This window comes from Mauremys reevesii, linkage group 5 (genome assembly GCF_016161935.1).
Source record: "Mauremys reevesii isolate NIE-2019 linkage group 5, ASM1616193v1, whole genome shotgun sequence".
In the NCBI taxonomy this organism is placed as follows: domain Eukaryota; kingdom Metazoa; phylum Chordata; order Testudines; family Geoemydidae; genus Mauremys; species Mauremys reevesii.
Genome location: NC_052627.1, coordinates 125284416 through 125396423, shown reverse-complemented (window position 1 = coordinate 125396423; position 112008 = coordinate 125284416). Strand labels below are relative to the sequence as shown.

The 112008-nt window shown below is 43.2% G+C and overlaps 2 protein-coding genes across 5 annotated transcripts; both read left to right on the top strand.

Moving 5' to 3' along the window:
• Nucleotides 1-17351: 17351 nt before the first annotated feature.
• Nucleotides 17352-63687, top strand: KRCC1 (lysine rich coiled-coil 1). Of its 3 annotated transcripts, XR_005599734.1 has the most exons (10): nt 17545-17721; nt 44925-45031; nt 50363-50470; nt 50561-50735; nt 51489-51767; nt 52924-53023; nt 54153-55098; nt 59847-60050; nt 61000-61104; nt 63426-63687. XR_005599734.1 is itself a non-coding variant. In XM_039542300.1 (7 exons), the coding sequence occupies exons 2-7, from the start codon at nt 44945-44947 to the stop codon at nt 54955-54957; spliced, it is 1554 nt and encodes a 517-aa protein (XP_039398234.1). In that variant the 5' UTR covers nt 17352-17478; nt 44925-44944; the 3' UTR covers nt 54958-58127. The 3 variants fall into 3 exon arrangements, 2 of the variants coding, with proteins under 2 accessions (XP_039398234.1, XP_039398233.1); XM_039542300.1 differs by lacking the exons at nt 17545-17721; nt 59847-60050; nt 61000-61104; nt 63426-63687 and adding an exon at nt 17352-17478 and having other exon boundaries at nt 54153-58127; XM_039542299.1 differs by lacking the exons at nt 59847-60050; nt 61000-61104; nt 63426-63687 and having other exon boundaries at nt 54153-58127.
• A 4608-nt stretch (nt 63688-68295) lies between these two features.
• Nucleotides 68296-101058, top strand: CD8B (CD8b molecule). Of its 2 annotated transcripts, none has more exons than XM_039541502.1 (6): nt 68296-68374; nt 92837-93196; nt 96779-96868; nt 97600-97692; nt 98383-98419; nt 100629-101058. In XM_039541502.1, exons 2-6 carry the CDS (start codon nt 92902-92904, stop codon nt 100639-100641), a joined length of 528 nt encoding a protein of 175 aa, XP_039397436.1. In that variant the 5' UTR covers nt 68296-68374; nt 92837-92901; the 3' UTR covers nt 100642-101058. The 2 variants fall into 2 exon arrangements, with proteins under 2 accessions (XP_039397436.1, XP_039397435.1); XM_039541501.1 differs by lacking the exon at nt 68296-68374 and adding an exon at nt 87628-87705.
• Nucleotides 101059-112008: the final 10950 nt, after the last annotated feature.

The window sequence follows — 112008 nt, the reverse complement described above, 5'->3', positions numbered from 1 at the left end:
CAGGCCTGGAAAAGTCGCTTTTCAAATGCCAGCCAAGCAGCTCGTAGAAGCATGGGGAATATGCTGGAAGGACTGCAGAAACTTGGCGTCTCTTTCAGTGCAGGCTTGCCATGTAAGCTATTCCCTCCAGTGTTTAATAGGCTCAATGAAATAACAAGCTGGAGGACTAAATTCACCCAAGTTCCTCTCCACTGAATTGAATGGATGAATTGGGCCCACAGAGCACGAGAGGAAGAGAATTATTACCAGGGAGTTCAATTAAATTACAAAAATGGGGACCAGTTTCTGCTCTCCCTTTACAGCAACTGCAATAAAGTGGTCATCAAGGGGTTAATTGGATTACTCAGCGTTTTAGGGGTTGGTGCCATGTTCCACCCCTACCCCTCACTGGTTAGTTAGTGGGAGTTTCCCCCAGCTGCATCAGGGGGCATGCAGTTAATAAAGCAGCAAGTTCCTAGCCTGCAGTCCTGAGAGTAGGCTTGTTTTTGCTGCATTGAGCAGTCCCTTTACAAATCCAGTCAGTGTAAATCCAGAACAACTTCACTGAGGCCTGGTCTACACTAGGACTTTAATTCGAATTTATCAGCGTTAATTCGAACTAACCACCTCAACAACCCACCACACCAGGCCATTTTTTAACGAGAGAGGCTCTTTTTTTTGGTTTGGTTTCACCCGGCAGGTGGGCAGGTGGAGTGCACTTAAGTCGCGCTGCTAGCTCGAATTGGTGTGTGGCTAATATATAATCAACTTAGCAGCTCCGGGAGCATCACACCACACACTTCTGGGACGACTCTGGACAGCAGTCCTTGCTGGCTCTGGCCAACCACACACAAAAACAAAATTAAATTTTTTTTCATTCATTTTCCTGTTTCTGACTTGAAATCTGATTTTCTGTCGCACGAGCACCTGCGCAGCACACAGCACTCACATGCAGAGAGCTCTCCAGCAGGAGTCCGAAGACCAGAAGAGAGAGGAGAGAGGTCCCAGGTCCCACCGGGAAGTGAGTCCAGTGATCCAGGTGGTGAGTCTGTGCTGGGCTCTGCGCTGCGCGCTCAGCGCCAAAGCAGAAGAAGAAAGAGAAGGCCAGGAAAGACAAAGGAAGCAGCCGAGCCGGGCGAAACAAGGGCGTGAGCGAAGGTGGCGCGGAAAAGGGTATCAAAAGTAGACAAAGGCGCCAGAAAAAACAGGCCCAGCCCCCCCCCCTCCCCGAGCCCAGGCCCAGCATTGCAGGAGGCACTAGGCACTGCATGCCACTGTGGGGTGGCCTGCTGGTGGTGCCCAGACGGTGGACAGGACAGTTCCCCCCAGTTCCCCAGTTCCTTCTGAGGGGGGGGAAGGGTCTGAGGAGGGCGCAGGCGACCCACTCCCCGCTTTCTCCCCCACACCAGCCTCCCCTGACAGCCAGGATCACTCCCTCCCCAGCAATCCCCCGCCCGACCCCGGACCCCGGAATCGATCAAAGAAATCGAGGAAACAACAAACAGGGAAACATTTATTTTTAAACAAAAATATTAATAATTTTTAAAAAACAAATATAAAATAAAAAATAGAAATAATATATAAAATTTAGGTCTACACAGATAGGATAGGAAAAATAGCATAGTCCTCTGAGGAAAAAAAAAAAAGCTCTGGGAAAGCTCAAAGAAGCAGCAAGAGAGCCAGTTTGGAAGGTCCTTTATTGGGGGTGCTCCCAGGCACAAGCACATCTTCCGCGCCAGCCCACACAGCGTTCAGCCAGGCCATCCTCAGGTACAGGGCGTATGGTCCTGGGTCTGTGCAGCATTCTGTGTGCATCCCGCTCTCTCTCTGTGTGTCGCACCCGCTCTGTGGTGATGTCGAGTGGAAGTGCTGCATCTGTGCTGCTGGAGTGCTGCAGTGTACTAGTACTGTTGTGTTACTTACTACTTTGCTTTTTAGTGATAACACTTTTTACTTTGTTTTTTTTTTAGAGTTTTACCAGAGTTTTACTTTTAACAAGAATTTTGTTTCGCTTAACAGCCACGTTAACAGCCACGTGTTGCAGGCCACAGAGGAAGGGGTCAGAGGGAACATCGGGGGGTCTTTCGCTGCATGCTGGCTCATTTTTGCATGCATCTCATCTTTTTCACTGCACTGCACCAGCTAAGCACTAGCTGAAGCACTCTCTGTACTGTAAGGCTTACAGTGAGACTTGTGCACAGATGCAGCTGTCTCCAGCGCGCTCGCTCTCCTCAGTGCTGTCGCGCCGCCAATGATCGCGTATTCCTCCTCTCTAGAGACTAGTTCTCAGACTAGACTTGACTTTCCTGTTGTTTTTCTTCTTGTTTTGGTGTTCTTAACTGAAACTGACTACTGTGTGCTTTTTTATTCAAACATTGTTCAGTACTTTCAACAACACATCGCACTCATGCTCAGGCTCCCATGCCCCGCCCCTCCCACCCTGCAGAGGCGGCTCAGACAGGACTCCACCAAAAAGAAAAGGGAGGCGGCATTCCAGAGGAAAGGGGCCAGAGCAGAGCAGAGCGGAGGCAGAGAGAGAGAACAGGAGCAGGAGTGAGGAGCAGTCAGCACCAGCAGCAGGCAAGAAGGAACGGGAGGATAGGCGGCAGGCGCAGGACCAGGCGGCGCGCTGAACAGAGCTTGGTGGACTGCCGCAAGAGGCGCAGAGCCTTGTCCCGCTTCTGCAGATGAGCCTGCAGAGGAGGAGACCCCAGAGCCAAGTCCCCCTTCACCCAAAGTGCAAAAGTCCCTGTCCCCCTTCCCCCTCCTACTGTCCCTGCACCAAGCGTGGGAAGAGAAGTCCTGTCCCCCTGTACCCCAGTACACTGTAAACCGAGCCACTGTCGCGTAGTCAAAGCGCAAACCTGTCCTTAAAGCAACAACCAGTCCTAACTCAAACAGTCAAAAAGCTGTTTTCTGTTAACACTGTTACGTCACTACGCTGTTGTTGTGTGACTGTCTGTCTTCTGTGTGTCTTCTGTTGTGTGTTGTGTGGTGTTGTCTGCAGTGCCATCACTCAGACACCTGGCAGGGCACAGGTGCCACAGAGCCTACTGACTGCAGGTACAGGCACACAGGTGCAGTCTGTGTGGTCACTCTGTGAGGACCAGTGTGTGTGTGTGTATGCTGCCTGTATGCTTTCCTTGGATGTATGGCTTGTCCAGGGTCCTGGCCCTGAACATAAGGCTCAGTCTTCCTGAGCTCCCTTGCCTTCCCCCACCCCTCACCGTCCCGGTCCCCCCCCCCCCCCCCTCCCCCCCAACCCCCCCCCCCCACAGCCTCCCACCCCCACCCCCTCCCCCCCACCACCCCTTCCCACCCCCCCACCAAAACCCCATCCCCCACCCCCATCGATCCACACTTCCCTGCAACCCACCTGCCCACCCATCAGTTAACTAGCACAATGCAAAGGCAAACAAACCATTTAAATGCAGAAAAAAGAAAAAGAAAGTATTAAAATTTTTAACGAAGAGTAATAAAAACAAATATAGTTTTAAAATAGTAAAAGTGGAAAGGAAACTGTTTTTCTTTAAGGCTCTTCCTCTCTGCTTTTGGACAAACTCTGCGGCTCTGCTACTCTTTTCGGACCTCCTCTCAGCAGCACGGGGCTGATCGCTGCTGGGATATTCTCAGCACGCGGATTCTGGCTCCAGCCAAGCGGCCAAAGGCTCTTCAGCAGCGCTGACAGGCGTGGAGAACACAGCGCCTCACAGCATACAGCAATTCACAGGCAGCAAGCAACACATACAGCTTCAGTCTTTCACTGGTCCCCGCGTCCGATCAATGACCCTCCACCACCATTCTGTCCCTGGCCACACACTCAGGTCCATTCCTGCACTTGCCAGCCCAGGCCACCACCCTCATCACTGACTGTCCGAGGCGCCTGTATAGGGCTTGCATGCAGGCCATCACGCCTGCAGCATGGGGAGGCGCCTGTATAGGGCTTCCCGGCCCAAGCAACCACTGTAGGCATCTGCACAAGTGAAACGCCTGCGCCAACGGACCACCCGGCCTTGGCGTCCGCGTCTAAACCAGCCACCTGAGCTGACCCACCGTCGGCCATGAACCTGGCCACCCACCTCTTGCTGCCACATTGGCTGGGCCTGGTCACTGAGTCCCATCGCTTGCAGCACCCCCTTGTGGGCCTGGTATGCGGCCCAAGCCCAGGGTGGATGTGGGGGGCTGCCATGAGTCCCAGGGGAGGAGAACCATACCTTTCCGACCCCATCAGTACTATGGCATAGTTGCTCCGTGATTGGATGCCATCTTGCTTTGAGGAACTTTCGCTGGGTGATACCAGTTCCTCCTGCAGCACTGACGGCCAATGCAAGCTTCCAGCTGGTAGCTACAAGGCTCCACTGCTGTCCACGGCTGCTGCTTCTGAGGGCCACTCGGGGCCTTTCTCTGCAGGGCAGGGCTGAGCCACTCAGATGTCCTGAGCAGGGCTCCTGGGGGTGCAGAGTTCAGCAGTGTTTCCTGAAGTCCTGTCTCACAGTTGCCTGGCACAGCCTGCAGCTGTGCCATCCCATCCCAGTGCCATGTTCAGACCAGCCATTGCACAGCCTCCACTGCTCATCAGAGCCCACACACCACTGCACCCCGCCATTCCACACCTTGAGCCACCTCCTTGACTCTTCTGCTCCAGCTCCTGCGCCGCACTGCCCTGACCTCTGACGGTGGCTGCTGCCTCCTCGCCCTTTGGCGGAGCCGCGACCCGAGCCCTCCGTGCTCGAGATAGCGGATAAGAAGAGGCGAGGGAACCTGCGGCGAGCGGCGTACGCACATAAGTGCAGCGATGATCGCATTGGCGCAGCATGCTCGCGCGCATGGGCGGCGATGTGCGCGAACTTGACCAAAGATTGGTGGCGATTTCCCACGCGGATGGGGGCGGCGGACGGGAGGCGGGGGACACGGGGGATTGATGGGACATTTTCCCCAGCATGCAGTGGGGGAAATGTGAAATTCTGGTGGGATGAATGTTGGTGAGGAAGTTAGGAAGCTTCGAATCACAGCATGAAGTCCAAATTCGCAATTGGCCCCGTGAATGTGGACTTGACTTCATAGTAGTAAATAGACATATTTAGGTTCTTCGCACAACTTGTCCTGAGTTGGTGGGCTTGCTCCACGTTCACACTGCTGTCGCTGAGGCAAAGAATGTGGTCCTGGACTCTCAATCAGCTAAATATTGCTATTTAGCATCTTACAGTTCTTCGATGAGACTTTGCACTTGTAAAGTTCATGGTAACCTCACATGCCCGTCACATTGGTATCTGAGCCCATTTCATCCCAGGGTCTCAAAGTGCTTTATAAACACTCATGTCCCCGTTTCCCAGAGAGGCAGGTAGGAATTATTCATTTAACTGATGGGGAAACAAAGGCACAGAGAGATGACGTCCGTGGTTAATTCTTCTGAGTGACCCACAGCCCCTTGAGGATGAACTCTGTCTAACTACGGTTATATGTAATGAGCCAGGGAGAGAGAGTGTGTGTACACGCCCCTGCCATCTACTGGACAATCTCAGAACTGCTCAGTTGTGCATCGCAGTCTCGGGCCCAAGTCTAGAGACCTGCACGTTCCTATTGTGCACTGACATGGATAAAGTGTATCCATCTCCAAGTAGTTCTTGGGGAGGTTCCTGTGGTGATCTGGATTTGTGCGAGGGACCTGCCAAAACCACTCAACTCCCCACTACACTCCTAACCTCTGCTTACTGTAGGAATCCTGCCCTTGGGAAGCAATGAATGGAAACAACTATTTAATAGACAAAAATCACTTTATTTCTCATATTTTAAAATATGTTAACAACACAACGGTATAACTTGGAGTTTTATCAGTAACTTTCTACCTGAGGCAGCAGGGCACACAAGAGCTTGGCTGGACTGAAAAATAAACAACTTCCCTTTGGAAGGCAGACAGGAGCTGCTACGTGAAGGGCCTACTTACTAGCTAGGGAGTTATGAAGATCTCTGCTGGACAGTGCAGGGCACTTCTTGTGCCATCCCACCATCTTGTGCTCCTATGCAAGGACTGGGCACAATCTGATCTTTTCTGTTTTGCAATTGCAATGTGGAATTTGGGGGCCTTTGTCTGCTAGTTTCCCTTTGCAGCAGGATGGAGACCTACTGTAACACTCTATACCTTGGGGGGGTGCTCTGTAACCCCCATATTCCTCATTTATATATAATTGGGATCTTGCATATAAAGCATGCCATGTAAGGTATCAGGGGAAAGGATATGATCTGCTGAAAGTCACTGTTCTATCTAAATATGTATATCATTAGTGCATATGAAGTTATGAAATTGTGTTGTATGGTTGGGTGACTGGGCAACAAAATGGCAGATGAAATTCAGTGTTGATAAATGCAAAGTAATGCACATTGGAAAACGTAATCTCAACTATACATATAAAATGATGGGGTCTAAATTAGCTATTACCACTCAAGAAATAGATCCTGGAGTCATTGTGGGTAGTTCTCTGAAAACATCCATTCAATGTGCAGTGACAGTAAAAAAAAGTTAACAGAATGTTGGGAATCATTAAAAAAGGGATAGACAATAACAAAGAAAATATATTGACTCTATATAAATCCACCCACATCTTGAATACTGTGTGTAGTTCTGGTCACCCATCTCAAAAACGATATATTGGAATTGGAAAAAGTTTAGAAAAGAGCAACAGAAATGATTAGGGGTATGGATGAAGAGAGATTAATAAGACTGGGACTTTTCAGCTTGGAAAAGAGACGACTAAGGGGGGATATGATCGAAGTCTATAAAATCATGACTGGAGAAAGTGGATAAAGTAAATAAGGAAGTGTTATTTACTCCTTCTCATAACACAAGTCACTAAATGAAATTAATAGGCAGCAGGTTTAAAACAAACAAAAGGAAGTATTTTTTCACACAGCGCACAGTCAACCTGTGGAACTCCTTGCCAGAGGATGTTGTGAAAGCTGTGTTGCGGAGTGGGGGGAGGGATTTGGGGTTTAAAAGCAAGCTCGATCTAGAGCTGGCAAGCCAGTGAGCAGGACATACCCTGGGAGCTCCCAGGGAGGACCGGAGTAGAGCCAGTATCGAGACAGTAAGCAAAGGGAGCCACAGCACCCATTGGAGGGGACAAGGACCAAAAGCCCGAAGGCGATGTCCCCCAGAGTTGGGCAGCAGCCAGATGGTAGGTGGACTGGAGCACAAAGTGACCCAGGGAAGCTGACGGGAAGCTGCACACCACACAAACACAGGTGAGCAGCTGAGTCAGCCTCACAGGGCCATGAGTCGGAACCCAGTGAGAAAGGCAGGCCTGGACTCCCCTGCTCCCACCCAGACGGCAGCCACTAGGCGGGACTGCCACCACCTTGAACTATTGCCACTAGGCAGGACTGACGCCTCCGTGGACTATCACTACTAGGCATAACAGCCACTGTAGTGAACTATGACCACTAGGCAGAAGCACCCTGCAACACCCCCAGTCAGACTTATGTAACCCTTCTGCCAGGCTGAATTGATACCAGCAAGGGCCGGGTTCAATACATAAGGGTCCTTTACCTACAACGTAATGCAAACCAGCTCGAGCCCCCACCCAGTGATCTTACACACCCCTGGGCGCCTCAAAGAGGCAATATTTCCCCTCTCGCAAGCACAGAGTCTTGGTGTAGCAGAAAATGTTTAATAACATGAGATAAACAGCATAGCATTAAATTGGGAAAACACCTCAGCTAGGCTGTGTCCTTTTCCCTGGGCTCTTGAGTCCAGCAACCCCAAAATCACCCCAAGACTCCAAAGTCCAATACCTCAAATGTCCCAAGAGTCCAGCAACCCAAAAATTACCCACAGTCCCAAAAGTCCCGCAACCCAAAAGTCTCTGTCCTGGGTCAGTGCAGCCCCAGAGTTCAAGAGTCTATCTGCAGGGGTTTTCCCTCTGCCAGCCTGGGTAGAAAGGGGCACCTTACGTGGTCCGGGGCCGACTGCCCTGCCTGTCCGTGGGATTCTGCTTCTGCCTTCCCCACGAACTGCTCCGCTCTGCTCTGCCAGCTGCTCTGCTCCACCAGCCGTCCCGTGATCCGCTCCATCCATCCCCGCAAACTGCTTGGCTCCGCTCGCTCCGTGGGCACTCCAACTGTCCCACAAACTGCTCCGCTCCGCCAGCTGCTCTGCTCTGCAATATAGCTTCAGGCTCCCCCACTAGTTAACACAGCTCTTTAGTGATTTCAGCTTTTAGTGAGTTCAGCTCAGTAACCTGTAACTTAGATTCTTAAGGGAATCGAAAATCAGCTCTGATATTCAACAGTGGAGAGAGGAGGAGGTGCAATTGGTGCTTCTGGCTCACACAAGGAGCCCACTCCCTTGTCTAGCGAGTGTCACTCAATTGATGGTGAGACTCCCTGTCACAAAGCGGTTTCACAGTTCCTCATACACACAATCAGGGTGACAACACTCCACTCCTCCCGCCCCAACAACAAAGAAACTGGGGATCCCACAGCTGCCAAAGCAACCATCCCAGGCTGCCGTGGGCTATGCCAGGCGGGGTGAGTGTGCCTATGCAAACACGATCAGCCCCTGAAATTCTTTTCCACACTCACCATAATTCACCACCAGATGTCAGGGTAGAACTTATCCTGACTCTGCTTACACTTCTATTCAGGTTCTTACACCATACCCGTCACCGTGGTTTCAGAGGGCCTGGGAGAAGTGCTAGTTTGTAGTAACTGAGCCACATTTTGCTTTCAGTTAGACACATGCAACCCCTCTGACTCCATTTAAAACACATACTCTGCTTGGTCACTGTATGATTTATTATATCAATCAATAATAAGCTACAATATTCATTAACACATGAAAAAGAGTGAGTCAGGGGAACCAAGCAAGGACTTACCAGCATTTACAGAAAGCATAACACTTGATCCTCTGTGGAGGTGAACATCCTCCATTCCCATTGCAGTTAATGGAGATAAAGACAGAAGAGCCCCCCACTTTAGGATTCCTTGAAAGTTTTTCTCTCTCTCTAGAAGTGCAGTAAAAGTTCTTTAGAAATTGTACTGGGTCATCTACTTCAGACCTATTGATAAAAGCCCGAATGAGGTAGGAAGCCTACTGTGATTATTCAGGTCCACTAATAGTATGTGTAACAGCTACTGCCAAGTTACTATTATAACATACAAAAAGATACTGGAGATTTTTTAAGTAACAGTAAACAATTTACTTACCAAGTCAAACCATACAGCTACCTGCCTGGCTCCAAGTGCCTTAGCAACGTGCTTCTGCTAATAATGCTCACTACATAATTCCCACACCCCAACACTGTGGGTAACTTTGGTTCCTTCTCCAAAGTTCCTAATATCATTACATCTTCCTTTATTTTTTAAATAAAGACATACAATTTAACTGAACTTCAACTTTTTTACTTAAATATATCAATTTAATTTAGCATCCATAACTCCACTCTGAATCCTTAAAGAGTCTAGAACAATTAGTCTCTTTATCTAGCAGGTTTTCTTATCATTCTGCATTTAGAGAGAATAGTGGGAGTATCAGTGTGTTTCCTCCCCCCTTTTTTTTTCTTCCTGAATTTGATCTGACCACTTGAGCCTCAGTAGATTCTGTAAACTGGTCTGGCATCGCTTGCATTTCTGAGTTGGATGTTGACACAATTTCTATTTGTTCCATTTTCTATTCTGTACATTTCTTTTATTTCTTTTAGTGCTCATCAAATCCTGTCTGTTTTTCTTACAGAGATCTCCTTCCTTTGTCTCAACGAGATAAAATCTTGGACCAGTTGGTCTGTCACCTTTGCTGGTTTCCATGCTCCTTTATGCCAAATACAAACAGTCTTTCGATTTTTCCAGTGGTGATAAAGGCTTTGCACCTTTGTCAAAGAAATAGCTTTGCTTGTCTCAATTTTAGGCTAGTTTGTGTGTCTCGTTGAATCCGCTTAGGTTGCAACAACTATGATGAAGTCTGCAATCTGGCTCTTAGACGTTTTCTCATGAGGAATTGGGCAGATGATCCGATATCTCCCATCAATGTATTCAGATAGTCCAACAGGCTAAAATAGGCATCTGTTATCCAAACTAGATTTTTTAAGACTCCTTTTAAAGAGAGCCCAGTGTAGCTGTTATTGGGTTAAACCTTTCACAGAGCACAGGTACTCTAGAGTTTTGTGATCAGTGAACACCTGAACTGGATGTCTGGCTCCTTCAAGATAATGCCTCCAGGTCTCAAAAGCCACTTTGATGGCAAGTAGCTCCTTGTCTGAAATTTCATAATTGTATTTGGCAGGAGTGAGCTTGCGGGAATAATACGCACAGGGATGAACTTCTTTGCTGAGGCCCTGTTTTTGGGACCGCACTCCCCAGTGGCGATGGTGGAAGTATCGGTTTCCAGGATAAACAGCTGACTTGGGTCAGGATGTGCGAGGATGGGCGTGAAGGTGAACCCTCCCTTCAGATGAGTGAAGGCTTCTTGGGCTTCTGGTGTCCAAGAGACCTGGGCAGGTTTTCCCACAGAGAAGTTATAGGGGCCAGGATTTGGGCGTAGTTTCACATGCAGCATTTATAGAAATGAAGCACTGAATTTCTCAATTGCTTCATGGTGTTGCCCACTTGCAAACCACTTCCACCTTCTGCAGATTCATAAAGACTCCCTTGGCATAGAGAATGTAACCTAAGAATTTCCACAGTGGGCTGAATGAAGATACATTTCTCCAGCTTAGCACAGAGTCAATGTTGGCAGAGCCTTTTTGGACCTTGTGCGCATGCTGGTTGTGCATAGGCTGGTCTTCAGAGTGAATTAGGATGTCATCTAAGCAGGCAACCAGATAGTGGTGCATCCAGGGCCGTCCCTACCCAGACACAAAGTACGCAGCTGCGTGCTGTTCCAGCCCCTGCCCCACCTCTTCCCTAAGGCCTCCGGCCCCTGCTCTGCCCCAGCCCTGCCTCTTTCCGCCCCTGCTCCACCCCAGCCCCGCCCCCACTCCACTCCTTCCCCAAAGCCCCCACCCCTGCTCTGCCCCAGCCCCGCCTCTTCCCACCCCTGAGGACTATAGCAGGACCAGGCCTACACTCACCGGCAGTGAGAAGTACAGCGACCTGGCCCCAGTCGCGCCCCCAGTGAGTGCAGGGGGCGGTTCCCCCCTGCCTCCCAAGCCAGCCCCAGCCCACCGCGGAGGCCGGGGTCCTCACACACATACCTTGCGGGCTGCGTAGGGCCCCCGAATAGCTAGGGATGGCCCTAGGTCCATCATATCTCATAAGACATCTTTAATTACATGCTGAAAGGTCATGGGTGCATTAGTAAGTTCAAAGGCATCATAAGATATATGAAGTGTTCCTACTGAGTGCAAAAAGCGGTTTTCTATTCATCCCCTGACCAGTTTCTGAATAGGTTGAATGCCGCTCTGAGGTCTAACTTGGTAAATACCCAGGCTGCTCTTGCCTCATCCAGGAACTCTGGGGTCGGGGGTAGAGAGTAGAGTTCCACACAGTGATCTTGTTTAGAACACAATAGTCCACACAGAGTCTTAGGGAGCCATCTTTCTTTTTACAGGGGATGAGGTCTCATGGATGTAGTCCTTAAGGGTCTGATATGGAATATATTCGGCCAAATGGAATTGTGGCCCAGGCTGTAAGTTGATCAGGCAGTCATATTCCCAGTGAAGGGATAGTGTGTCTGTGTTTCACTTTCTGAATACATCTGAAAACTCTTGGTATTTTGTTGGGAGTGTGGTAGTTGACCCTAGCAGCAAAGGGGCCTGCTCTGTTGCACAGGCATCTCTCCCTGTTTCCAAAGCCCAGGCAAGGCATCAAACCTGAGGTTCTGGAGGCTCAAGCTTGGAAGTCTGGAGGTAGTTCTCCTGCAAAAACTTAGAATTAAATGTCATGGTGTGCTCACTCCATGAGATATCCGGGTCATGTTTTGCCAACCAGGGAATTCCAAGTACCAGAGAGAAGTGTGATGACCGGATCAGGCTAAACTGGAGGAGCTCCTAGTGCTCCTCAACCATCACTTCCAAAACTCTTGACTGACGGAGCCGGAGGCTAGCAGCAATCCATCCACTGTCTCGACTAAATCAGGGGTGGCCTTAGGCTGTATGGGTAGGCTGAGTACTTGAGCCACAGTACTATCCATGAAGTTATTGTTGACCCCAGAGTCAATAAGGCTTCTTGAGGGGAAGGGGAGTGGGAGAGGATCTATCTAGAATCCTGGAGCTAGAGTTGTAATTGAAGTTGTAGGTGTGGGGATATTTCCTGTATTGGCCCAGAATGGTGGAGGGGGTTTGGTGGAGTTTTCTCGATGTTGCCTAGGCTTGATCCCCTTACTGAGGCTGAGCATGTTCATTTACCTGGAACCACAGGGACAGATGGACACCATGTGGTCAGTGCCACTACAGTAGAATCACAAGTTGTCATGCTGCTGTTCAGGGCCGCCCAGAGGATTCCGGGGGCCCGGGGTCTTCGGCGGCGGGGGGCCCTTCCGTTCCGGGACCCGCTGCCGAAGTGCCCGAAGACCCGCGGCGGGAGCCCCCCGCCGCCGAATTACCGCCGAAGCGGGACCCCTGCTGAAGTGCAGCCCGGTCTTCGGCAGTAATTCGGCGGGGGGGGGGGTCCCCGCCGCGGGTCTTCGGGGCACTTCGGCGGCGGGTCCCGGAACGGAAGGGCCCCCCCGCCGCCGAAGACCGGGCTGCGCTTCGGCGCGGGTCCCGCTTCCCCCGGCCCCGGCCCCAGCCCCAGACCCAGCCTCTTACCCCCGGCTCCCTCCTCACGCGCAGCCTCAGCGCCTCGCCGGAACAGCCGCAGCGTGCGGCCGGCGGGGCCTGAACTCCGTCCCGCTCAGAGCCGTGCGGTGAGGGGGCGGGGCTGGGAGCTCCACGCTGAGCGGAGGGACCTCAGCTCAGCCCGGAGCTCCCAGCCCCGCCCCCTCACCACGCGGTTCGGAGCCGGGAGGGGCTCAGGGGCCCCGCCGGAGACTCGGCGCTTGATGTGCTGAGGCTCCAGGAGAGGGGCGGAGGCGGGAGCCTCCGCTGTTCTCTTGGGGGCCCCTGCGGAGCCGGGGCCCGGGGCAAATTGCCCCCTTTCCCCCCCCCTCTGGGCGGCCCTGCTGCTGTTGGTCCTATTTGGAAAGGTCCAGTTGGTTTCATGCACGTTCACCTGCATGAGCTTGGGTAAGGAAGCCTTTTCAGGGGTTGTGTGTAGTGCCTGGATGCAGGGTGGAATCCCTTTCCTTTCAAGTTGCCACTCACTAAGTCTGGTGTCTATTTGGAAGCAGAGCTCAATAAGTGCATCTAGATGCACATGAGGCACCATGGGGCAAGCTCATCTTTTATTTCCTTGCTGAGATCAAGATAGAATTAGCATAGCTGGGCCAGTTCATTCCAGGCCGTTGAAAGCAGGCTGCATACTTTGCAGCCCACCCTGAGGCTGGAGGAGTCTCTGAATGACCACCTCCGCAATGCAAGCTCGGTGTGGGTTGTCTAAGATTGCCAGAGGAAGGTGTCCCCACTGGCCAGTATGGGGTGATCACGCTGTAGCAAAGGGGACACCCAGTCTAGGGCCTGACCTGTTAGAAGGCTGATGACCAGTCCTACCCTTCCCTGGTTCATCTGGTAGGCATTGGGCCATAGCAGGAAATGGAAGCCTTTCCTGGTTAACCCATCATAGCAATCTGATAATGGTACTGTGGGTTCAGATCTTGAAGGCGGCATGTGCCGTGGGGCTATGGGAGACATTCCCACTTGCAGTCCTGTGATCTGTTCTCATACGTGCAATTTTCCACATGGAAATGATCCATTGTGGATGTAAGGTTTGTTTTTCTGCCTGTAGGTGAGCAGTGTCCCCTGAGGCATCAAACCTGTAGGTTCCATACCTTTTACAGAAGAAGTCAGAGGAGCTCTGTGTAAGCTCAAAAGCTTCTCTCTCACACCAACAGAAGTTCAGCCAATAGAAAATATTAGCTCACCTGCCCTGTCTCTCTAATCATATAGTTAATCAGGCTTTATGGTCATTTAGTCCTTATAACATTTTGGATGATTCATCTTAAAGACTGGCACTTCACATTGGCTTTTCAACATACTGTACCATTTGAACGTATCAGCTTCTTTAATACAAAACAAATCCCTTGGATATAGACCTTTGTTAAAGATTGATTGTATATATCATATCGATCACATTTCTATTTTAAAAAGATGGCATGGTCTGAACTATTTGCAATATTTTGTAGTCAGGGTACCAAGCCAACATAACTTTCCCACACTGAAGGAGGGTGATACAAAATGCCTTAAACTATATCAGAAAATTAAAGCTACTTAAACACCTTTAAGATTTATTTTATCTAGTGATAAAATTATACCATATGATACTGTATCAAATAATATAGCTTGATCTACTGTATCTGTATTACCAAATTATAAGCTTAAAGCATATAAAATAGAAGAAAAGGGTAAAAGAGGAAGTGACTTATAGAGCCGGAATTCCAGTTCTGCGGGAAATTCTAACATTTTGAAAATGATTTTGTTCCAATTCAAACTGATCTCTTCGAAACTGCTGTCTTCTTCCACTCCTGCCTCCATTGCTTGGGACCTTTGACCCTCAACACAGTTTGTACTAGTGTTTGTGTAACCATCTGTGGCACCATCTCCTTGGCCACTGAAAGTAAACAGCAGTCTGTCAGCCTTTTGGGGTCTTCAGATAGCAAGCATGAATTCTGAATAGCTCTAGAAAGATTTGCTTTTGAGTTTGTGTGAGTAGCGAGATTTCTCTGCTGCTGATCAGAGGTAGCACAAGTTTGCCACTCAGTGAACTTGTAGGTCATAATACTGTAGTGTCACAATATATAATTAAAATTCCAGTATTAATAAGAAGATATCCATAGAAGATTCAGCTTTTCTGAAACTTCAGATAGCTCTGACTGGGAATTTTTTTCCCATTCCAAAATGAAATGAAAGCAAAAATTTCAAATTTCTAACGGAAAAAAATTTCAAACAAAAAAAATCATTTCAGGTTGCTTGAAATACCTTGCTTTGATAAAATCAAAATGTTTCATTCCAATTTCAATTTTTAATTTTATATTACATACCATAATATTTTTATAAATTGACACAAAAAGTCATTTTGAAATGGAAAATCAAAACATTCCATTACTAAAAGGTTGAAATGGAAGATTTGAAATGCTTTATTTTCTTTCTAAATGAACTTTTGGCAAAATCAACGTGTTTCCACTGAAACATTTTGCTTTCAACTAATTGGCATTTTCTGACGGAAAATTTCCTCTATCTCTTGCCTTTATATCAATAAAACAAATAGCACCATCTGCTGTCCATAATTTCATCAATTACATGCTAGTATCAGAGGGGTAGCCGTGTTAGTCTGGATCTGTAAAAGCAGCAAAGAGTCCTGTAGCACCTTATAGACTAACAGACATTTTGGAGCATGAGCTTTCGTGGGTGAATACCCACTTCGTCGGATGCATGTAGTGAAAATTTCCAGGGGCAGGTGTATATATATGCAAGCACGAAGCAGGGTAGAGATAACGAGGATGAGGGAGGATGAGGCCCTCTTCTAGCAGTTGAGGTGTGAAAACCAAGGGAGGAGAAACTGGTTTTGTAGTTGGCAAGCCATTCATAGTCTTTGTTTAATCCTGAGCTGATGGTGTCAAATTTGCAGATGAACTGAAGCTCAGCAGTTTCTCTCTGAAGTCTGGTCCTGAAGTTTTTTTGCTGCAGGATGGCTACCTTAAGATCTGCTATTGTGTGGCCAGGGAGGTTGAAGTGTTCTCCTACAGGTTTTTGTATATTGCCATTCCTAATATCTGATTTGTGTCCATTTATCCTTTTCCGTAGAGACTGTCCAGTTTGGCCGATGTACATAACAGAGGGGCATTGCTGGCATATGATGGTGTATATTACATTGGTGGATGTGCAGGTGAATGAACCAGTGATGGTGTGGCTGATCTGGTTAGGTCCTGTGATGGTATCACTGGTGTAGATATGCTAGTAGCTCACCAACACAGCAGCTGAATCCTCAGTGTTTAAGTGGCTCATACAATTTATAATTAACTTATCATTAATTATGGAATTTGATTCTCTAATTATGAGCGAGCAAATGGCAAAGAAAAACCTCAGGGGCCTCATTACAACAGCCCTGAAACTCTGTGAATCTCATGTAGGCAACGTGCTAGACTGGGGTTCTCAAACTGATGATCGTGACCCCTCAGGGGGTCACAAGGTTATTCCGTGAGGGGTCAAAAGCCATCAGCTTCCACGCTAGTAGCTCACCAACACAGCAGCTGAATCCTCAGTGTTTAAGTGGCTCATACAATTTATAATTAACTTATCATTAATTATGGAATTTGATTCTCTAATTATGAGCGAGCAAATGGCAAAGAAAAACCTCAGGGGCCTCATTACAACAGCCCTGAAACTCTGTGAATCTCATGTAGGCAACGTGCTAGACTGGGGTTCTCAAACTGATGATCGTGACCCCTCAGGGGGGCACAAGGTTATTCCGTGAGGGGTCAAAAGCCATCAGCTTCCACCCCCAAACCACACTGCCTCCAGCATTTATAATAGTGCTAAAAAATAAAAAATGTGATTTTAATTTATAAAGACGGGTTGCACTTAGAGGTTTGCTGTGCAAAAGGGGTCACCAATGCAAAAGTTTGAGAACCACTGTGACCTAGAGGAAAGTTGACAGGCTGGCAGTGAGGAATCCAAAGCTGTATCCAGATCCACATTTGAGGTTGATCGCCCACCTCTCGGGAACCCAGCCAAAACCCTTGACCTTTGTAGTGTTCAAAATCCAGACCCAAGCATAGGTCTCCATTTTGTAGGTCAGGCCCATCTCTAGTACAGAGCTCACCTTAAACATAATTTAATCTGAAGCAATTTTTAATTTCCTTCATCTTCCAGAGCACTGACTGCCGGATGAGCCTGTTTCAGTCAGTGGCCGTGCAGCCTGGCATGCCGGTGGAGCTCATGATATGTGAACACTTGGGGGTTGCAATACTGCAGCTCTGTTAGGCACCTCTCAAGAGTCAAGCTGGATGGCGAGTCTTGGTGGCCACCCAGAGACAACCAAAGCCCTGGCAGAGCAGACACAGGCAACGTGGGAGCCCCTGAGACAGGCCACGGGGCTCCACAGCACAGCCTGCAACAACCCCTCTCGGGGGTTAACACAGCCCCGTGCCCGAGGTGCAGGGGCTGGTACCCAGAGCCTGACCGTCCTCCCAGGCGCCTGCTCACAGGGCCTGCAGGCTGGAGCAGCCGCATGGCATGCTGGGACCGGCCATCCCCGGGGCCAAAGGGCAGCCGGAGACGGGCTCTTACGGGATGGCCCTGTAAGGTTCATGCGCTCCAGTATTTAAGGAGGACTAGCCCTTTGAAGGGGACAGGGCGCTGGCTAAGGTGGCCTGGTCCCCCTTAAGGGGGAGCTGAGCGCCGGTTAAGGTGGCCCAGGCTCTGTTGCGGGGGGAGCCGGACCCGGCTCTCGTTAAGGGGCCTGGCGCCGGCGGAGGTTTGTTTTTTAAGGTGGCCCGGCGGGGAAGCCGCATGAGCTCGAGGCCCCGCCCGCCGGCTGGTCTTGAGGCTGGGCGCAGGCGCGCTCGCTGTAAGATGGCCGGGCGGGGCGCCGCCGTCCCTGCGCAGCTAGCGGGGAGCGCCCGCCCCACGGGCTCCCCCATGGCGGCGGCCCCCGTGGGGGGGGAGGCGGGGGGTAGGGATAGGGCCCCGCGCCCCGTGCCCACTGTCCAGAGAGAAGGTGAGTGAGTGAGTGAGGGGCCGGCCGGCCGGGCGCCCCTCCCCCGCTCCCCACAGGGCGGGGCCGGAGCCGGAGCCGGAGCCGGAGCCTGGCGGGGAGCAGCCGGACTAGGCAGAGCGAGGACGGGGAGCCGGGGCGGGCCTGGGCCTGGGGCGTGATAGGGCCCGTACGTGTGAAAGGGAGAGGCGAGGGGGGCTGCACTGGGGGGTACGACACAGGGGCAATGGGGGCTGCACTGGGGAGTCTGGGGAGATGGGGGCTACACTGGGGGGAGCCACAGGGGCGATGGGGGCTACACTGGGGAGCCACAGGGGCGATGGGGCTGTACTGGGGAGCCACAGGGGAGATGGGGGCTGTACTGGGGAGCCACAGGGGTGATGGGGGCTGTACTGGGGAGCCACAGGGGCGATGCGGGGGCTGTACTGGGGGGAGTCTCTCTGGGGAGATGGGGGGGCTGCACTGGGGGGAGCCACAGGGGCAATGGGGCTGCACGTGGGGAGTCTGGGGAGATGGGGGGCTACACTGGGGAACCACAGGGGGTTGCGGGGCTGCACTGGGGGAGTCTGGGGAGATGGGGGGCTGTGATGGGGGGGGCTGCACTGGGGGGACTCTCTATGGGGAGATGGGTGGCTGCACTGGGGGGGAGTCTCTGTGGGGCTGAGCCTCCTGGATACTGCAGTAATACAAAACAGACTAGTGATAATAAAAGGGTGGGGGTGTTGGGCTGGGGAAGGGGCTGACAGAGGGAAGGGATAAGGAGGAGGTGTTCAAGGGGAGGCTGGAGGAGGGGCTGTTGGACATAAGAACAGCCATACAGGGTCACACCAATGGTCTGTCTGGCCATATCATGTCTTCTGACAGCGGCTGGTTCCATATGCTTCAGAAGGAGTGAACAGAACAGGGCAATTTACAGTGATCCAGCCCCAGCTTCTGGCAGTCAGAGGCTAGGGACACCCAGAGTATGGGGTTGTGTCCCTCTGACCATCTTAGCTAAAACCCATTCATGGACCTATCTTTCATCAATTTATCTAAATCTTTTTTTAATCCAATTATAGTTCTGTCTTTCACAATATGCTGTGGTGATGAGTTCCACAAGTTAGCTGTGTGTTTTATGAAGAAGTACTGCCTTATATTTGTTTTAAACGGGCTGCCTGTTAACTTCACTGGATGACCCATGGTTCTTGTGTTATGCGAAGGGTTAAATAACACTTCCGTATTCACTTTCTGCACACCAGTCATGATTTTATAGACCACTGTCATGTCCTCCCTTTAGTAGTCTCTTTTCTAAGCTTGAACAGTCCCAGTCTTTTTAACCTTTAATATGGAAGCTGTTCCATACCTGTCATCATTTTTGTTGCCCTCCTCTGTACTGCTTCCAATTCTAATACACCTCTACCCTGATATAACGCTGTCCTCAGGAGCCAAAAAATCTTACTGCATTATAGGTGAAACCGCGTTATATCGAACTTGCTTTGATCCACCGGAATGCACAGCCCCACCCCACCCCCGGAGCGCTGCTTTACCGTGTTATATCTGAATTCGTGTTATATCGGGTCGTGTTATATTGGGGTAGAGGTGTATATCTTTTTTGAGATGGGATGAGCAGAACTGCATGCAGTATTCAAGGTGTGGGCATAGCATGCATTTACGTACTGGCATTATGATATTTTCTGTGATATTATTTATCTCTTTCCTAATGGTTCCTAACATTCTGTTCATATGTGCCGACTTCCCCTCTACCCAGGGGGTGCTCGACCTCCCTGTCCCCTCTGCTCCAGGCCCTGCCCCCACTCCACCCCTGTCCCCAAACCCCTGCGACACCTCTATCCCTCTCTGGTCTGCCCCCGCCCTGCCTCTTTCCACCCCCTCCCTCAAGAGCGCCCCATCCCCACTCCTCCCCTGCCCTCCCAGAGCCGACCTGCACACCGTAAAACAGCTGTTTGCGGCAGGTGGGAGGCACTGGGAAGGTGGGGAAGGAGTGATCAGTAGGGCCGGCGAGGGAGAGGCACTGGGGAGAGAGTGAAGAGCTTGGCTGTTGGTGGGTGCCGAGCACCTGCTAATTTTTCTCCGTCGATGCTCCAGCCCTGAAGCACCCACAGAGTTGGCATCTTTTATTCTGTTAGCTCTTTTGACTGCTGTTGCACATTGAACAGATGTTTTCAGAGAACTATCTACAGTGACTCCAAGATCTCTTTCGTGAGTGGTAACAGCTAATTTAGACCTCATCATTTTGTAAGGATAGTTGGGATTATGTTTTCCAATTGCATTACTTTGCATTCATCAACATTAATTTTCATCTGCCATTTTGTTGTCCAGTCACCCAGTTTAGTGAGATCTTTTTGTAACTCTTCAGTCCGTTTTGGACTCACTATTGTGAATAATTTTGTATCATGTACAGAGTTTGCCATATCACTGTTTACCTCTTTTCCCAAATAATTTAGGTATACGTTTAACAGCACCGGTCCCAATACAGATCCTTGGGGGGGCCCCGCTATTTACTCTCTCCACTGTGAAAACTGACTGTTTATTCCTATCTTTTGTTTCCTATCTTTTAACCAGTTACTGATCTGTGAGAGGACCGTCCCTCTGATCTCATGACTAATTATTTTGCTTAAGAATCTTGTGAGCAACCTTGTCAAGTTTTCTGAATGTCCAAGTACACTATATTCGCTAGCTAACCCTTGTCCACTTGTTTGTTGACACCCTCAGAGAATTCTAGTAGATTAGAGAGGCATAATTTCCCTTTATAAAATCTGTATTGACTCTTTCCCAACATACTTTGTTCATTGGTGTGTTTGATAATTCTGTTCTTTATTGTAGTTTCAGCCAATTTGCCTGGTATTGAAGTTAGGCTTATTGGCCTGTAATTGCCAGGATCACCTCTGGAGTCTTTTTTTTTTTTTTTTTCATATCAACGTCACATTAGCTATCCACCAGTCATCTGATACAGAGGCTGATTTAAGCAATGTTATATGCTGCAGTTAATGGTTCTGCAATTTCATATTTAAGTTCCTTCAGAACTCTTGAGTGAATCCCATCTGATGCTGGTGATTTATTACTGTTTAATTTACCAGTTTGTTCCAAAACCTACCTATTGACCTCTCAATCTGAGACAGTTAATCAGATTTGTCACCTAAAAGGAATGGCTCAGGTGTGGGAATCTCCCTCACATCCTCTGCAGTGAAGACCGATGCAAAAAGTCATTTGGCTTCTCCACAAAGCCTTATCTTCCTAGAGTGCTTCTTCAGCACTTGGATCTTCCAGTGGCCCCACTGGTTGATTGGCAGGCTTTCTGCTTCTGTTGTACTTTAAAAAAAAAAAAAAGTTGCTGTTAGTTTTTGGGGGGGTGGAAAGGGGGAGGGGAGGTATGGAGTGTTGTGGGGAGCTGGCTGTGGGTGGGAGGTGTTGGGAGAGGGAATGGTGGTAGTAGTAGAGGGGAGAGGCTGGTGGGGAGTGTTAAAGGGAAGGTGTGGGGGTTGGCGAGAAGAAGAGGCTAGTTGGGGATAGGTGTTAGAGGGGACATTGGGGATAGCCTTGGAAGTAGTAGCTGGAGCTATGGTGTAGTTGCAAAGCAGAGGCTGAAGGACTGGGGGCTCTCAGACCCTCCTGTGAGGAGACAGTAACTTCACCTAAGCATGGTTTACCAGGCCTCTTGGGCTGCGAGAATTTAAATGAGGGAGATTTCAGAAAATAATGCGTGAGATTTTAAATCTCAGTGAAACACACACAGCAAAACCATGTGTCACAGGAGAGAGAAATTTCAAACACCACTTTGAAATCTATTCCTTTTAACCTGGGAGTCTCCCTCCCTTCCATGTGAGCACGTCTTGGCAACAGGTGTGCTTTTTGGCTCTGGAGCATAGCAAACCTGTAGTGCAGCTAGTGTGTATGTAAATATATTCCCTGTCGGGCCTGCCTAGAGTGTGTAAATATATACCCTGTCAGGCCTGCCAAGTCTCATTCATTGGGGTAAGGGTCACTCTCTCTTCTCTGTGATGCATTTTAAGCCAGAGTTTGAAGGCTCTCCTTTGTGAGGTTGGATTTTGCTGTATGTTTCAGTGAGACATTTAAAATCTCACTCATTCAAATTCTCACAGTTCGAGACTCATGTCTATATTTTATATACTTTTTGGTGATGCCTAATCTCTCTTGCAGTGAGATCTACATACTGATCCTGATGCACCTGGTGCATTTGCCTCCGTGTAGACAATTTTCTCATACATGCTATGATGTCCATTACGGCACATGGGGGAGAAAAAAAATCTTATTAAGATTAAGAAAATGGCAGGAATGTGGCAGTGCAGTTCCCTCTGTGAAATAAAATATTTCCCACCATGACAGTGTCTAAAAGCAAGTAGCATTTAAGATGTGAATGGGAGGCTGACTTGCATATATTTTGCTGTAAGTGGAAAGATGCTGTCCTTGCGTGAAGCAGCACCGAAGAACAGGTATGATATGTAAATAGAGCCAAAGTACTTGACCCTGAGTTCTTAAAAATTATGGAAGGGAGACTACCTGCCAGGTCTAGAGAGTTCGTCAAGCAGAGCATGTCACTGTCCTAAATCTTCTGGAATTTTCTTTAACAACAAATATGAACCAAATTTTATACATCAGACCTGCAAAATAGAGTCCTGAAGCTTAATCTTGAGGTTGTGGCTTAGGGTGAGAGAACGGTAAAAAAAAAAATCTTCACCACCTCTTACCATTTGATTGTAGAGAGATTCTCCTGTAGAAAGCATCATGTGTGGTAACATGTAGCTAATCACACATACTAACATAGCTAAACACAACATTACTACCTCATCTTGCCAGAGGTCCAATAGCAGAGATAGTAAATAAGGCTGCCATGTTAGGCTTCATTTATGTATTTATCTACAAAATACTTGCTAGGACACGGAGTACTACAAATGAAAGTGGAACTAAAGTCTAAATTAAACAAGTACAGTTAGTGGTGTATAATTGTTTTATTGTTAAATTTCTGAAACTTGCATTAGTGATTAAATTAACAATAGATCACCCCATCGCTAGTGCAAATTAGTACAGGTCTGCTGCAATGATTAACAGAAATAATAGTGACAAAATGATTCCTTATGAGTAATAAAACTGCTTAAGTATGGGTGGTAAACTGACACTAACAATCAAATTCTTGAAGATGAGCATTTACTTTCTTCAGATGAGTAAGTTTGGGGGAAATGGTACAACGTTCTGTTTTCTCATGTTTGTGGGGTTTTTTTGTTTTTTGGGTAACTACACATGCCTTCAGTTGAGTTATAAACTCATTAGCACCAAAGCTCTCAGGGTGAAACTATGTATTGAAGGTATTCCTCATTTCCAATAGCCTTCTGCACCAGCTACTATAAGAAGTATTTTAAAAATGCTAGAGGTTACTCCTCTAGCGAAAGAGGATTCATTCATCTGAACTAGGAAGTAGAGTGTTTAAGGGCCCTCCATTCACTAATGTCCCTTTTAAAATGTTAATTTTGCAAACAATACATTCTCACACCATTAAAATATCTCTGTTAGCTGGTATGGGTAACAGTGAAAACTAGATTCATGATAACTATCTGTTCTTGTCAGCATATATAGTAGGGGCTGCTAGCCATGTGTTTGGACATGAACTAGCCTAAAGGGAGAATGTTAATAGTAGGGTTGTCAAGCAATTAAAAAAATTAATTGTACTGTTAATAGAATACCATTTAAATATTTTTGGGCATTTTCTACATGTTCAAATATATTGATTTTAATGATAACAGAATACAAAGTACAGTGCTCACTTCATATTTTTATTACAAATATTTGCACTGAAAGAAAACAAAAGAAATAGTATATTTCAGTTCACCTAATACAAGTACTGTAGTGCAATCTCTTTGTCATGAAAGTTGAACTTACAAATATAGAATCATGTACTAAAAAACTGCATTCAAAATAAAACAGTGTTAAATTTTAGACCCTGCAAGTCTACTCAGTCCTATTTCTTGTTCAGCCAATCACTCAAACAAACAAGTTTGTTTACTTTTGTAGGAGATAATGCTGCTTGCTTCTTGTTTACAATGTCACCTGAAAGTGAGAACAGGTGTTCACATGGCACTATTGTAGCCAGCGTCGCAAGAGATTTACGTGACAGATGCACTAAAGATTCATATGTCCCTTCATGCTTCAAACACCATTCCAGGGGACATGCGTCCATGCTGCTGATGAGTTCTCTCGATAATAATTCAAAGCACAGCAGATTGACTCATTTTCATTTTCATTACCTGAGTCAGATGCCACCAGCAGAAGGTTGATTTTCTTTTTTGGTGATTCGGGCTCTGTAGTTTCTGCATCAGAGTGTTGCTCTTATAAGACTTCTGAAAGCATGCTCCACACCTTGTCCCTCTCAGATTTTAGAAGGCACTTTGGATTCTAAACCTTGGGTCCACTGCTGTAGCTATCTTTAGAAATCTCAGATTAGTACCTTCTTTGTGTTTTTGTCAGATCTTCAGTGAAAGTGTTCTTAAAATGAACAACGTGCTGGGTCCTCAGCTGAGACTGCTATAACATGAAATATATGGCAGAATGCAGGTAAAACAGAGCAGGAGACATACAGTTCTCCCCCAAGGCGTTCAATCACAAATTTAATTAACGCATTATTTTTTTAACCAGCATCATCAGCGTGGAAGCATGTCCTCTGGAATGGTGGCCGAAGCATGAAGGGGCATATGACTGTTTAGCATATCTGGCATGTAAATACCTTGCAATGCCAGCTACAAAAATGCCATGCAAATACCTGTTCTCACTTTCTGGTGACGTAAATAAGAAGAGGGAAGCATTATCGCCTGTAAATGTAAACAAACTTGTTTGTTTTAGCAATTGGCTGAACAAGACATAGGACTGGACTTGTAGGCTCTGAAGTTTTACGTTGTTTTGTTTTTATGGGGAGTTACGTAACAAAATTACACGACAAAGAGATTGCACTACAGAACTTGTATGAGGTATATTGAAAAATACTGTTTCTTTTGTTTATCATTTTTACAGTGCAAATATTTAGAATAAAAAATAATGTACACTTTGATTTCAGTTACAATACAATATATATAAAAATGTCAAACATCCAAAATATTTAATATATTTCAGTTGGTATTCTATTGCTTAACAGTGCAATTAAAACTGATTGTGATTAATTTTTTTAATTGCAATTAATTTTTTTGTGACAATCGCATGAGTTAACTGTGATTAATCAACAGCCCTAATTAATAGCCGTGTCAAAGTAAACTTGTACAACTGTAGGTATGAATGTCACTTATGATGACACAATTTATTTGTATAGGAAAAGGGTTCTTCATATATATATATATATATATATATATAATATATATATATATAAATTTTTTTTTTAAATTAACAGCAGTTTTTAGCTTTGGGGACCTATTCTGGCATCTCTACTTCCACAGCCTAAGCCTGGCACTTTAAGGGTTCGCGCTCATACTCTTGTTGCTTCTTAAACAAAACATTATGAGCTCTAAACAACTTACCTTTTCTGGGATCACAACCATGACCCCTCTACAGAGAGACAATGTGTGACTTAAATCAGTATATTAATGTCTTTGCTCTGAACATTTTATCTTCCCTCCTCCCACCAAAACATGTAATGGACATAAAATGAGAACTGTTAAGTCCTTTAGAAATATTATTTCAAATGCTAGTGAATACAATATCAACCATCTTATCAGAATTCTTACATGCCAGAAAAGCACAAAACTATAACAACGTGCACATCAACTTTCATCTTTGTTGAATGTTTGATAGCAACAGACGATACTCCATGTTTCTTTTTTAGTATTCTCATACCTTCTTAGGATATGAGAACCACAAAACAAAATGGTTCTGCCATCCAAAGAAAATAGTGACACTTTCAGCAAGAGAAGTAACATGGTCTATTATCCTGCAGTTTTTTAAAAACTTTTTTTGTGCTGTTGATTCTTTAAACCTGCTTTGGGCAGCCTCATGTACGATGCTGGGATATAACATTTAGAGTTCATTGTTCCTTTAAGAAGTTGTTAATTCTTGCTGGGGTCAAACCATGCTGTATGTCCCATTTATCAGAAACAATGCATAACTCCTTGCTAGGCAGATATCCAAGAGACAATGTGTGATTCCTGCAATCCTGAGCAGTGTGTTACAGTGAAAGTGACTTGACGCTGACAAGACCTAGACATTTCATTGCTGTGCCAACTTTTAAAAAAAAAATCTTGTTAGTTTCAATTTGCTTCAGCTGTAATGCGCTGATCAGGATGTCATTGGTTTGATAGAATGTAATAAGCAGAGCTCACTGTGACTTGGAACAGTGTGAACCTGAGCCAGAGAAATGGAAACAAAAGAATATGGATTGAAATGATGAGACTAAGGAAAATAGAGGAAGAGAAATGGAAACGGCAGAGTCAATCAGAATAACTTCATGGGTAAGAGAAGACTCCTTCATTTTGGGGGATGACAACGGCTGATATATTGGGCTTTCATCTTAATTTTCTTTAAAATCCAATATTGAACTTTTTGTGTCTAAGTTGTGCATCACTTAGAAACATTTTAGAGGTGGGTATGGGGGAGAAGAGGCTTACTGATGCACACCCTGTCTAAGACAAGTCTTGCCAAAAGCTTGTCCTTTATATGTTTAGTCAAGTATAATACTTTTCATTGCTCTGTATATTAAGGTGGGCCTAAGACCTGTTCGCTTCAGCCACAACGAGCTATAACAGGGTTTGTGCAGTCAAGACCAAACCATGTTATGATCTGGCTTGGCCAGCCCCAGTTCTAACAATCCCCACTGAACTCTTGTTTTATCAGTGTATATAGCAGTTTTTTTACCCTTAACCTGCAAATGCTTGTACTTAACTTGCACATGTAGTCCCACTGAAGTCAATGAGACTATGCCTGGGAATCAAGCATATGCAAAAGTGTTTGTGTAATTTTGTGCACCATCCTATCTAGGCAACTACCACAAAAGATTTCTCTGTGGTTCACTTTGAAAATATAGAATGGGATTTTTTCAGAAGCACTCTGCATTGGCCTAATTCTGCTTCTGTTGAAGTCAAGGAGCTAGCTATTATCTTTGGAAAATCATGGGAGACAGAAGAGATTCCAGAAGACTGGAAATGGGCAAATATGTTGCCCATCTATAAAAAGGGAAATAAAAACAACCCAGGAAACTACAGACCAGTTAGTTTAACTTCTGTGCCAGGGAAGATAATGGAGCAAGTAATTAAGGAAATCATCTGCAAACACTTGGAAGGTGGTAAGGTGACAGGGAATAGCCAGCATGGATTTGTAAAGAACAAATCATGTCAAACCAATCTGATAGCTTTCTTTGATAGGATAACGAGTCTTGTGGATAAGGGAGAATGGTGGATGTGGTATACCTAGACATTAGTAAGGCATTTGATATGGTCTCTCATGATATTCTTATCAATAAACTAGACAAATACATCTTAGATGGGGCTACTATAAGGTGGGGGCATAACTGGCTGGACAACTGTACTCGGAGAGTAGTTATTAATGGTTCCCAATCCTGCTGGAAAGGTATAACAAGTTGGGTTCCCAGGGCTCTGTTTTGGGACCGGCTCTGTTCAATAACTTCATCACTTAGATATTGGCATAGAAAGTACGTTTATTAAGTTTGCAGATGATACCAAACTGGGAGGGATTGCAACTGCTTTGGAGGATAGGGCCATAATTCAAAATGATCTGGACAAATTGGAGAAATGCTCTGAGGTAAACAGGATGAAGTTTAATAAAGACACATGCCAAGTGCTCCACTTAGGAAGGAACAATCAGTTTCACACACACAGAATGGGAAGAGACTGTCTAGGAAGGAGTACGGCAGAAAGGGATCCAGGGGTTATAGTGGACCACAAGCTAAATATGAGACAACAGTGTGATGCTGTTGCAAAAAAAGCAAGCATGATTCTGGGATGCATTAACAGACATGTTGTGAGCAAGACATGAGAAGTCATTCTTCCGCTCTACTCTGCCCGGGTTAGGCCTCAACTGGAGTATTGTGTCCCGTTCTGGGCACCACATTTCAAGAAAGATGTGGAGAAATTAGGGAGGGTCCAGAGAAGAGCAACAAAGTACAGTTGTAACATTCCACTTTTTTTAATAATCTCTTGGGTTTTGAAAAACTGTCATTGACTACATTATTTAAGAAAATTGAAATATGTTAACAGTTTCAGATTTTTCCTCAAGGGAGCACATCCTTTCATCAGCCAGCTGCTGAAGCCCATGTCTATCTAGTTCTGCTTTGTCTTGTCTCTGAGGTACACAGTTTTCTCTTTGACTCCACACTTGAGCTTGCAGCCATCTTTCAAATTGGTCACCAGGATGAGACCTTAAAAATTGAGGTCCTCTCTGCTCTCCATTGTTTAAAAATAAATAAAATAAACCTTTGGCACTTTTCACAGGAATAGAGCATTTGTCCGGATGTGCCTTTAAGAGTTCCCTTTTAACCAGCTGTGCAGTGGCTTGTGTGCATGTTTGGCTGCTCCACTGCATCCCAGTGGTGGCTGTATTTCTGTAGTGTTGTATGCCTGTAGTTTGGGATGAAAGGTGTTGAGAAAACATAATTTGATTTTTCTAGCATTTCTAGTGAACAAGTTTTTATGTATGGTTGAGACTACTTTCCCTTCTGCCTCCCAAAAACAATTACCAAGAAAGAGACTGCTTACAACAGAGTTTATTTTCCAGTATTTCCTACAATAGAACCTCTGCCTTTCCTTCTTGCAGTTACTATGAGGCAGCAAATAGAAAATCATGTAAAAATGCTTGTGAAATAAGAAAATCACTTTTGGGGTCAACATGTTCTCTACATATTTGTTGAAGTCAATGCGTATATATGTTAAAGTTGTAGTCCTGACTTTTAATACTATACATGTCTCTGTGGTATTTGAGAGCAGAAATTCATTTTACCATGTTTTATTGGTGCCATCAAACTGAAACCACATTGCCCCCTCTTGCCTAAGGGCTGTATTTGGTACAAGGTTTTTCTTTGCACTCTTCTAGATTTCTGTACTCTTGCAAGTTGTCCTTGAGAATCAGGGAAGAAGAGCTGTTGGAAATAGTGAGGTTGAGCACACTTCCTTTTCCTTCTCACACTGATCAAAAAGCTTCTGCACAAAACTATAGCATGTTTACAGTATAACTTTTCTAATGTTTTAACAACATACTCTCCTACTACCTTTAATCTTATGCTTCTTAGAGGTTGAAGACTGAGGACAGGTCTATTCTACTGTGGGGATCGATGCTCTGAGATCGATTCCCCGGCGGTCGATTTAGCGGGTCTAGTAAAGACCCACCAAATCAACTGCACATTGCTCTCCAGTCGACCCCTGTACTCTACCCCCAACGAGAAGAGTAAGGTAAGTCGATGGAAGATTTTCTCCTGTCAACCCCCTTCAGTGTAGACCCCGCGGTAACTCGACCTTAAGGTATGTCAACTCCAGCTATGTGAATAATGTAGCTGGAGTTGCATAGCGTAGGACGACTTACCCGCGTAGTGTAGACATAGCCTGAAGGGAAGTGGAAATAAACTGCGTGCAAAGAGAAATTTTAAAAACATCTTATTGATGTTTATTAAGATGCTTATTAAATGACATAATCAGAATTTTCATGGGGATCTCCAAAAGTTTTCTCTAAATCTTAACTTCCAGTATCTGTCCCTACACTTTTGTTAGGACAAAGTTAAGAGAAATGTCTGAGAACTTTTAGCATGTAGCAAAAATAAATTAGTACAGTAATATTTCATAAAGTGCTTTTTTGAATACCTGCATATGTCACTGCTTTAATTGCTGTATCAAAGCACTGTGCCAAAGGAGGAACAGACAAATAGTTACAGGGCTAAAAACAAATGCAGCAAAGCATACACCTACAATGGGGTAGCTGAGAACAGTGTGTCAGGAATTGAATCCTTGTCTCTTAACTCTGTTGCTGGACAGTGAGTCTGCAGCAGGCTATTCAGCTGGGCCCAAACTTTCAAAACTGTCCATTTGGGTTTTCAAAACTGTCCATTTGGGGAAGTGGTGGAGATGCCCAATTTAAGCACCTCTTACGCTCCCCGTATGATAGGGGTGATGATAATGCTAAATCAAAAAGCATTGGGAGTTCTGTAGATGAAAAGCAATATGTAAATGCTGAGTCTGAGTACATTAGTGTGAATTCCTCTTCTTTTGGATTTTGCATTCCCACCCTCATCGAGTGTCTCCATTTTGATACACCTTTACCCCGATATAACATGACCCAATATAACAAGAATTCGGATATAACGTGGTAAGCAGCGCTCCGGGGGGGCGAGGCTGTACATTCCAGCAGATCAAAGCAAGTTCGATATAACGCGGTTTCACTTATAACACGGTAAGATTTTTTGGCTCCTGAGGACAGCATTATATTGGGGTAGAGATGTAGCAATTGATGTTCTCCATTATGATCCCACGACTTCTCATCACTAGTAGTTGTCAGATTAAAGATTAATATAAAGTGGATCAAAAAGTAGAGTCTTCTGCATTCTTTCTAAATGCTCTCAAAGGGCTACAGTCAAGTGGCTTAAGCTGCCTTTAAATTGTTATAATCCACTAGGATCTACACCAAAGCTGCTTTGTATTGCCAGTTTTGGCTTTCAAGCAGTTACGGACTCCTGCACTGCTCATGTTGAATCTACGGGGTGCAGTTTAAGGACATGAATAAAAATAGAACAAGGAAGTAAATTGTTGTTTATTTCAAGCAGTCATAACAAGATATTTGCTTACTAAGTAGAAAAGAACAAAGATGTTTATTTTACAACTTAAGAATGATATTTTCAGACAGCAGAAAAGTAAAAGCAAATTTAAATGATAAAAATGTGTTGATGTTGGCCTTATAAATAGGTGCCAGTGATATTTGGGCCCAATACTGTACTTGGTATTACACAGGTAGAAAATGTCTTTTTTATTATTATTATTAACTGATCATTTTGAAAAATTAAGACCCTTCTTATGCAGGCTCCCCCAAAAGTGTTATTTGGTCTGCTGGCTGACCACCTGCCATTAACTAGTGTACCTCATTGATAGCTTTGGGCACAGTGCTACTGGTATATGTACAAGAGCTACTGCTGCCAAGAATGATTAGTTTATTTGAGTATGTATCTGTTCAAGTACAATTGGGTCTCTCCTCTTCATCTGAATTAGTTTCTCGCATGATAATTTGTTTGTGATACCACATTTAGCTGTGGTTAAAAATTATACTACCCGAAACTAAGGATAATGGGTTCAAGTAGGAAATAATGGATCGTAGCTTGCTGTGGAAATGGGCTTTCTATAAAAATAAAATAAACATTAGGAGATGAATTGTTATTTAAAGACTTTCATAGTGAATGTCTTTTAATAAAGAACAATGCTTAGAATTTTGGCATACAAATGAATTACATTTATTTTGTAATAAAAATAACTTTAACTTCTGTGCCAGGGAAGATAATGGAGCAAGTAATTAAGGAAATCATCTGCAAACACTTGGAAGGTGGTAAGGTGACAGGGAATAGCCAGCATGGATTTGTAAAGAACAAATCATGTCAAACCAATCTGATAGCTTTCTTTGATAGGATAACGAGTCTTGTGGATAAGGGAGAAGTGGTGGATGTGGATAAGGATAAGCATTAGGATAACATAGCAATAAATATAGTAGATCTTTCATATAGTCATATTTTTTTAAATCCAAGCTCATCTGGGACATGAATGTGCAGTTACCTTTATAAGGATCAGAGAACAATCACTGATGTGAGCATAGCTAAAGTGTTTGGGAAGTCTGTTTTTGCTGTAAAAGGAATCTTTCAAAAAGCTTCCAAAATGCTATAGTGATAAATTAAGAATTTTTCAGCATCTCTGTAATGATTATCAAAGCATAAGATTTGGCTCAGAGTAAGTTTAGAATGTGAATATTTTGTGTCCCACTCCTGGGTTCAGATTATTAGACTTCTCTCTCTGAGCTGGGCTCAGAAGGTAAGATCCTAAAGGGAAACAGTAGAATCCAAGGTAATATAGACAAGTTCTGCATCAGAGAGCAGATGAGCACTGAATTAGGGGGTGGAGTTTTGTTCAATAGATACAACGAGAATTACTTTCTTTCAAGATTACAGTCCTTGGGAAGCGGTATTAAGAAGAGTGTGTATGGTTCCCCCCCCCCTCCATTGCTCACTTATTTTCTTGGCAAACTCTACCCTTGTAAATTTGCTCAATGGCCCCTCAGCTGCCATTTATTATCAATTATCCCTAACTCTGCATCAAGTAAAAACTCTATTGACTTTGTACCTTCTGTCCTGGGAATATCCCTTTGCTAGCAAAAATTCAAGACTATTTTAATTGATTAAGAGATGTCTCATGTACAAATGGTGACCACACTGGCAGATTTATTGGCATGAAATACAGCAGAGTGTAGCCATCCTCATCGTTAATGTGGGCTGTGGCCTGTGGGACTAAAAGTCCCATCATGCAATGCTCCAGTTTGATACAAGCAGAGGCTACTTGGATCAACAAGGAGTATCCTATGCTGGAACTTTAAAACTCAGTGGGCCACATATCTAAAACAGGGAAATATGTCCAGTACTGTTCATATGCTTAGCACCTAAATATAGTATGAATTTAGATTAAAAAAATTAGTTGCTGTTCAAAAAGCTTTGCCCAAAATAAAGGTGACTTACCCAAGGTAACAAACGTGTCGTGGAGCTGAGACTAGAACCAAGTTGTCCTGATGAAAGTCTTGTGCTTTAACCACAAGACAATAGTTTCTCCTTTTTTAAATACAACTGAGTTCTGGTTTAATTTACCCTATTGTGCCCTCTTTTGCATATGTATTGCATATTGTATAGTACATCACACTCTGGTGTGAAATGTCTTGCTTTTATCCTGTTGTCACTAATGCACAGAACAGCATTAACACACCAAAATGTATATTTAAACACTATCCACTAACATATACTGATGTTTATTTAAACATTTAGTAATCCATTATTAATACAGTTAGTAGTCATGGTAGTAATTTGGATGGTGTGATTGGTAATAGGATCTGGAGCATTTCACCTCCAGATCATAGTTCAAAACATGGTCAGAATGGACAAAAATCTCTTCTGTTGAGGATTGTTCAGAGAGGTCTGTGTGAAATGAGTTGTTTATGGTCCACATTTGTTCTGGTCTCAGTACCAGGAGTTTACACTGTAACTGGCACTGTTTTTAGCATTCTCAACAAGTGCTTACAAGTTTTCAAAGTATCAACTGCCCATAGAATATATGCTTCAAAGCAACACACTTTACAGCTGGCCCCAATAAGGTCCAGTTAAACTCGCTTCACTGCAAACTTTGCCGTTGGACCAAACCCTGTTGTGCTTCCTATGGGTTCTCCTTACTAATGTAGTGATGCGTTTTTCAGAGTAATAAATAACTGACTTGCATGCCAACATTCTGAGCCTGGGAATATATGTTAATTGAGCCATGGCAGCACTGTGTTTCTCTGGAGTCATCACAGCACGATTGATGTATGTCAGCCTTTAAGAGCCTTTCCTTGTGATTAGCATTAACATGTCCATATCTGCCATGATTACACTATTGGTGCAAGTCTTTTCCCATAACTGGGCATCAGAGGGAAAGGTGTTGTCATTGTCTGTGGGTGTTTTGGCCAAATACAATAACCTGAACCCTGGGTGAAAAGGAATCATTTTGAGACCTGATTCACACGGATGCCTGGTAAACGTCAATAATCAGGATGTAAAAGGGCAGTAAACATTTCTGGTGACTAGGCAATGTCTATAGTTATATCTACATTAGAAGCACAGCAATGTGTGTATTCAGGAACATTGTTGTACATAAATGGCATGCAGGGCATGATGCCGAAGGCAGTGATCAGTCAAGTAGTGCTGAGGTTCAGGATAGTATGTATTATGGGGTGTGACAGTGTGATTAAATTGTCCTCATTGAGGAGTTCTCATACTTTTCCATAGTGTGGAGCACAGTCACATCTTAATATGCTTTAGGAACATGAACTCTCCCGCTCCCTGTCACCTAAACCACATCCTCTCCCATTTGCAATTGCACATCGTCACTGTGGCAAGTACAGCAACTAATTATATGCATAAGTAATATTACAGAAATATTAAGTGTAATAAGTGTAACTTAGTTGCCTTTAATATGATGTAGCACCTGGAAACTATGGAGGAAGGTTAGCAATGTGCAGTTAGCCAGTTCTCTGGGGCCCATTACCAAGTGGTCACTGTTGGAGGACAGGTGTTCTGTTCCTTCCATTCTCCTATGGTTCTGTTTCTCTGCTGGGCCCATTTGCAGAGGGCTTTATTAATGTATCTGGTCTGTGAATTCTTCCAGAATAACGGAAATACAGAGCAGACTTTCAGTAATAGTGAATTGTAACAAGCTGGCTTGATCCTGTGGTCCTGGATTGCTTGACTTCACTGCCCTACTCTTTGGTTTTTTGGGGGGGTACTTTTCCCCTGCTGTTTCCACTCTGGAACAGTTTTCTTACCTTTCTGCCTCTTCTGAATCCATCTCTAGATTCATCTCTTCTTTGCTTTAGGACCCCAACCCTCTGTAATAACTTATTTGGGCAACTTGGGGTTTGAATTTATAACATTTGATTAGTTTCAGCTGTTCTTCTGAAATATCCCAGGATTAGTCTTTACATAATTGAACTAACACTTGGATTTTTTTTTTCTTCCTGCGTGTGAATTTCAGGTCTTTTTGACACAGCTATATTCATTTTGATATATAAAATAATACCAGTAAGCACCCATCTAGTGCTTTAGATCTCCTTATGATTAATGCAAAAGCAGTCACTAGGTAGGTTTGGGCAATCTATCTAAATCTGTTTGAATATAGCGAGAGAATCAAAACTCTCAGTTATTCCCTCATTTCTCCCACCAGCCGCCGCCACCAGCAAAACAGGTGGATTCTGTAATTACTGCCCAATTGAAGTCATCTATATCAACAGAACGGGTATGGCATGGATAAGAGCAGGGAAAGCTTCCTTCCCGCTGCTGTTCTGGGCTCTGAAACACAGCAAGGTGGGTGGGTCTCAGAGCCTAGGCTCCAATGCAAGCCCAAATGTCTACAATGCTATTTTTACCCCTGTAACACAAGCCCAAGTCAGTTGACCCAGACTCTGAATATCACTGCCAGTGGGAATGTAGACCCACAGTTACCTTATGCAATCCTGTGTTCTGTAACTGTCACCTTTGTCTTCATGCCCCTTCCATTGTGTTGTACACCCATGCATTGTGTTTTAAACAGGAGAAAGGACTGTTTCTTATGTTTGTACAGCACCCTGCACAAAGAGGCTGTAATCCTGATTGATGTCACTAGGACTGCCGTAATACAAATCATACACTGGATTGTTAACTCTGCCTTCATGTGGGCACATACATTGATGCAGTCAAAACTTTTTCTCAGGCATTAGCCAAAGAGGCTCATCTAAACATCTTTTTTTAAAGTCCCTAAATACGGTCATTCTAACCTGGCACTCCAGATCCTGTGACTTCTAGTGGCAATGGTAACTGATCTTACCAGCTGTAACTGCAGTGTCAGAAGATGATTGTTCAGCTACCTGTTCAGGAGTTACAGTGAAGTTATGCAGATATACTTCTGATTCATTTGTGAAGGGGCGTTATTGGAGATTAAATATAGTAAGCCCTAAAATCACAGGCAAGAATTATTGCTTTGTCTCCTTGGAATATCACTAAGATCAGAACAAAATCAATGCTCTGTATTTCCCAAGGATATTGAGGATACATTGGGTAATGACCATGACGATCTCCAAATCTCCTCATTAAATATCATATATAAACATATGGAGTGAAATTCCAGCCCCATTGAAATCAATGGCAAAACTCCCATTGATTTCAACAGGGTCAGGATATCACCCTGGGATAGGAAGATGATGATTGGAACAAACTTACCCTTCTTTACTTTGTTCCCCACTCCCTTACTCCCAATATTGCTGATCATTAATATTTTCCACTTCTATAGCACTTCTTTTGTGAGCATCTCAGTAGACTTTACAAAACGCTGAGTCTCACGGACCCTGTTTGAGGGATAGGGGAGTAAACATTACAATCTCCATTTTACAGATGGTGAAACAGAGACAGAAACTTAAATGACCTATCCAAGGTCACATAACAAGTCAGTAACAGAGCAGATAGGAAGTGCCATGCCAGATCAGGCCAACTGTCTGGCTAGCCCAGTGTTCTGCTTCTAACCGTGGCGAGTGCTTCAGAGGAATGTGTAAGAAACTTTATAGTGGACCATTATGGAATTACCTATCCAGAGGGGAAGTTTCTTTGTAACCCCAGGCAGCTACTGATTGACTTGTGCCCGAAAGCAGGAGGGTTTATATCCCTCCTACACGTTGTTTTCATCCTATCTAATGTAAGTCTGGATGTTCTCATCAGTATAAACGTCCAATAAATGAGGACCAATCGCTTTGTGGGGAACAATCATTTGTCTGTTTTGTGAGGGAGAATTGTCTTTAAATGACAATGTTAGTTCAGAGAGATCTGAGCCCATGCCCTGGAATGCTTCACAAAGTTTTTGTGGTCATGGACAAAATATTGAGTTTAAAATGGCAATCATGCAGGGCTGCCACTTTGAATTCAGTATCTCTGTAATGTTTCTCCTTAATGGTGCTGTCTGATGCAAAGTGTTTTTTAAAGTGTATTTAGTTGTCATAAAAGGTGCCGTCTTGGAGACAGAAGCCCTCTGTGTACTCTCCGCAGAAGAGGTTCAGTATAGGCAGTGGCAAGGCATGGTTCTCCACTCTGCCGCCACTGTGCGTCAGGAGCATTCTTGAGGGTTGCTGTAAGGAGATGAGGGTAAATTCATTCTCCAGGCCATTCAGTTCTGGCCATTTCTGCTGGGAATGCCAAAAGGAATGACGATGCACTGGTTTTGTGATGTGCACACTTGCCCAATAAGAACTGAACTAAGATTGCATAGGCCACCCTGAAGAGCCTTAATGATGTACTGGCTGGATTAGATTTCAGTGGAGCTGCGTCCACTCCTGAATTTTGATCTGCATGTTTTTATTGCGTGATCATGTTACACACTGGATAGTGGGAGCATACTACTGGGCAAATATTTTGCTTAAAAATCTGCGTTGACACAAAGGTAAAATATATTTCATATGCTTAAAGCCAAAACTTTCAGATTTAGGTTCCTAAAGTTCAGCACCAGGAAATGGCTCAATTTTTTTTCAGACGTGCTGAGTATCTACAGCTCTGACTTCAGTAGGAACTGCAGGTGCTCAGTACCTTTTGAAAATCAGGCTGCTTAAGGCCTTGTCTGGTTTAGGAAAAGTGGGTACAGTTATGTTGGGCTTAGCTAACCCATTTCCTAATATAGATGCATGTTAATACCTTTGGCTCAATTTCAGCAGGTCAGGTTACTAAGCTAAAAGTGTTACTGTGCATCTACAGTGTGTATAGGGGGAGGGGAGTGGCAGCTGAGTTTGTCAGGCTTAGCAAGCTCATAGCCGCTAAGTCAGACCTAGACTTAACCTTTTCTCTCTAGACAAAGCTTATTTAGGGGCCAGTCTTTAGCCAACTAGGTTAAAAAAAATCATTGGCCTCATTCTACAAAACAATCAGACTGTTCAGCTATCTAGCAAAATGAGCATGACAGTTTGCCAGCCTAGTTTGAAAACCTACTCACCCAGATTTACCATATAGATAATATTTTTAAAAATCCCATTATAAATATTACTTGCAACTTTGCATGCTATATATCCCCCTTTCCTCTTGTTTTGTTTTTAAATTCCTGACTTTTTGCCATGCGTCACATATCAGAAGTTTGCAGGGGGATGATGACTAATGCTACTCAGTTTCTTGTAACAGAATGCAAAATGCTGATCATGGGAATTTGACAAATAGAAGGTCATGTGCATGGGAAAGAATCATTTGAACTACCTATGTATATTGCTGGGTTCTAAATTAGCTATGACTAGTCAAAAACGACCTATTTGTCATTGTGGGCAACTTAATATAAATCTCTGCTCACTGTGCAGCAGCCGTCAAAAAAGTAAAGAGTAAACGGATGTTGCCAGTTCTTATGATTGTATCAGAAGACTCATGATATTAAGTGTCTCTCCAAAAGTCTTGCCTCCTTGTCATTTTATTAGTTGAAAATCTCAACTTCCATTTGAAAAAAAAAAGTTTCTACCCCTCATGGTATGACGAATATGAACCCTAAAGGCTCAAAAACCCAAAAGTCCTGAATTTATTATTTGTTTTAAAATCTCATGATACTTACATCAGTCTCATATTTTTATTTTATTTTATTTTTTAAGCTCAACTCTTTTTTTTTTTTGGACAGTTGGGGTTGGCAATACTACAAATGTTAAGCTGTGCAAATAACAGAATAGAAAATAATACAGAGAACATTATGCCACTATATCAATGTATTCTCACCTGGATTCTGATTACCCTATCAGAGAAAAGATAGAGCTAAAATAGGAGAGGGAGGAGATGTCTGGAGAGCAAAGACAAAATTGATCAAAAGTATGGAAACTTTTAAGGAGAGATTGGAAAGATAGGAACTACTAAAAAAGGAGGGATCTAAGATGTAACATGATAGAGGTATAGAAAATAAAAAATGGTATCATCTGGGTGTATCACGTCCTACTATTTATTCTTTTGCATAATACAAGAACAGGGGGACGCTCACTGAAAATGAAAGGCAACATTTAAAATGGGTAAGATTTTTTTTCTTTTTTTAATGCAAGCCACAGTTAACCCGAAGAAGTCATTACCACAAGATATCATTGAGGACAAGAGCATAGCAGGATTCAGAAAAGGATTAGAAATGTTCTAAGAGAAAACATAGGAATTACAATGCCAGATTAAACCAGTGGTTTCTCTAATCCAATATTTATTTCTGACAATGGCCTGTACTAGCTGCGTTAGAGGAAGATGCAAGAAACTCTGCAATGAGCAGTTGTGGTATAACCTACCCATATAGAAAGCTTCTTAATCTTCATTGTTTTATGGGGTTTTTTTGTCCAGAAACACACAAACCTTCGGGCTTCAGGGATAAACAAGTGACTGACAGCTAGAACAAAATCTTGTATTGCAGGTTATTTCACAATTGGCCATTACAATGTTTCTTGCACCTTCCTGTGAAGTATCTGGTTTTGGCCACTGTGAGAGACAGGACACCAGAATAGATGGACCACTCATCTGATCTTCAAAAAGAACAAGGAGTCCTTGTGGCACCTTAGAGACTAACAAATTTATTTGGGCATAAGCTTTCGTGGGCTAGAACCCACTTCATCGGATGCATGGAGTGGAAAATACAGGAGCAGATATAAATACATGAAAAAATTGGAGTTGTCCTACCAAGTGTGAGGTCAGTCTAATGAGACAATTTAATTAACAGTAGGCTACCAAGAGAGGAAAAATAATATTTGTAGTGGTAATGAGTGGCCCATTTCAAACAGTTGACAAGAAGGTGTGAGTAACAGTAGTGGAAAATTAGTATGGAGGAAATTAGGTTTAGGTTTTGTAATGATCCAACCACTCCCAGTCTTTATTCAGGCCTAATTTGATGGTGTCTAGTTTGCAAATTAATTCAAGTTTTACTGTTAATTGAATTGTCTCGTTAGACTGACCTCCCTCTTGATAAGGCAACTCCCATCTTTTCATGTATTTATACCTGCTCTTGTATTTTCCACTCCATGCATCCGATGAAGTGGGTTCTAGCCCACGAAAGCTTATGCCCAAATACATTTGTTAGTCTCTAAGGTGCCACAAGGACTCCTCGTTTTTGCTGATACAAACTAACACGGCTTACCCCTCTGTAGTCTGATCTGGTGTGGCAATTCCTGTGTCCTAGTAATTTTTAACTTGAAACAATATCTGAGTTTAATGAAGAGGGGAAGCTGACTAGGCCTAGTCTGTGTCCTTTTGGAAGTTTGACTCAGTTTGACACTGCAACAAAATAAAACTGAGTAGGATTAGTCAGTTTCCCTTTGCAACATTTTAATAGCAACGTGAAATTAACACCACGTAATAGCACGTCATTGCCTGTGTGCATACAGCTGAGTGGTAGGGTGACTAGCAAGAAGCATCAGTAAATTGTATTGACCCCCAACCTGCTCTGAAAGGGGAATGAACTAGATCAATTTATAGCCCTCTTCCACCTTTAATTTTTGTTGTTCTTATCTGTGAGATAAGGACTGCAAATGGACCTGTCTCAGTGCTGACATTGATTTGCAGCACTCCATTCATTCTCTGATTTTTTTTAGAAAAGTACACGTGTTTTAAGAATGCCATTTATAGTGTAACACTCCTTGGCAATCACCAGAGGGAAATGTTCCTCTGCTGTTCCCCAGAGTGCTTATAATGTAAAGTTAAAGTTGGTTGACACAGAGAGTAGCCAGCCAGCAGGTGTTAGCTGTTTGCCAGCACCAGAAAGGGAAAGAACACAGTGTACCTGATACGCAGTTACTTTTCTCAGGTGACCCTTAGGTTATGGCTACGCTACAGCAGCACAGCTATAGTCTTTCCATCGCTATAGATAATCCACCCTTGTGAGAGAAGGTAGCTAAATTGATGGAAGAAATTTTTCTGTCAACCTAGCTGTGTCTATACCATGGCTTAGGCCGACTTAACTACATTGCACAGAGGTATGAATTTTTCACACCCTTGAACGGCGTAGCTAGATCAGCCTAAATTTTAGGTGTAAACCAGGCTTCCGTGTGATTATTTTTAGGACTGAGAAGCTTAAAAATCATACACTTCTGTGTTTAGCTGAAAAGGGCAATCTAGGAATAAGCAGAGCCATAGAAATTATAAATGGAAAAATACCAATAGTTCAAACTCCAATTTCTTGAAACATGACTATGATACAGTCTTTTGCACATTAAAAAAATCAAACCTTACTGATCCCCAGTCTTTGACAAGGGTGGATGTCATCTTATGCTCCCAGAAAGATGGAGAGAGAAAAGCCATTTGAGTGTCATGTAATAATGTCCATTAATTTTGTGCAGCACTTAAATACCATGACCATAGGCACTACCATAAAAATCTAACAGATATATTGAGTTTGATGTAGTCATTCAGACTTTTACAAGATAGCTGAATTGCTTATAAACTCTGGATTGAAGTTCAGAGCTCAAGCAGAAGTCCTACGTTTATATTTTGACTTTTTTATCCCACTGAAATCAATTGGAGCTGCTGGGCACCCAGCGCTCTTGGAAAAACAGGCCATTTATTCTCAGATGTGGGAACTTCAGAATTCATTTTTGAAAATTTTGACTACAGAATTTTTAGGTGCTCTTACTATACTAATGACAGCACATAGAGTCAGACCTTTTTATGTAGTCAGTATGCTTTGAAATGATAGAAGAAAGAAGAATCTGGAATAAGAAAACCTATGGTAACAAAATTTATACTTTTACACAGACCCCACCTCAAATTGCATTGACAAGAAGTAAAAAATACCCACTGTAAACCAGCATCTATGCGGTTCAGGCAACACACAGTTCAAGTACTATGGTTAAGATTTTCAAAGCAGCCCGGGGGATTTAAATTTTCCATTAAAACTTGTAGAAGATTTGTGTCCCAATCCCCTGCACACTCTTGAGAATCTAAACACATATCTTTAAGAAGTGACTGCCTATTAATAGTACTTCTTGTTGGACTGGAAGCACAGGAGACCTGCTATTCCTTATAAAACCAAATATCAAATCAGGTTTGCTTTTTGTAGGCATACAATAGTAAAACATAACTTTATGGCATCCAGTTAATTGTTTCAGCTCTGTTCCCTAAAACCACCAGATCCATATTCCCTGCTGCTAACACTAAATTTCTTTTGCTTTCGCACTCCATGGCAGGATTCATAGGTGTGCTATAGAAATATTTGACAGCACATTTTTGCATGCCTTTTTTCTCTGCTAAGAAGTCCGTGCAATGTGAATCTACAGTCATGAGACCAATATTTACAATTAATGTTCTTGAGTGGGTCAGGAAAGATTGTCCGAGTTTCCCTGTTCAAAACAAGAAATATTGCAAACATTTTCCAATGGCAAATAAGGCAGCCATTGCCCATAGCAATATTATCACGTGTATTCCCTTACATTTCAATTCAGTTTTTTAAAAAAGAGTTCTCCATATATATTTCCCCAGTGTAGATGTCCCTTTACTGTTCAGTGCTCTTGCTAATTATGCAGGATAAGGGGCCTTCCTTTACGCAAACTGATCCAGTTTTGTTGCAAGTTCATAACTTTCGGAGACGTAGGTAGGCTTGTACTAAAGCACAGAGCTGAGAATCATGAAATTTTGGCTCTCTTCCCAGCTCTGAGTTGGACTTCTTGTGTGGCTCGGAGCAAGTCATTTTACTCTCTCCATTTGACAGGGATGAGACTAAATACATCATGAATCTCCGAGTGTTTTACAGCCACTGGATGGATAGTGCTAGAGAAATGAAAAACATGATTAGAATTAAGCATCTGGCCAATGTAACCCATGAAAAGTGTTTGAAAATAAAGTTTGTATTTGGAAATAATATTTTTGAGCCAATGCCTGGTGGTGGACAGCTTGCTGAAAAGCAACATTTATCACATAGTCATTCTGGGAACCCAACCCAAGAGACTGTAAGGGCCACATTTTTCAAGGTCCCTGTGCATGAATTGCAGTTATAGATCAACCAGTAGTTGTGTGCAAGTCAGGGCTGTACATGTGCGTAGCTACAATAATAAAGATTTGTGCGTCTGCAAATCCCCACGTTGTACGAGTGCGTCAACACTTTGTGGTAGGAGCTTTTCTTTGGATTGTTAAACTGATATAAAAGCAACATGCAAAGTGGTTTTATTGTCCCATGTTTCAGGCTTCCATTCTGTAGGAGCCACAAATGGTGTCCCTTTTCAGGGAGATGACTGCAGAAGTGTCAGTTCATTCCTACGTTGTACTGCTTGTACTTAAATGCATGCTTGATTAAGAGAAGTGTTTGAATATGTCTAAAACCACTCTTTTATAACAGGGGTATTTTGTATGCACAGATAAGCTGATGACTGTTCTCCCTAGCGTTAGCAGAGGGAATATAATTCAGAGCAATAAAACGTTCATAGCCAGGGGGTCTCAAACTTTCATAGTGTGGACCACCACCTAACAGAGAGCATCTCGTAGACCTGACACCTCCCCTAGCATTTGTGGTCATACAGACCATCTGGCTACCCACATGGTCCTTTTCATCCCCTGTGCTCCTGGACATATTACCTGGCACATTCTTTTCTCATGCTCCCCCGGATGTTCCTTTCCTGTTGCTGAATGGCAGCTTCAGTTCCACTGGTGACTCCAATCCCCAAGGGCCGTTTCCACCTACTACCTTTATGAGAGCACCCCTTAATGGAGACATTAAAACTTGCTCTTGTTCTTTGCTTCAGTCTCCTCACTGGGATCTTCAAGGCCCTGCCAATTCAGTGCCTGGTTGTGTTTCCTCCTCCTCTTCTTCCCAAACACCCCTCCTAACTGCACTTGTTATATCCACTTCCATGCTCCCCATTAAGGGCTTGTTGACACAAGAAGGGTTTAAACAGAGGTGTGAATTTGAGCCCATGTATTTAAACCAATGTACACCCCCCTGTGGACACTCTCACTTCATTTTAAGAGTGGCTTTTTTTGGTTTAGTCTAAGAATTTATCTACGCTTGAAAATTAATTTGGATTAAGTGTGAATTTCAAGCACAGTCTACTTTGGATTAAGCTAAATGAGAATAAGATTCTCTGGGACAAGAGTGTCCACACATGGAACAGCTACTGTGCTTTAAATTCACGCCATACCTTGATCCAAATTTACTTTCAAGTGTAGGCCACCTCAAGTCAACGAGGGTTAAACTAAACCAGAACAAACCACTTGTAAACTGGAAAAAAAGCATTCACAGAGGGGTTTGCCCCAGTTTAACTAAATCAGTTTAAAAACCAATTTAAGGTAAACTAGTGCAACTTTTCTTGACAAGGCCTCACTGCCTTCCTCTTTTCATGTGTCTAGCCACGTCCTCATCGTCCTTCAAATCTCCTTCAAAATGCACTTCTTTTGCCAAGCCTTCCCACACTGACAGTGAAATTCATCCCTGTGCAGAGGGCTAGCATAGGACCTGTGTACTACTTCAGTCCTATTTAAGGGCCTGTTCCCATCCCTTTCCTTTCAGACTGTTTCCAGTCCATCTGAACTGGACTCTAAGCCCTCAGGGCAGAATCTTTGCTGTCTCTCTATTTTTATAAGGTCCAGGCACACTTCTGGTTTTCTATAATTAATACCTTGAAAGTCCACTAGAGCCGCAGTTTTGGGGGTGAGATGGTTTATGTAGCTTTGCAATAGTCCTTTGAAAACATAACCAGGCTCTATGTGATTTCTTGCTTTAATATATCACAGTTCAGTGAATGGACCTTTGTTTCATCATCTTGCATTGGATGTAAATATGTGAACATCAACAGCCCCTGATATGTCTTATCTTATTGCCCTTATATAAATCCATGGTACGCCCACATCTTGAATACTGCAGACAGGTGTGGTCCTCTCATCTCAAACAAGATATACTGGCATTAGAAAACATTCAGAGAAGGGAAACTAAAATGATTAGGGGTTTGGAATGGGTCCCATATGAGGAGAGATTAAAGAGGCTAGGATTTCCTCTAGGAAAAGAGGAGACTAAGGAGAGATATGATAGAGGTATATAAAATCATGAGTGGTGTGGAGAAAGTGTTGTTCCTGTAATATAAGAACTAGGGGCCACCAAATGAAATCAATGGGCAGCAGGTTTAAAACAAATAAACGGAAGTTCTTCTTCACGCACCGCACAGTCAATCTGTGGAACTCCTTGCCTGAGGAGGTTGTGAAGGCTAGGACTATAACAGAGTTTAAAAGAGAACTAGATAAGTCCATTAATGGCTATTAGCCAGGATGGGTAAGGAATGGTGTCCCTAGCCTCTGTTTGTCAGAGGATGGAGTTGAATGGCAGGAGAGACATTACTTGATCATTACCTGTTAGGTTCACTCCCTCTGGGACACCTGGCATTGGCCACTGTTGGTAGACAGGATACTGGGCTGGATGGACCTTTGGTCTGACCCAGTATGGCTTTTCTTATGTCTCTTAAGTAAAGAAATGAAAATCTTTTCCTTCTAGTTACTGACTGCTCCTCTCTTTAACCTTTGATTTTAGGTGGTACATTGGATGAGGCGATGAGAAAAGATCTTTTCACAGACACCTTCTGTAAAGTGTGTGGGGCTGTGCTGCAGTTTGAGTCACAAAGAATTTCACATTATGAGGTAAGCCATAAGCATATGTCAGTATCCTCCTACATAATCACAGAATTAAAAGGGACCTCAGAGGTCATCTAGTCCAACCCCTTGCTCAAAGCAGGGCCAATTCCCCAGACAGATTTTTGCCCCAGATCCCTAAATGGCCCCCTCAAGGATTGAACTCTCAACTCTGGGTTTAGCAGGCCAATGCCCAAATCACTGAGCTATTCCCCCCTGCCCCATGCTACCTATATTTTTTCAATAACAATTGCATTGCATATGGGTCACTTATGGCTTTTTGTGGTGAGTTATCCAAGACTCATCATCATGGTTGGATGGTGACCAGAGTTGCATACTGTGACTATCAGGCTCAGTTACAGTTAATGCAGCCGAAGAGTTGTACACATGCTCTAAGTAGATCACATAGGACACAGTGAACTATAAATCATGCGGAAGGCTTTTAGTCTTGGAACTAATAAATATCTTGGGTGAATACTTTATATGTCATAAAGTGTACTTTGCCTTTACATGGGATCCTGTGTCTGTACAGAGGTTCCCAGGCACTAGCATTTCTTCTAGTTTCAGCCAAAGCAATATGATCTCCTCACTCTCAATCTTCACAACTTAAAGTTCAGAATGTCTACTGCCTTGGTAGTTCATTATTGTTATCTACAGTAGAAACTGAAGACTTGCTCCAGCAAGGTGCCGAGTGCCCTTAACTTTTGTTCACTTCAGTTGGAGTCAAAGACACTCAGCACCTCATAGGGATCAGGCTTCAGCATGAGTTTCTCTCTTTTGGGATATGTCTTCACTGAAAAAAAAAAAAGTGTGTTAACTCAGGTTAGCTAACTTGGGTTAAAATAGCAATGAAGACATGGCAAGTCAGCTTTTCACTTGGGTTAGCAACTCAACTTAAAGCCTTTAGGGGAGCTTGAGGTTGAACCTGAGCTGCTAACCTGAGTTAAAAACGGAGTTGCTGTGTCTTCACTGCTATTTTAACCCAGATAGTTAACCTGAGCTAAGAACACACCATTGTTTTGGGTTTTTTGCAGTGCAGACATACTCTTTGTTGAATCTGACCTCAGCTGAGGATGCAGATAATATCCTAATGACTTCACCATTACAGGGGGAAAGGCTGTTTTCCATACTGATAGTGTTTTCTGAGTCAGTGTTTTAGCCAGCCTTGAACTTGTGGGTAGCAACATCTCGTTCTCTTTGGTGGCATTGTATGGGCAGCCTGGGATTGCCCCTCTGAAGCCATGGCATCCGTTTGGATAGTATCAGCTCAGAGCAGGCAAATGACGTGTTGGCCAGCAGGTGACTACCATATCCTGGAACCTATGTGAATCTGTGATTTACCAGCATAGGGTGTGGTGTGAGATGGCACCTCAGAATTAGCAGTAAATATGTCCAATGGCCTGTGATGGGATGTTACATGGGGTGGGATCTGAGTTACTACAGAGAATTCTTTCCTGGGTGTCTGGCTGGTGAGTCTTGCCCACATGCTCAGAGTTTAGCTGATCGCCATATTTGGGGTCGGGAAGGAATTTTCCTCCAGGGCAGATTGGCAGAGGCCCTGGGGGGTTTTCGCCTTCCTCTGCAGCCTGGGGCATGGGTCACTTGCTGAAAGATTCTCTGCACCTTGAAGTCTTTAAACCATAATTTGAGGACTTCAATGGCTCAGACATAGGTTTGATACAGGACTGGGTGGGTGAGATTCTGTGGCCTGCGTTGTCCAGGAGGTCAGACTAGATGATCTGACCTTAAAGTCTGATTCTATGAATTAAAAAGGAACTGAAAAACGTAGGATCCTTCCTATTGTGAGGCAGAATGGCCTTGTGGTTAAGGCACAAGAGTGGGAAGCAGTGAGAGCCTTGTTCTCGTCTTCATTGTACAATAGACTTTCTCTGAGATCTTGTGTATGTTTCTTAGCCTGTCCAGCCTGTCCTGTCCCCATCTGCTATAGAGAGATGGAAGGGATGCTTGTTTCACTAAGGTGAGAATTAACTCATGACTGTAAAGATTGCTTTTAGATCCTTGAACAGAAACCCCTATAAAAGTACTACATATTAGCATTATTGATTAACTTAACTTCTGTACCTGGAAAGATAATGGAGCAAATCATTAAGCAATCAATTTGCAAGCATCTAGAAGAAAATAAGGTGATAAGTAACAGTCAGCATGGATTTGTCAAGACTAAATCATGTCAAACCAACCTGATAGCTTTCTTTGACAGGGTAACAAGCCTTGTGGATGGGGGGAAGCAGTAGATGTGGTATATCTTGACTTTAGTAAAGCTTTGGATACTGTCTCACATGACCTTCTCATAAACAAACTAGGGAAATGCAATCTAGATGGAGCTACTATAAGGTGGGTGCAAAACTGGTTGGAAAACCGCTCCCAGAGAGTAGTTATCAGTGGTTCACAGTCATGCTGGAAGGGCATAACGAGTGGGGTTCCGCAGGGATCAGTTCTGTTCAATATCTTCATCAATGATTTAGATAATGGCATGGAGAGTACACTTATAAAGTTTGCGGACAATACCAAGCTGGGAGGGGTTGCAAGTGATTTGGAGGATAGAATTACAATTCAAAATGTTTTGGACAAACTGGAGAAATGGTCTGAAGTAAATAGGATGAAATTCAATAAGGACAAATGCAAAGTACTCGACTTAGGAAGGAACAATCAGTTGCACACATACAAAACAGGAAATGACTGCCTAGGAAGGAGTACTGCAGAAAGGGATCTGGGGGTCATAGTGGACTGTAAACTAAATATGAGTTAACAGTGTAACACTGTTGCAAAAAAAGCAAACATAATTCCGGGATGTATTAGAAGGAGCGTTGTAAGCAAGACACAAGAAGTAATTCTTCCACTCTACTCTGCGCTGATTAGGCCTCAGCTGGAGTATTGTGAACATTTCTGGGCACCACATTTCAGGAGAGATGTGGACAAATTGGAGACAGTCCAGAGAAGAGCAACAAAAATGATTAAAGGTCTAGAAAACATGACCTGTGAGGGAAGATTGAAAAAATTGTGTCTGTTTAGTCTGGAGAAGAGAAGACTGAGAGGGGACATAAGTTTTCAAGTACATAAAAGGTTATTACAAGGAGGAGGGAGAAAAATTGTTCTTCTTAACCTCTGAGGATAGGACCAGAAGCAATGGGCTTAAATTGCAGCAAGAGCAATTTAGGTTGGACATTAGGAAAAACTTCTTGTCAGAGTGGTTAAGCACTGGAATAAATTGCCTAGGGAGGTTGTGGAATCTCCATCATTGGAGATTTTTAAGAGCAGGTTGGACAAACACCTGTCAGGGATGGTCTAGATAATACTTAGTCCTGCCATGAGTGCAGGGGACTGGACTAGGTGACCTCTCGAGGTCCCTTCCAGTGCTATGATTCTATGATTAATAAATATTATTACACAGTCTTTGTCCAGTTGTGATTCTCTTGCTATATCAATACAATCTGTAAGTGTGAAAGCAGCTTTTCATAGAGTTTAAGGCCAGAAAGGACCATTAGATCATCTAGTCTGACCTCCTGTATAACACCGCCCATAAACCTTCCTTAAAATAATTCCTAGAGCAGATCTTTTAGGAAAACATCCGATCTTGATTTTAAAATTGCCAGTGGTGGATAATCCACCACAACTCTTGATAAATTGTTCCAATGGTTAATTACCCTCACTGTTAAAAATGTACGCCTTATTTCCAGTCTTAATTTGTCTAGCTTCAACTTCCAGCCAATGGATCATATTATACTTTTCTCTGCTGGATTGAAGAGCAAATTGTCAAATATTTGTTCCCCATGTAGATGCTTCTAGACAGTGATCAAGTCACCCCTTAAACTTCTCTCTGTTAAGCTAAATATCATGAGCTCCTTGAGTCTATCACTGTAAGGCATGTTCTCTAATCCTTTAATCATTCTAATGGCTCTTCTCTGAACCCTCTACAATTTATTAATATCCTTCTTGAATTGTGAACGCCAGCAGCAGACACAGTATTGCAGCTGTGATTGCACCAGTGTCAAATACAGAAGTAAAACAATGTCTCTGCTCCGACTTTAGGGTCCACTGTTTATGCATCCAAGGATCATGTCAGCCTTTTTGGCCACAGCATCACACTGGGAGCTCACATTCATCTGATTATCCACCATGATCCCCAAGTCTTTTTCAGAGTCACTGCTTCCCAGGATAGTCCCCCGTCCTATAAATATGGCCTACATTCTTTGTTCCTAGATGTAGACATTTACATTTGTCAGATTAAAATGCATATTGTTTTCTTGCATCCAGTTTACCAAGCAATCTAGATTGTTCTGTCAGTGACCTGTCCTCCTCTTTATTCACCACTCCCCTAATCTTTGTAATCTCATCTAAAAAAGTTATCAAGTTAGTTTGGCAGTATATACTTTCCATAACACTATGTTGGTTGGCATTAATTAACCCTCTGGTAATTCTTTATTAATCAAGTCCCATATGAGCAGCTCCATTATCTTGCCAGGTATCAGTGTCAGACTGACCAGCCTGTAATTACCCAGGTTATCCGATTTTCCCTTTATAAACATTGTCACAATATTTGCTTTCTTCTGGAACTTCTTCCTCAGTGTTCCAAGAATTATAGAAAATCAACACTAACAGTTCAGTGAGCTCCTCCTTTTAAAACTTTTAGATGCAAGGTATCTGAGCCTTCTGATTTTAAAATGTCTGACTTTAGAAGTTGCGTTTAACATCCTCCTGAGGTACTAGTGGAATGGAACAAGCGTTATCGTATGATATGACTATATGATCTGCTTTTTCCCAAATATGGAAACGAGATTTATTGGACATTTCAGCCTTTTCTGCATCATTATTGATAATTCTACAATTTCCATCTAGTAATGGACCAGTACATTTTTTAGGATTATCTGACTCTGAGCATGTGAACAAGACGTACCCTCCAAACATCTGAGAGGATTATCTGAACCACTTCAGAGCATCGGTGTCTTGTCTCAGCTGTGGCCCATCCTTCATGCTTCAGAGGAAGGCAAAACAAAAAACAAACAAACAAGCCCCCAACCCAGAATCCATCTGGCCAATTGTGATACAGGGATGAGGGGGAGGAGGATTCCTTCCTGACCCCTTCAGGTAACCAGCTGAAGCCTTGAAACATGAGATTTAGATTATAGTCATTGTCTTAATGCAGAGCTGCAAGTATTATGAGCATGCTGAGGGCAGTGCAGAGCTTCCTGTTCTCTCCGTGGACCATGAAGGAAGGGAATGAATAGGGGGATTCTCAGATTTTGACAAAGCAAATCTTAATTTCTGGGTAAATCAGCACATGGGTTCTTGTTAATGGAGTAGGATTATTTTTTCTCTTTCCAGGGCAAAAAGCATGCTCAGAAAGTTCGCCTTTATTTTCAAATGCACAGTGAACAAGAGGATGGACAAGAACCTGGCAAACAGAAGAGACAAGATTATGTGAACTTTCAGGTAACGTTTCCTCTTCAGATCTCTGGCTAAGATGTTAAATGAGCTCTTCTCAGTTTACAAGGGTTCAACAATGCTTGTCTTTGGTTTCAGGTGGATGGGAGTGGAGTAGTGGACAAAAACAAATATTGCAATCTTTGCAACATGATTTTTACTTCTCCAGTTGTTGCTCAGTCTCATTACCTGGGAAAAATACATGCTAAAAAGCTGAAGCAATTATCAGGAGACCAACCTCAAGTGCCTGCACAGAGCACTCAACCACAAACAGGTGAGAACTAAATGGGCTCCGTGTTCTACATGGTGCATGTATTTTATTGTCATGTCTCTGAAACAGATCAAATGAGGCATTGATCATCTTCCCAGCACTACTACTTATCTGTGCTTATAGAGTGTATTGAAGTGTGGCAGAAGGTATGACAACTCAAGATGCAGCCATCAAGTGAAAGAATGAAGACATTGTTGCTTAATCAGAGTCAGCAAATCCATAGCAAAGGACTGGGAGTCAGGGACCCTGGAGTTATAATCCCTGCTCTTCTACTGACTGTGGCTGGAGGCAAATGTCTCCATTTCTCCATCTGTGAAATGCAAATAACAACACTTCTACTCTTGGGGTATTGTGAAGGTTGATTGCAGCCCTTAGCAGGCATTATACTAATTGCTAAATTAGTATTACTAATTATTAAGAAAATCAATCCAAGAACACACAGCTGTGACTGGCACCTTGTGCAAGTCCTAGGGCTGAAACCTAAAGTATCTTTTGTGTTCTCATGCCACCCACTCAGTATACCTGCAGGAACTAGAAGAAGGTGACCTGGTGGTGAGAGAAGCTCACGTGCCTGGTGAGCCCATTCTCCTTTGTGAGATGAGAGAGCTTGAGGATTATGTTCTCTCTTGAATACTGTAGTCTGTAGGCCACAGGGCTGCTATTCTGCTCTCCCTTTTCGACGCCAGTAGTTCAGTATTTATATTTACATGGTTCCAAAGAACTGTTCCACACTTTTGTTTGTTGTACTATTAACAGGTTCCACTGCTGGTCCTTCTACATCTCTCGCACTACAGCAGCCCTCAGCTGAGAAGCTCTCCCAGGATTCTAATGTTGAAGAGTCCACGTCATCCTCTAGCAATGCTTTGGATTTAAATGATCCAGACAAGTATTGCAAGCTCTGCTCAGCTCCCTTCAATAATCCATTGATGGCCCATCAACATTATGTTGGCAAGAAGCACAAAAGGAACGAAGCACGGAAGAAGATGATGGCGGAGATGGGAGAGGAAGCTGTTCCTGCGGAATCCAGTGCAAATGGTAAGTAAGTTATGGGGAATTATTCCAGGGTCTTCATTGATTGTAGCTGGATGTTTGATGGTGTCTGATTTGTGCAAGGAAATGAAGGCTCATTCCTCTGCTTTAGACTTAATTTGTTTTCTCCTTTCCCTTTGCGCTGTCTACTGCTAGATTTTATGGTCTCTGAACATCTTTGCTTTGAAAAATATTTCCTCATGGCACGGAGGTCCAGATCCAGTTCTCATTGAACTTGGCAGCAAAACTCTCATTAACTTTAATGTGAGCCGGATCTGGCCCTATGTGAGTGAACTTCCAGCCCTTCCTATACTAGAACGCAAGAACTGGTTCTGACTCCTTATTCAAATGTTGCCATTTATATATTTCAGATCTCATTAGATGTATCAGGCTGTTGATCATAAATAAACTTGAGGAATACCCTTTGATGCCAAACAATAGCCTGTTGGGGTTGGGTGTGTTTGCTGAATTTGCCTGATAGATAAGGTTGTTAGCTTTCGAGGTGGGGCATTTATTTACTGATTTTGCTGTGTTTGGAAATATTGATGCTTCAGCTTCTAGTGAGGGGGGGAAATTACGTGACTTAGTAAAACACAAGGCTTTCCTCCTCAGACCTTACCATGTATTCACTTGAGGCTACATGTGTTACATCCATTATGTACCACGTTGACATTTCTCTAGGCATCATCCAGTATTCTCTACTCAGGAGATGCCCTTGTCTAAGCTAATACTACTGTATTTAGACTGGATGGTCCAGTTTATATTGTGAATGCTTATACTTTATACACACCATGTATTTACAATAATACTTCAATTTCCAGCACAGCCATCCTTCTTGTCAGCACTTAGGTACCAAGGTAATAGACACCCTAGAAATATCATAGAGATATAATCATCAATGTCTATAAATAATAATCTCATCATTTAGATCATGCCCATGATATACTGTATGCTTTAAGGTTTACTATCACAGACTCAAGTTCTCACGTAAGTATAAGAAAACAAAATCTGTTCATTGCAGAAACTTTGCATCTGTCTGTAGAAGATTTTAGGAGGATGCCGTCTCTATAAAATGGAATTGCATAAGGGAATAGATCAAATGTGCTTTGCGTTTTGCTGTTTCTTTGCAATCTCTTTAACCTGCAGCTCTCTGTTCTTTCAGCAGTTGGAGTTGGTAACTACATATGTCCTATATGTAACATCACTCTTACGTCTATAGAAATGTACCAGTCCCACATGCAAGGAAATAAACATCAGATTAAGTAAGTCTTTTGTCACTGGGGCACCTTGCATTGGCCACTGTTGGAAGACAGGATACTGGGCTAGATGGACCTTTAGTCTGACCCAGTATAGCTGTTTTTATGTTCCTACTGTACATCTCTGGCTGCACCACTGCACTGCTGATTCAAGTTTCTGTTAAAGAGTAGAAGGGGTGGAGGGGGTGCACATCTTGTGCAGCATCCTCTGGTGGCTGCTCTGTTAATTGGCTTTAACGTTGCACATTTATTCTTCTTACTTAAATAGACGCCAACAATTTAAAAATCACACTCAGATCAAAAATGTATCTACCATTGGGTGATAATATCGTCTCCTTCCCTTTCCCACTCCCCAGATCAGCTTATGGAGGGGAAAAAATCTCTCTCTCTCTCTCACACTCTCTCTCACACACACACATGTTCCTTGCCTAGCAGAAAAGGCCTGCACAGTTTTGCCTTACTCAGTTTGCCACATGGAGGCAGTACCACATACTTCAGTATGGAGCCTTCTGTGCTCAATCACCCTTGTTTACCATTGCCAGGGCAATTTAGGACCTGATCCCCCAAAATGTTGAGAGCCCACAACTCCCATTGACCTTCATGAAAGTTGCTGCACACCCAACACCTGAACAACCTCTATAAATAATATAGTAAAACTAGTTATTTACAATCTAGATAGAGAGAGTCTTTAAATCTCTGTGTCCCACTAGTTTAACCATTTGTGGCTTTAATCTCTCTCTACATTCACGTATGGTATAATCCTTTACTATCTGGATTCTGTACCTCAGAAAGCCGGGAAGACAGAGGATCTTTTTTTTTTCTTCCTTCCCCTCCCCCGCACCTTTTTTTCCCTCTCCTTTCCTTTCCCATCTAGTCATTCCCCCAGTTACATCTTTTAAAAAAACAAGACAAAACTGCTGGTCTTAATAATAATACTTAGCACTTATGTAGTGCTTTTCAAGGCATCTTCTCCTCTTAGTTAATTACTTAGGTATACATGTACTATGTAACATTCCACATCTGAACCAGGAAGACATAAGAGTCTTTACCTGACATTCTACCATAGTTCAAAAAGGAAACAGGCCAAAAAGTAGATTAGTTTTAGTAACTAAGATTTTATATCTGTTTCTTGCAGAGAAACCATGGTTGTCAACCTCATAAAGAATTCAAAGAAAACATATGACTCCTTTCAAGATGAATTAGAAGATTACATTAAAGTGCAAAAAGCTAGAGGACTGGAACCAAAAACATATTTCAGAAAAGCAGAGGAGGAAGAGTTTGAAAACTACGAGTCAGAAGCAGTAAATGATTGTGATGATATTGTATCTTCCAATGTTACATTTGAACCAGGACAGCATTCCATCCTCTTCTCAGAAACATATATGTCATCACATGCTGTTGAAAACAGATCGCTGTGCTGGTCACCAGCTCATGAGAATAGGCTAAGACTAGAAAACATGGCAAAATGCCATGACAGTAAGGAATATTATTCAGAAATGCAAACATCTCAGGTGATCCCTTTCAAAGATGACAGCTATGGCCTATCATCTGCAGAATCCAGTGACTGCTACAAACGCATTTCTTCTGATAATAGCACCCGCTCCTATAGGAAAGGCCGAAAGCTTCGAAGGAAACATGAAGAAGGGGAAAGGCACACTGGGGAAGGAGAAGAGAAACACAACAAAGAAGCCACAAAGCAGAAGAAAAAGGAAAACAGTGAAGACACAGATTCTGGAAAGGACAGTGAAATGCAAAAGCGAAGAAAGATTGATATAGATTCAACTCACGAGAAAAAATCAAAGCACAGTAAAGACAAAAGAATTAAAGAAATACCCACTGAGAAGGAGAGTAGAAAGCACAAAAAGGATAAAAGGAAACCACAGCCTGATGGAAAAACAGAAGAAGAGATACTTTGGGATGAATCTATCCTGGGATTCTAATAGAGGTTTTGATTAACTTTATGAAGTTGGTATTTTTTGTAGTCTCTCTTAACCATGGTGTACTATGTTATGACTCAATAATTTTTGTCCCACTCTGTGGAACCGAGAAAAAGCCTGACTTCTGAAACTATTGGGTAGTAGGTATGAATCAGCTTTTAATAATCTCATACACACAACAGTCATACAACAACATGAATTGAAAGCCTATAATCTGTCCTGGAATGTGCTTCAAATATGGGTCAGTAGCTATAGCCTTCCTTTTGGAGTTTTATTACAATGAATTGTCTCTTCCAAATCATATTACTGGCATTAATATGGAGAATTTGATTATTCTGCCATTAGTATGCAGAATCTTGTAAAATAAATGACAAGTACACAGTGTTCCCAACCCTCCCTGTTCCAGTTTCACTAAAGGCTTTTAAAGGGGAATGTGAAAAATATTTAGGTTTTTTGGGTTCCAGTTATTTACAACTGTTATTTTTTTTCACCCAGTTCTGAGTGAAAAGAGAGAGAGTCTATTAAACATGTAACTGATTCTCAGACATATGTTGTCCAGTATATTTTTCTCATAGCCGTGATCCAAATTTTTAGTTTAGGAAATACTGATAACGTACCATATGCAACATCAATTTCAGTTGGTAATTCCAGGCTGAGTAGTGTTTGCCAGTCTGATTCAAGATAATTTACTTAAAATCTGCAACTACCAGTGGTGGAATAGAGCTTGATTTGAAAAACAAACAAACAAACAATGCTTGAAAAATTCAACAACAACTTTGCGGGTTTTCTTTTTAAGAAATAAAATTGTTTTAGCTCTTCATTCACAATATGAAACTAGATCCTTTTGATAGAGAACTAATGTAATATTTGGTGTCCTGTGGTACATGAAATGAGCAGGCGTTCTCAGGCTACCTTTGTGCTACTCTCATGGGTAGTCTCAGGTCCTGGGTTCAATGGACCATTGAGACTGGAACTACCTTTGCACCCCTACAGATGGTCCTTCTATGGCAGGGTTGAGTCTCACATTAGCAAAGGAGTGGGGGAGGGGCATGCACCGTGTCTGCCTATGGCAATGTTTTTCAATCTGTAGACTGCAGACTCCCTATGCCTAAGATTTCCAAAGGGGTCCACACCTTCATTTGACATTTTTTTAGGGGTCTGCACAACAACAAAAAAAGGTTGAAAACCACTGGCCTGTGATGTCTGGGGGTCTTTGGCTAAAGGAGGATAGGTGTTTCCTTTGCTGTCATTCTTTCACTTTTAGGAGTGTAAAATTGACTCTAAAATGCTGTTCTGCTCACCCAAAGAGTGATTGGTCTGTCGTGTAAGTACTTCACATGCTACTTGTCAAATGTTCTCATCCAGCATATGTGATATGGATCTCTATTTTATATGGAGATGTTATAATTTTCTAGCCATTCATATTATATAAATAATGAATGTGGTTCATATTTTTTCCAGATATTTGCCTCAATAGGTATTTATATGACAATCCATTTTTTAAACAATTACCAAGCCTGTTTTAAAAAAAAAACAAAAACTTATCGTGTATTGCAAGTACATATTTACCATATATACTGTTTTTAACTGTCCACTATCATGCTTTTTTTCTTCCCTAGTTGCAAAAGCATCTCTATACTGTTAATAACTAAAGGAAAGTGTGCCAATTTTAGGTTATAAATCTAATTGAAACCACAAAAGCATGGGAATTCGGAGGTGAGGCACAGACGAAGGCCCCGATTCTACAATCAGATCTGCACGGATGAACAATGACATCTGCATGGAGACCTATTCAAGTCTGTGGCGCTCCAGGCAGGCTCAAGGCTCTATCTGCACAGATCTGATTGCAGAATCGGGGACTTAATCTGTAACACATTCTTTTCTAAACTTGTATATGGCAAGGGTCTTTAGACAGACAGCTGCTGTATATCAGCACAGTAAGATTGAGCTGTGGGAGATTTTCAGTCTTAACTTTGAACTTCATGGTTGCATTAGGACTGCTTGAATGTAGGTTCAATATGAGACAGGATAATCTAACAGTTAGAATGAGGGACTGGGAATCACAACTCCTGGATTCCATTCCCAGCTCTTCCACTGGCTTGCCACATGACCTTGTCTAAGTCACTTCACCTTGCACTTCAGTTTCTTCATCCGTAAATTAGGTATAATAATAATTACCTCTAAGAGAGGGGTTGTAAGCTATACTGTTTGTAAAGAGTGTGGTGGTCCTCAGCTGAAATGTGCTGTGTGAGTGCAACAAGTGTGTATCTTTAGGGTAGATTTTAGTATTTCCTGTGCCCACCTGTCTTTTCTACCTGGTATATGGTACATTAAAATATCCATTGTGATATCCAATACAGATATGTTTGAAAAAGGCTATGACTAAATAGGACCTCTCTCCTGTACTTTCAAGAGCAGGAGAAAAGTCTGGTTGACTGTGAAATAGAATATGTAGCAGAATTATGTCATCTGAAAGCTGCACGGTGTACAATTTAAAGATAAATGTGAACTTCTGAATATACCTCATATGCCCCCAACTCAGCAAGGTACATTGTGACTATTCACATCTTGCATTTAGTCGTGCACTTAACCTACCTTGCTGAGTCAGGATCTAGGTCTTTAAAATCTCTCCTGAAAGGCTCCCCTAGCAGAATCTCTATAAAGTGAAGATTAAGAGGTCTTCTATTTTAAATGTAGTATATGGTCTGAATATAATGCCCTTCAACTAGCTCCTATAACTGTTTAGTTCAAACTTATTATATAAGCAGTACAATTTATTTATTTATTATTTCTGGGTTAGTCTAATTGCATAGGGATATTACCATAGATATAAAAATATATCAGGTGAACAAATTTTCAGAATGTTTCAACTATCAGAATAAGACATTAATTTGACAGTAAAGCATTCCAAAAATTATTGTAAGTAACATTTGTGTTATTGCTCATGTTGCTGTGGTAAAAATGCTTAGCGGCATTTAAAAAAAATGGGACCAAATTAGAGTGAAGTAGCTAAATGATGATTGTCAATTAGTTTAGGGATTTTTCTCTTATTTATTTTATGCTCTATTGCTTTTAGTAATACCTCTTTAGAATGGGGAGCTTATAATTCTAAACACCCTGAACCTCTGAATCATGAAATGGAGCCCACCATCTGTATTTGGATCTCTCTAAAAGTTAGTGACTTTTGGTTTAAAAAATGTGTTTATCCATCAGAGTACTGAGGCGAAAGCATCAGGCTGTGATTCAAGAGATCTCTGTTCTCTTCCCAACTGTTCCACAGATTTTCTGTACGACGTTGGGCAACTCTCTTAATTTTTCCTTGCCTTGGTTTCCCCATTTGTAAAAATGGGCTGATAATAGTTTCATGGGGTTGTGAGGCTAAATCCATTAATTTTTGTGAGAAGTGCAGATACTATGGTTATAGGCTTATAAAAATGTCTATAAATAAAGATAGATAGATATGTACAGTGATGTCCAAAAATGAGCATAAATGCCACATTTTTTTCCCTTTCTGCAGAAAGTCTTAAAAACAAACAGAACGATTCCTTCTAGAGAAGGTTCAACCTATAGCAAAAAGAAAAATGAACTCACTTTGTCAGTCACTCTTGTCAGATCAAAAGTTGGGTCGAAACGCCATCTGATAAATTTTCAATAAATGCAGAAGTGTCTTCATTTCTGAGAGCTACAGGAAAAGCACATAACCAGCTTTGCTGCTGTTCCATGCATGACGAGCTGCACGTGATAAATTGGAGCAGCAAGTTAGGCCTAAATTCTCGACTTGTGATTTTGGAGTGTCAAACTTTTAGACCTCTTAAAAGGCCCTGCTTTTCAGAGAATGCTGAGAACTCGCTCTCTCAAAATCAGGCTTCGTTAAGGTGTCTCAAGTTGAGCACCCAGAATCACTGCTTGCTTTTGGAACACGTAGGGCTTCGAGCGCCAGCTCTTTCACCGCTAGAGATGTGGGCCCCCTTAGTTGTGTCCCAAGTCAAACTGAACTTGCTGGTCTCATCTTAGAATGTGAAATTCTCTGCTGCACAAACAGGCCGTCTCCTCTACCAAGGGATTATTGCGTGTCAGGACTGAAGTAATTGGCAGACCCATGATGTGAAACGTGCACAATGCCTTTCTGCTCATGCATAGTGCTTTCCTGTGCTTGCTTAGCCTGCTCTCAACTTGAATGCCTTTTTTAACCAGTGTGCTTAACAAGTCACCTGACACACGCTCCACGTACAGCCAAACTGGTTGTGGCTTCATTCACATTATCTCATTAAGGCCCCACTCCCACAAGGTGCTGAGTGACTACAGTTCTGCCTGAAGTCTTCACCCAAGTACAGGACTACTCCAACAAGAGGTAAGGTTGCTCAGCACCTTGAAAGATTAGGCCCTTATACCCAACCCTGCTCCCTTTGAAGTCAATGGAAGTTTTGCGAAGTTCACCTGGATCAGGATCAGGCCCTAGACATTTAAGGGATAGAGATGCATAATCTTAGCTCATCTCTCTCTTGGTTTAATGTGCCATACAAGGCCAAATCAGGCATAAACCTCTATGCATTAGTCTGTGAAATCCACATCCATTATTCACCGTCATGCAGTTTTTTGACCTGGAGGGTTCAGTACAGTTCTGAATTATTAGTAGATGAAAACTCTCAGGGCATGATTCTCATTTAAGCTAAGGCCCCTTTATGCAGCTCTGGCCCAGTACATAGGCAATATGCCTTAATGCTGGCATACTTTATATATACATCCATTTTAAGATGCTTTGACTCCCAGACTGATGTAGAAGTGCTCTATTGTAAATAAGATTCAGGCCCTCAAATCTGAGGGAGAACGTCACCCTAGATCCTAAACTGGCTTCTCTATGTATTTTGCATCTCTCTCTCTCTCTTTTCTAGCTTAGCAGATGAAAGAAAACAATCTCTCATCCTAAGGAAAGAGGAAAGCTATGGGCAGACCACACACATCAACCACACTCCTCTCTCTCTCCGCTGTCTCCTCAGCCGTTCATGTGGCAAAGGTGTTATGTAGGCTAACACGTGCAACGCTGTGCGCACAGTGTGCAGCTTGGCTGTAAGGAGCGGGTGCTTGCAAGGCATCAGGTACGTACAGTATTTAGTGCAGTAGTAGTCACGGTGGCATAACCCCTCCTGCTCTTCCCTTTCGCGCTGTCCCCCTTCTCTTCATATGTGACAAAACAAGAAAGCTAATGTCAGTGGGGAATAAGAAATTCAGAATATACTTTTGTGCTGATGTCCAGTCTCTATTTTCTTTATAGTGACTGTTTGGTCTGCTGTAGTTTTTATCCTAAGCTATTATTTTACACCAATATCTGTGATGATTTAATAGCATGGACTGCTCCTAGCCTTGCCTGTATCGCACTGGCAACTTGATTGAAACCACTAGTTCCATTTTATCGAAGGGCATGAAAGACGGCAGGATGGAGGCATATATATGTAACAATGTAATATGTTCTGTCAGGCTTGTTATCTAGCAGAGGTAGCATAACTGTAGCAAACATCTTTTTATAAAGCTGTATACCGTAACCCTGTGTTGGGCATACAAAGAGAAACTGTTACACAGGTAAATGACTTACATGTCTTTGCTCACATTGAGGGGCTCTGGTGTTACCGCAGTTCCCACAAATGCAGAGCGAGCGTAGTTTAATGTGATCACAACAGCAAGATGTATGTATCGAGTATGATCCAGAATGTGCCTGTGTTGCATTGATGGATCACAGGAGAAATGTAACCTGAGCCTCAACTGTTCTAACCCGTGTTTAAATAGTAATAATAAGTAAAAAGTTAAGCACCTAAATCAGTTGTTTTGGTTTTCAGAAGTGCTGATCACGTGCAGCTTCAGTTGACTTCACTGGAAATTGTGGGTGCTCAGCACCTCTGAAAATCAAAGGCCGCCCATTTAGGTGCCTAAAAATGGATTTGAACAAATTTGAACCTTCTGATCTTAGTAAGATCAAGGATAGTTGTGAAATGCTGCAGATGGGACATCTTAAAGTCACTCATTCTGCCCTATGTGTGTTGATTTGTCTAGTGGGCCCATGAAAATGAGCTTCCCACCACTTGCTGTGCTATGCTAGCTGGCTTGGTTTGTCGCATTCACCATTGAATAATGCTGGTGCTTGCCTATGGAGGTATGGTAAGTCTGTTGATTTTTTTTCCCCCGCTCCCTCCCCACATGCCCCGACTCATATTGTGTGGTGGTTGCAGGTCTCTGGTAATGTCTGTTTTAATCTGATACACACAGAGATGTGTATTTGTATTAGTTTTGGTGACTAGCTGTATAAAGTACACAACTCTTCCTATTGTTCTGATACATGGTACATATGATGGCTCATAGAATCAGTTTGATTGTATATCATTGTATGAGTCAACAGTGTGCCCTTGTTGCCAAGAAGGGTAGCAGCGTTTTGGGCTGTATAAGTAGGAGCATTGCCAGCAGATCGAGGGACATGATCATTCCCCTCTATTCTGCATTGGTGAGGCCTCATCTGGAGTAGTGTGTCCAGGTTTGAGTCCCACACTACAAGAAGGATGTGGAAAAATTGGAAAGAGTCCAGTAGAAGGCAACAAAAATTATTAGGAGGCTGGAGCACATCACTTATGAGGAGAGGCTGAGGGAACTGGGATTGTTTAGTCTGCAGAAAAGAAGAATGAGGGGGGACTTGATAGCTGCTTTCAACTACCTGAAAGGGGGTTCCAAAGAGGATGGATCCAGACTGTTCTCATTGGTACCAGATGACAGAACAAGGAGTACGGGAAGGGATTTTCCTCCAGGGCAGATTGGCAGAGGCCCTGGAGGTTTTTCGCCTTCCTCTGCAGCATGGGGCACGGGTCACTTGCTGGAGGATTCTCTGCAGCTTGAGGTCTTCAAACCACAATTTGAGGACTTCAATAACTCAGACATAGGTTAGGGGTTTGTTATAGAAGTGAATGGGTGAGATTCTGTGGCCTGCACTGTGCAGGAGGTCAGACTAGATGATCATAATGGTCCCTTCTGACCTTAAAGTCTATGAGTAATGGTCTCAGGTTGCAACGGGGGAGATTTAGGTTGGATATTAGAAAAAACATTTTCACTGGGAGGGTGGTGAAGCACTGGAATGGGTTACCTAGGGAGGTGGTGGAATCTCCTTCCTTAGAGGTTTTTAAGGTCAGGCTTGACAAAGCCCTGGCTGGGATGATTTAGTTGGGGATTGGTCCTGCTTTGAGCAGGGGGTTGGACTAGATGACCTCCCGAGGTCCCTTCCAACCCCAATATTCTATGATATTCTACTGCCGTTCTAATCTGTATGTGTGTCCTTTGAATGCATTTACAAGGGGCTAATGCTCTGCAGGAGCATTTACAAAAAACAAAAGGAACCTGTTAAGTTACCATTACAGTTCTGAGTGAATATAGCCAAAGTTAAGGATATTCAGAATTAATGCTTCCTCCCTATCTCTCCACATCATGCTGATGTCAGCCACATCCTTTTTCATGGTTGCAGAAGCAGTGCTGGAGAGGCCTTCATCCCTGCTTTGAGCTTAGAATGCCGGGTAGATTTACAGTAGATAGATGACTCCATCTTTGATTCACACTCCTGCGAATATTGGTGACCACAGACTGGCCCCGATCCTGCAGTCTGATTCACATGGACTGATGTCCATAGGATACTGCAAAAGTGTGAGATCTGCCAGCATCGATCAGATTGGCAGATCAGGGCCCACTGTATGTAAGATTACTGCTGATCTCAAATCTCTGTGTAGGCTGGACTCTTACCTCCCCCCAGCCCTGTTAATTTATGTTTAATCCTGTCATTATTGCAAGGAATGCTGTGACTATAAGATCATTTAAAAATATTTTAAAATCTCTGTACTTACAGCCCTGAACACTCAGTTTTCATATTGAAATCTAATGACCTTGCCACCAATTGTATTCTTTTTCTGCTTCGTTCAGCTTGGAGAGGGAGAGTGGCTTTGTTGATTTCACTTTCTGCTTCTAGTCCATGGTGGTTTTTAGGCACCAGCGAGTTCCTGTTGGAGTTGAGTGCCCATCACCGTAGGGGGAATACCTAATATTTTTATTCCGTTTTTTAACTGAAAATAATTTTATTCATCTTTGGCTCTGCAAACCTCTTGACTGTGGGTCTAAACAACTTGGTAGTGTCCTTTTAAACATCTTTTAAGACTGTTTTAATTTTTATTTTTTCAGGATTTAGAATAGAAAATATATGAATTCATAAGAGGTCACTGGGTCCCCATCTTAAAATATAATTCCAGTCATTCAGCTCCCCAGTAAAAACAGATGCAGTGTGTTTAAATACTTTACAGGGGGAAAGGTTCTTGTTTCCTCAGTGTCAACCCTGAACCTATCTACCCTTGCTCATTCTGCCCTATGGAGTAGCTCATATGTCAACCTTAATGTTGATTCAAAAAGATTTCAGACACTTCAGTGGATTTCAAAGCCTCTCTTGTGTTTTACAGGTGTACAGAGCAGAGAAACAACACTGGCGAGAGGCTATCTCAGCCTCCAAGATGAGTTGCCCAACTTTCTAACTAATTCTATTGAGAACGTTAATCCAGATGATCTCATTGGTCCACCAAGCAACAACCCTCTTTCCAGTCCATAGTTGAGGCTCACTTCTTCAGTTGTGCCCTCAAGAAATGAGCAAACAATTATATCTACATTACTCTGGGGAGAATTCTGCACCAAAAAATAAAAAATTCTGCAACAAAAAATTAAAAATTATATGCACAGTATTTTAAAATTCTGCATATTTTATTTGTCAAAATAACACAATATGAATCCCACCAGTTTCAATTATTTTTGGTCATTTATTTCAAAATACTGTCAGCAAGTATGTCTGTAACAATACAGACCAATAAAAAAGATTCAGGAAATGTTTTTTGACAAATAGATTCCTTACTAGGCATATTAATTCAGAATTCTGAGTAATAATTCATTTAAACTACAATACAGAACCATTTCCCGCACCTCTCAGAAGCAGAGCAAAGGTTTGGGGGAGTCAAGGGTAATGGAGGAGCTGAGGGAGAGGGAAGTAAATTGCTGGGAAGAAGCCTGGGTGTGAACTTGGAGGGTGGTTGGGTCGGGGGCGGAAATGTATGGAATGGGTTATTGTTTTTGTTTTTTTTGGGGGGTGGGGAGCAAGAAAGGATTGTTAGGGAACTTCCCCCATGCAGACCCTGGCTGACCCCTAGCCTCTCCCATTGAGTCAGGAACATCTGCTCCTGTCCCTGATGTGTCCTTGCACCTCTCCCCCCTCATCCACATGTGTCCCTCCACTCCCACTCAGACTCGCACTCCCACCATCCCAATGTGGCCCTGCACCCCTCCCCCATCCCTATGTGGCTCTGTACCCCATCCCTGTGTGACTGTGTCCCCACCCATCCACTCTCTTGTCCCTATGTGTCCCTGTACCCCCTCCCCCTGTCTCCATATGTCCGTGTCCCCATTCAGCCACCCTCTGTCCCTATGTAGCTCAAGCACCCTCCCCCATCACCATGTGGCCCTGCACCTCTCTCCCCCTGTGGCCCTGTGCCTCCACTCCCATTCAGACCAGTCTGTCCTCCCCACTGGCCCTTATGTTCCCCTTTCTGACCCCCCAGCACCCCACGCTGTCTCCCCATAGCCCCCATATTCTGACCTGGCCTGACAGGCACTGTGAAGAAGGCAGGCTTTTTCTCTTCCCTAGCTGGCTGGGAGCAGCTGCTGTGGTCTAGCATCACAGCGCCCTCTGGTGGGCAAAAGGCAGACCTGCAGCAACATTTAGGCAGAAGCCTTTTTCTGCACAAAAAAATAAAATTATGCATGGCTTATTAATTATGTGTGCGTGCAGTAGTGCAGAATTCCCCCAGGAGTACTACATGCTTATAATACCTGTTGATCGGTCATGCTGTGCATGCACATATGCTACATCACATGTGATTGTATTTGTTACCCTCACTTGTTTGGTCATGTCCCTTTTTGTACATCCTATGAAGTGCTTGGCATGATTTGGAACAATGTAAAACATCTACTACTAACAATGAACTGTGTGATATACAACCTCAGACCCTATTCCCGGCTACTAGGACTAGCAGGAGTAAAATCTTTTTATTTTTGTCATTAAAGCCAGCCCTTGTGTTTCTGAACATTAACAGAGAGCAGATCCACTGAGTAAGGTGGTGTCATTTCTACCTAATCACTTTTCAGAATAAAATCAGTTTATGCACTAGTGAGGTGCAAAGAGTTATCCCATACACATCAGATTATGAACATCCATCATCATTATTGATTTCATAGAATGCCTTATATGTGCACTGCTTTACACAATGTGTAAGGACAAAAGGTCCTTGGCTCAAATTATAATCTAACTCGGACAAATATAATACGCTGTGCAATTCTGGCCTAGAAATGCAGAGAGACCTTGTGTGGGAGAAGCACAGGAAGGTTCTCACCAAAGCAATGACTTTTCAGCAGTGGAAGATTTGAAGGAGGAGATTAAGTTGTTTTGGTGTGTGGGATGCAGAAGGCTGGTTCAGGCCTAGGAGCCTGTTTGAAAAAAGGCTTAACGTTAACAATGGGAGAAGTAGATAAAAGGATCCATGAGGAGAGAGGGAAGAGAAGAGCCTAAGGATCTAGAGAGGATGAAAAATGTAAGAGCTCTTGCAAAGCCTTGAAGCTTGAGGAGGAGAAATTCAAACAGGAAGTGAAATCCGTCTAAAAGGTTTCAAGGGGAACTGGAGGGGCTGAGCTCAAAGTGACAGCAGAGAAGAAACCAAGCAGCCACATCAGTAAAATAATCCCCTATTCAAATGTTTTCCTGATACTAAAAATTATCTTAAATGATGCAGAAAATTCATTGAAATTACTTGTTTAAAATCAGTGGTGGTAGTGTGCCTAGCTCTGTTACACACCTGCTGACCTACCTTGACCCAGGTTAGCTTATCCTAGTGGAGGTTATGACTAGAGATGGCTGGAGGGTGATAATTCTGTTTTGTAGCAACTTTTTGGAACAAAACCAAAACTTTTCGGAATGATTTTGTGAAAACAGAATTGTCAAAATGTCCATTTTCAAGTAAAACCTGAGCTTTTTGATCCTAGAAGGTGTGACACATTCTATGGCCTGGTGGGTAGAGCCTGGGATAGGGGAGACCACCATTCAAGTCTCTGCTCTGATTGCCAGAAGAGATTTTCATCCCAGATCTCTGAGTCAGGCAGGGAAGAGACTTGAACCTGGATGTCCCACATCCCAGTGGCCTCACCACCAGGCTATAGAGGTGTGATCGATAGAAAGACTGAATCTCTCAAAATGTCATTTAGTCCAAAATGTTCCAATCAGTTCTAGTTAAGTGACTTGATCATGGTCTACAAGTACGTACGTGGGGAAGAGATTGTGACAGTAAACACCTCTTTAATCTAACAGAAGGCAACACGACAAGATCTAGTAGCTGGAAGCTGAACGTAGACAAATTTAGACTAAAAATAAGGCGCAATTTTTTTAAGAGTGAAGGTAGCTCACTATTGGAACAACTTATTTAGGGATGTGATGGATCCATCACTTGAAGTCTTTAAATCAAGCCTGGTTTTCTTTCTAAAAGATATGCTATAGCTCAGACAAGCTCTGGGCTTGATGCACAAACTACTGGGTGAGTTCGCTGGCCTGTTATGCAGGCGATCAGACTAGATGATCATAACTGGTCCTTTCTGGGTCCTTGAATTTTTCCAATCTGTAAAACTGAGATATAGTTATGTACCTGCCTTTCTAATGCACTTTGAGATCTACAGATGGCAAGGGCTATATAAGAGCCAAATATAACTATTAATATTCATTGTATATATTAAAGTGTTAAAAAGTTGCTTATTTTTATTATAAAGTAATGCACATTGGAAAAATTAATCCCAAATATACATACAAAATGATGGATTCTAAATTAGCTATTACCATTCAAGAAAGATCTTGGCATCATCATGGATAATTCTCTGAAAACATCTGCTCAATGTGCAGCAGCCATCAAAAAAAGCTGACAATGTTAGGAACCATTAGGAAAGGGATAGATAATCAAAGACAGAAATTATTATAATGCCACTATATAAATACACGGTACAGCCATATCTTGAATACTGCATGCAGTTCTGGTCACCCCATCTCAAAAAAGATATATTAGAATTGGCAACAGTACAGAGAAGGGCAACAAAAATGATTAAGGGTATGGAACAACTTCCCTGTGAAGAGAGATTAAAAATACTGAGACTGTTCATCTTGGAAAAGAGATGACCAAGGGGTGGGATATGAAGGAGGACTATTAAATCATGTCTGGTGTGGAGAAAGTGAATGGGGAAGTGCTGTTTACCCCTTCACGTAGTAAAAGAACCAGAGATCACCCATTGAAATGAATAGGCACCAGGTTTAAAACAAAGATAAGTACTTCTTCACACAACACAGTCAACCTGTGGAACTCATTGCCAGGGGATGTTGTGAAGGCCAAAGGTATAACTGGATTCAGAAAAGAATTAGATAAGTTCCTGGAAGATAGGTCCATCAATGGCTATTAGCCAAGATATTCAGGAATGCAGCCCAATGCTCTGGCTATCCCTAAACCTCCGACTGCCAGAAGCTGGGGCTGGTAGATGGGATGGATCACTCAATAAATTGCCTTGTTCTGTTCATTCCCTCTGAAGCATCTGGCACTAGCCACTGTCAGAAGACAGGATGCTGGGGTAGATAGACCATTGTTCTGACCCAGTATGGCCATTCTTATGTTCTTATGATTGTATCTCCTTTGAGTCTCTGTCTCATAATTAACAATTAGTCAATTGGGTTCAAGTCTTTCAAACACTTGAGAAAATTTAGTTGTGTGCAGAAGTGTTTGCAGGATTGGGCTTCTTTTGTTTCTCGGCTAGACACCATTGTAAATGAGGACTTGTTCACCAATGGATTTTCCTGGGTTCAGTAAAATTTTTATTCCTGTTTTTAAACAATAATTGCAATGCTGTGGTTTTCAATATGATTGATTTTTTTTGCCTTGTGTATTACATTAAATCAGATTTCATGAACTTTAATAAATGTTATGATTATATTTATAGATGTTCTTAATCTAGAAATAAACATTTTATTTTCTTTGGACTGTTTGGGTGTTAAGTAACTGTTTTACTGTTCCTGAAATTGATACACAAGACCATGTTGCATTCTGTGATGGAGAGTACGAGACGCTTTGAGGCCTCTCCTGGAGGCCTTGTAGTCCTACCACACCCTGCCCCAGGAAAGGAGCAGTGAAGGTGGGTCCTCCAGCACTGCCTAGAAAGGCTGCAGGAAAGCAGCCAATCAGAGAATAACAGGCTCAGATAAAAGAAGCTACAGGGTCTGAGCAACTCTGTTCCTGGCTGGAACCAGAAGGGTGATGTAGGGCTAGAAGACTGTGAAACTCTCCAGGTAAGGCATATTGGGAGAGACCATGCTCAAGCAGGGATAGGACAGAGAAACTCTCCAGGTGTGGAAGCTTGGGAGAGACCCTGCTCAAACAGGGAACAGACAGAGAGAACCCAAAGACTGTAACCCTAAGGTAACGGGTGAATGTGATGGGACCAAGAGGGAAGCAGCCCAGGGAATGCAGCAACATCTATTAAGGGAAGTAGTCCAGGGCTGCTGTTTACAGGGTCCCTGGGTTGGGACCTGGAGTAATGGAGTGGACCTGGGTCTGCCCCGACCAGGCCAGTGGAGAGGTGCCCTAAATCCCAAAGAGGTGACAAGATTCCTTACTAAAAACCCAAGAAAAGGGACTAGATTTAAAGGAGCCCAAGAGGGGCTGAAGAGAGAAGGTACCTTCAGGCAGGAGAGGCGGAGTCCAGTTTGAGCCAGGGAATTGGAAGGGGTTCATTCATGCCTACTGTCTGCGTGTGACTTGGACGGAGGGCTGAGCCACTGAATACCTGCCTAGTGAGGTCAACAGCCTACCGGGGGTGCCAGGAGAAAAAGAAGATTGCAGCACCACACCCAGCTGAAAGGAGGCGCTCATGATATGTGAGTGCACAGTGTCACACATTCATACACTGGCATAAACCTCTGGTATTTATCATTTGTGGTGGTGATGATGATGATTATTAATAATCCAGGGCCCTTAGATACTCTAGGACCTAGACTTGAATATCCGAAGTGGAGATTTCACCATTAAGAAGCCGGCCTAGGTCTTCATACCCTTTAAGAGTTAGCCAGTGCCAAATACCATTTAGTTATTTATATAGTGCTGTTAATGTTGCCTGGCATTGGCCAAACTGTGAATGTGCTGGATAAAGAAGAGTCCCCACACCTTATAGCGTATAGTCTGGCGCCATAAGCGTCTGTGATACAGAGCAATATGCAACTCTCAGACACAGAGTGCAGAAGGGGCTCGCTAGCCTGAGTGCTTCATGGAACAAGTGGGTCTTAGGGGATTTCTTGGAAGCCGGGAGAGGGGGGAAGCAAAGCTAGATCTATTCAATGTAGCAGCTAGTTGCTCATCTGAACACTGGCAAGGAGATATTTCCGTCAAGCTTAGAACAGTATGTTAGTGTATAAGGCTCCTGGTGATCTAGGAGGTAGTAGAACACAGAGAAGATACCTCACAGTACCCATCCAGCTGTATGAAGAATATGCAGGAGCAGCCAATTGACACCTAAGAAGTAGAGGTCTTTTTGTCTCTTTTTAGGGTGATAAGATCTTCCAATCTACACTAACTACACAGGTGAATAGCTGAATGCTGTTGTAACAAGCCAGACTAGGATCTCTTCTGTGCATGGGCTGTGCATTAAGCTTCTATTAAGTCTGACTTATGCAGGTACACTTTATAGACCATAGGCTCCCTAAGCAAAATTACTGATTTTGTAACCATTACAAAATAAACTTTCAGTCCCTGGCTCCTTAATTCATTCAGAAGGTTATAGGAACACAGCACACGGTCCCTCTCCAAAGAGGTGCCATGAAAGCCTATTTATACATTATTCTGACCCATTCAAACCAATGGCTCTTCTCTGAAGCAGCTTAACTCCTGGATGCAAGCTACTTACCGCGCGGGTCAACACGGAGAGTTCGACTTCTCGGAGTTCGAACTATCGCGTCTAATCAAGACGCGATAGTTCGAACTCCCCATGTGCTCCGGTCGACTCTGGATCTCCACCACTGCGAACGGCGGTGGCGGAGTCGACCTTGGAGCCGCGGACTTCGATCCCGCGGCGTCTGGACGGGTGAGTAGTTCGAACTAAGGTAGTTCGAGTTCAGCTACGCTATTCATGTAGCTGAACTTGCGTACCTTAGTTCGACCCCTCTCTTAGTGTAGACCAGGCCTAAGGTGCCACAATGACTCCTCGTTATTGCTTCTATGGTATTTCCAAATCTATGTGCATTACTAGTTTTGACCCATAGATGGCAGCAGCTATTTGCAGTTTCAGAGTGGTGATTTCATGCTCTGCTGTCTGCTAGTTAGTTTCAATAGGTTCAGCTACACTTGGAAATTGTGCTGATACTACAAGTATGATCCAAACCTTGGGATTTAGGAACTCAAGATTGTCTTTCTCTGTCTCTGCTTAGCCTGATACAAGCATAACTTTGTCATTGACTACCTGCAAGAGCTTGGGGCTGTCACTGAACTCATCTGTGCTTCAGTTTGCCCATCTGTAAAATGGGGATAATAGGAGGTTCTGAGGCTTAGTTTAAAGATGTAAATACACTGTATAAAGGGATAAATAGGCAGAGGGTAAAAAGTTTGTAACCAATTATATGCAACAGGTTTCAGCACAATGAAGTTTGTTTTATTATTTATTATTTTCTCAAGTGAACTATAAATCAATCTACTTCAAATTACATTAAAAAACCCCATCAATTAGGCCTTATTCTTTTTTCCTGGGCATTTTATTTTCTACAGAGACTATGCAATTTTTTATTATTATTTACTTGGTTAATTTTACGTATAATTTTCATTGCCTTAATTATTACTTCTCATGAAGTGTCATTTCTGCTCCTTAAAGAGTAATGTATTTACTAAAAACACTATATTAAACATTTCCACTTTTTTAAAGCTTTCTGCAAGTGTACATCCCATAAAGGTTGCACTTTGTTTATGCTTCCTAGATGCAAGTTAGTAAAAAAAGTTATTTGAGATCATTTAAAGAAAAATAAATTTAAAATGGAGCAGGCGTGGCAGAGGCAAACCCTTGCTTTTCAGCCACTACGGTTTATTCCATCCCCCTGTCTTCTGGAGTTGGCAGGTTCAGTGTGGGTGAGGGTGTTTATACCAAAGCCAGCGATCAGCAACAATCTGGTCCGTTGTCCGTGTAACTGAAATGCCCAAGAGTTTCTTTGTCGCTAAGGTGAAAATGACCAATGAAACCTTACAAAAGTGTCCTGTGCATTGGTGGCAACAGTGATGGATCGTGATGGTACCAATGACGGATATAAAGTGAATATGCAAGCAAACAACTTTATGCATCTTGCCAGAGATTGGAATCTGCTAGGATGATTCCATCCCCCTTCCACCAGCTCTGTCTCCTACCCAGGTGGTTAACTGTTTAGAGGAGGGACCTCTTTTTCCCTGCACTGTCCATAAGGCAACACACGAATTGCAGGCACTTTCCCAGTAGTAACCAGCAGCATCATTATGATTTATTTACCGCTCGGAGAGTGCTCTAGACATGCATGGCAGCACAAATACAGACTGAGTCCCTGCCTGCGGAGCTGACAGTCCAAGGCCCCAGTCTTGCAACTGGCTGTGCGAACAGATCCTGGTACCCACATGCACAGAAGTCTCGGGGGCTTGGACCGGGGGATTAACATAGTCTCAGCTGGGTGAACTGACGTAGCTCTATTAAAGTTGGTGGAAATATGCCGATTTGTACCAGGTGAGGATTTGGGTCATGGAGTCAATGTCTGGATCAGAGCCTAAGTTGAAACAAGCAGGTGGAGGTGACAAACACTGGAAAGATTAGAAAAACAAGAAGTCAGGCAAGCGAATGCAGCCGCATGGGGAGCTAATGCGCTGGGCTAGAGGGTCACACAAACAACTTTTGTTATATTTATGGGGTTTTATTTATGGTACATTTAATTTTAATGGGGCTGGGAGCAGTGTAGGCTTAGATGTATAAGAGTCTCTAATTAATAAGGTACTTCAAACTACCAATTGAAATTTGTGCCCAAAAGAGCCAAGTTATTTTAAAACATGAAGGTAGAAAACAATTTTAAAACCCTGATCTTTGATCCACATGGCAGATCTCAATTCCACTGTTCCGCGCTCTCTCTCAGATCAGAAAGCTCCTCAAAGTTCCACCTACTACATAACATTTTAACCTGCGGGAGTCCTGTGCAAGTAGTCAGACCCAGGATACCAGCTCTGAGTTCTACTCTGTGGAATAAAATGGAGAATTTTCAGTCTTGTTGAATGTTTTGCAAAAAAAGCAATTGGATGATACTGACTCTTCTAAAAGCTTCTAAAAGCTCATTATTTACTTGGTTAATTTTACGTATAATTTTCATTGCCTTAATTATTACTTCTCATGAAGTGTCATATTTCTGCTCCTTAAAGAGTAATGTATTTACTAAAAACACTATATTAAACATTTCCATTTTTTTAAAGCTTTCTGCAAGTGTACATCCCATAAAGGTTGCACTTTGTTTATGCTTCCTAGATGCGAGTTAGTAAAACAAATTATTTGAGATCATTTAAAGAAAAATAAATTTAAAATGGAGCAGGCGTGGCAGAGGCAAACCCTTGCTTTTCAGCCACTACGGTTTATTCCATCCCCCTGTCTTCTGGAGTTGGCAGGTTCAGTGTGGGTGAGGGTGTTTATACCAAAGCCAGCGATCAGCAACAATCTGGTCCGTTGTCCGTGTAACTGAAATGCCCAAGAGTTTCTTTGTCGCTAAGGTGAAAATGACCAATGAAACCTTACAAAAGTGTCCTGTGCATTGGTGGCAACAGTGATGGATCGTGATGGTACCAGTGATGGATATAAAGTGAATATGCAAGCAAACAACTTTATGCATCTTGCCAGAGATTGGAATCTGCTAGGATGATTCCATCCCCCTTCCTCCAGCTCTGTCTCCTACCCAGGTGGTTAACTGTTTAGAGCAGGGTCCTCCTTTTCCCTGCACTGTCCATAAAGCAATACACGAATTGCAGGCACTTTCCCAGTAGTAACCAGCAGCATCATTATGATTTATTTACTGCTCGGAGAGTGCTCTAGACATGCATGGCAGCACAAATAGAGACTGAGTCCCTGCCTGCGGAGTTAACACTCCAAGGCCCCAGTCTTGCAACTGGCTGTGCGAACAGATCCTGGTACCCACATGCACAGAAGTCTCGGGGGCTTGGACCGGGGGATTAACATAGTCTCAGCTGGGTGAACTGACGTAGCTCTATTAAAGTTGGTGGAAATATGCCGATTTGTACCAGGTGAGGATTTGGGCCATGGAGTCAATGTCTGGATCAGAGTCTAAGTTGAAACAAGCAGGTGGAGGTGACAAACACCGGAAAGATTAGAAAAACAAGAAGTCAGGCAAGCGAATGCAGCCGCATGGGGAGCTAATGCGCTGGGCTAGAGGGTCACACAAACAACTTTTGTTATATTTATGGGGTTTTATTTATGGTACATTTAATTTTAATGGGGCTGGGAGCAGTGTAGGCTTAGATGTATAAGTCTCTAATTAATAAGGTACTTCAAACTACCAATTGAAATTTGTGCCCAAAAGAGCCCAAGTTATTTTAAAACATGAAGGTAGAAAACAATTTTAAAACCCTGATCTTTGATCCACATGGCAGATCTCAATTCCACTGTTCCGCGCTCTCTCTCAGATCAGAAAGCTCCTCAAAGTTCCACCTACTACGTAACATTTTAACCTGCGGGAGTCCTGTGCAAGTAGTCAGACCCAGGATACCAGCTCTGAGTTCTACTCTGTGGAATAAAATGGAGAATTTTCAGTCTTGTTGAATGTTTTGCAAAAAAAGCAATTGGATGATACTGACTCTTCTAAAAGCTACATCTGCTCTTGCTTGGATTTTTTTCTCTCTCTAAAATAATTTTTAAATAAGTGTTTTCCCCCTGCAAGTATCAGTTGCATGCTAAATAACACTAGTTGCATTATCATTTTTAAGCATACTCATTTTAACAGCTGTTCTTCAAACTAAGGTCACAGGCAGTGCACCGGATTTCATTGTGCAGCTTTCTATATCCACAGTCCTTGCACCTGTCACCTGTAATAAACACTGAGACTCTGAAGTGCTATTGCGTAAATCCCCAGTGTGTATCTTGCATGTTTGATCCTATTGGTAAAGAAATCTGCTTGCCAGTTTTCTAGTAGATCTCAGTAAATTTCACATTATTTTCACTTGTGATGCTTTTAATTTTTGACTTGTTACATTTCTTTGACACATACCAGATTTTCTGATGCTAGCCTGCTTCTTTTAGGGTGCAATTTTGTACCTACAATTTAGCATTACTTAGCTGTTTAAGTCCTTGATGTACAATGACCTAAATTTTTGGTGCAAAACTGCACCTGCATAAACAAAAACAAAAATTTGTCTCACAAACGACATTTCAGCTCAGAGAAGCATAAAAGAAAAAGTTATTTGTTTTTTTTCCTTCCCTGTAAAAAGAATCACAAACGTCATTCACTAAAATAGCATCCAACAACTTTTTGATTCCTCTCCTTTTTGTATAAAACACCGTAAAGTTTTAGATACGACCTTTTATGGCAATACTTAACTTTAAAAGTAAAATGTGAAGCTTTTAAACAGAGCTGGTGAGAAATTTTCCATTGAAATATTGTTATTGTTCCATTGGAAAAATTGAAACATTTTAGTTTGTTAAATCAAGGCGGTGGGCTGGACTCAATGACCTTTCGGGGTCCCTTCCAGTTCTATGAGATAGGTATATTTGTCTATTTCAGGGGTGAGGGATAGCTCAGTGGTTTGAATTGAATTCATAACCCAGAGTTATGAATTCAATATTTGAGGGGGCCATTTAGAGAACTGGGATAGAAATCTGTCTGGGTATTAGTCCTGCTTTGAGCAGGGCGTTGTACTAGATGACCTCCTGAGGTCCCTTCCAGCCCTGATATTCTATGAAATAGAAATATTGTTTTCCAGTTCAGTTTGACATTTGCTTGAGCTGTTGTGAGTCATGTGCTGATGCAGCCAATTTGGGACAAAAACAAATATCAAAATATCAGAATTTCCCACAGAATGGAAATTCCAGTGTTCAGCCATCTCTACTGGAAAGACTTCACCTGATACATCCTAAGATTGCATTAGCCTTTTTCAGGGCCGCATCACATTGGCAGCTCATAGTCATCCTGTGATCGACCAACATACTCGGTCTTTCTCCTCTGTCACTTCCAACTGATACATCTCCAGCTTATAGAATAATTCTTGTTGTTAGTCCCTAAGTGCCTGACCTTTCACTTTGTGCTATTAAATTTTATCCCATTTTTATTATTCCAGATTTCAAGGGCATCCAAATCTCCTTGTATAATATTCTGGTCCTCCTCCATATTGGTATACACCTCCCAACTTTTTGTCATCCACAAATTTTATTAGCACATTCCCACTTTTTGAGCCAAAGACATTAATGAAAATATTAAATGAGGTCCCAAGACCGAACCTTGAGGAACTCCACTAGTAACATCCTGGATCAGGTGCTCTCCTTAGTGAGCATTGTAATTTTAAAATGCTTTTTTCTTCTGATGCTTTTTTCCAATCACTAAACGTAAATACTTTGTTTTAAGCAAGTCATTGGTCACTGTCTCTGGTCACCTCTGGGAGGAAACACAGCGGCTTGAAACCCAATTGGGCTTGTAAGGTGATAAATGGTGGGTGTACATGGGATACAATGGGTCCTGGTCTGAGAGTACAATGATTGTGAGACAGCTATGGGCAAAAGGGAGTGGACAGTCAAATAGATCAGAAGGTCGGTAGAGGTGCAGCTAGCCCTGGAACCATGACAGTCCAGTTTCTGGAGAACAATAAACTCCCACTATGAATTTTCAGACCAGTAACCATTTATGATAAAACTCTTGAAAAGTTCATAGTTCACAAACATTTTCACCCGTGCACCGTAATCATCCAAATACTTCTGAATAACCAATCGCAGAACCCTGCGAAATGTGGCAAACCAAGCTTGGCACTTTTAGTCATGAAAATATGAATGTGTCACGGTTTTGTCTGTTTAACTATTTGACCAGACCCACTTAAAATGCTTCTCCCCCCTCCCATGTTTTCTCTTTCAGAAAACCCCAACAGTAATAGCCTTAAACAGTGTTGTGACACTGTTATAACCGATAGTTTACCAATCCCGTAGAATACTGGAGTACTTCTTTGTAATGGGTTGTCTAATAGGTTAACATGTTGTCCACTTCCTAAATGTTTTCTAGTAGTAACGCCATTCAGGCCTCGGCATTGTTCACTCATCAGTAAACAGCTGAACTATGTATACATGGAGGTTTCAAAAACTGATTGAACGTAATATTCTAGTACATGTTTATTGTGTTAAACCCTTACATTGCAAACTCCCCATACAACTGCATTCTAGAGGAGTCATGACCAGATGCATGGAGGGGGTGGGAAAGAGCCTAGTTAAAGTTGCCACCAATGGGATGGAGCCCATGTGTTACAGCGAGATTTGTTTTCCTTTCTCCTGCTTGTGTGAGATCTACAATCTCCTGTGGCTTGCAGCATAGGCACCCACTTTTCCAGGCGCCGGTGGGTGCTCGCCCCCGGCCCTGCCCACTCCTGCCCCTGCCCCGCCCGCATCCCAACCCCTTCCCCAAAGTCCCTGCCCCAACTCCGCCCCCTCCCTGTCCCTATTGGACCCCTTCCCCAAATCCCCGCCCCAGCCCCACCTCTTCCACAAGCGCGCCGCATTTCGCCTCCTGCCCCCTCCCTCCCTGCGCTTGCCACCATGAATCAGCTGTTTTGCAGCGGGAAGCAGAGGAGAGAAGCAGAGCCGCAGCATGCTCAGGGGAGGAGGCGGAGTGGAGGTAAGCTGGGGCAGGAAGCTGCTGGTGGATGCAGAGCACCCACCAATTTTTCCCTGTGGGTGCTCCAGCCCCGGAGCACCCACTGAGTCGGCACCTATGGCTTGCAGCAAAACCAAACCCTGTAGCTAAGCTATTCTGCATGAGGGGGAGAAGAGACAGCTCTTTGGGGCAAGGATTCTGCTGTCCCTAAGGGCTCCTGGTCGGAGTGGAGGCATCTAGGGGTTACTGCAACACTAACAATAAGTAATAGTTACACCTTCCTGCATTCAAATATGGCCTCTCTGAAATGGGGGGGGGTTAACCCCTTCACTGCTACTTTTACATGGATATCCCAGTGGACATACCTCAATTCAGTTTGTAGGATAATTAATTCAGAATGTCTTCTTTGTTTAAGAGATTTAACTCATTCTTCCCTTTTATTGTACCATGGCTTAGTTGTATCTAATGCCCTTCATTGTTGCAACAGTTGCATAAGCCCCAGTGACATTATTCTGTGATTTGCGTAGAAACGGCTTTCACTTCATTGAAATTCATTCATTTTAGGGCCAGAAGGGACAAGAACGATCATCCAACCTGACCTACATAACACAGACCGGAGAATTTCACCCAATGATTCCTGCTTCTAGGCCAATAACTAGATTGTGTTCTTGCCTTTTAATACCATATTTACAATTTGCTAATGCAAGTAGCCTGAACTAAGTTTCGTTTCCAAACCACCTTGGTGAACTGATCACTAGGACACTTGAGAGGCGGAAAGGGCTTCAGGATGACAAATCTCCCCAACTGCTGATGGTGGGGAAGAAGAGACTTTGGGCTTCCTCACCCAGCTCATTTCAGTAGTAAAGAACTCATTTCCATAAGTGAGGCTGACCACAGGTCTGCCCTGAGTTCTTGGAGGTGCCCACGCTGGCATGGCAACTTCATGTGTAAATATAGCACGTCCCTCCCTTTCCAGGCTGTGGTGAGGTTTTGAGGTGTTCAGATACTATGGAAATGGCGGGGGGGCAAAATTCCCTCTGCTAGCTGTAGCTGTTCGCAAGCACTGCAGCTTTCTCTCTTGTGTGGGTTCCCATTTGCCATGCCACCAAAAGAAAAACGTTGCCGGCAGATATTTAGTCTCAGATTCTTGTAGCCACCCTGACTGAACTGCTGGTGGGGGTGGGGGCCGAAGCTGCAAGAGCATGACAGGAAGTTCTGAGAGAGCCGATAGAGTTATCATCGCTAAAGAAACCACTTCCTTCAATAGCCACGTGTTCATTGTACCTCTCTGTTCAGCGCCAGGCCTGGAGAGTCGTGTCACTGGTAGAGTGAAAAGTGAATATTGCAAATGGCAGTCATGAGACAGTGCATGCAGTTTCAGATCTCATGTTGTGTCCTTCTCCCCTAACCCCCGAAATCCAGGCTGTCACTCAGTTCTGGGACTTTTTCCTCCATAATATCATTAGACTCCATTCTTTCCTCTACTTCCCTATTATATAAGCACCTTAGTCATCTTTTGCTTTAAGCATGGCAATCAGGGCTGTCAAGAGCAGGTTCGGGCCCTGGTGAAAAAAATTTTTCGGGCCCCCCAGCAAGGGCGGACCAGATAAACTGGGCCGGGGAAGCCAGGCCCCAGGCCCCCTTCCTGACCACCGGGCCCCAGTAATTTGTACCGGCTTCCCCACCCCTCTCATCAGCCCTGATGGCAACCTATCAGTCTCTGGCTCTCTTGTATTTCTTCTCTGTAAAACCATTGTTAAGACCATTCTCTTCTTCCTTTGTCCTCAATCGCTGGACTTTGCATCCACTCACTTGAATCCTGTCTCCTACCAAGAAGAAAATTCTCTTGTGACAATGCACTGCACTGGTGTCCCAGGAGATGGAGGGTCGGTCGGTTCTACTATCACGGACTTGCTGTGTGACTCTGGGTGTCACTTGATCTCCCTGTGCCTCAGTTCTCCATCTGTAAAATGGAGATCACATTCCTTCCCCACACACTCTCTTTGGCTGGATATAAACTGTAAGCGCTTTGAGGCAGGACCCGTCATTTAGCATGTGTCTGTACAGTGCCTAGCACAATGGGGCCCGGATCTCGGTTAGGGCTTCCAGGCACTATTGTAATACAAATAATATATAATACTCTTACTACATCAAATTCCAGGTCAATTGTGCACAATTTTACATCAACAATCATATCTACCTCTTCTCATCAGTAGATCTCAAAGCAATTTACAAACAGGGCCGGATTAAGACTTTTAGAGGCCCTAAGCACTGAAAAGATTATGGTGCTCCCCCATATGTAATTCAAACTAAAAACAATACTATACTGTAAAATAAAATTTTATTTTTCGAAATGACACAAAACTTACATGGATGCTGAAATTAAAATACCTTCTTTCTAGACTTTCTGATTGCAAAATTCTGGATAAGTTCATCGAAGCTGACTCGATGAAGCATGTCCGCTTCCACATACAATAGGGAAAGTGAATCAAGTCTGTCCTGACACATTGTTGTTCTCTGAGGGTTTTTTATTCTTTTCAGCTGAGAGAAAGAGCGTTCTGCGGAGCAGTTAGTAATCATCAATGTTAGAAAAATACGTAGTGCGATCTCTACATTTGGAAATACACACTGTATTCCATCTTTCAGTATTGTGTCATGAAGGTCAATGTGACTGAATTTCATTTTTCCTGTTTCATTAAACTTTGTGCACATATAACAGTGGAACTGCTGTACTTCTCCACAGAGATTCATGTTCAAGTCAACAGGGTATGAGTCAACTAGCTTTTGGGAACCTTGTGAATATTGTTTGTCAGATAAGTCCATATCGTTTAGAAAAGAAAATCTACTTGATACTTCTTTATACACTTCACCTCTCCTCTTCATATGAGCTTCAAGTGTATCAATTATAGCATAGTAAGTAGATACGCAAAATTTGTGTCTAGGATTCAATGCTGTTTCTGTTGCACTGCTATCATTTGCTTGTTTTTTCCTGATTCGCTTGCAGGACTGGGCTTCTTTGTAGTTAGTATCAGGCAAGATATCTTTTGATATGTCTTCAGATCTTTCGAAATCATTCCTCAAAGTGTGTAATGGTCTGCTGATGATTGACAGAGGTCTGCACATGTTTTCAAATCCAATTCTTTTTCTTGGGGAGCTTGACTTGTGTGGTAAAAGTGTTATTTCATTCCACATGGTCAACATGAATACAAATTCTAGTTCTTGCATCTTGTTTGCAATGTTTTCTGCCTCTCGTATAGTTTCTCCCTTTTGTGATTGGTCTTCAGCTATACTTTCTAATGCATCCACAATCTTTGAGTTGGACTCCAGAATTGCACTTGTTGCCACTGCGTGTGCCTCCCAGCAACTATTAGAAAGAGATTTCAACACACGAGCATTGGCCAAATATGTTTTAAGAACTGCCCACCGGTGTATTGAGGCAGAGAAAAATGTATAAAGTAACTGGACTGTTGAGAAAAACCTTAGTGCCACCAGACAACAATCAACAGCACTGCAGCCAACAAGATTGAGAGAGTGTGCAGCACATGGTATGACTATGGCATATTTGTTCTGTTCTAAAAGCTTCTTCTGCATTCCTTGATAACACCCTGACATGCTGGCAGTGTTGTCATAAGATTGACCTCTGCACTTTGAGAAATCTATTTTGCAAACTTGGCGCAGATAATGCAGTACTTGATTTGCCATTTCTTCACCAGTGTGGCTTTTCAAATTGAAGACTGTTCTAAATCGTTCAATTGGTTTTCTATCTGTGGGAGACACATATCTTAGTACAATACTCAACTGATCAATATGTGAAAGATCAGGTGTAGAGTCGACAGATAAACTGAAGTACCCAGCAGTACTTATTTCATCCACAATAGCTGAACGAACTTTGTCACTCGTTAGACCAATGAGTTCATCACATATTGTCTTGGATAAGTATGTTGGGTTACCTTTGCCAGCATTCCCATATTTTGAGATATGGCCTGCTAAAAATGGGTCAAACTGAGCCACAAGCTCCAACAGTCCCAAGAAATTTCCATGCTGCAATGATCCAAATGTGTCATTTGATCCCCGGAAAGGCAGACCACATTCAGCTAATGTTTGAATAACAGCTATAATACGCTGCAAGACATGTTGCCAGTATTCACGCTCCCCTTTAATTTGTTCTTCCAATTTTTGTGTCAATCCAAAGCCCTGTCTTCTATTTAAATGTGTCAGCATTGAATCCCTGTGAGCAGTGCTATTTTCATGTTGGTCAATTAAAACAGTATTCCGCCAGTCACTAAATCCATCTGCAGCAAATCGGGATGTTGAAGGTTTATATGCAAAAAGCTTGCAAACAAAACAGTACGCAGCCCCTGTTGATGGTGAATACAGTAGCCATTCTTGAGTGTATTTCTCACCATTTGCTTTCATGCCGAAAAATATTTTTTGTGGACAATATCTTGTTTGTTTGCCATTGGTAAAAGTCCGACGTGATTTCTCAAATGGCCCAGTGTGGTGCTGACAGTCATTTGGTCCATGAGCTATCCAATAAGCTACATCATCGGCACTGAAATCAACCCACATACCAGGATCTTTTCTCCTATGATTTACAGCATGAGCAGGTTCAGTCTCTGACACGTCCACACCTTCTAGAACAATGTCTGTTTTACCACCGGGAGTAGGATGATCAGTTACAGACTCTGATTTCCTCGCATTATTTCGATCTACATTAGTAGGACGCCCCCCTGGTTTAGGTGGGGATAAGTAATAAAAAGAGAACAGAAAAACGGGGGAAGTGTGTGTAGTGGAGTGTAAGGAAGTCTAACAAAGTTCAGATTTTTCCCATGATGACTACTTTGATGCTTTTTTTGAAATATCAATTTTTTTTTTAATCTCATTTTTTTTTGGTGTCCCCTGCTTTGCTGGTGTCCTAAGCATGTGTTTAGTCTGCCTATTGGGTAATCCAGCCCTGTTTACAAAGGGAGGTAAGTATCATTCATTAACCCCCTTTTACAGAGCGGGAAAGCAACTTACCCAACTTATCCAACAGCAGTTCAGGAACTAGAACCCAGCTCACGTAAGTCCCAGTCCAGTGCATTAGCCTTCCCTCTAGTGCCTCTCTCTACACACCTATTTCCTTCCCTTCCTTCATCCCAACCCTAAATTCTTCTTTCACCTGCTTCTCCCACTCCCTACAGACCTTGTGTGCCTGGAAGAGCAATCCACTTGGTAAGCGCCAAGACTGTTGGATTGCTAGGTTTTAAAACTACTTTTATATAACCTTTCCATGTTGATCTTGCTGCCACAGCTTGCCCCTTGCCAATTAGGGCATGAACTATCTTCTATATCATATTTTCTTGTCTGAATTAAAGCATAAAGTCCTTGGACAGGGGCTCTTGCCTTAGGTATGTTTAAAGTGTCATGTGTGATGGAGATTAAATACTAAATCGTCCCCAGTGTATCACTTGGAAAGGGAAAATAGACACTATAATGGGTAGAAAGGTAGAAGACAGGAAACGGTAATGAGCTGATTCTGCTCTCGTTTACAGCAGATTTACAATAGTGTCACTGCACTGATGGCACTGGAAATGCTCTCGATTTCACATAATGTGGTAGGAGATTCAAAAATGGGTGTCTTTGCTGCTGCCATATCCCACAAAATGTCATGCCCGTCTTTAAATAAAATCCCAGATGTGCAATTGTATTAGATATTTTTACAAATATCTCTTGATAAACTCATCCCGGAATCAATCCTGTAATGGTAATACGTTATTCTAAGCAGTGCTTAATTTGTGCCAGCGCGGAGCCACTGCACCTCTAGGCTTGGCAGTTCATAGCCCCAGCCCCTCTGGGCTTCCCATGTCAGTTATGAAAGTTAAAAAAAAAAATTGCTTGAGCCCTGGCAGCCAATTGCTTGAGCACCAGCATCTCTGTCATTACAAATTAAGCACTGATTCTAAGACATCCAGAGGGTGGTGGTGTGGGTGTGGGTGTGGGTGTGGGTGAGGGAGTAAATACACTGGATAAGATTTTCAAAAATGCCTCAGTGACTTAAGACTCGAAGTCTCATTGAAAGCACTTAGAAACTTCTAAACATTTTACCCCTTCACACTATGAAATTCTGAATGCTTGAGTTGAGCCTGGCTAGAAAAGCACTTGATTTCAGCTTCACAAACAAATTAAAAAATTTGGAAGGGCACCAGTCCTCTGCGAGTTCTGAGAAATGCACTTATAACCAGGTGGAATCCTTCATTATAGGAATGTTATTAATGTCACCCAAATTCTGCAGAAGTACCTAGGGGACACCATTCTTTTCAAATAAGCCTCGATGCAGTGTGTATTAACAGGGGGAGTGTGTCCCAACAGAAGAAATACCATTCTACCATTAACAGAGAAGGGAAACAAACAAATGGAATTTTTAAAGGGCACACTCCCCCATACAGCTGAAATGCAACTTAACTCAAAAAGAAACAACTTAACTCAAAAAGATACTGAACTGTGTGAAAATAGCCAGAACAAAGTGGGTGAAGTAATATATTTTATTGGACAATTTCTATTGGTGAGAGAGACAAGCTTTGGAGCTTACACTGAGCTCTTCTGCAGGTCTGGCAAATGTACTCAGAGTGTCACAGCTAAATACTGTTCCACCTTATATTTAACTGTGACACTCTGAATATGCTTCCTAGACCAGAAGAAGAGCTCAGTGTAAGCTCCAAAGCTTCTCTCTCGCATCAACGGAAGTTGGTCCAGTAAAAGATATCACTTCACCCACCTTGTCTCTCTTCTATCGTGGGACTGACATGGCTACAACAACACTGCATACAACAATGAAAATATCCATAAGATATAGGGCCAGGTTCCTCAGCTGATGCAACTTAGCATAGCTCCATGAAGTCAATGGAACTACACTGATTTACAGCCACTGAGAATCTGGCATTTGGTGTATTGGGAAGCAAAGCTGTTGATGTTACTCAATGCTTTTCCTACACATTGGCTCAGATCTCCAAGCTGGTTCTGAAAGCATATTTAGTTCTGCAGCTAGTATGTTTGCCACAAATTTGAAAAGAAACTACTTCTAACAAAACCAAACCCACACAAGGAGGAAAGTACTAGCTTAAAAAACAGCCTTAGACTAGCTTTTTGTGATCACTGTAGGGGAACTCAAATGTGCTGTTTAATAGCACAATAGACTAAAAGGATTTGTCTGGTAGAACTAGTTCTCTCTGGCATTGCAACTAATGCAATAAAGAGTTCCGCAAAATGGGATTGCAAGCCAAGGAAATTAATCTTCAAGAATCTTTAAATCCCCTATATTGACTCTCCATGTACAGGCTGCAGAATTGTATAATATTCACTCAGTGCCGTAACAAGGGCGAGGCAAGTGAGGCACTTGCCTCGGGCGCGCAAAGAGGAGGGGCGCAGCTCTACCGCCCAGGCGGGGCGGAGGGGAAAAAAAAAAGCCGTGATTGGTGGCACTTCGGCGGCAGCTCTACCGCCGCCGCTTCTTCAGCGGCAATTTGGCAGCGGGTCCTTCCCTCTGAGAGGGACTCAGGGACCCGCCGCCAAATTGCCACTGAAGAGGCTAGAGCCGGCCCTTGGCTCGGGCAATGGATTCCCTCATAGATTAAACAATGTCATTGAAAACAGGTCTTGTTAATGTTTACAGTGCTGAAATATTTCATTCCATTTTTGCTTTCATTGTAGCAAAAAACTGAGGACCTTTTTAATTGACACTAAATTTCCTTGGATAGCACATGCCAAGATTCAAGGGAAAGATTCCCTCTTCTCATGTTTCCAGGTGGTTCAGGATTTCTCAAGGTGCAAAAGTAGTGTCACAGAAACCCAACTGTGACGCTGGTAGACCAGGTACCAGCTCATGCTCAGATCCCCATGTCTCCACTGAACACTGACCAATACGTGGCTGGAACCAGTCTGGGTCACCTGTGTGCTAGTATTATTAAAATAGGTATTAGAATTAGAATGTCTGCCTTAATCTCAATCATAACCTCTGTATCCCACATTGTAAGATAATGTCTGAGCATTTGCTTTGTAACTGTGTAAATCACCAGACAGGAGAGAGACATTAGCTAGAGTGAAATGCTAGTGTCCAACAGAAGGTGGTACGTCCTGCTCAAAAAGGAAGACCCATTGACACCAGACAGACTAAAGTGGAAGATCGAAAAGGACCAAAGACCTTGTTTACTCTTCCCACCCATGAAGATGAGACTTGCAAGTGAAGACTTTGACTCATTGCAGGACAGGAGAATAATACCATTTTCATCCATCACTTCATGTTTCAGATTAGTGTGGAGGATTGTCAGACTCGTTGCAGTATAGCTGGTTGAATTTTTTCACACTACGTTTCTTCCTAAAAAAAAAATGGCAACATTATAGAAACTTTCCATTATTCTTTTTAATCAAAATTTTCCAATTTCCATTTGTATTAAAAATTTTAAGAAAATATTTAACAAAATTGTTTCAGTACTTTTTATTTACCAAAAATCCAGTTTTATTTTCAAAAATATTTCAACCAAAAAAAATTAAAATTTCACGGAAAAGGAAGTATTGGGTGAATCTATGAATGTGAAGTATATTTTGAACCCCGAAAATAGAAACAGCTTTGAAATTTTTTTGTAAAATCATTTCCCCATTTTTCTGCCAGCTCTAAGAAGGAGCTTTCTCAGCCCCCAGTAGAAGGGATAGGGATGGGATTTGTAGAAATAAAATTATGATGACTAGTTTTTTTTTATTTTTTGGTAAACATGAAGATACAGAAGTTTGATGGTTACTGCTGAACTCTCCCGCCAACCCCCATGTAAAACAGTGATTTCATCTGGGGACCTTTCATTATTAAAAGCATAAATATTGAATGATACAAACCTAGCAAAGCCAAAATTTCAGAGCATCTCTTATGGGTTGATATTACAGCACCTAAGCCATGTAGTGGCATGTCTAACACAGCAACACCCAGACACACTGAGGTGAGCTTTAGCAGAATTTCCTTACTTTTGTGGGTTTGTCAGCCACTAAATGAGTTTGAGGTTTCTTGCTCTTGTTGTCAAAACTTCCTGTAATTCTTTTAATGCCTCTGGTATCTGGATAATGGAGAGTAAGCTTCACCTTCAGCATTATCCAGGTCCAGAAAAAATACCCATTGTAGAAAATTAAAAGGCTATTTTTACCTCATACCAAAGCTTGAGTAGGTAGATTCTCCTTGTGAATCATACAGCGAGTCAACGTTTTAAAATGAAAAATGGCAGTAAATGTTTTGTTTATTTAAAAATGAAACCCTATAAATCCAGCATCTTTTGATACTGAAAACCCCAAGCTGTTTTTTCATTTATTGTTTTCTTTTCAGTGGCAAAATGGAAAAAGGGGAGGGGGGAGAAAAGGGGCGGGAGGGAACCATAATTGAAAAAAAACCAAAAACACGTCCATTTTTGTTTCTTTACTTCAAAAACCTGGACATTTTTTAATGAAAAAAAAAAAAGAGAAAATGGGAAATTTTCCACAAAACATTTTTTGACCTGTTCTGTTGCGAGCACAAGGTTAAAAGAATGACCAGCCTATTCATACAAAGCCCAATCCAAAGCCTGCTGAAGTTGACAAGTCTCCCCCTGACTTCAATGGGCTTTGAACGGGGCCCACAGTGCTTTAGAAAAAGAAGCTGTCAAGGAAAAAATATCCAGGACCAGTGCTTAATTTGTAATGAAAACGGTGGCAGGGCTCAAGCAATTTTTCTACTATCATAACTGACACGGCAAGCCCAGAGGTGCCAGGGCTATGAATGGCCAAGCCTAGAGGTGCCAGAGCTCAGCCCTGACAAGCCCCGGCACAAATTAAGCACTGTCTGTGACCAAAAGCTTGGTAGGATTCTGTGGGATTTTCTGGAGGCATGGTTTGGTCCTTGATTGTCAGGCAAGCTCTGTGCAAGGCCTGGAGAGAGGCTCACCATCTTTCCATCTGGACCTCTCCTTTGTTCTAACGCTTCTGCCATCCATCTGGCAGTTGCTTCTGGGGACTCACCAAGGAAGATACCACCAGATGATTAATCATCCGCCCCCTTCCGATTAAAACCTGTGACCAATTCTTTTCTCACAAGTATCAGAAGGTTTGGGGTGTGAAAGAGGAAGCGGGCAAGCTCAGCACTGGAGATGGAGCAGGGGCCAGAGTGCCAGAAGGATGCCTCTAGCTCCCTGACTCTGTAACGCAGAGTTTGATTCTGATCTCATTTATACCCGTGGAATGCCATTGATGTCAGTGAGTCGCTACAGAATTCCCTGGTACAGCAAGAGACCCTGCTGCCAATAGGTTGTAGTGCTAGAAGCTGGAGCACATAAGTGTGGGGAGAGGGAGCTGATGGATGAGACACTTTGCATGCCAAAGAAAGTGCCATATATGCAAATCTATGTGGAAATAGCATTAGACTTCATATTCCCATGCTACAGAGACATCCACTGTCCAGGTCATTGTCTGAACACAGCCCGGGTCAGACGGGTCTGTTTCCCACTCCCAGGCGGGTTATATACAATTTACATGTCTTAAAGGAGCGAACAAATAACTCAATTAACCACGTGTCCCTCATCATCCCCTCCCTGCTGCCTTGCTATGAGGCTAATGAGAAGCAGCTCAAACACAGGCTGTGGGCTGTGTCACACAGCCCGTCCCAACCACTCCTCCTGCTTCAGCAGACTCAGAAGCGCTCTTGTTCCAGGCTGAAAGTCACAAACTCTCAGGTGCCCTCAGGTCCAAGATGGAGTGGCCGTGGCTCTTTCTCTACCTCTCTCTACACATCACAGGTAACAGAGGAACACGACGAGGCCTTGGTAGAGTGTTAACTAGAGCTTAACTCGAAGTGCAGGAGACTGGGAGGATGCAAAGTGCTGTAGTAACTTTGTAACCTCCTCCCCTCCATCATGTTATATCACAGCTACAGCATGGGGTGTTTATAATGTAGATACATTACAGTAGGTTATAGATGTAATATATTTTTTGTTACATATGTAAGTACAATATTACATATTTATGTGTAATATTGTAGACTAATGTTCTAGACATAATTTGGGATTATTTTATTTCAGAGCTATTAGGATTGCCATATTATAGGATGTTATTGGTTTAGAATATAGTATATTCAAGAATCATCAGGTTAAATTCTGTAATCAGTTAAATCAGCATATAGCTTCAGGTGTTGAGATAATATGGTCATATAAGTACAAAGATAGATTAGATTTACACCAGTGTAACTGTTGGATTTTCCCCCTAGAATCACAGAAAATATTGATCTAGGATGTCATGTTTTATCATAGATATAGGATGTGTTGATTAAATATACACTATATCGTAGTCATAGGCTATCACAGCTATAGTATAGCATATATTTTATCAGCATTTAGATACCAAGGTGTTGGGAGCTATAGAAATACCAATGATATGTATGTAGTAGGATGGTATATTATATATATATTATAGTATTATTTATAGGTACATTATATACTGCATAAAAATGCTTTATTGTTAGTTTATTATAAGGATACAGATGTTGAGTACACCATAAGCTTGCAGATTATGTCACCCATTTTTTTCAGATCAGGCACCACAAACCATTTTATTTATTCTTTCCAGGAACAGAAACAGGGCAAAATTCTCCCGTGACTTTATTCTATAGCTTCTGCGATCCCACTGATTACAATGAGTCACAATAGATGTAAATTAGGACAGAATGGGGGGAGTCAATGAAAGGAATAATTAATACATTATGAGATGACAGAAACAAGTTACGAATGGAATCTGGACACATGCACATCTTGAGAAATTCCAAACAATCGGTGTGCACATTAGAAACTGCTAAATACCTCTAATGTCGGGGAGGAAAATGGACTGGTTTTTATTATGGACTTTGACTGCAAATTAATATTTATAAATAGAAGTGCGCCATTATAGACTACTCCAGAGGGGATTTTCAAGTCCACTCAGCATTGTTCTAACTCCGCTCCCATTCAAGTCAATGTGAGTTTTACCATTGACTTCAATGGGAGCAGAGATAGGTTAATGCTAAGCGCTTCTGAAAAATCCCATCCGCAATATGAAATGGGCCTTTTCTTTTTATGAATGTTGGGGTAACCACATAACTCAGAAGGACAGAACAACCACGAGTAGAGACGTCTATAAGTATCTACGTGGTGAAAAAATATTTAATAATGGGCTCTTCCATCTAGCAGAGAAAGGGATAATATGATCCAAGGGCCGAAAGTTGAAGCTAGACAAATTCAGACTGGAAATAAGGCGTAGATTTTTAATAGGGTAATTAACCACTGAAACAATGTACCAAGGGTTGTGGTGGATTCTCCATCACTAAAATTTTTTTATTGAGATTCGAAGTTTTTTCTAAAAGCTCTGCTGTGGGAATTATTTTGGGGAAGTTCCATGGATTGTGTTAAACAGGAGGTCAGATTAGCTCAGGGGGTCTCAATCTTCATTCATTCTCGACCCCCTTCTGAGAACAAAAAATACTGCGTGGCCCCGGGAGAGGGGACCAAAGCCTGATCCCCACTGCCCCGGGTGTGGGTGTGGGGGTGTGGGGGGGGGGACGGAAAAGCCAAAGCCTGAGCGGCACCGTGCAGGCCAGGGAAGCCGAAGCCCCAAGGGTTCAGCCCCAGGCAGGGGGCCTATAACCTGAGCCCTGCCACCCAGGGCTGAAGCCCTCGGGCTTTGGCTTCGGCCCTGGGCCCCAGCAAGTCTAATGCCAGCCCTGGCCACCCCATTAAAATAGAGTCGCGACTCGCTTTGGGGTCCCAACCCACAGTTTGAGAATCGCTGGACTAGATGATCACCATGGTCTTTTATGGCCTTGAGATCTATGAACGAGAAGGTTACCCAGCAAGCTCTCTATGGGACAGATCCTGAAAACCTTTATGCAAGTGGTCCCATAGACTTTGCAGGCACAGGAAGTATCTGCCAGAATAAGGGTTTGCAAGGTTGGGCTTCAATACATGAAAATATAATATACCGTTCACCATCACGTTATATTTACAGCACGGCTGTCTGTGTCCCTTCCCTTCAGTTTTACTTCATCATTGTCAGAGATTTTTGAGAGAGACAACGGGAATCATACTACAAAGTCACAGGCCACATCTTTATGATAGGCTAAATCCTGCTTGCCTTCCTCAGTGTATTGACATCGATGGGACTATTAACATGAGGAAGGCAAGAAATATTTCCTCTGCTTGTAAATATTGTCCATACTCCGCTCAGGTAAAATGCCCAGTGACCCAATGGAAATGTTGCTTGAATAAGGACAACCAGCTTTGGCTTTTTGTTTGTCATAAGGATAGTTTTGGTGCTCCTTCCAGATGCATTCATAGCTCAAGCAAGCATATTGCTAAGCCAATGCTGGGCTTAAGAGACCCAGACGATAGAGAATCGAAAATTAAAATGTTAAATTCCTCAATACAGCACACCAAATACGGAGCTGGTTAACGTCAATGGACTTGTAGCCACTTATACCAATTTGAAAACTGTCTGGCTCCCAATATTTGTAAAGCATTAGGAAGGTCAAAAGTCCTGTATCAAAGTCAAGACACTGATCCTGAAAGCTGGCCCAAGCAGGCAGCCCGCTTCATCCGCATGGTGCCCCACGTTAATGAGGTTCCACCTGGAGACACACTGTGATCCGTCGGGCACCATTTAGGCACACATATGTGGATTAGTGTGCGGGATAGGGGCCTAAGCATTATTATTGCCAAAAGTTACTGTAAATGAGCCCAGGATTTTAAAGGAACATGAGCACTTTAAAGTAAAGGGGCAAGAAATATGAGACAAGACTACCAAGGGCAGGCCCTTAAAACATGCACAGGAAATAAGTGGCTCTTGGTTGTTCAGTGTTGTTTTTACTCTGTTGCATCATATCCAGAGTTTGTTGTTTTGTCTGCTGAAAAACTGAGTCCCCATCTATTATTCTCGCCGAAGCCTGTACACACACACACCTGCACACCAAGGCAGAAAATTGTAACTGAGGTAATATTTTCCAAAGGCTGAGTTCAGTATTGCCAACCCTAAGCATTCAAAAACCATGAGTCAAGCCCTGCAAATCGCAAAGTAGATATAAAGCTCACTAATGAGAAAATGAAATTGGCTTCCTTTTTATTTTCCTGCTTGTGTTTGAGTCTGTGGAGTGACATTTTCCAGCTTTCCTCAGCAATCGTGTAGGCTAAAAATAGTACTTTTGTAATGAAAGCTGAGATTATCACATGATCTCTTGGCTCCAGGCACTGGGGCTTTAAGAAAAACACAAAATATCATCAAAAAAACTGAGGAGTCCTTGTGGCACCTTAGAGACTAACAAATTTATTTGGGCATAAGCTTTCGTGGGCTAGAACCCACTTCATCAGAGGCATGAAGTGGAAAATACAGGAGCAGGTATAAATACATGAAAGGATGGGAGCTGCCCACAAAAGCTTATGCCCAAAATAAATTTGTTAGTCTCTAAGGTGCCACAAGGACTCCTTGTTGTTTTTGCTGGCACAGACTAACACGGCTACCACTCTGAAACTAAATATCATGAGACTCACAATAAAATCATGACAGTTGGCAACGTTGCATTAATATTATTGTTCAGTATCCTATCCCGCTGTTGCTCATGTTTCCAGCTATGAAGATTCACAACATGGAATCATTTGCTTGTCTCAAAAATAAATTCTAAGAACAGTAAGTAAAAAAGGCCAGAGTAGGATACTTTTACTCAAGAAGGGTAGCACCTTTCTCCACAAATATTCCCATTGAAGTCACTGGGCAAGACTGCAAACCAATAGTCCCACTAAGTAGCACCCTAGTCCTAAATAGTTCCATTGAGCTCAGTGGGAGTCATTGAGCATAAGAGTATTACTGAATCTGCCTCTAAGAGACCATTCACAGAGTACGGTGCTACTCAATGTGAGTGAGGAGATCAACATCTGGCCCTTATTTATTATCTATTTTATTTTAATTCTGTGACTACCCAAGCTCCAGGTGCTTGCAAAACTCCGAATCCACACAGTCTATCGAATGCAACAGGTGAGAGAATAAGCGAAATAACTGCCCATCTCAACCACCAAGTCTCTGGCTGTATTCATCCATGATTAAATAACAGAAGCAGTCTGGAGAAATCATCAACTGGTATAAATTGGCAGAGCTCCACTAATGTCAGTAGAGCTACGCTGTTTTAACACCAGCTGAGGATCTGGCCCATGGTAGAATTGTCAGTATGAATGTATATTAATGCATAAAAACCCATAGCGGGTTGGATCCTCTGGGGAGCCAAGTGCCTTCAGCTCCCATACTTCAGTATATTTTCTATTTTTATGTGTGTTTCTTGCTGCATTTATCACTTGAGTGAGCTGTAGTTCTTCTTTTGACATGTTTTGATACTTTATCTGGAGTCATCTTCAGCCTCTTTGCTGCCTTTGCAGGCAGAGAAAATCCAACGAACAAGCTACGAAGCTTGAAAAGAACTGGCAAAAGAAATTGAAACATGCCCAAAGAATGGCAAAGCACCGAAGAGAAGGAAAGGCAAAAAAAAATAATTTCCCTAAGCCAGATGTGGAATCCCCATTGATTGGGATTTTTAAAAGCGGACTGGACAACGGACTAGAAATAGAGCTAGCTAGCTGTGATCTTCTCTACCTGTCTATATGGGTATCAATAGAGCACTACCCATGGTAGTATCTAGGTGCTGGTTACAAAATGTTGGGATGGCAAGAAGATTAATAGGGAACAATCCACCACTGGCATGAAATAGGGGCTAGATTTCCTAATAGGTCTGTTTATATCTCTAATTTGTGACCCCCATAATTCCATGAACAGAGAAACTACTAAGCTCACAAAGAAATCCTTTATTTAACATGTGTAGAAATAAATATCTTGACCATAAACATGTTATTTTCTTCCTTGTAGGTTGCCAGAAAACCCCACCTATATTTCAGACTCCACCACGTATTATAGCCCTGAACAACAGTACGATGGAATTGGTCTGTGCATTGAAAAGTGAACAGTTTACCCAATCAGGGATCTATTGGTACCGATGGAGCAAGGAGATCCAAGACTTCCAGTATGTACTATTTTCAAATGTTTTTCAGAAACACACCATCACCAACAACATCGACAAAGACAGGTTTAATGTGAGCAAAGGAAGCTTTCGGCACGCATACACTCTGAAGATCAGGAAGCTTCAGCCTTTGGACGCTGGCACATATTACTGCGCTGTCTCCCATTCCTCAGAGCTGCTCTTTGGCAATGGAACGGAGCTTAGCGTGGGTAAGTGCTGTTTCAGATTGGCGCATCCACTCCAAAATCTCACAGGGCTTGGCCGAGAGGCTGCTACAATAGAAAGGTTAGAATAATAAAAATAACCCTGAGAGAAAAGGTAACGGGGCACAAATTGGTGCCTAAATCCTGCTCGCCTTTCTCACTGCTTTCGTCGAGACTATCCACATGAGCAAGGCATGAAAGGTTTGGACCCTGGAATGTGTTTGAAGAGATCTTAGAGACTATATTAGCCAGAAAACCTGGCAGAAAAAGGTATAGCAATAACCACTGGCTTGAATACAAGGCTAGACAAATTCAGACTGGAAGTAAGGAGTGAAATTTCAAAAGGGAGGGAGATTAACCATAGGAACAATTTACCCAGGGTTGTGGTGGATTCTCCATCACTGGCAATTGTTTAAATCAAGACTGGATGTTTTTCTAAAAGATCTGCTCGAGTTCAAACAAGAATTATTTCAGGGAGGTTCTATGGCCTGTGTTATGCAGGAGGTCAGACTAGATGATCACAGGTCCCTTCTAGCCTTAGAACCTATGACTGTAAAATGTAGGGAAACTGCTTCCAGTGTTATCAGGCTGCTAATAAGTTGTAACCTTGCACCACTGTCCATTTTTCAGTCCTGATCACAGCATGAGCACTGTTGTGCTCTGATCGTTGTTGTGTAAAGGACCCTTTCAAAGGAACGCTACTAGACCTGGAAGATTCACGTTTATTATCTTTCTCTAATTCCAGTGCTGGTTTTGCTCTTAACGATTATTTCCCCACTTAAGTTCACAGCTCATTCTCACGCACTGATTCTGTTTCTCACCTGGCATTTACCGATATCCTAACACCCCCATTAAATCATGGGGGGGCTGGACATCTATCTCACAGGGCTGGTGATGGGATACTGAGCCTTTCATATCCAGTTCTCCCCTGGCAAGTCATGACAGGCTGATAACGGCCGACAGCTCTCACCATCCAGGGACTGTTTAGGACCCCGTGTGAACTGGCACACCCTGGCAACTTGGTTGGCAGTCTCAGCGGGGAAAGCAGCTCAGGACTGATGGGGCTATGGAGACTGACCTACCTTCTGATTCCTAGAGCTTGTCCCGCTAGGTCAGAGTTGAGGCACATTGGTGTATCTGTGCGGGGAAGCTTGCACTGCTGATTCCTGCAATCTGATCCAGCAGGACCTTGATGCCCTGCTGATGAAATCTGTGGCACATCTCAGACGCACCGGGTCTACCCGCATAACTCTGACTGCTGGTTTGACAGTGCTGCCTGTGCCTGTTCTGTGCATAAACAGAGAATTTCCGTCCCCAGAGCCATCAGACCAAAACCTTTTGTGAGCTCTAAATTGAAATCGGTGGGACTTTATGTGGGCTTAAGGATCTGAGCTATAGGATCCTATTGTAGGGCCTTAGAGAACCTCTTTGAAATTCTCAGACATTCAGCAATACTCTTCAATCCACAGCTTCTCCACTATGTAGCAAAGGGTAGAAAAAGCACTGCACTTTGATCACAGTACATGATCATGTGTTTAAAACCCTTCCTCGTAGCTTCACTTTGGAGCTATGTATGTCCTAAGGTGATAAAAACCTTCAATCTAAAGTGTATGTTTAGCAGGGGTATAATGATGGTCATTGGCTTTAAAATGTTTAGTCTTCCATCTTGAAGAATCCCCAGTCCTTTGCTTGTTGCAAATAAATACACTGGCATTTACTGTCATTGCATGGGCTAAGTGTGTCCCTTTTCTCTCCTTGCTTACTTGAAAGAAAAGCTCTTTGAAGACAGAGGAGAATTACCTGAGCAGCCAGAGTAATGTGCCCTACACAAAAAAAAAAAAAAATGTGCTTTCGAAAACTTGCTGCTGTTGTCCAGTCAGAATGAAAACATTCAGATTTAAAGCTGAGCCCCAATAGATTGAGTTAAAGAAAGAGGGCTTCCCTTATCATATGTAAGCAAAATCACGCTTCACTGGGAGTTTTTTTCTTTTTTCCTTTGGAATCCGTGACAAAATACTCTTTGATTTCACTTTTTAATGTCTATTGTTAAATAGTTTAACAAAAATAGGAAAGGAGTTATACTGGTAAATCCCAATGATCCAGATGCCTCATGGGACATCTGACACTTTTGGCTTGTCCATGTCATTAAAATAAATTGTAGTTTCTATATGAATTTCAGTTCCAGAGGGAAAGAAATGAACTTTGGATAGCCCAGGCTTTTGGTTAACTGGTGTTTGAATGATCAGATTTTATCTGTATTTGTATAATGGGGTGGGGGGTTGTTTGGGTGATTGGTTGTTTTTTGTCATTAGAGGTTTTTCTGGTATGACTTCTTAGAGAGATAAATATGTTAAATTATAACTCATATAGTCAATAATAAGCCATGGGCCTTATTTAATCACTGTTATAATCAGCAAAAAACTACTCCAAGCAGAACTTTCTATATGCTGACAAGGGACCAGAGTCAGAGATGCTTTGACATTCCCTTGGAATGTTGCGTTTGATGTGATATGCCTCTGGATACTACCATGATGGATTTCAGGCCAAAATCTTATGATAGACATGTGGAAAATATTCAGTCCATATTAGACTGAAGACAATATGAGCTAAAGGTAGACTAGAGAATTTTGCAGGATCAAGCCCCAGTACAGGGCTTTGTGCAGAAATATATTTCTGGTAGCGCCTCCACTTTCTCAACTATCATGGAAAATAATAACCTGTGATAGTATAAAATGCAAGAGGGAGCGATAGCTCAGTGGTATGAGCATTGGCCTGCTAAATCCAGGCTTGTGAGCTCAATCCCAGAGGGGGCCACTTAGGGATCTGGGGCAAAATCAGTACTTGGTCCTGCTAGTGAAGGCAGGGGGCTGGACTCAATGACCTTTTGGGGTCCCTTCCAGCTCTATGAGATAGGTATATCTCCATATTAAAAAGATATGGTTTGGAAATATAGCAGAAAATGTGTTAACCCAATCTTAGGGCCAGATCCTACAAACACTTATTACTACCAGAGCCTTATAATATCTGCTGCCTTGTACGCCTCAGTCAACCTGTCTGTATCCATCTGACGATGCTTGTTTTGGACTGACATTATAAGCTGTGTGTGTCAGGAGCCATCTTTTTGTTCTGTGTTTGTACAGCCCCTAACACAACATGGTCCTGGTCCATGACTGGGGCTCCAAGGTACAGATGCTAATAATAATCCATGAGCCACATTAAAGGGCCTTGCTGTTCAGAGAGCAAATTCTTAGTATTGTTTTGAAAATCAGGATCCTTTAAGGTGTCTCAATCTGGACACTCAAAATCAGGGGTCACTTTTGAAAATCTTGGCCTAAATGTCAAAACTCCTTGTCCCATATTATGACCTAACCACTTGCCAAGCCTCAACCTTTTCTATACGAAGTTATTGAGAGATACAAGAGTGTAACAGTTCCGTTCATTTTGGGATTTTACAACAATTCTGTTCATTTGGGGGGGAGGGGTCCTTTTAGCTCTAAAGATTGTCAAAGATTTTTCCTCATTACTCTTAATGTGTTGTTTAAATGTCTGCTGTGCTATGTCACATTAATCCTATTTTCATCATTTCAGTCGACTTTTTGCCTTCCACTGAAAAACCTACAGAGAAAACGCTGCCACCGACAAAACCTTTGAGGTGCATAACTCCTGCTAAAATTAAAGGTAGGGCACTGCCTTTCGCTGGGCATCTTTGCAAAAAGTAGCGTGGGCCAAATCGATCCTGAGTGCAATTCGGTTTAAACCAACAGAGTCACACTAGGAATGAAGCTGCCTCAATATATTCCATTTCCTTAGCTGCCCCGATGTAACTCTGGGCTGACTCCACTGAAGTGGAGGGCACTCTCCGGGCCCTGGCATAGAGTCATGAAACACTTCACTGAAACATGCAAGGTACAGAAAAACACAGGGATCCGGTCTCTCCCCTTGATACAGGCACGTGACTCCCACTGATGCTAATAGCAGTTATGTTCATGTCTGTGTCTGACAGAGCCTCAATACCTGGGACTGCCCCTGGCCCTAGGGGCCTGCTTCAAAGGGGGATCCTCCACTCCAGGGAGGAGTCTAAGGAAAAGAGAATACAGCTCAGGGCTACCCCTACCCTGGCCTGTCCACTTCTGCACACAGCCCACTCAGTCCCTGCCCCACCCCCACCCCTGGATCTATGGAGAAGTGGAGGGGCCCCATGGGGGTGGAGGGGAAGGGCAGGACTGTATCCCTGAGGTAGCTGAGCCCCCTTCTGCGTGAAAGGGGACAGATCTGTGTGTGGATCTAGAGGCACAATGCCCCCTCCCACGCCTCAGGAGAGTTTCTGTCAGAGGTATTGTGTGTAGCCGGCACAATCTGCCAGCTGCTGCTATCTGTAATACGCACTGTATGTTTCTTTTGGTTTCTAGGTTCTTCCTGCAGCGGCTTCATCTGGGCCCCATTAGTGGCATGTGCTGTTATTTTACTGCTGTCTCTGGTTGCTGCCATCCGTCGCTTTCAGCGTAAGTGCTGGGCACAGCAAATGGGTCGCGCTGCTCCCGGATCTCTTCACGCCTCTGAGGGGGGTTTCTCCATGCGTGGAACTCACCTTTCCTGCTCAGAAGGGGGCACTCTCCCCTGCCCCAGCACCCTGCAGAGAGCCTCTTGTGGGTCCAAAGATCCGTTTGGGAAAGAAGCAGAGGATGGGGGAGACAGGTCTCGCAGGAAATCCATCATCCACCCCAAATCCCACAGGGATCCCCCCCAAATGCATGCAGGCTGGGGCTGTGTGCACACATATCCCAGTGGTGAATGTGTTACAGGCCCCTCTCTCTGCTGATATACGGAGAATATGCGTCTGTTATAACCCCCAGCTACGGCGCTTCAACTGCTCACGTTTTTAGCTCTGGAGGTCCCCAGTTCAACACCAGGTACATCAGCCAAGATCGCAGCCCTCCCACATTTCTGCTCCTCATCTCAGCATAGAGGAGCATCCGCACCCTTCAGACAGGGCCTCAAGGAGCAGCTGCAGGCTGGGAATCCCTGGCGGGACAGCTCCAGTGGGGGAAAGGGGAGGGGGTCTTGAGGAGGCAGAGATGTCTGGGAGTGGGAGCAGGGAATATCAGGAGTTCAGGAGAGACCCTTGTGGGGTGAGAGCGCTAGGAGCCAAGGAACTGTTCTCCTGACCTAAGCTGTTGCCTGTCTCCTTTCAGGCCTGCGCAGGAGACTGCGGCTTCACTTCAACAAACAGTAAGTGCTCTTGGTTGCGTTCTGCAGCCCCGTACGCTGCAAAGAGCACAGCTGCGCTTTTCTCATGTGTGAGCTAGTGCTAACGAAAACGAATGCGGGGGAACAATCCCACGAGGTGCTGAGCATCTCCTGTTTGCTGCTGTGTGTCCTCAGCTCCTGTTAAAGTAAGTGGGAATTGAGGACTCTTGGCACCTAACAGGAAGCACTCAGCACCGCACAGAATCGAGTGTGTCTGTGCAACTCCTTCGACTCTGATAATGAAGGCATCCCATAGAAAGGGGAGCCGTCTGTATGTTTTCCCCTCTGGCTGTCTCCTGCAGGGTGGGGTAGTTTTCACCCCATTATTGCTAGGCCCAGAAAAGGCATTTTCTCTTTGTTTTCTCCCCATGCATTGGCTGTTTCATGTGCCGAAAGCTTAAGCATGGGCCGGTTATCACTAGAGAGGGGCTGAAAGCAAACTCTCAGGGCAGAACCCGCCACAGCTTCGGGCCTCTGGACAGAATATTACAGCCAGAGCCTCAACTACTCCCAAGCTCGAAGGGGCTCAGATCTGAATCAGAACTTTCAACTCGGGCCCATCTGCAGGTAGCACTAAATGGTCCATAGAGACGTAGGACACATCACGTGGCAACAGACCAGCTCCCAAGTTGTGCCACTGGCAAACAAGATCCAGCCGGTGCAAACTTAGCTGGAGTCTCTCTATGCCTTGGCCACATTTTAAATCCTACCCGAGCGGATATCCCAAGAGCTGCTCTGGATGTGGTTTCCTCCCCTGTACGTGACAGGAAGTGAGGTGTGGCATGTGGGCAAAACTCAGCACGGTTTATCCACCCAAAAATGATGTTAATCTACAGCTGCTCCCCTTCTCAACCAGCAAGGGATTACTGAGTGTGAAGGAGGCATGACTGGCAGCCACTGAATGAAAGTCAAAAAGGAAGAGCTGGGTTTCCAAAGATGGCTCCTACCCAGGAGATCTGTTAAGCTGAGGAATGGTCTCCTAAGGGAAGGGGAAAGGAAGCCCCAGAAATCTGGCTATTTAACGCTACTCTTGATAAGCCTGGGATAACAGAGTGGCAGGGGGGTAAGCTAGAATGATGAACCACAGTGACAGTCTTTCCATGATAGCAGAGCCATGTGAAAATGTTCCCATGGGCCCTTGGTGAACCTGAACAGAGGTTGTTCACAAAGCAGAAAAAAATCCATGAACCTCCTCCTCCTGAAAGTCGTACTCTCACCCCAGCTCTGAGAGCTGCATGTAGCCCCATTGAGCTCCAGGGGCCTGTGCACCTTCTCTGCCCTGCCCTGCTAGCCTGTCCCCTCACCTGCTTGTCTCAAATGGCCCCTGCCCCAGTCATCGCGACTGCATTCCAGGTGGCTGCCTCCCTTCTTCCAATTCTTGCTGCCCCCAGTCCATAGGAGTCTGCTGTGTGAACAGGGTACGCAGTAGGGCAGCGACAGAAGGAACACCATCTCCCACTCCAGGGACTGCTAGACTCAGCTCAGGAGCTGGTAGTGCCCCAGAACGTGCTCCCCAGACCTTGCAGAGTGTCCCACACACACACCCTCCCTCTGTTATTGGGTGGGAAGGACTGAGCGCATCCTGCTCCATGCCCACGATGCCACTTATGAAATGGGAGGCAGCAACCAGTACTGGGCAGCCTCCAGACAGCCTGCTTGGGAAAGCAGCCATCTTGTGCTCCGCCTTGAGGCTCAGGGAGAAAACCACCCAGTTCCATACAGGGCCCACAGGACATTGTCGTCGTGGGATTTCTCATGTCAGTAAGGCAAGTGGCATGTAGACTCTGTGCTACAGAGAAACCAAGCCATAGAAAGGCTTACTCAGGTAGCTTTGCTTGTCTAGCCCTTGTTGATGTAGGATCAGCACATACCATTGTTAACTGTTGTTCTGGGTCACAAATGACTTGCTAGCTTAGCACCGTCATGTTTGATTGTTCATTGTTCACAGTTTCCCCTTTGCCAGGCTGTTTTTTGTTCATTATTACTAGGACTCTAGTAATGCAGAGTCTGAAAAGGGCAGTATTTTGTTCCTGGACTTTGGCCCAGACCCTCCAAGTATTTAGGCATGTAAATCCCACTGGAACCAATGAGAGTCAGGCACCCAAATACCTGGAGGATCTGGACCTCTGTGCTTTGCAGCATGTACTCTTTGCCAAGAGGATTAACATCTTTGTATCTCCCGGTACTTTAGGGTTCTTAAGTAAGATGAATACCTGGAGGATTCTTCCATGTTGCACATCAGATGGCTACTGTAAATGCCACACGAGATCAACACCTGGAACACATGAGCCAGGAGGGATGTTATGGAAAACAATCTGAGACTTGAAATGCAGAGTATTTGTTCTCTGGGATTTACCACAGCTATATTTAGTATTCTCTCACTTACTACAGCTTACAAATTGTAGGGTCAGGTCCCGCAAAGTGCCAGCTGAGCTGCCTCCTGCTGCATGCCTTCAATTCCTTCTAAAGTCATCGGGCTTTGAGGCTGCTCAGCACCTTACAGGAATAACCGCTGGTTTGCTGTATGTATTGTCATGTACAATATTGTGTAAATAGTGTTTTTGTACAATGTACTGAAAAATTCTTCTGAAGAGCTTCATGGCACTCTATACATTCAATTCCACCTAATAAACTAGCGTTTGAGTGGATTTTAGATTCTTTTTTTCTCTTAAAGCCAATTGATTAGAATTTTATTGAATGTGCAGGTCACTTTCAGAACAGCCTTTTGACAGAATCGGTAATTCACTTATCTAGGAGGTTGAGTGTTTCTCAATATATTTATAGAGCTCGGCAAAATTTTATGGATGAATAGTTTATTCACTGAAAAATGCAGCTTCAGACTAACCAAAACTATTCACAAATGTGGATCAAATTTGGCAAACAGTTTCAACAGGGAAAAAAATGTTGTTTTTTAAAGTCCAAAGGTTTCATTTTGATATTTTCAAAATGAAATGTTTTGAGTTTTTCTTCGGAAAGATTTCATTTAGAAGTTTAGGTAGATTTATTTGAAAAAGAAAAAAACAAGAGGGTTAAAAAAAACTGAAAAATGAAACAAAAATGAAAAAAATTGCAGGTCAAACAAAAAGTTCAACCCAAAATGAAATGTAATTTTTTTCAAAGTTTTCATTTCAGCTGCCGAACTAAAAAAACCAACAACAATTATTTGTTGAGTTCTATGTACTTCATGACCAAGAGTGCTGTTATAAAAAGACTTTATCAATCTAGGCCTAGGACCATCTTTCACCTGATGTTGCTTGGAGAATAAATTGCTATTGGTATTACTGTAGCATCAAGTGTCCCCAGCTGAGATTGGGATCCCTGCTATTTGACACTATAAAAATATAGCAAGAGCTTCTCTAAACACAGTTTTCTGCCGTTTTAATTAAATAAGGTCCAAACTGGTCTAGTTAAAGTGGTCCAACCCCTTAGCGTGGATGCAATAATATTGGCATCAGAGTACGCCTGTAAATGCAGGGTATTGTACTCTCTCTGTCACAAATCACATCCCTCAATGAAAAATTTTAAGCGGAATAAAAATGGTGTAGACCAGCCCTGAAGAGCTTCCAGTCTAATAGACAAGACAGATACAGAGGGCAGATCACACTGCAGGTTAATAGCAGAGCCCAAAATAGAACCCATGTTTCCTGCCTACTAGTCTAGTGCCCCCCTGTTTACTAAGCTACACTGCCTCCCTCCAGAAATGGTCTCTAGTTTCACATGTGCCCATGGATTCTACGCTCCAAACCTGTTAGCAATACTCTTCTGGCCTATTAGAACATGGCGGTTCTCTCCTCCACACACCATCACCACCAACCGCCTCCTCAATGAAGTATGCACAATAGCTTTCATACTTACTTCTTACACGTAGTGGGCGGGTGGTTGTTTTTCAGGAAGTAATCCCCAGAGCTGTGCCTAGGGTAATTCTTCTCCAATGCAGGCAGTAGCCACCGATGTTTTAACCTGCATTTAGTCAAACAGAAAGGGAGCCAGTAAACCTCATTTCCACATTGTGGGTGGAAAGGAAAGACTCATACTTGTATTGGTGGGTAGGGAAAAACCTACGTAAGATATTTCACTTTCTTCTGAGTGTATTGGATAGACCTACCCCATCATCTCACTAGCTCAGGGATTCCCATAGTGCTGATCACCATAGTATGTGAGCCCAAGTGCTGTTAAATAAATGCCAATTTGCCAAAGAGCATATTTACTGAGGCTGGGAGGGATAGCTCAGTGGTTTGAGCATTAGCCTATTAAACCCAGGGTTGTGAGTTCAATCCTTGAGGGTACCATATAGGGTTCCTGGGGCAGAAATCTACCTGGGGATTGGCCCTGCTTTAAGCAGGGGGCTGGACTAAATGATCTCCTCAGGTCCCTTCCAACCCTGAGATTCTATGAATATCTCATCACACTATTGTTAAAAGCCTATTAAATGTTTGACATAATTAACTGACATCATATTTATTCTTCTTTCTAAAGCACCACCATACGTTACTTTACAGCCAAGGGCTTTAAAAGAAAAGTCCCTGCGACTTGACAATCTAAGGTCTGATTCTGAAAACCACTGATTGCCACCTTTCCTGCTTCCTACCATGAGTTAGCCCATTGGAAATGTATGCACTAGTAAGCCCTGCACCCATGTTGTGTTTGGGATCAGGTCCTAATACTCTGCAATCCTTCTTTTATTGACTCAGAAGAGTTGCAGCTAGTCGCAGTTGTTATCAAAGATATTGAAATAGGGGCCATTGCTGAGGGATTGCAGTGTCGAAGCTCTGCAATAGGTATCTTTTAGCATGGTGACTAGCAGTATTTAAGTACGTTAATATTTAGTTAACATAAACAGTCCTGCTTTTACATCCAAATTAAGGTGGAGATTTTCTAAAGAGCCCAGTGATTTTGGGTGCCCAACCTGAGACACCATAAAGGGCCCCAATTATTAGAAAGTGCAGAGAATCCACTCTCTGAAAATTAAGCTCTTTTAAGGCATTTCAAGTCAGACATCCAAAAAATTCCTAGTCACTTTGAAAAGCTTGGCCTAAATCTTTATTGACACACTTCAATGGAAGCGCAGCCAGCGTCTCTGTTCTGGCAGAGAAACCCTCTGAGGCACCGGGCTCTCTAACCTACACTGCTAAAGGTTCTGTTAACAGATGGGGCTGACCCTGGGAAGCACTGAAGTTGAAGGCAGGTAATGTAATGCAGGTGGTGCACAGTACATCACAGGCCCCCAACATCTGAGGCTGAGCTGGAGAGCGGTTCATAGGCAAACTGCAGAGAAGTCCTACTGCACTGTTACAGCAGGATTTGAGAAGAGACTGGCTTCTACAAGCCAGCTCCTGGGCCATGCAGAGCACAGTAGAGAAGCAGCTATACCGGTGCAGCCTGTCTGTTGAAGACGCTCTATGCCGACGGGCGAGAGCTCTCCCGCCGACATAGCGCTGTGCACACAGGTGTCAGTGTAACGTATGTCGCTCAGGCGGGTGGTTTATTCACACCCCTGAGCGACATAAGTTATGCCCACATAGGCTGCAGTGCAGACATAGCCTTAGTCAAACTAGAACCTCCTGATGGTGTTTAAAATCCTACACAGTTTTTCAGAGTTTCCTCCAAGAAGACTCGCAAGCTACTCAGATGAATCACCACTAACCAGGCAGGGTATTTTCCCATCATTGCTGCCTGGGCTGCCTGCATTCCTCAAGCACAGCTGGTAGTTTCAGGGTGAGGTCAGCAGCACCAGCTCAGTGGCTTCTTGTTAATGCCATAAACAAGCAGATGCTGCACATAGTGCAGCGGCTCCTGGCTCGGAGCCAGGTGCATGGAGACTACCTGTCAGGACTGCTTTTTTTTTAACATAAACATTAGGCTAAATCCTGATGGTGCTGAGCACCTGTAGTTCCCATTGTCTCGGATGCACGTTGTGACTGAGCACTTGGCAGGATCTGGCCATTTTTGCTGAATGCCAGCTTGACCTGTAGTGGCATCTACAAAATGCCTTGAAAAGTATTGTTTTCAAGTAACACTCAGAAATCGAAACACTTGGGGCCTGATTCTGTCAGGGGCTGGGCATCTCCTGGAGATTTTCTGCCTCTCACAGGATTGGGCCCTTGAATCATAAAACAAAAAGAGGAACAGCATCCATCAGTGGCATGGGAAGTCAAGGGGAGTTTTGCCATTGATTTCAAAGGCAGCAGAACTGCCCCTCTCCTTTTTTAAGGTTGTAGATACAAAACTTTTTATGTGAGCAGAGATTGTAGGTTCTCAAGTCTGATCTGGCGCCATTTAGGACAGGTCTAGTTTCTCCTCTCTGCAGCACTTCTCCTCACAAAGTGTTACCTAGAGAAGAAAGCTCAGAATCAATCTCCCTTCTGCTGGAGTCTCACTATTTGTCTTGCATTTGAAGAACTCCATCTTCTTGCAGCCTTTATGGTGAGGAATTGGAAGCCACTGGAGGTGATGGAGTACAGGCAGTATAGGCTCCTTCTGTGATTTCACACACTCCTCCTTCACCTGGCCCATGTCATTGTTTTAGCAGTAACATCCAGTAGATCATCACTGTCACATTTCACTCCACTGCACGCGTCCTAATCCCCATGTGAACCCTTTCTACCTCCCAACCGTGCTTCAACAGCAGATGCTGACATGAGGTCTCATACTACTAAGCTTTCATTATACTTATGCTACCTTATGTTCAGCTCGTGCCTTATGAAGAGTTATTATACTAAACTATCGTTGGGTTTGATCCCAGCTGCACTGATGCCAAAGGGAGCCAGCAGATTTTAGATCAGGCCCTGAATGAGCAAAGCATTTGGTGATACATTGTCCTTCCTTTTGTATTGCACATGTACACTTTAACAGTAGTTTGCAACATTAAGTCATTTGCAGTTGGTCTCCCCACTAACGATGTGACAATGAGCTTTTAACAATTAAGTGTGCTCTCTCACGTGCGCGCACGGGCGTGCTCTCACAAAATTTGCTGCGTAGGAATGCAAAAATCCACCTAGCTAAAGAGCAGGGCACAAGAAGATGCTATTACACACTGCATGCAGTTCTGACAACCGTCACTTGAAACCCAAAGAAATTGCAAAAAAATATTTTGAGGAACAAAGTTCTCTGTCACAACGCAACAAAGATCTGGGTCCTTGAACACTAGATGCTCCCCACATTAAAGATCATTTATTGCTTCATTCAAAATATTCTCTTCCATTTCATCTCTATGGAGAAATTCACACCTAACTATTCACGGTTGCAGCTCCATAGGCCAAATGGGACCTTAAAATATAGGGCCCAACCCTGCCTTCAAATTCACGGCCCAAGTCCTTACTTAAGCAAAACTCTCATTTGTTTCAATTGGAATTTTGCCTATGGACTTCAGGGTCAGACCCATACACTCTGTGTTTGCCATCCAAAGACTCCACGGAAAAACCTATTGAACTAGCTATGTTCTCCAGCCAAGAAAGTTACATAACTGATCCATTTTTTTTCAAGTTGGGTTACAGTGTATGATGTGCCATTCTCCTTTCGTTCAATAACATGGGGTTTTGTTGACACTGTTGCGCCGAGTGACTCCTGGGTTTAGAATTCACTTGACTTTCTCAGATCCTCCATTTTGCTCTGCTGTGATCACAAAGGAACCACAATCTAACCACAGACATCTACCACGCGTGCCTGGGGGTTTTGTGACAGTTAATGGCTGCATCGGTGCAACAGGTGAGTCTTTTTTACAGACAGGGACCAAATCTAAACAATAACAAATACAAATATTGTTTTCCGCTACAGTACAGAAATACTTACCTTTGAAGGACTTGCACCGGGAAAGGCTTTTCAGGGTAAGCTGGTAACCAGTTATGCCTTGCTGGATATTACCTACAATATCAGTGTGTGCTGCACACCTGTCTTTATACTTTAATGTGGTAAACACTATGTAGGACACACTGCGCAGCAGCTGCTGCTACATCTGCATCTGCCACTTTTTACATTCTTAGAAACTGTCTCTTCTATTATGTTGGTTTGGTGCAAGTGAGCTCGCTCCAAAATGTGTTTAAAGGCCAGTGATGAAAGGATTTTGATTTGCTAAGCTCTGTAAGAAAACAATAATAATCATGTCACTTTATCTACTGCCCAGCCCTGCCCCTGTGACTGCCCAGCCAGAGCCATTTTATTTTTGAGGCGATATAAAATTACATTAGCAAAACTACATTAAAATAACATTATTGAGGTTTCAAAGTCAAGCTCTAAAAGTTAGGAAATACCCGCATTAAGACTGGCTGTCCAACCTTAATTCTCTCCCCTTGGCTATGTGCATGATGATTCAGTCATTAATTACATGATCACAATGGATTTTCATAAGACCCCTGCCACATTCGGTGACTGGGTCATTTTTTTATTATTTCTTTTTCTCTCCTCATTCAGTGTGAGGTCCAGCGCTAATTGACTGCATAGCATCCAAAGGCTGCTTTGAATGCACAATTCTTAATCTGCTCCTAGGCATTTTGCTGGTGCTCTCATCGTAGCACCTTCCTGCTTCACGAAGACTGAATTTTTCTGCACCACACCCCTGTGTTATTAGCCCCATTTTACAGTGGGGAAACTGGGCAGGGAGCGAATAAGGCTAAAATTGTCAAATCCTCCACTCATTTTGGGTGCCCGATTTGAGATAGCCTAAGACCTGATTTTCCAGAGTATTTAGCAATTTAATAGTGCGGTACATGTTCAAAGCACAGCTCCAGTTGACTTCACATGCAGACACGAGCACTCAGCACGTCTGCAAATCAGATCTCCGGTGTCTCAAAGCAGGCAGCCAGAAGAAGACACAATTAGTTGCCAGCTGTGAACATTTTGTTTTAAGAGACTTGCCCAGCATCACGTAGGCCCTCTATGGCAGAGGCAGGGGTAGAATCCAGTTCTCCAGGGCATCATTCAACTTCCTTAATCATGAGACTATCTTTTCACCTCCTGCAGTGTCCTGCCTCATTCACTTCACACCTTCCACCTTCTGCAATACTCACAAATGAGGCAGGGGTCCTACAGACAACAGCCGCCTTCACTACACAACTCTGATTCATCCCCAGGTCAGGTCCATCCTGTGCATTGAATGAACCAGAGGTACTGTGGAAAAGCTAGTATGTGATCATATACTTAAAGTCTAACTGTGTGAGACTATAAACGCAAACACACAAGGGGGCTAAATTAAGGTTGCAAAGCAACTCTACATCTGGTATTTCTTAATTTTTGAGTATTTGACTCAGCAACTTGAATACATTTATTTAAGGTAATTTTTGGTATGTAAAATCCTTTGTTTTATTTTCAAAGAAAACAAATTCTATGATCTGTAACTATCAGTCTCCCCATCATCAAGATGGTTTGATCTATGGACCGTCTGCATTTCCGTTCAGACTTCTAGCACTAGAGCTACAAGACTAATTAAACAAAACAAGATGCACACTATTAACATCCTTTCATGCCTGGTGGAATTCGCCCAACTGCTATAGACATTTTCAGTTTCTTTTCTTGTAATCAGCTCTCCAAAGCAGCAGCCACAATAACAACTACATGCTGCCTCAAAGGTCAAAGATGCTCTTTTCCCAGCATGAACTGGAAAATGGGTGTCTGATCACAACGTCAAATGGAAAAAACGCCTCTCATGTAACTATGGCCTGAGATCTGTCAACGTTCAAGGAAATGGAAACCAAAAACAGCCAAGAAAATGAACTATGTCGAAAATCAGTGTCCTTTAGGTCTTGGGAACTGTTGCTGAGCAATACAAGACATCCCAGAATTTCATCCTCTCCTTCTGCGTAATAAGCCAGGTGCAGAAAGCCAAAGACTTGCACATAACAGTGCTCAGCTCCTATTTTGGAGGGTGGAAACCAATTATTAAGAGAAGAAAAACCACAAGATTTACAAAACTATCAGTAGAGTCATGGGACTTTCTTGGTGGATTTCACACAACACAAGTCATTGGTCCTGGATAATATAGCTTTTGCAAAGAGCTTGCCAGGATAGGATCATATCGTTGGATGCATGGGTGAAACCAACACATATAACATCTTGGGTCAACTCAGCAAGATTGCTGTTATTCATCCGCACTGCCTTTGAGGACATGCCATACCGAGAGAAGCTGACCAGCCTCATTTCCTTTGTGTTTTTTTCTCATGACTATTAAACCATGGCAATGTTTCCTTTTAGAACAGTAACTAGTACTGGAAATGTAGGATGCCTTGCTTGGAGATCTAGCCAAATGGAGGAACCAAAAAATGAGAACAAATGCAGCAGATTCTGCACCAGTATAATCATTTGAGATATTCTGGATACACACCGGTGTAATTGTAATCAGAATCTGACCCAATGATGATGGAAATACTACATAATTTTTAGTTGATAAGCGTGGGCATAACCTGATCTTTCACCCAGATGGCTTTTCTGGCTGAGGTGATCCACTGAGCTTGGGCAGCAGGGCGCTCACTGAGCACACTGTAGACCTGAATCCTAGCTGAAATTGATCATCCGAATCTGCCTGAGAGCATGTTAATCCCTTAGCCCTGTGCAATGTTCTTAGTTCACTGCTCTGGGTGTCTCCATGGATGGAGTGTTGAGTGAGGTCTGAGACCCCAGTAAGGAGAATACAGCTTGGGATGGTGCTGAGGACACTCTCTGTGGATGGGTGTGACTGTGCTGATGACCGTGCTGGGTGGATTTCTCTCCCTCAGGCAGTTGCAGATCCCAGGGCCAGAGAAGCAAAATGAGTGAGGATCTGCAGAAGCAGCCCCCTAGCCCTGGGAGCCTGAGTGGAGCTGGAGTGTGTGATCTCAGACCACAGCCTGTCCGACAGCGGCGTGTCCTGGATGCACCAGCAGGGACTATGCCCCCCAGTTCATCTTGTTCATTTCCTCCCTGTCCTGGGCAGCACCAATGGGGAATGGAAAATCATCCGCACACTTTAAGGTGAGGAAAGAATCCAGCAACTACCGACTGACCGTGACGTCCCTCCAGGCGCAGGAGCAGGATCAGGGCAATTATTACTGCATCATCAACTGCAACTGGATGCTGCACTTCAACTCCAGCCTCCCACTCCACCTGCCAGGTTAGCACCAACCTCACCCCATCTCAGCCCCCTCGCCTGGGCTGGAGCCCCAACATTCCATGCCAATTCAGCACCATGTCCATCACCCTGCAGACCCAGTCCCCAATGCCTGCCCAAGAGGAGGGGTGTGCAGATGGATGGTAGGGGTCCGTGTCTCTCACTGGCTTTCTTCCCCTGAATGACTCAGCCCGGCCAACTCCTGCACCTGCCTCACCCTCCATCTCTGAATCCCCTCCACTTCCATTCACTGTCTGTATTGCCAGGCGCTTGGCGTCCCTGCTGAGTGAGTGAGTGAGGTTCTCAGGTTCTTGGTGCTCCTTTTTAAATTTACCCCTTCAAAGACTGAAGAGGTAAGTGATTTCTGGTCACTTTCCTCTCCTCCCTCCCCATTCTCAGTAGGAGTTCAGGGACTTTGTGGCTCTTTGGATCCTTGTGGTGGTCCCAGCTGGGCGAAGCCATAGAGAAGTGAAGTGGAGAGAGCTGTCCATGTGGGCTCTCTGTACCTCATCCCTATTTTACGAATGTGGGGCTAATAGCACTTCCCCAGGGCTGAGGATAAATTTACTAAATTTTGTTAGGCTCAGGTATTATAGTGATGAGCAACACAGAAAATTTCATTATCCCTTATTCTGTCCAGAGTTTGATGACAAGCAGTAACTAAGGCCTGGGGCCACACACTGAATGAGGAAGTTAAAAAGATATATTGGGACAGTTCCTCATTCCCTGAACATTGTCCATCCTTTGCACTGATTGAGGCAGGGGTCCCATGGAAAAAATAATACACGAGCATGTAATTAAAGACCATTGTAACATGCACACACAAGGGGGCCAGATTAAGATTCCATGGTCAACCTTATCTGTTAGATGTAAATTAAACTTATTGAAATTTTGCATTAAACACTTTTTTGTCAAAAAAGCAGATGTTTAAAACAATATGTTTCATGGAAAACTGTTGCCATTATCTACATTTTCCATTTTATGCAAAAAATTACTATTTTTAGACCAAATTTTTTATTGAAATCATTATCAACTTTTTTTGTTTACTGACAACACAGTGTTTGGTAAATGAAATATTTTGCAGGCAAAGGATTCACACATGATTCAGTTGACAAAGACCTAAAGGCTAGGATTAGAATTAATGCCAGTCACATGATTTTATTGAAAGTCACACAAACTTGATTTCATTCTTTGATGCGAATACAAGTTTGGCTGATAAAGGTAACTTCACAGATGTAATATACTTAGACTTTTGTAAGCACTTAGTATCGCTCGACTTTCTGATTAAAATGCTAGCACTGTACAATAGTAAATGAACACGTTAAATAAGAACTGACTAAATGACAGATCTCAAAAAGTAGTCATCAGTGGGGAATCATCACTGAAGCAGGCCTTTCACTAGGGATTGGTCCTAGGCCCAGCACTATTCAACATGTTCATAAATGACATTCAAGTAAATATAAAATCACTGCTGATAAAATTTGCAGATAACACAAAGATTAGTGGAGTTGTAAATAATGATGAGGGCAGGGCAACCATACAGAGGCGATCTGGATCACTTGGTAAACTGGGCACATTCAAACAAAATGCAATTTAATATATCTAGGAACAAGAAATGTCAGGGGACCGTATCCTGTAAAGGATTCAGGAGTCAAAGTGGACAAGCAACTCAACCTGAGCTCCCAAATTGTAGTTCAACAACTTCTTGCACAACTTGTTGAACAGTAAATCATATTGCATGCCACAGAAGTACTTTAATTAATGCATAGGCAATAGCAACACTAACCCTGTAGTAGATGTATAATACAGCTAAATATGTAATAGATAATTTTATTGAATGTGCATTAAAACTGATGTTTTCATTACGTGTATTTTTTTTAAAACCAAATTTTGGAATGCGTTATTTGTAGGGAAAGAGAAACCATGGAAGTAATGGAGAACACACTCGCACGCGCGCAGACACACACACACACATCTAGATATCAAACTTTCCCAGAATTCATTTTTGGGCTAAGACCAAAAACTGGGCCGTTCCCAGCCAGAAAGAATATTTTTGAGAAACTTCTAAGCATTTGAAAAGCAAGTGAAAGTACTTTTTTATTTATTTACTGCAATCTTAGGAGTTTCAGCCTTTGCATTTGTGTCAGTGAATAATGTTTATGTGTGAGATACTATGATTATTAAGGCCCTGATCCTGTAAACCCTCACTCACGCAAATAATTCAGCTGGCTTGAATTATAACTGATCTTTGGAAGTTTGGGGGACAATGCACCTGATCCAGGTCTCCTCACAAAACATTTCAGGAATGGGCCCAAGGACCAGCACTAACAACTTTAGGGTTTATTTTCCACCACTGCTGGTTTTCAGTGATCACTGACTATGATTGGTAGTTTCTTCTTTTAGCCTGTACTGCCTGTAGATTCCTTTGTTACAGAGAAAGTGGCACGTTGCCCCAGGACAGACCCTTGAGGCACTCCGCTTAATACCAGCTGCCAAC

Excerpts from the sequence above, each read along its gene's own strand:
- KRCC1 (XM_039542299.1), top strand. The coding sequence starts at position 17,577 with ATGGCCGGGCGGGGCGCCGCCGTCCCTGCGCAGCTAGCGGGGAGCGCC. Across the intron at positions 50,471-50,560 it reads AAGATTATGTGAACTTTCAG|GTGGATGGGAGTGGAGTAGT; the intron begins GTAACGTTTCCT and ends CTTTGGTTTCAG. Across the intron at positions 53,024-54,152 it reads GGAAATAAACATCAGATTAA|AGAAACCATGGTTGTCAACC; the intron begins GTAAGTCTTTTG and ends TGTTTCTTGCAG.
- CD8B (XM_039541501.1), top strand. The coding sequence starts at position 87,660 with ATGGAGTGGCCGTGGCTCTTTCTCTACCTCTCTCTACACATCACAG. Across the intron at positions 93,197-96,778 it reads TGGAACGGAGCTTAGCGTGG|TCGACTTTTTGCCTTCCACT; the intron begins GTAAGTGCTGTT and ends TCATCATTTCAG. Across the intron at positions 96,869-97,599 it reads AACTCCTGCTAAAATTAAAG|GTTCTTCCTGCAGCGGCTTC; the intron begins GTAGGGCACTGC and ends TTTGGTTTCTAG.